This window comes from Patella vulgata, chromosome 6, assembly GCF_932274485.2.
Source record: "Patella vulgata chromosome 6, xgPatVulg1.2, whole genome shotgun sequence".
Classification (NCBI taxonomy): domain Eukaryota; kingdom Metazoa; phylum Mollusca; class Gastropoda; family Patellidae; genus Patella; species Patella vulgata.
The window spans coordinates 22,397,383-22,501,937 of NC_065884.2; the positions used below are offsets into that span (position 1 = coordinate 22,397,383).

Genomic DNA, 104,555 nt, shown 5'->3' on the forward strand with positions numbered 1-104,555 from the left:
ACCGACTTCCGACAGCCTAATTTTTATGGGGGAGGGGGGAGGGCTCCAAACCATACCCCCTTTGGTGCGCTTACAGCGTTCGCAGAACCGCCGACTGAAAACAGGAATGTTTTCGGAACTTTCGTTTCTGCCCCAACCCGTAACATTTATGGGGTCCATATGCTTATATCATTCGGTCCACAATCGAGGAACCCATTTTAACTTCTGGTTGTTTCATTCGGTAGGCCCCCGTTTAACACCCAAAAGTTGACTTTGGCCTGAGGTTCGTTTCTAATTCCAACTGCCAAGATTTTCTTTACGTGAACGCAAACGTGTACACAAGACCACATTTTACCAACACTGGGACCTCCTGGATAGCGACCAAGCGCCTTACTTGTCAGTACAACAATCACCGACAAAAAAACTGTCCGCAATTATAAGAAATTACCCAAATGCTACAACTATTGTTTTGAGGCACATCGCTCTAAGGTGTGACATATACTGAGCGCCATGGAAAACGCATCACTTAGTTTTTCGTATAACAAAATGATCCTGTAAACATATCTTATTTATTTTGCTCCTTACTGTGAACAATATTCAAATGGGAACACATCAATAACAACACATTTGTACACTTTTGGATGTTTAATCTGTAATCAACGGTACAAAGTCAGAGAGGTCAAAACCAAAAGTACGACACAGATGTCAGTAGCGCGTGTGTCCTCCACGGGTTCTTATGCACGGTGTGCAGCGACGTCGCATGGAATTTACCAATGTTTGAAAGAAGGCCTGGGGCAAATTGTTCCATTCTTGGACAGGAGCAGCTTCTAAAGCAGCAATGGTGTGCATCTGTGGTCTCCGATACAGACGGCGCCCAATCTCATCCCAGACATGTTCTATCGGTGCCACGTCCGGAGACATGGCTGGCCAGTCCAAGACATTGATGTTGTTAGCAGCCAGGTAGTCCATACTAAAACGGGCGGTATGCGGACGTGCATTATCCTGTTGGAAGTGCTGAAGTTGTGGGTGCGCTCGAAACATCGGACAACAATTGGTTGCAAGACATCATCACGGTAGGCTACAGAATTAACGCGACCCCTGCGAATGTGTAGGGCGGTCCGGTGATGAAATGTGAAGCCTCCCCACACCATTACACTTCCCCCGCCCCATCGATTCGTTTCGAAGACGCAGCAGTCTGCAAGACGTTCCCCAAGACGTCTCCACACACGTTGACGGCCATCAGCGTGATAAAGATGAAAGCGACTCTCATCACTGAAGAGCACACTTTGCCAGTCTACTCTTCTCCATGTCTGGTGTCCTTGAGCCCATATCAAACGCCGCTGACGGTGATGATCCCTGAGGATAGCTCCAACATTAGTCCAGCTCTGAACGTAGGTCTCATTCAGTGTAATGAGACCTACGTTCAGAGCTGGACTACTCCAACATAAGATGGTCCTGCACGGAGTCCTACTTCTCTTAGACGACGTCTTACGGTGTTGGCACTTACTGGTCTTTGTCTTCCGACGACTGCTGCACCTGTTCGAGTCGCTTGGCGGAATCTGTCACGCAGATGAGTGACCCGGATGTAGCAGTCTTGAGCCTGGGTTGTAACGCGTTGTGGACCAGGACGTTGACGGTCACGTGTTGATCCAGTAACTCGAACACGGTCCACCAACCTTACAATAGTGGACTAATGACAATCTGGCAATAGCACGTGTAGACATGCCAGCCCTGGACATTCCCATGGCTTCATTCCGTTGATTTTCAGTAAGTCTCGGCATCTCTAGCTCGATTCCTTCACACGTCCAACAACAAATTACGACAGATTGACGTTTCACAGTTCATGTACTGCACATTAAGTTGAAAACATGCTTTTAAAGGGCTCACACACAATACTGCACGTGAATATTGGGTTTTTCATGTGCATCTCGTGCAATTTCTTTTCTTTTTTTTTTGCACACGGGCCGATATTTTTTGCGTTTGGGAGCATTGTGTGAAACAATAGTTCATAGTATTGCATAATATTATACATACAAAACCACCTAGTAATAAAATATTTGAGAAAAAAAAGTGATGCGTTTTCCATGGCGCTCAGTATATATCTGTTACTCGGGGTTTTATTTTTTAATTAACGCAGGCAATGAATGACAAAATATTACATTACATGTATTATGAAATCGAAAATTATCGATTGCTAATCAAGATAACATAATATATAACCATTCCATATTGAATAGCATGGAATCCGCAGGAATTTTGTATATAATATACAATAAATAACAGATAATTATAAACTATGCCATCACTGATATATTGCGATGTAGCGATTTTGTGTTATACAATATATTATAAAGAAAAGTTAAGATTGTATGAAATATGTAATATTTATCTTGTAATAATAGTGTAATAAATTAATGTAATTATATGTGTTTCAATAAAGGGTGTACTTCATGGTCAATTTAAAAAATGCTTATAATACTGTAATAATAAATAAGTTTAATTATGAACGGGTAAGAAAAATAAATTTGAGTTTCTCAATGAAAAGGCACATGAAGGCTGCGACTGCTGGAGTTAGGATTTTCGGTGGAATTCGAAGAATTGTTAATGAGAAGGACAGACATAGATACATTTTGAAAAATTGGATTGGTTGCTTATTGTGCTCACATAATACACATCATATATATCGTATTATACTGGAACCGAATTATAAGCATATTTTGCGAGAAGATTCGTTTGGATACAGTTCCATGATTATAATTGGACAGTGGTTCTGGAAAGGATAAAATTAATCACTCATCCATTTGACAAAAGAAAAATGAAATAGGCTACAAAATATATCACGTACTGTATGTAAGGGTATTGGTGCAAAATTAATATCTCCTATGATGTAGATAATATCACCCACATGTACGATATAACAGAATTTTGTCTACTACATGCAGGGCATGTGGGCTTGGGGCTGGGACACTCGTCCAGGAGCCCGGTTGTAGGTCGAGTAATGTTTTAAAACAGATTGTTGGTATAAATTAATAGAAAAAGATCACTGTTACTTGATCATAAAGTAGAAGAACAACGGTGACTTCTGAATGTGGGTACCTAGTGGCGTGGGTAAGTACCCACATACGGCAAAATCATCAATAACTGTCAGTCCAATTTTTGGGGGGATGGGGGGAAAATTTGGTGAATTAAAAACTATAAGCAGCCTGCACGGCTTTCACACTGTCGGACCCCGTTCCGTTTGAGGCTCTCGTCACAGTCAGAGTACTCGCGCCCCTGAAGGTAATCGGGTCCTACACTGTTAAAAATGCAGTTTACACCAATTCGGGTGTTTTGTTTTTGTTTGTTTGTTGTTTTTTTTGTAAAGCCGCTGATCATCATTTGTAGTTCCGCACAATAAAGTTTACTCAAATTCTCAAATTGGTTATTTATAAATAGCATTGAACTAAAAAAAAACAAACAGAACCAAAATATGCGGGTTTGATATGCATGTGTTAAAATGTGTTTATTATACTGACCCCACATAATATATCAAAACACTGCCACATAATACCCCTGTTCTTTTATTTTGTAAACAAATATATATACATATATATGTGTATAAATATATAAAAAATATATTTAATCAAATGAAATGGAATGAAAAAATTATAATTTATGTGCACGACAATACATTTTATACACCTAGAATTAAAAAAAAGAGCGCGATTATTTAGAAACAGCTTTTTCTTTTGAAAAATTAACAAAAAATAAAAACAAGTCTACTTAAATAGCACTATCAAAGCAAACAGAAGTTTACACTGTTCTCAAAGGTATAAAGCATTGGAATTGACAACATGGAAATAATCAATTTTGGAATTACGGATCGCCGTTTCATTTTGTGATAAATATTAAACCCCCACCTTGCCAATCAACATATTATGCTTTGGCGATGATGCTATTACGTAATAATCAGTGACCATTCTTCTGAGAAACATAACCTGGGTTCATTTCTCGGCAGTCTATCATAATAAAGAGAGTATATCTGAGTCCTTCTGCAGTATCAAAAACGGTGTTCGTGCAAAGTAAAATTGTATTCATTTCATTCACGGATTTTCTACTTAAACGTTGAAATTTGTGGTATAATTTGACATTTTGAAGGTAGTATAGTTTAGTTCAGTGTGTATCCACAGTGCTCACCCTTCTGTCGATTTAGGAACCGAATTTAAAAGAGGATAATTAATCAGAAACACCATTTTTACCATTAAAGTGTAGCAATGCTTAATACACTAAAATGCACGTCACCGTTCTTTCAGCCAAGAACGTTTTATAGAATGCAATGATATTTGAGTATGTCGTGGTACTGTTAACATATTACAGTATGTAAATGGATTTTCAAGATAATCTGTCCGGGCGGCGAGCTTCTCTACCCTACTAATCATAATCTTTGCCTCGCCATCGCTTTCAATCAACTTTGTAGGAGGCGAATCCATCAACTAAAAGGTCTTCTAATATTAGGCTGGTTGGAGAAGGTGACAAATCCAGCTTTGTGGGAAGAAATTCCTACCCAAATGATTTCTTCATTTTCTGAAACAACTATGTCCCTAGTGTTCCAGAAAAATTTTCCCCGCCGACCGGAGTTGAGCAAATTTTTTTACAGCATTCTGAAATTTTGACCCCCTGGGTCAACATAATGAAACTGAAAACCATTTATAACTTCAAAAATATCAATTTTACAGCCTAGAAATGTATTATCAACATATAGGAAAGTGATACCAAGGATTCCAGAAATGATGTAAAAAGTAATGTACGACGTCACCGTGAAGTCAGAATACAAAATGGCGGAACTGTGACGTCACTGTGATGTCAAAATTCAAAATGGCGGAGACGTGTTGTGAATAAAGAGTTATTGTGTCCCAAACTTTCCACCGTACATTTGATCGGACAGACTGGCTGGTGAAAAGAAAGGTATGGATCAAAAACATTATTATATGTCAAAGGGTATTCTCTTTATATAGTACCAAGACTGAATATACGCTAGAGAAGATAGGCAGTTTATACACCAACCAAGATAACTTAGTAGATAAACAAAAGGCTTTAGGCCTATATTGAGGCCTTTCCCATAACAAACAAACATGCAGGGCCTACACCATACATAAACCGGCTGGTTATGTGTCATAGCACAGACCTGTCACCTTCTGCATGCACATTGTCATGTATTGGGCACTGCATTCAATTATTTACCAGCCATGCATAGACCACGTTCTACTTTTCTAGGCCTAAGCCAGGACCCAAGCAGTCTATTGATTCTCACTATAAATAAATAGGGTCTTAAAAAATACTTATTTTGCATTTTCCAAGGCCAGTTGTACTAACTTCCTCCCCCGATTTGTCGAAAACATAATGTAATTTATGTATATTCAAAGAAAACTAAACATATTCTAATAATAAATTGAAACAACGGGGGCTGCCATCTTTGTTTCAAGCAATCTGATTGGACAATTGAGTTACTAGGTTTTACTGTGGCATACTAGGGAAATGAAGGAAGTTGCTAGGTTGTGCCATGGGTGTAACTGCTTACAAAATGAAAAGATTGGAATATCTAGTACAACAACAGGAAGCACACACATTAGTAACTACAAATTTGGTCCTAACTCAATTTTGATAAAAAAAAAAAAAAAAAGTGAGTTACTAGGTTTTGCCTAGTGGACACATTTGCGCGCACGTTTAAGAACCCTGACAGTTTGAATTAAATATAAGAGTAGGCCTGTGGGCGGCTGTCCGGGAAATTTTTTCTTCATAGAACACTGTATGGCGTTTGAATTTCGATAGGGTCCCCCCTGCCCCCCGACTAGTTTTTTGTTTGTTTTAATCTTAATCTGTGCCTGTATATAGGCATATTGATTCGTATTATGTTTGTTTCTGAATGTTGAAATTTAAATAAAATAAAATTAAATTATATAACATAAGTTAAAACAATATTTCAATATATAATCTTGTTATGATATATAACCAATAATGGATACAGTTTTGATAAAATAATAAAATACGGATTCGTTGATCAAGAAGGACAATACAATATATAAAAGAATTAATAATAGTGAAATATAATATAATTTAGTTTAAATAAATAATAGTTTCGTTCAAGATACCCGGACACGAACTTTTACACAAGAGGGACATTTCTCGGAAATTGCAAGCCTGTTTAACTAGATATATTTACTTTAGTGAAATATAATATAATTCAAATTTAAATAACAGTTACGTGAATCTCTCCTATACATATCAAACCTGTCCTGACATAAAATATTACACAATGAAACAGAACACCAAGTATATTATCTGGAGGGCTTAAAAGTCCAAATTTCAAGTAAATTAAGTTAATCCCCTATGTGTCTATTCCTCGAAATATGTTAAAGGGCCAATCCCAATAATATGTAGGAGAATAAAACTGCTTAATTTTGTGTTAAAATCCCTTAAAATCCTCCACCAAAGGGCCGAGCAACTAACTCAATATTTGTGATACGTTTTCAGACAATTTAACCTGTCAGTCTTCATCTGGAAATGGAGACCGGTGTCCCAAACTCTATTATGTGGCTTATGGATAAACCAGAAATTTACTTTATAAAAATACTGTGTAGGTGAAATTTACCTTCGGTTATCAAGTACAGCACATGGGTCATTCATTGTATAGACCTCTAAAGGAATGGGAATCGATTATCAGGTCACCCAACGAAAAAATGACCAGAAATCTTAAAAGGGTTACGTGTCCGGATAAGCATTTGTGAAGTTCACGTCCAAACGACTAAATATTGTGAGCTGAATGTTTGAGACAAGGTAAACACACCATTCCTCTATATTTTGGAGCTTAAATTTCAATCGTACTCAGACTTTTATTTTTGAGACGATCTGTTCAAATCGGAAAAGTCCCTTTAATATTTAAAGTAACATTTACTGATCTAAATATTTTCAAAAGCGAAATTCTATTATGACTTTCTGAATTATTAATCCATGTTTACTTGGATCATTCACAATCTATGGCCCTCCATCTTGCACCCAACCAACCAAACATATATAAAGATAATAATAATCCATTTCGACAACCTGAATCACTTCCTACTACACTAATTTATAGAAATCTTGGTTCCAATATAATTTGAGTAAATGATGTTTAAAGTTATCAAGACGATAAAGTCGGTATTTAGATCACTTGGCTTGACCATAATCAACGCTCGATGTCATCGCTAGCCTGCGATATTTACTGGATTAGAACCCGGTCTGCTGCTTCTGATTAATTCAAGTTAACTGCAATTTCAGCAAATTTCCTTTACATTATCTAGTTCTTAACTATTATAGTAAGAACTAACAGCACTTTATCTAATAAATGTGCATATATTAATGCATCTATAGTAAAAGTGCCATTTAAAATTGTAATCCTGTTTATATATATATATATATGACAAGGAAAGCTGTCTAGTCGTTCGGATGGGACGAAAAACCGAGGTCCCGTGTACACATTGGCGTGCACGTAAAAGATCCCTTGGCAGTTGGAATTCGATATAAGAGTAGGCCGTAGTGCCGCTGTCCGGGCAAAATTTCCCTCATAGCACACTGTATGGCGTATGCCCGTCTTCATTAGCCCAGGTTAGGAGCAGAACAGTAAGACGTTAAACTCCATTTCATTTCATTTCATTTTATATATATATATATATCTAACATATTCTTATTTTTCAACATTTAAGTCTTCATTATCCTAGCAACGTTACTTGTTAATCGAGACCCAGTCTTGCTACCCCATTTTTGAATTATATCATTAAATGGCAATCGTATTTTAATCCATTTGTTCATCTGCGCCACCCGGTGAGCTAGAGAGTTGCTTATAGGCTTTTCATGTAAATAAATGTCTGAATAGTAATTATATAACATTTAAAGCCAAAATGAAAACCTATAATGGGGAGAATTAGGTCTTACGTAATGCATCTTTAATATTTACTGGGGAAACCCGATAGGTAATTGTAACGCGTGACTTATTAATATACCATCGGTTATCTAAACACTTATGTATTTCATATTTCATGGAAGCTAGGCGTGTCAAGCTTTCTCCGTACCGCCAGGCTTTTTATTCAAAGTGGTTGGAAATATTGCAAGTGTTACCTTTATTATATCTTCAAGTCAAGTTTTTGGGTAAGTATATTGCTTTGTGCTGGAATACACGGTATTATTTTAGGCCCGTGGCCCTACTTTGGATACAATCATCTTTAATTTTAAGAAATTGAATTCTTTATTTATTTATTGAAATACACTGTACATTTATATATACGTAACTACAATATAAGCAGTATTACACACTAAAAGGACACACACTAAACAGTAATTATCACGCCGCACTACCCCCCCCCCCCCCACACACACACACACACCAACCACCCCTTATTAATCACAGAGAATAGGCAAAAACAAAAACAAAAATCTCACTTCGTTATACTCAACAAAATATCTGTTTTCCTTATTATTATTTTGTTGTCCTCTATACGAAAGTATACGTTATTATAGAGAAAAATACCCAAAACGTACTGTTAGTTGAAAGTCTACAGTGTAGGTCCTAATTGGAACCTACGGTTTAAACTTTTTCAAGTAATTGAATTCTCACTTTATTAGAATTTACGACAATGCTCTAGATTTGTGGACCTCATTGATAGAATTCTTTGTTGTAATTTGCCGGGACTGTACTTGGTGGGTACTCGGACATTGATTTGTTCAAGCAAGCGTTGTTGCGAATTCTCCCGTATATACAAGGTATCAATGTTCAAACACTCTTCTATTGCAATAACTCATGAGGGTTGGTTATCCTGAAAATGTTGCTTTTTCCCTAGTTTGACTTGGGTTAGTTTACTCTCTTTTACTTGATAGAGGAATTCCTTGAACTGAACACATACGTGATATACATTGCTTAAGGGGGAGGGTGGGGGGTGAGAAATGAAATTGGGTTTATTTAACGTACTGCTCCGCTCCGACTGGGCTAATGAAAACGGACAAACGCCATATAATTTGCCATCGTCTCGTATATAAATGTGTCTTTCTAGATCCGCAACGTTTGGCCATGGTTAAACGTGATAACTAAGGGAGAGGGGTTTTACATAGCCTAAGCCTATTCCCCAATCCCATTCAGACAACCTGAATAAAAATATTGTTTAAAATAAACAAAATTTTTTTAAAACCCAAACGACTCAATTTGTATAACTCTTCAATTTAAAAGATTACGTTTGGTATGGAATTGTTATGTTTTCCAGCTCACCCAACGAAAGCTTTGACCCAAAATCTTAAAAATGTTACGTAAACCGGTTACGTAAACCGACTCAATATTATGAGTTGAAATTTTCAGACAAGCTTAACACAATCTGATTAAAAAACAGATCCTATTTCTTTTGAGTTTTTTATAGTTCAAAATTTCGTTTTAATTGTCTTTACTATACTAGAATCTGGAAGAGTTGTTTTTATGTGACCCGCGTTCGGGTTGATATGAGGGATTATAGGCTGGTTGGAGAAGGTGACAAATCCAGCTTTGTGGGAAGAAATTCCTACCCAAATGATTTCTTCATTTTCTGAAACAACTATGTCCCTAGTGTTCCAGAAAAATTTTCCCCGTCGATCGGAGTTGAGCAAATTTTTTTTACAGCATTTTGAAATTTTGACCCCCTGGGTCAACATAATGAAACTGAAAACCATTTATAACTTCAAAAATATCAATTTTACAGCCTAGAAATGTATTATCAACATATAGGAAAGTGATACCAAGGACGACGTCACCGTGACGTCAGAATACAAAATGGCGGAACTGTGACGTCACTGTGATGTCAAAATTCAAAATGCTGTAAAAAAATTTGCTCAACTCCGGTCGGCGGGGAAAATTTTTCTGGAACACTAGGGACATAGTTGTTTCAGAAAATGAAGAAATCATTTGGGTAGGAATTTCTTCCCACAAATTTTCTACCTCGACCAGACTATATAGTCACACGTGGTTTTGCCATATTATTTTTGACGTTACCCCTCATACATTTGCTTGACTTCAAGTCGGAAATATCGGTAATTAGCGGGCAGAGTGAAAGGACACTATAAAGGCAAAAGAAACGACGTCTTCCGAAAAAATGGTTACCCAAAGTTTCAGATAACAATCATCACATTCTAATATATTACCTTCATATTTATTTAATTATCAATGAGCTAATAAAGTGTATGCATTCCTATTGTGCACAAACTGGTAGACGGCGTTTGGGGGAATTATTAATTACGTCCATAATAAACCAAAGTTAAAATTATGATGCTGATCATACCAAATCTGTTAATATTAAACATACCATTTGCCCCGTTTTCAAGACATTTTGCTTCCTTTGTAATAGGTTCATCAACAATTTGAAGTGTAAATGTAGCTTCATTTGTTGCGGTAGAACCAGATTCAGTCCACGTTAATTTGTATTGACCAGCATCCTGATGATGTACATTAGTAATTTTTAATCCAAATATATTGTTATTATCTTGTTTGACTCTGTATCCTGGCAAAGTTAACATCTGATTCTCCCAGGATTGACTTCTTAATCTGTACCATTTGATATCAAAGTCAGACGAGAGTTGGTGTAATGAACCACGCATGACTGGAGAAAACGTCACAGAATTACCTATAGTTGCATTCATCACAAAAACAGTTTTTTCCGTTATTAGTGTTTTCCTACCTATAATATACAATAACAAAGCACATGTATGTAGGCTATACTACTATCAAATTAGAATGCTTTACAAACGTGATTAGTGATCCTGACCCGTTCTTATTCTCAAAATTGCCACTGACTGGCGTTGATCGTGTTTCGGTTTAATTTCGATGCACAGTATAGTCAACCATTGGCTTTAAAGGGCAAGGGCATGTGACAGCTATTTTGTTAGATCGTCGAGAGGCCTGTGTAGCTTTAAAGGTTAGAAAGTGCAACTGCTGTTTACAAACTATTATTACATGTATAATTAGTAGATGATCAAATTGCCAAAGATATCTTTCAGTCTGAACCCAATTTGCCTATTATATAATTGGTTTAGTTACAAAGCAATGGCTGCAGAGAGTTTCATAGAGACACTGACAATAGAAAGTGAACTGACATGATTGCAGATTTCATATGTTGAGCAAGAAAAAATAATAGATAATTTACGAGCATTTTTTTTTTACTGGAGTCCAATGCACAAGTCAAACCGGCTGCCGAGCCAAACCGCGACATCGGCTACAGTTTTATCTACGGTATGAATCCTTGCGAATGTTTACGAATGTCATTGCAAATGCTTACGAACGCCTTGCGAATGAAACGACTACACAACGCATGCTTGGCGAATTGCATATAAACCCCGGGCCCGGTTCCTCAAAACTAAGTTATTTTAACGATCTATTAAACTCTAACGGATCGTTATCTTGCTAACGTATCGTTGTTAACGGTCCATTAAATTTATGTTGCTGAAAAGTCAATTTCGTTATTCTTTACCAAAGGGGATGATTGTTCATTGGCTGAATTTTAAATTTTTAAATTCAATGTACATGTACATGTATAACAACTTCATAGAAGTTTATTAACAAGGAACTGAAGACAATGGAACAACTGTGCAGTCTGTTCACAATGCTTGATTAAAGACAAAAAGATAACCGTAGATTCATCTTCAATAGAAGTTTTGATGTCGCATTAACTACGTACATCTTGTAAAACTCGCAGTCGTTGCTTCAGGAAAATGCTGTAGAATATACTACAGATAACACTATACAAAAAAACTTTAGAAATTTTAGCATAAATCTGTTTAAGTACAGAAACTGTAGAATTTTTGGGGCCATTATGTCCTTCAGGCCCCTAAAATTCTGTGGAATACTGTAGAATTTCATCCTATAGAAAATGGAATTGCCCCCCACCCTCCTTTCGCCCAACCCTCTAGAAAGTTGTATAGAAAATTACACTTGTAATCTATGAATTTTAGCTAAGGGTATACTTCGACTGACATCCGACTAATGCCATCGTTAATTAGATAACGGGACCCAACACCTCCGTTAAATATAACGGCAAGATAACGACATGTTAAAGTTAACGAGGCTTCCAGCAACAGACTTTCTCTCCATTAAAGATACCGATTCATTAACTGCATGTCAACGAGTCGTTAAATGTTAACGGATCTTCGAGCAACCGGCCTGTGGTCCATATTTCTGCTCTGTCAATGAAACTGCTCTCACACAGTGGCGAATATGGTGGCGAATGGGCTTGAAATATATCTAAACCTGACGCCCGATGACTGATGGAAGTGTAAACGAGTGAATGCTAAGCGTTGAATGAGTACATATAACGAAAACTAATGAAAATGGACATACGCGTTATCGTGTCCTATGGGGGCGCTACCTACTCCATCGTGTACGCCACGGGACACCGCTTTTTTCGTAACATCCGAGTGATTAGACAATTGCTAGGTCCTCCGCCATGCACCACTTGCAAGGGGGAAACTACACCTGAAAAATTCCGAGAATGTTTCTCGGCCAACACGGAGAGCGAAACCGAAACCTGTTTTACTCACTGGACCACATTGGCTCCCGTACAAGAAAGGAAATCTACCTTAAAATCTAAGTAAAATTGAAAGATTAATTAAATATACATTATGTAAGAGCTAATTAAATCTGCCAACTTTTCCAGACCATAATCAACTCTCGATGTCATCTCTAGCCTGCGATATTTTCTGGATTAGAATCATGTCTGCTGCTTAACGCTCATTGATAATAAAATCAAAAACTGGATAATCGAAGCTATGTTTTTTATCGTACCGAAATTAATAATGATGATCGAGGCTAGACCCAAAATTCAATCGCTATAATCTTGGTTCATAGTGGATCGATTTGACTGAAATGTTCAGCAAATTCCCATGACATTATCTAGTTTTTAACTACTAAAGTGAGAACTACCAGCTCATTATCTAATCCCCCATGATGTTTCTTTAACTTACAGTTTACTTTTAGTGGGCTGAAACTCAAATCAAAACTGTTAACTCCTCCACCGTCTGCGATACATTTAAATGTGTCATAGTCATCAGAACACTTGACTATCAAAGCAACTGGGAATGTGGTATCAAGCGTATTGTTGACAGTGAAAAGACTTCCTCTTCTGGTACTTCTCACCTCAACATTTATTCGTTGGGAATCTGTATGGCTAACATCACATGTTATCTGCAATTTGTCGCCTACATCTAGTCTTGTACTGTCAATAGATACTGCGGCATTGATGTACGGAGAATCTGTAATAGAAATTATAAGCAAAAAAAGACATGAGTATTGGAATGGTGCCAAGATGAAGTCATTTGCATTTTGATAACAACTGCAGTCTGCACATTGACATATCGACTCGAAAGGTCAATTACACGATAAAACACAAAGTTGTCTATCGTCAACGTTTTGTCTTGACCAGAAATAAAATAGGCAACGCTAAAAACTAAATTATACATGATTCACATTCAGCTTTGACCGTATTCAATTCGCTTAAGTCTCTAACTCAATATCATCCAAAGTCTTCAACACTGACGTTGTGATCTTACCTGGAAGAGATGGGCTTCTGATATCCAATATTTAAAACAAAATAAACATTTTACCTTTGATACACGAATCGTGTACCATAATGCGTATGCAGAATAAATACTATCGGTGTAGACTGGAATAATCAGACGCCAGAGATTGCCATTCGATTGAGACTTCTGGCGTATTTCGCCGAACCTAACTGATTTGAAATTAGAGTAAAAACGGAAACGATTGTGTCAATTTCTAGGTCCCAAATATTATCGATTTAGCTCCTTTAAATCCGACCCTTGTTTGAAACAATCTGTGTGTTCTGAATAGATTGGAAATCTTTTTTTCGTTTACATTTATTGTGCCCATGTTTATGTCTTATTCTTTGCTCATTTTGCCGGGTCCTCCGGTTTTCTCCACATTATTCAATCTGATTAAAATACAGATCTATATTTCGTTTCGTTTTTTATGCGCCCACATGTTTTGGCTTTTTTTACAAGAGTCTTATCCGGAACAATGGAATAAATCAGACATAGGTAAATACAAATTCTTACCCGTAGGATTTAGATTTATTTGTTTAGACATGGCCCCATGGAAACAGGTCCACGGACCATCATTTTCTGATTCTTTCATCTTCAAAGAAACGCCGATAGTACCAGCAGTTGTGTTGACGTCATATGTAGGATCACCAACAACTGCGGGATTATTAATTGTACACCCTCCAGCATCGTAAGGTGGCGAACAAGAGAAACGGGTTTCTTTGTTATACACCCATCTCACCGTATCTGTTATTTTGCCTATATTACAAGTTAATGTACTTTGACGGAGATATCTCAGTGGTTCTGGGGAAGTTGTGGTTGTTATTTCACCTTAGTAAAAAAAAATAGCAATTAATATACATATATGGGCTTCAAACATGGTTGTTAAACAACGGGATCCTGGTTATTCTAGCGTGTCAATCAACCACTCACACAAATCAGGTTTTCACTTTATGTTGCAATGTTAAACATATCACAAACCACCCGATTAGATTTTATTACATACTTCGAGGAGGTATTTGTTGAGTAATAAAACTTTCTAGTAGTTTATCGAGGGCTGGCCGTCCTTACCGCACGGTACAAATAAAACGTTCTAGTAGTTTATCGAGGTTCGGGTGCTTCCGGAGTCCAAAATGGCCGCTTTATATAAATGAGAATTTAGGGGATAACTAACCCGAACCCTAACCCCTTTTAAAAGACTGAACTTGGGTCTAATTTAGTTTTTACTTCTCTTAAAAGGGTTAGGGTTAGGGTTCGGGTTAGTATTCCTCTAAATACTCATTTGTATAAAGCGGCCATTTTGGTATGAGTTCTGGCTTGTTCTGGAATTTGTTGCTTCTAGTGGTGATAAAATTTGTACCGTGCGGTAAGGACGGCCAGCCCTCGATAAACTACTAGAAGGTTTTATTACTCAACAAATATCTTCTTGAAGTATGTAATAAAATCTAATCGGGTGCACCGTTTGAAAATCGTCCTTGCTAGAGTATGGGTGAATATATGCAGACTAAACAACCTTCCTCACTGTTGAACAAACTTGGTAAGTCAAACGAATGAAAGTTGTTCCAACCTTGACTTGCAATCCCCTTGTTGTTATAGAAATAGGTCCATAGTTAGAATTCGCTAATTGATTATTCCTCCAACCTTAACTTTGTCATAAGTAATTTTGAATCACGGTGATTTATGCCTGTCACGTGTCACTTGATTCGAGAAGCGTACCGGAGAATATATTTTATTATTCACTGTTTATCGACAAATTCGGTGTTCTGAACTTTTGCCTGTTCATTAAAGCTAAGGAGTACTGACGTTAAGGTTAAGCCTTGTCACATCAACAATCAAGTTTCACCATGAGTTATTGAGTACAATAACATCCAATACCTATTAAAGTGAGAAAAAAACTGTCATTTTGAACTCTCAATACAACCAGAAGTAGACAGAAGGGTCATCATATATACAAAGCTCAAGGGCTACTGAAAGGTTAGGTCACCAGATTGAAGATAAAAATACGAACAAACCAGAAGTAAACAAAATTGAGATTCAAAAACCGACTATCTAACATCTGTCAATCGGAGTAGGTTCAAAACCAAAAAGGTTTTTGAAAATCGGTATCAAAATAGCGACTGCATATCGATTTGAAGGTGTTTTTGAAAAATAAATATGGCGGCAAAAGGGTTAAAATTGTTATGGAACAAAGTCTCAGAAAATGAAAGATAATATCTGGGGCTAACACTAACATATATCATTTTTAGTTTATTTTGAAAATGGAGAAAACTATTCATGTTCGATGAAAATTGGAAGACCTTGGTAAGCCCTTGCACATACACTGATCATAATTAAAGTTTTCATAGAATTGTTCTCAAATGGCCTGTTTGGTGTTTAGAGCTCTGGTTTGGCAGTCACTTGTGCGTTATGGTCACACATTTGATTCCTTATTGGGATGGCATGTCTTCAAACAAGATATGCCGCGGTGGCTCAGTGGGTATGGTGTTTATTCAGTAACCAGGAGGTCCGGTCTCCGGCAAGAAAGTTCCCCGTGTATTTTCTTGCCCGGTTTCCCCTCGTTGGTTATACAAGACGGATGGCCTGTCGATGAAAAACGCCTAATCCTTCGGTTGGAATAGAAAACTGGGTCCTATGTTCACCAATGGCAGCACGAAAAAAAGAGTAGGGCGTAGCGCTGCTGTCCGGGCAAAATTTCCCTCATAGCGAAGTGCATGGTGCAAACCCGTCTTCACTAGCAAAGGTACCGTACAGAAAAGCAGAACGTTAAACCCCATTTTATTTTATTTTAATGTCGAATAAGGTCAAAGACAAGTTAAGACTCGGCGTTCTTTGTTAAAAACTTAGAGGTTCAACGCTCGTAGCCACTATCGGACTTTGCTTGCCCTACCACCACCTATTCCAGCCCACAACAACAAATACGCCCAGAAACTTTCAAATGATTGCTTTAAATTCCTTTACTTTTAGTATTTGTATACACCCACATTTCGGTTTGGGCATATTATGTCGCCATCCTTTCCGTCCATAAATAATTGACATGTGAACGCGATAGAGGATATACTTTTTGACAGATTCTTTTCAAATTTTGCTGTAAGCATTGGGGTCATGAGAGGATGAACCACAACCTCCCAGAACTAACGAATTGCTTGTAAACGCAATAAATGATACCGTTTTTGACGGATTCTTTTTAAGTTTGCTTTGAAGCACCGTGGCCATGAGAGGACGACCTTGTCGGTTTTAAGAATTCCACGATGCCCCCTTTACCGAAGACTTTTCGAACGCGAACGAGGCCATACTTTTCGGCAGATTCTTTTAAAATGTGGTATGAAGCACGCTCAGTCTGATTGAAACACAGATCCTATTTCGTTTCGTTCTTTAGAGTTAAAAATTTCGTTTTACTTGTCTTTACTACACTGGAAGAGTTGTTATCATTTAGTTGTTCTGGATGACGTGAGAGATTAGCCAATGAAACGGTCTGTTACGCGAGCTTGTAGTGTGAGGTGTACGGAACTGTGGGTAATCCACTAGAAACATCAATGTTGATTGGTTAATCAAATGTCTAACGTCATACGGTAAAAAGCCGTTCGTATAACCTCAATTGCAGACTTGCTACCATGATGTCATTCCAATAACTGTGACAGTCTGGAGGTCGGGTGTTCGATCCCTGCATTGGCCGAGAAATTTCATCCAGATTTTCCGGCGTGGTTTCCCCTTATCAGTGATGCAGGATGGAGAGCCTGACAAGGACAGCTCTCTAGTCGTTCGGATGGGACTAAAAACTGAGGTCCCGTCTACACATTGGCGTGCACGTAAAAGATCCCTTGGCAGTTGGAATTCGATATAAGAGTATGTCGTAGCGCCGCTGTCCGTCTTCATTAGCCCAGGTTAGGAGCAGAACAGTAGGACGTTAAACCCATTTCATTTCATTTCATTTCGTGATAGTCATTAAACATACATTATGCAAGAGCTAAATCTGCCTATTGCAGGCCTTTCTTTAGGTCTGAAATGTTATCTAAATTTTTAATTAGACATTAATTAATTTATCCAGACCATACTCAACTCTCGATGTCATGGCTAGTCTGCGAAGTTTACTGGATTAGGATCTGATCTGCTGCTCAACTTTCATTCATGATTTAATCATGAAATGGATAATCGAGACTATGTTCTTTACCGTACCATCTTTCGTAATGATGATCGAGGCTAGCCCGAAAATTCAATCGCTAAATTCTCGGTTCAGAATGGATCAATTTGACTGAAATTTTCAGCAATTCCCTTTACATTATCTAGTTTTTAACTATTATAGTGAGAACTACCAGCTCTTTATCTAATCACCCATAATGTATGTTTAAGGACAAAAAAAACCCAACCAAATATGTATAGGGGTGGGGGCATATGTTAGAATATTTCTTTACCAATTACATATATATATTTTAAAAAATATCAAGAATAAAGTCGTTTTTGTAACTAACCAGCGGCTGCCAGGCAGGATAAGCCCACAATTTGCAAGAGATAAATAGAGAACAAGCTAAAAACAAACGCGATTTTTTTGTACAATCAAGTGCAATAATCCAGAAAGTTATGGCCTGAAATGTGCAAATATCATAAGTGACTAAGATCTTTGGGATATAAAGATATGTTTTAAGTTTCATCAAAATCGGATAAAAATTGTGATCTCTATGGCGTCCACAACGTTCGTATTACACACTTACACACAATTTGCATACAAAGAGCGGCCATTTTGTTGGTCAGTTTCATTTCGATTTTCCAGAATACGACTTAACCTTCATTATTGTGGAATGGTGATGTATTAAAACGGTTTTTAAAATCGGAAAAAAAATTGTGACCCCTTGAGAATCCGCAAGCTAAAAATGCGATTTTTCGAACAATCAGGGGCTATAATCCAGGAAGTTAAGTTCGGATATCCGCGATTATCAAAAGGAACCAAGATCCGTCCTTAGGGTGTAACGGTGATATATTCAAACGTTTTTTTTTTAAATCGGATAAAAATTGTGGCCTCTATTGGGTCCACAAGCTAAAAACGTGATTTTCCGTACAATCAGAGGCCATAATTCAGGAAGTTATGGTCCGATATGCGCGAATATCGAGGAGCCGGGATCTGTAGGTTATAAACATGCATTTCAAGTTTCATCAAAATCAGATGAAAATTGTGACCTCCAGGGGGTCCACAACCCTGATATGCAATATTTTGACACTATTTGCGAATGAGGGGCAGCCATTTTGTCCGCCAGTTTCGGTCCGATTTTTACGAAATTCGAACTCAACCGTCCTTGGGTTGTAACGGTGATATATTTACACGTTTTTTAAATCGGATAAAAATTGTGAACTCTATGGGGTCCACAAGCTAAAAACGTGATTTTTCGTACAATCAGGGGTCATAATTCAGGACGTTATGGTCCGATATGCGCGAATATCGAAAGGAACCGAGATCTGTGGGTTATAAACATATATTTTAAGTTTAAACCAAATCGGATAAAAATTGTGACCTCTACAGTGTTCACAAGCTAAAGACGTGATTTTTCGTGCAATCAAGGGCCATAATCCATTAAGTTACAGTCCGATACATGACAATATCGAAAGGAACCGAGATCTTAGGGTGATAAACCTATATTTCAAGTTTCATTGAAATCGAATAAAAATTGTGATCTGTAGAGTGTTCACAAACAATTGTGGACGGACGGACGGACAGGGGCGACGACAATATACGTCCACATGAAAATGTGGGCGTTTAAAAATGAATACGGAACGAGCCAAACCGGGTAGTGTGGGTGGGCATGTTCTAAATTTTAGTCTTTGTCATTGTAGAAAATTGTTCATGTCTCCAGTCTCAGCGTTAAGACAAGTCGAGAGGCTCCTGCGCTGGGGGTTCTCTCATCCCGGGCGCGAGAATATATTTAAAAAACTTACTGTAAATCGTGCTTTCTAGATTATATCCAAAGTACCAAACGTGCAAAGACTGATAAATTGTTTCAATGATTTAGTACTTGAACTGGAATATACAGGTCAGTTCTATGGAATACAATTACTGCTTATTACTGAGCGACGTTTCGACTAGGCTGCTCTAGTCATTATTGCTTGATAATAACTAGAGAAGCCTGGTCGAAACGTCGCTCAGTTATAAGCAGTAACCACATTCCATAGAATTGACCTGTATATTGCCAAAGAATGCTTTGCTTATCAAATCATCAAAAAAAAAAAAAACAAACCCCACATAAATCGGAGATTAAAAAGACGGACCCGAAACTAAGTGAGAAAATTACTTCAATAGGACTCCCTCGTTTAAATCGGCCATGAACGTTTTGGCCTGATTATAAATATTAGAATAAATTAAACACAAATTAAATACTAACCTCTAATAGAATTAATAGTGGAAATAAGAACGACTGTCAATACTGTAACGCTGCAAACATTCATTTTGTTCCCTTTTCCAATTAAGACTAAAACACAACTGCCCGGTTGCACCCTGTCATCATAAGACCGCTAGATTTGTTATATGTGGACAGTAATGTATTCACTGTTGAGCAATCTTTGTATACATTATTGCGAAATAATAATCTAAGGGTCGCTTTTATTTAAATAGTACAATCGATATGAATAACCATGGCATTAAAACATTTGACGATTTTAGTCAAGTATGTCCCGTCTCTTTCACTCAGCTCACGTGGTCATCATATCCAGGTAGTAATTCTATCCGACCACACCCTAACTACGAACACGTTCTTGTATAGATTACCGACCCGACAATGCAAAAGATAACGAGTTATATGAGAAAAAGGTTATTGATAACTACAGTAGGGTTAGAGCAACCTTTTATTGGGACTCAGTATTTAAGAAAAGCACAAGGAGTAGTCTGCTTGGTAGCTTCAATGATCTAGGGTAAGGGTTAGGCTATGTGATTCATAAATACAGTCAGTACATACGAGGTAATCGTTATTCGTAAACACTGGTTATGAATAACCTCGTCCATAATATTAATATTTTACTACAAAAAAAAGTATTTTTGTATATGTAAATATATGGTTGTTTTTATTATGTGTTGTAGGGCATCATGTTCGAATCCTGTGGGTAAAGGTTCAGCTGCACCATTTGCAGCAGAGTAAATCCGGTACTTGAATTAAAAACTCTGGTGCCCTCTTCCCTTGATGACATAAAAGGTAGTGTACGAGGTCGCATGTGCACTCTTGACAGTTTGAATTCGAAAAGTAGGACGTTAGACCTCATTTCATATCTATCTGGTACAGCTCTATATATGCGTAAACGCGAGGTTGCCATAGATATTTGATCTCAGTATTTACCCTCCTTGTAACGGACTATTTCATTGACTCTGCCAGACTGTCGTAATACTCACGACTAACAATAGTTGGTATTGCCTGACTGCGCGAAAAATATATTTTTGTTAGTTTGTTCTCTGTGTCCATTTCTTTCAAAATGTGGGCGTATCTTGCATGGCAACGGCTGGTCTCTAAGTCCATGGAATTATTTGATCACCACCTCTAAAATTTGTGATGGAAACGGTATTGTTAGACGGTTCAATGATCCCAGAAAACAGGCAAGTAATAAAAAAATATTGACCGAATGGATTTGATATTGTAGAAGTATCCTTCAGACACTATATTTGAGGAGCAGAACTGACTTTTCATTTTGCAAGCCCCTGGAGCAACTGAGCAAAACGGACAACTTCGATATCGTAACAAAAATCATCATTATTTTTTGATCAACAAGCATATCAGTAATGAGACAATAATCCTGGTTAAAAACAAAAAATTAAAATCTTTATTAAAATCGACCAGGAAATATTTAACTGATTACAAGTATTGGTATAAATTAAATAAAGATAGAATTCTACCAATCTCAAATACAATTTATAATAGAACTAAAAATAAATGCCCAAACTGTAATGATGTAAGCATTCATTTTTTGCAACATAAATTATCTTGCATTTATAAAACAGACATCTTTGAGCTGTTTCAAGACTTGAGGACCAGAGGCCTGTTTCACAAAATTTTAACTAAGATAAAATCCAAATTTTAGTAATTTGATTGGATAATATTAGATTGATTTTAGTGCTTAGCCAATCAAAATTGAAGTATCTGCTAAAATTTTGATTTTATCTTTAGTTAAGATTACCCTGCCGCGTCAAATACCTTCAGATTTGTTACGCGTGGAAAGTACTGTCACTGTTGAGAAATCTCTATATACTATTGCGAAATAATAAACTAAGGGTCGATTTTTGTTCAAATAATGATATTGATAGTGGGATAAGAAGAGCTGTGGAATATGATATAGCTACTATGCGAAAGAATGCAGAAATGTTTGCTTAAAATCGTCAGGATAATGTATTAGTTTATTTAGTCGGATATATCTATATTTCGTAAATGTATAAATTAAGTATGTACTTAAAGAGCACATAAGATGAAAATCCTAAATTGCATGTACTTATAGCCAGTGGTTACTATATGCACTTTGCGGCAAGTTAATATTAATCTGATTAAAATTAAATCAGCTATCTTCACTCAAAGTCGCAAATATAGACCTCCCGTAAAAACGACTTAACAGTACAAATACATTTGGTTGGTAACCATCTAAATCGAATAACAGATTGAGAAGGGTATTCTAACTATTTTTGTGTATTTATAATATGGCAGGTGTAGTGTCGTTAATATCTGTCAATAATCAATTAGACTAAATTTGCTCAGACATGGGGTCAGGAATTTAGAATGTTGATTAGGTAGACATAGCAAGGTTTTGGGGCGTTTGGAAAAGTGGACCATGAAAAATTTATGAAACATTTTCTTTTTATTTCGCTTGAATAATAATAGTTTACCCTATCATCTTGTAATATGTGGGGAAAATATTTTCTACAAAATATTATTCTGTGGTGTTTTTACCACAAGAGTTCCACAATATATTGGACTTTCAAAAATTTCTTCTCAGACCCCCATTCCACAAAATTTCTGACTTACAATATAGTATTTTGGGTCTGTGGTGTTTTTCGCCACAAAACGTCCACAAGAAATTGGACTTTGAAAAATAAAATCAATTTTTTCCAAAAATTCTTCACAGCCCCCCCCCCCCCCCATGTGCCTGTGTGGTACCACATTCCACAAGATTTTTGATAGAGTGTTTTGGGTCTGTGGAGTTTTTCACCAAAAGAGTTCCTCAAGAAATTGGACATAGAAAAAATATCATTTTTCAAAAAATGCCTGTGTGGTACGACATTCCACAAAATTTTCGACTTAAAATAATTTTGATACAGTGTTTTGGGTTTGTGGTGTTTTTTTACCACAAGAGTTCCACAAGATATAGAAACAAAATCATTTTTTTCCAAAAATTCTTGTGGAACTCTTGTGGTGAAAAACACCACAGACCCAAAACACTCTATGAATATTTTTTGACGAACGAAAAAAAAAGTTACGGGAGGACTTCTCTACAAACATTCCCCCCCCCCTCCACAACTAATCGTTGAATCGTACACACGTTAATTGTATAGAATACAGCTGTTTATAATTATTATTTACCCATAATCAATTAGCTTTGTTCACCGATGTTTTTGTAATAATTAGGGTGACCCGTTCACCGTGCAGAAAGTTGGTCTCGACACGGCGAATGTACACGCTTCAGTGGCTTATCTTGAAGTGATTTCTCGCATACACTATATACGCACTATGATAACAGTCAGAGCTAGTGTCCATGATACTATAAATAGCCATCGCACATGCAATTCTCTACACATCTATCAACTATTACAGCTGTAAAAAATCTATTGTTGACGATTCTGAATAGCAGTAATATTTAGCGTAGTAGTAATATTTAGCGTATTGACGATTCTGAATAGCAGTAATATCTAGAGTATTAGTTATTACAGCAGGTTTGGAAATTACGTTCGTTTTATTTTTTTAATTGCTTTAAAATTAACTGTACCATTAGGAGCTGCATCTTTTGGTTTAGTACAAATAATATCTCTGAAATACTTGCATTAGGCAAGAACATGATACTAGCAGTAGTTTCATTTTACTTTTACAGGGTTCTGAAAACAATTGTTGAGTTGCCCAACGTGCGGGTTTCTAAATTCAATTTATTGTTCCAGATTTCTGTTATTTTTCGTAAAAAAGTAGTCTTGATTATCCCGGCCTCTTAATCAAACGTAGAATGGTCGGTAGACTGGTTAAGCGATATTACTTTCAAAACAAGGGCACGTAACCTATTTTTTACTCACACGTGCTCGGATGTTATGGCCGACACTCGGAACCATCTTTCAGTGTATTATTTATCGATGATTAAATGGTCATAGCTTATTAAGTACAACATGGCCGTTTATTTAGTGACTATAAATGTGCCAAACAGATTTAAGGATTGGTATATATATAAATATTGTTATGTAATTGTTGAGATATTTATTTATGGTGGGGCACCCTACATTTAATGTATCCTCGTATTATTTGTTGATTGGGGTTTAGGCAACATTTAATTAACCTGGTATGAAATCTAAATATAAATTATTCGATGGATAAACGTTTGTGATAAGATTAGGTTCATCGTTTAACTTCTTTGTAATAAAGATATTTTACAATTACATTGACAGTTTAATCACTCACCAAACGGCATCACGAACTTCACGTATGATCACGTGTATTTGATATTCCTGTCTATGAATCCGATGCAATTTTCGCGCCAAAATTTAACCTGAAATGTGTATTTGATCTGCTCAGTAGTTGGTAAAACATAAACGCCATCTGTTCTTCTCAAAGAAATGAAATCCAAAACCAGTGAAAAAAGCATGCACACCCATATTTTCCTTAAAAGTTTTTCCAAAGCCCTTATGGTCATGATCTACGACTTTATATTGTGATACTCCGCGATTATTTCATAAGACGTATGGCTTTGAAAGACGTAAGCATCTCCGGGTCAAGAGAGGTTAAGATGCCCCCCCCCCCCAAAAAAAAAAAAAAATAAATAAATAAATAAATAAAACACCAAATGCATACCCCAGCTTATAATCCTAAAAGGAGACTACGGAGATGCGAAAGTAGTAGTACAGGACCGATCTTCTTTGTGATTCAGTTGTGAGAAGGTTGGTCACTCCAGATAATAATGCTTTCTGCGGAATTCCTGAAAAGGCAAAGACATCAGCTCCAGTCTACCAGAAAGTAAACAATAGATGGGTGCGCCGGAAACAGTATCCAAAAGCTCTATTTTACATATTATACTTGCCTATGTGAAAACTTAAAGGAGCTAAATCGCTAACATTTGGGATCTAGAAATTGAGCCAAATGGGTCGCAACGCATATAATAATGTAATCTGATTGTATATGAACTGATTTACATTCAATTGTTTCCGTTTTGACTCTAATTTCAAATCAGTTATGTCCAGCGAAATACGGCATGAGTCTCAACCGAATAGAAATTTCTAGCGTCTGGTAATTCCAGTCTATTGCGCATGCTCTCCAGATAAGTTATGGCGTCGCCGTTTGACATTAGTTGTGGAATATGTCTAGCCTCGTTCTTTCTGGTCACTTATTACAAATGACGCTGAAACGCACTATGGTACACGATTCGTGTACCAATGGTAAAATGTGTATTTTGTCTTAAATATTGGATATCAGAAGCCCACCCCTTCCCGGTAAGATAACAACATCAATGTTGATTTGAATTGACAAATAATTCGTGTTTTTAACGTGTAAGACTTTGGGTGATATTGAGTTAGAAACTTAGCTACTTTAACTGCAGACTTAAAATATGGAATACCAACACTAGCCAAAAAGAGTGAATTTTTAACTTATCGAATAACATCAATAACTGCCAAAAATCACGAATTACTCACGTCGCACGCAAGGTATGCCCCCTTAAGATAACCACTATACTCTATCAAAATCTTATTTGTCATTAATATGAAAATATTTATGATAGTACGCATCCTTTGCCGGAACAGCTTTAAATAAGATGAAATTGTACATGATCTGTACAATTCGATACTCTGCCTTTGAATACAACTTACCCATAACTTACAGGAAGTTACGTATATTTAAGTAAAAATCTAGTAAAATGACTATCTTAGACTTAAGATATCCCTTGAATTCGGACCCTGGTATCATCAGAATGTGAGTATGTCCGGTTTCTGACGGTGGGTGTGGCTGTGAGGGTTGTGATCCAGAAAAATGGCGTAGCCTACCTACTACTGTTGTGCATTGTCAAAATACTAGTTCTTATTGAGGCGTTCGAATTAAGCCATCGCCTGCTTGGTCCTAGTCAAAAGTGTTGTCATCGTTATATTCAATGGGGGATGGACAAGTGTTCAGTTTAACTTGCACCACGTCCCAAATGAAAATTAGGGATGGGGATTGGCATCATGATTAGACCTTGAACACGAGAAAGATTCCGAAAAACCTACCAGTCTGGGCATTTTGACGGCGCATGAAGGACACTTTACGAACGTAGTAATTTAAAAGAGAATGAAGTACACAAGTCATTTTCGACTCGAAAATCCAATGTTCTTGTTGATCAACCTCATCCCCAGGCTGAAATCTCATATCAATACTTTTTTTCAGATTTTGCGTTATTCCTGCGCCAATATCTCTCAAAATAAGAATGCATGTACCAACTGTAAGTCGCTTCACGCAGTTTTCCTGAAAAAAATAAAATAAATATATATTTAAAAAATGAACAAGCTTATTCACACACTGATGAACAGAGAATATTCGGTCGGTCGCTACAATCACTGATAGAGATGACATCGGTGTGGCTTAATGAGTCACCAATATAACTCCTTCTGCAAATTAAATTCTAGAGCATTTTTTATGCATTAGGAAAATAAATAAAGGTGTTTTAAATATACGTGGGTAAACTATAGTTCCTATTTAGTGTAAATGGGTATGTAAAATGAGTAAAAGACGCCATTCTACCCGGACCAGTAACGTCTTATGTAAACAAGACTTTTGTAATACTCTATGAAGCAGATTGCTCTAATAGTAAGGGTGCATTCTATTAAAAAACAGTTGCTTTCTGCCGTAGCTATTGTCGTGCTGCGACCTATTCCAAATCCCGGGCACAACTTTTCAGCGACAGCCCATAGGGTAGGGAATGACGATATTTTTTCACCCCCTTCAAAATGGATGCGTATTGAGGACAGTAGGTTACTGATTATGAAAGAAGAGTTCAACCTTTGACTATAAAAGTAGAATAATGCGGATCAGTCGGATATGGGATGCACATTTATGTCAACGATTTTCGTAATAGAATTCGAGTTTCTCTGCTACGCACCGATGACTTCATTCGGCGTTTTACACGATCAATCCCATTGCTGGAACCACCCATTGCTGGAACCGTAGGTAATCCATGTTTCCTTGTCATTGCATGTTACTTTGCAATCATATCTAGCACTTAAATATGCGTACCTGCATCAGTTGTCTTGGTCTGAACAAGCTTGTCTGTCATATATTTTCCTGCAACTCTGACAAATAATGCAAATGACTGGCAAGACATTTACTGTGCGTGAACTCTGGCCTGAAACTGTAGCAGCTGCATGGTGATATGTAAGGCGCTTCTTGGGGGATGGTGTCTGTAAAACGCTCATAACATCTGCTATGATAGCCATAAATAGCCATAACTATTTTTTGCACCATTTAGGCTCCCTAAAATAAATTACAAAATTAATGTGTAAACATGCTTAAAATAAATGTTTACATGATGATACATTACAGAGTCACCAGTAGTTTACATGTAAAACCATGAATTAAAAATACTTTTATACATCTGTTTAACTGTCAGTGCTTAATAAAACATCATCCACACTTTCTTGGGTAACTTTACGACGAAATAAAACCTAAAACAACATTAAATGTAAAGCAATTAATACAAAAACTTCCATACATCTTTTTAGCTGCCATTGTTAATAAAACATCATCCCCACTTTCTTGGGTAACTTTACGACGAAATAAAACCTAGAACAACAATGAAACTTAGACGTTTTGTTTACCTTCAAAGATCACAGATTAATCCACTCTTTTGCGTACGAAACAACTTTATCTCAGGTTTTCTCAGGTGAAGCTCAAAACTTTTCCTGTAGTTTTTTGGTCTAAATGCACCGAAACTTCATTTTCTCGGTTCTCAAATCTGATTATATCTTTTCCGTAAAGGAAGCCGGCAACTTGTATACTTTATTGAATTTTTAAAAATATTTTTAGCCACAACACCGATGGGTGGAACAAAAAGTCATAAAAATCTTGTCCAGCTTCTGGCATAGAACTAAGATATAACTAGAATAAACTTCGATGTTCAATTTTAATGTATCATGGGTGTCTCCAGCAATGGGATCGATCGTGTAAAACGCCGAATGAAGTCATCGGTGCGTAGCAGAGTAACACGAATTCTATTACGAAAATCGTTGACATAATGTGCATCCCGCAATATCCGACTGATCAGCATTATTCTACTTATATAGTCAAAGGTTGAACTCTTCTTTCATAATCAGTAACCTACTGTCCTCAATACGCATCCATTTTGAAGGGGGGGGGGGATATCGTCATTCCCTACCCTATGGGCTGTCGCTGAAAAGTTGTGCCAGGGATTTGGAATGGGTCGCAGGGCGACAGTAGCCGCTAGGCATCCAGTGTTAAATGGACTCTTCGAAATAAACAAGACATTAATCAGAAAACGATTAATGGGTTAATTTAAAAGGATAACTTAAGGTAGCTAAGTCCGTAACTCAATATCATCCAAAATCTTCGACGTTGAAAACACGAATTTTTTTGCAATTTAAATCAGCATTGGTGTTGTGATCTTACCTGGAAAAGATGGGCTTCTGATATCCAATATTTAAGACAAAATAAAAATTTTACCATTGGTACACGAATCGTGTACCATAATGCGTTTCAGCGCCATTTGTAGCAAGGTGCTCAAAGAATGAGGCTAGTCATATTCCACAATTCATGTCAAACGGTGATATCATATTCTTATTTGTTGAGCATGCGCAATAAATAATATCGGTGTTGACTGGAATAACCAGACGCTAGAAACTGACTTGCGGTTGAGACTTCTGGCGTATTTCGCCGAACATAACTGATGACAATTCACAGTAAAACGGACACGATTGAAAGTAAAACAGTTTATATAAATTCATATTACATTATTATATGTGTTGCGACTCATTTGTGCCAATTTCTAGGTCCAAAATATTAGCGATTTAGCTCCTTTAAGTCTAAGATAGTCACTTAACTACTAGATTTCACATAAATATACGTAACTTCCTGTAAGGTAAGGATAAGTGGTATTCAAATGCAGTGTTAAGTATTGAATGCCTTAACTTATAAGTGTTTGGTCTTTTAGTGGTATTCAAAGGCCAGTTTAAGTGGGAAAAATCCACTTAACTTTAAGTGACCTATGGGAGGTACCTTAAAGTTAAGTCAGATTATAATGACTCTTTTAACCGGAGTACACAATGTAGTAGCAGGGCCGTTATGGCGATTTTAAAAGTTAGGGAATTGAGATTGAAACAAAGACAATGTCGATGGGCGTAGCTGGTATCAAACGTTTTTGTTTTTCATCATCAGCTATAATAGTGTATAAGGTTACTACCACCGAAATGGTCAAGGTTTTTTTTTTAAACGATCATCTATCATGTTCGTATTGCTTTAATATAATAAAGTTTGATGCGTTAAATTTATTTGTAAATTTGACATTGCAAAGACATTCCATTGTAGATTTGATTTAAAAAAAATATTAATACGGCCGCGAGAAGCAAGGCATGGTTTATTTTTTACAATTCATTCCTATATACACATTTGAAGTTTTGATTGCTACATGTTCTTGTCTTCTTTTGAATAAATTTACAAAAATATGATGATAACTGCTGACCGAAGCGTGCCATCAATGATTTACAGTGTACCGTCATGACCAGGTCTGTGGGTTTCTAAAGTTTAGGAACTGACACATTTTTTTTTATAAATTTCACAAATGATAGATTGATAAACAGCACCGAATGATTTGTTCAGTTTAACTTTAAAACCAATAACCCCGCGTATTGCTAATATGTTATTTACTTTTCGATATAATAAAGTTTACAATATCCATCCTTCCATCCTTATGTAAATATGTTATTTACTTTTCGATTTAATAAAGTTTACAATATCCATCCTTATACTATCACTATTCGATAACTGCTATTGAAAATCTATTAATTTTGAAAAACATCTATACGATGCGTACGCTCATAATTTATCATAGATTATAGTCATACTATTTTCGTGCGTTACAATATAATATTTCTACAAACATTTTCCTAGAAATGACTATTAAGATTTTGATAGAGTATAGTGGTGCTCTTAAGGGGACATAACTTGCGTGCAGTTAAGTTTTTCACATAGCCAAGTATATGTAAAATAAAAGCCTTTGAATACCGATTTAAGGTAAAACACTTGGTTAAGTGGGAAACTAATTATTATTACTTAACTTAAAGAAAACCTTTGAATACGGACCCTGATCTATGTTTATATATTAAGGGCGAGACTTTGGGACTTAAGGGAAAACGGTATAAAGCTCCACATGTTAAAACATTCATCACAAGTATTCCAAGTTGAATATTCTGTGGAATATAATCCTGAGAAACAAACCGACGAAGGTAAGTGTACAATCCTTTTTTTCATAGTAATTTCGATAATTTGTTTGGCGACATTATTTGGCCTGGTTTTCTTTACTGTTCATTGTGTCATATCATGATAATAGATTGTTTGAACCTTTCAATTGATATTTTGGCAATGAAACTATATTCGGCACGTTTGTTTATTTTCCTTTGTTATATTGTTTGGTTAATATGGAGATAGGATATAAAAAAATAGTATTCATAGAAATAATACGCGCACAGCATACATTAAAGTGACATTTAACGCCGAACTCTTTATTTAATGGGGGGTTTTTTTTATATAATAACAAAGACGTAATAGATTAAATATTAATAGTCGTGTATTATTCCTCAACTTATTGTGATCAATAGCGTTTTCTTAATGGACTATACAAAGATATAATTTCTCTTTTGAACAAACCCATTTCCGAGATAAACGAATCTACATATATATTGTTACAATTTGATTGAAATGTGATCCATAAATAAAATTCAAATGGTTATACAATTTGTTTAAAACGATTTAATATAAATTACAGTGAGATCTACTTTGTTGTATACCAACCATTAAAGTTGAACAACCATCTTAGAAAATATAGATTATAAAATCATGAATGGAACCCACACTTATGTCAATTGGCGCAGATCCCAAGTGTAATTGCCGAGGTGGGGTGTAATACCCCACAGATTTTATGTTGCCTTTTCATAGGCGTATGGACCGTGTGTAGCTGCACCCACCCCCGCCCCATCATTCGGGCAATCAGATTTTTGGAGTAGACAAGTACAGTGTGAATAACAAATTTAATATATTTTTGGGCAAATAAAACTTGTTGCCTTCTAGTCAGCAAAATAAACTGGCTGAAATCCCATAACTTTTGTGGTCTGGGGCCACTCTTAATTGTGCGACAGGTTTCAGGACATCGTTATTATTTATTGTTTCATCATATTTTTGGAAGTTAAATTTCTGGTGTCCTGTGAATGCAACTGCAACTACCTGATTGAATGGCTGATGGGGGTTCACATGGGCATTGGTGGGATTTCTGTTGCAAAACCATGAAATAAGGCGATATTTCACGATCTGAAATAACAGGAAAAACTGTTCCCAGTAGTCTAATCCTTGCAAATTTTCAAGCCATTTTACTTCTGCACCCTCAGCCCCAAATCCTAAATTTAGGTGAGGACAGAGTGAGATTTCGATTCCATAACCACATAAATAAAGCAATATTAGACCCTTAGTTACCGTGCTCACGCGCCGGAATAGCAGGAAACGCGACCATCTAATGTTAAAATACAACCGACGCGGTGTTTCGGGTTTTAAGCGTTCGACGGCTTGGGTTTATAATATTTATGTATTATGTATTAAGTTCCCAAATCTAAAGAAATACGTTACTAAATTATAACCAATAGCCTTTCTGATCCACATGGCTTTTCTAAAAGCGAACGAACCTAAGCAAGAGAAAAAGATATAAAACAAGTAATTGTGCAGGGTAAATGGCCCTTTCCGATGACGTTTGCACATCTTGTATTTAGGTATATATGTATATATATATACCTAAATACAATGCACACTATAACTTTAATGGTATGCCTTCAATACATACTGCATATTATACACCCACGTGACTTTACATTAAATGCAAGAGTCAGTGGCAAGGCCCTTCACAGCGACTTAAAATCACATTGAGTAAGTAGCAGCACAAAGGCAAAAATCTATTAGAGTTAAATAGCTATCCAATTCTTTGCCGAAGACACCTCGAAGAACTGCTGTACTGAACATACATATATTTAAAAAAAAATTACACAAATTGACAAATATATTCGGTAAGTTTTTTATTTCATTGAAAGTTCATCTCAGAAGTCTTTTTGTAAAATTATGCATTGGTACCCAAAATATTTAAAAAAAATAAATAAATAAAAAAATAATGCCCCTTGATACCATTTTTTTTTCTAAAAGATAAAAGCGTAGATGTAGAATTTTTTAAAAGAGTATCTAAATGGTACTAAGAAGTGGTGGGGTGTGCCGGTCGCAACAAAGGGGCAAGACTTTGTGACGGCGTCCTCAATTTTGTGTGACCCTCAAAGTCCGCGAAACCAAACGACCGTCGAGAGTAAACCAAATGGGCCCGGGGAGTGTTATAAGTCCTCACGCGAAGGTTTTTATGATTTTTATCCTGTATTGCAGTTAAAAATTATGGACAGCTCTATCCCTTGCTACCAGTAGAAGCATCCTGTCGGTGTTTAGAGCGAAAGATCAAATGAAACGACGTTTAATGTCTTATCTTTCTGCTCTTATCGGACTACTAATTATGAGAACCATTTTAAGGGGGGGGGGGCAGTTAGCGTCATAGAATATTTTGCAGTTGTGGAATTCATATTTCGCACCATTGCCGCCACTTGGAAAGCTTTCTTTAGGAACCAAAAGTATTAATCATTATATGATCAATAGACGTTTGATGCTTCCGTCGAGTCAGTACATATTGAGATTCAGTATGCAATTAAAACCTTAAAGGAGCTAAATCGCCAATATTTGGGACTTGGAACGCATTGACTCTGTTTCTGATTGAGATATAATTATTAATCTTGGTGTAAATGTTAAGTACGTGTATATCTAACAGAACACAGTTTTTATGGGAAACAATCACTGGTTTATTCTAAAAGCACGACGTTTCGACAAGTATCCTCTTATCGTTATCAAGCACAAGAGGATACTTGTCGAAACGTCGTGCTTTTAGAATAAACCAGTGATTGTTTCCCATAAAAACTGTGTTCTGTTAATGTGTTTCCCAATCGCTACATGCCACTTAAAGATTACGTGTATATCTAGACTGGGAGTGGTGATGAATGTGATCTGCTATGAGTAACAGAGATAAGCAATTTGCTTTATTCATGCACTGGAACACAATGACGTTGGTGTATAGTTTCAGTACATTAATACCTTGCAACCAATTTTCAGAAATAACCGTGCTAAGATTAAACAGAATGGTAAGCAATTGGATTGGTCAATGCTTTTTAAATCACGCATTTTGGAACACAATAACTATGTTTCCAACTCCGGTAGAACATTCAAATTTGGTGTAGAGTTTCATGAGGTTGCCGGACGTTTGACGGAGTTTATCATTCGCACTTAATTAGAATCAAAGGAACGTTTTAAAAGACATTGAGAAATCAAATGCTTATATCCCAAGGCAAAAAAATAAAAGAAAATGCGCGTAATTACTAATTAATGGGTGTCATCCTTTTACTTTGAGATTAAGGCAGAAGACACCAGCGTTACTGTTGACCTGTTTTTGAATAGTCAGAAGAATGATATCCAAGATGACAGCACTGATAGTTGTCTGTGTGACAGTAACATCAATATTGGTATTGGGTACGCAAGGTTAGTATCAGTTTACAAAACGAGCTGTGGAATTTCAAGGGCAATAAAGTCCAATATTAGGAAATGTTAAAGAAGCTAAGTCGCTAATATTTGGGACCTAGAAATTGACACAAATGCGTCACAACGCATATAATAATGTAATATGAATGTATATAAACTGATTTACATTCAATCATTTCTGTTTTTACTGTAATTTCTAATCAGTTAAGTTCGGCCAAATCCGACAGAAATCTCAATCGAATGGCTATTTCCAGAGTCTGGTTATACCAGTCTACACCGAAATTATTTATTGCGCATGCTTCTAAATAAGAATATAGCGTGACCGTTTGACATGACTTATGGAATATGTCTAGCCTCGTTCTTCGAGTACCTTGTTACAAATGACGCTGAAACGCATTATGGTACACGATTCGTGTACCAATGGTAAAATGTTTATTTTGTCTTAAATATTCGATATCAGAAGCCCACCCTTTTCCGGTAAGATCACAACATCAATGTTGATTTAAATAGACAAATAATTTGTATCTTCAATGTCGAAGAATTTGGATGTATTGAGTTAGAGACTTAGCTACTTTAACCGGTATAAATCATTTGTGCCCATTTTTACGGTATTACGTAGAAAATGATTTGTGTATCATGTGTGGCTAACAGTTTCAAACTCACGGAATTTACAGCTTACACTTGTGCCGTCTTACATATTCGTTCAACTTCATCTGTGTAGTTTTAATATAACGTCAAGTTAACTTTGGCTAATTATCCAGAATGTATGGTAAGTTTGTTCGGCTTGAAACGAATAATATAGTCCCAATATATCCCAAGATTGACCATCGAAAGGCTAACTAGGTCTAGTTTACATTTGTCACTTTCTTTTACCGATAAAGAGTCGATATTTTGAAATAAATTAAAATGGCAAGAGGGAATATAAGTCGTATTTTAAGTCACATAATGTAGGGGGCTGACATCAATAAGGAAGCACTCCACGATCATAAAATCTGACATTACCCCTTTCCGTTTTATAAGAGAATACCCCATATTACAGTAAATGTTTCTTTCGGCTATATGTTAAATTCAACGATACTCTTAACTTTGCTTTGCTCGCAAGTTGTTGCTGTTGCAGACTAACCCAATTTTTGTTACACTTCATATACAAACACAAATTTTATTAATGCTTCCAGGATCAAACACGTTTCAAATATATACGCAGATCACATTAGACAGCCTGTCTGGAATACAGGTACTGAACGTTCGCCATACAACAAATATTTACAACACTTAGAAATGTTAATAAGGTTTTGAAATTTTGGATTGTTTTTGTTATTTGAAGTACTTGATGATATACGTCCCTAACCCGATGGCGATTTTTAAAACAAGAAAATGTGTCTGTATTAAGCTATATATATAATCCGAATTAGTAAATTTAAAAAAATCATAAGATAAAGAAATATTAAACGGACAACATTCGGCAGATAATAATTGTTAATATTTGTTTTTTAGGTGAAATAACTATAACCAGCGAACCGGAGAAAGCGGTATATCATGGTTATTTTACACTAACGTGTCATATTGGTACAATAACTGATGAAGTTAAATGGATCTATAAAGGAAAAACTTATTTCTCTTGTGCATCACCATATAGTGCTGGTCTGTGTTTTATAAATACAACTGCATCATACTACAATCGTCCTACCTATGATGTCAACACAACAGCTGGAATATCAACTGTTAGAATGTATATGTACGTGAACGAATTCGAAGGGTTGTGGACATGTCACCACGGCAGAGACAGCTCTACTTACACTGTCAGCCTCATTGATTATGACAGTAAGTTTATATTATAATATGACTAAGTATATTTAAATGAGAATTGAAGATATGAAATTTGTTTTTGGAATAAAGAGTCAATATGAATGTAATATGAATGGATCCAGAATCGGGGTGATGCTACCCTGGCGTCCTTTCGAAATCACACCATCGATATATGGCCGCCCCGAAACATGTTCTGGTTATCATATATCATGCTAAATTACCACATGGGTAATTTAATCATTGATTGTAACATACTTGACACTAAAAGTTTGATAAATGTAATCAGTATATACAACATGTACGTTATATAAAAGGAAACAAGAAAAACAGGAAAAATTATGCAAGATGGCTTCCCTTGATCCTAACACTATGTTCGCCTCTTTTAAATATTAAACTTTGAATTTATAGGTTACCCCAATCACCCATGGGGTTCAAAGTGCTGTAAAAATAAGGAAATCTGTATTTAGTGTCCTTTCTACCACGAGGTTAAACATGGCTAAACCCTTCTTTAAACGCGAAATTGATAAGCCTCTGACACCCTCAGGAGTAGAGTCGAATGCTAATATAATAGAATCCAATAAGCGTATTAGTCAATTTAATCAAATTTCGATTCCCGATAAACACCGGACGATGCCCGAAATATTTCGCACAAAGAGTGGCTCCAAACCAAAATGTCATCGGATTTCGGCCACTTTATTTCCGGACAAGGCAAAAAAAAATATTAGAATATTACATATTTTTGTTTTATTTCACTTTACCCTTCTGTCCGTGTCACGATGTTATTCCGTAGCACAGTGTAATGAGCGAGGTGTCATTAATTTGTTTTTGGAGTAATCCAATAACTTTGTGGATTGGCAGCATGAAGATCATGTCGGACGTTCTCGTCATTACGTAGCATGAATGTTCTTGAGCCGGAACCACGATCGGTATTTCTACTTAAAGGGACAATAACACTCTTGCTGGCTTGACAGCTCCAGAAAATAAATAATAGCCTTATTCTAAGTATTAGATGTTTAGGTATCCTACCTGTTGTGTAAATTATCCATTAAATCCTATTTTACTTGTTCAGAGGGTTCGAAAATATTTTTAAATCCAAGTCCCGATACGTTAGGCTTTTCAAATCATTTAGTTGAATTTTTCCAATTTTTTAAATTAGGTGTGTTAAGATGAATGTATGATGTATGAAATGTATATTTAAAGTGAAATACTTTAAATAGTTGAATTATGTATAAAATGTAAGTTTAGAATAAACCAATAAATTAAATTAACATAACTTTAAATTCCAATTTCCCTAGAAACCAACATGGCCGTCACTTTAAACTAAAATCATTTACACAATGTAATATATATATGAAACTAATAGTAACACATACCTTTAAACTGCAAGTTTCAAATATTTGGATACAAATACAAATACAAGTACTAGCACACACACACACACACACAGAGTTGATGAAATAAACAACCGATATACTAATAATTACTTTATACTTTAAGTATAAAATTTATACCAAGATTAGATGAAGTATCTAACCTCACACTACAAGATTCTATCTAAAAGTGACCATGGTGATGTTACAAACCCAAGAAACCTCCGGGTCAAAGGTGAAATGAAACACCAGTGAGCAGAATGAACTCGAACTCACTGGATACCTTTAAAAAGAGATTTTATAAACAAAACCTTTTATGGATATAGTGATTTGTGACATACATGTATTATCTAAGATTAAATTAGCATTGTAAATAGATAAAACCACTCTAACACATTACTATATCATATTCATATAAGATTTATTATGCGTAAATTGCATTGGACATTCATGGAACCTGTCCCATGGTAAGTCAAAAGTGATCTAACCCATGCGCGTGGTTTCCATCCTACCCTGACCTTGTACGTGACATGGTGTAGTGTTGTCTGTCCAGCCTTATGGATTTTCTCTTCTCTCGCAAGCGAAATATTGCAATAAAATTGTTCCACGTTAGTCCCAAAATGATTTAGTTTGTGTTGAGTTTACCTTAAACCTCATTGCTGTCAAAATCATCCTTGATAACAACTGAATGGTATATATCAATTTTGAACAGATTTCCATACATATGCGTCACAATATGTTAGTCCCAAAATGACAAAGTTTAGGTCCAATGTCCGTTAAGCCCCAATGTTTCTCTGATAAGTCCAAATCATCCTTTCTAATGACTGAATGAAATATATTAAAATTGTAAAGATGTCCATACATATTTGTCCGACAAGATAGCATAAGTGCGGGTAGTTCGAAATCCGTGTCCAAATGGGTCAAATTGGCCAAAATCCAAATTGGCCGTCCGTTTTGGCTAGTAAATTCAAATTTCCACCCAATTATCATAATATGACCTAGTTTGGTATCAAAATATGCGTTTTCGGTGTAACTGAATTCATGTCTACACACATTTTTGTGATTAGTGACACCGCTATGTCAGTTATGTTTTCGGGGTAGCTGAATCCATTTTCGTACACATTTTAGTGATTTGATTCCCCTGTGTCTATATATGAGGAACTCCAATTAGGGATTTAGATTTCTGATTAGGGATTGGAGATTTATGATATTTCTACCTTAGACCTACAATGACATTCATCCAGTATCCACTAAATTTCATATGGAATTACTCCCATGTTGAGACACAGATGGATACAGTATCGCCTGTTTGTCAAATGTGCAGTGAGCCGTTTGATAATGTTTTTAAAATATTTTTCCGGTTTGCATTATGCCTGCTTCGGTCATTTTTATTTTTTTATTTTATTAGTTGGGGGTTGCTAGTTGTGGGTAACATTCAACTTTGCTAGTCCCTGCAAAGAACGAGCTATAGCCTCTCAAACTTTGGTTTTCATTGAATTCAATTTTCAGAGAGAATTGGGTATCCGGCCACTGGCGGCCAGGACCAAGGTATCATTAGAAGTAGAAACTTAAAACTTGGTGTGCGGGAGGAGCCGAAGTGGTCCTACTAAATTTTGTTAGACCAAATCAATTATTGTCTGAATAACAGATCATCCAAATTTGGTTCAAAAATGTCAAATGTTTTGCTTACTTTTCTATTAAAAAATATTATTTAAATTTTCCAAGTCGGTATCAACTGAATCAATCTAATATTTTGTAGGGATGTATCTGTATACTAACCCATCTCACAGAAAAACTTGGTTATCAGCCAATTATTTATTCATTAGCCAATTCAATGAAATGAAATGAAATGAAATGAAATGGGGTTTAACGTCCTACTGTTCTGCTCCTATACTGGGCTAATGAAGACGGGCATACGCCATACGCCATACAGTGTGCTATGAGGGAAATTTTGCCCGGGCAGCGGCACTATCGCCTACTCTTATATCGAATTCCAACTGCCAAGGGATCTTTTACGTGCATTCCAATGTATACACGGGACCTCGGTTTTTCGTCTCATCCGAAGGACTAGACAGCTGTCCTTGTCAGGCCCTCCGTTCTGCACCACTGACAAGGGGAAACCACGTCGGAAACCAATTCAATGAAATTCGATTCCCGAAAAAACAACGATCAATGCCTGAATAATTTCGAACAATGCAGAGTGGCTCCAGTCCAATATGTCATCGGATTTTGGGCACTTTATTCTGTCGACTTTTTCATTATTTTTTTATTTCTTATTACCCGTCTGCCCGAAAAAATATGACTAACCGAATGTAAGGGGAAAGGGTATGGGAGGGGCTGAAACATTGCAAAATGAATTTTGAAACTTTGTCTATCTTCAGACTTTTGGCAACGTTAAACTTCCTTATACTAACCCGATCGATCGCGACACTTTAGCCAAAATAAAATCATCGAATGTCCATTCCCAGCCATCGACTTTCTATAACATGGCTAATCAGGATGTGTTTCCCCATCCGGTCTCGCTCCACCGTCTACATCGTATAGTGGCTAGGAAAGAGCATCCAATGATTATATTGTTTTCTAAAATATCTCGATAGATCGACTTATAATCTCGATTGATCGACTTAATATCGCGATTGATCAACTTAATATCTCGATCGATCGACTTTCTATAACGAGGTTGAACTCGGCGTGTTTCCACGTCCGGTCCCGCTCCATTGAGTATTGGTTCATGCGAAAGTGCGCGGTGACTGGATGGCTTCGCTGCCTTCTATTGATTCAGAAGAAAAGACGAGAGAGAGCGCCGGAGAAGGGTAGGTAGGCAGCCAGGCAACCCTCCACTATAGGACGAAGACCGACTGAGCTTCACAATAAATATCATCCCCTGTCCTACTATTCGCGTCCATTCTGGTCAGGTGCCCTCGATCTAACTATGGTTTGAGTGCAAGTATGGTGCCCGAGACTATTTTCCCTGCCTCGCACGGTCCTGAGGACAACTGATTTGCCAACCAATTGCTCTCTCGAGCTGTTCCGCATATGGGGAAAGTAGCGCACACTCGGGCTTTTCAATACTGAACCTACGCCGTCTGTCTACAATTATTTCCGTTTGAGAAAAGACACTTAGCTAGTTAATTGACATATTAATCCTAAATCGATGATTTAGTCGCAAACACTAAGTATATATCCAGAATTTGAGAAGTATATATTCCGCTTTCATTTCATAAAATTTAAAAGGTTTAATTTCTGTGTGAAACGGAGTAGGGCTGCATTACACAACAGTATATTTATTGTTAGATGTGGCAACCATTTAGGTAGAGTAGTTAGTTATCTGTGTGTGTGTGTGGGGGGGGGGGGGGGGTTGGATGGCTGAATGGTTAGCGTGCGCGCGCTGTATCATAAAGTCTGTCATTGAGTCGACTGGCGTGGTTTCGAACCCCCGGTTGTACTGCTAAAGACCCCTACGCACAAAGCGAATTATGTAAATAAAATTAAACCATATGTTAGTCCCGAAATGACCTAGTTTGTGTCGAGTGGACGTTAAACCCCATTTCTCTCTCTCTCTCTAGTTATCTGTGTGCAGAATGAGACTTTTCCTCCTGTCTATCGCACTTCTCAAAAGAGGGCCGTCTGAATTGTGCATGGCGAAGGGAGTGCGTCCGATTTTGAGAAAGATAAGCAGAAAAGATGACAAGCCTAGGATCCATCGGGGTGGCCAATTCGTCACCGAGTGGGCGTGCGAGTGGCCGTTCCGAAGACTTTTCAAATGAGTGCGTTTCTCATGCGTGAAACTCAGTCGGCCTTCAACATCGTAGTTAGCAAAAGCGGAGAACGTTTTTGGTAAGTTTTCTTAAGACGCGCCAGTAGCGGTGTAAGGCTGCCTATCTACTCTTTCCCGGTTTAGTAAAGGCTTGGGAGTGTGTTTCCGGCAATTTCCGACTGAGTTCCCTTTCGTCACCGTCGTTGCGCTGTTGTTGTGAGGGAAAGGGTGCTGCTTGAGACCTTGTACCCGCTTGGCACACGTGGTCGCGCTTTCTCTTGTCTTTTCTTCGCCAGTAATTCTCTCGTAGGCAGCAAAGCTGTCGGAAAACGGATTATTGTTTATATTTTGTTCAGTCAGCACGCACTTTCCAACAATCCAATACTCGACGAAGACGGCGGAGCCATGTCGGACGGGGAAAAACTTTCTGCTTAGCTTCGATATAGAAAGGCGATTGATCGAGATATTAAAGTGATGGGTACTTTGCGAGAAATAACATCGTGGAGAAGTCCTTATAAATAAAATGCAAATGTGACAATAAGTTTACCGTGTGTGAATATTTCAAATCAAAATATATTGGGCAGTCTGAAAATGATTGTTAGATTTGTTAACGCATTTATGGAATTTCAGTCCGTTGTATGATTTCCATGATAATCGCGACGATCACTTATCATCGTAACTTTGGTAGGTGTATAGACATTGTTATCCGGGAACTTATACCTCCAGTAATTTGGAGACATAGGCTATGGCCAACACCGCCTGAGAACTGAACCGATGTATTTCTTTGAAAACGTACCAATCGGTGCATATCTAGGGTAAAGGTTTGAATTGAGGAGTTTAATACCCAAAAATAAAACAAAAACAAAACAAAAAAGAAACCCCAAAATTCCGTAACTGGTCTGTTATTAGTTGAGGAGGGTGTTTGGCAGAGAATAGTTACTATTCCTTGGATACATTATACAACTCAACAATTGGGTATGATTAGTTTCCCGTATAGAAAGTCTTTTTAATATTTACCAGAATTTGCCTTTCATTTTGTGGAATGAAAATCACATTTTGTAATCCTTAATTTCCAATACTAACCGGTAAGTTATAGTTAAAAACAATAACCACTTTTGGCTAACGTACTGGCCTTGTGACATAAGCACTGCTCGACAAAAACATTTTAAGTTTATTTAGTAACTATAGCATCCCACTGTTGAGAATGTTAAATAATACAGGAATGGGTATACTATTTACATGATTAGATATTTGTGTACAATATATAAGTACGCCCATGAGATGTGTAGATCTATTAAGATTATTGTTTATCTTATATTTCAGAAAGAGCTTCTATTTCTAGTTTTACATCAAGTCCTAGTAATAGTACTATAAACGTAGGAACTGCTATCACATTTACATGTACTGTGTCCAGTACTAAATTGTTACCTGTAAATGTTTCTATATCAAGTCAAAATAGAGAAGGAAATCTGACATACTTCACGAAATCCACATCTAGAACATTTAGTGTATCAACAATAGTTCAATGTACAGACTACAGGTTTTACTGTACAGCATATAATGGTTATGTTTCTACTACAACCCTGTATAAAAATGTCAGGTGTAAGTAGTATAATTACATTAAAACTTGCTACCTGTAGTGGGGTTGTTCTTAGAGTACAAATTATGGCAGTTTTGGCCAAAGTGAATTTTGATCGTTATGGTTTATGGCTGTTATGACCCAAAACACCAAAGCAAGAACCCTTTAGAAATACAAAATTGTTCGATATAATGTTTTCAATTTCAAAAATTCCCTTTCACTATGCTTTTGTTTTAGATATTTATAAGCCGAGTTATATCTCTAAAGCATGACCATTGTAAGGACAACCCATTAAAGATCCACTATGTAAAACCTAAATCTGCCTATTGAGTGTCGTTTTCTGTCTTCAAATGATATATTAATTTTTTTTTATTAAAACATTTATTAACACGACCAGCCCTTAATTAATTATCTGTTAAATCGAATGAACCCGATTTTAAGTAGATTAGAACGCCATGGCCATTTAAGAATTTAACGATCAAATAGACAATCGATTGTTAAGTACCTTTTGCTACGATAAGAAACAATCTACGTTACATTTTGTCACAACTTCAAACACTCATAACTTCGCACAGAAAAAAACCCGAATGTGACCGAAATTGTCAATATATTAATTTTCCATTATGATATATTTTGAACTATCATAGCAAAAACGACTAGCTCTATATCTAAATCTTACATAATGAATCTTTAATGAATAATTAACATTAAATGTTTTTGGTAAATGTAATCATAAAGCTCATTTGGAAATAGTTTTCAGACCTTATGAATACGTGAATATTTTAAAATTCGTTTTTTGTTTTTGTTTATTTAGGTCCAGTGACACTACTACGAGACAAAACAACCACAACAGTTAATGCTACTGTTGGATCTTATTCTACATTACGCGCGTATTATTCTGGATATCCTAGACCAAGCTACACCTGGTACAGACGATCATCACAAGTTGAGGTCAAGTTATACAACTATGGATCTAGAGCAAGTTGGTCACACCGCATTGGTAGATACATCAGTCTTCAAATCAACAAAGTTTATCTACAAGATGCTGGACAATACAGTGTTCATATTAATGCTACTGGAAAAGTATTTATTGTTGTATTCACATTAAACGTAAATCCAGCACCTACATCGAATTGTATTGCCGAACGAGAGACGGCAGGGACCCGAATAGTTGATACTCTACAACATAACACTACTATAAAAGCTGAACAATCGACCCCAGCAACCCCCCAGCCGTTCATCAGCGCAGCTGGATTGGGTATCGGTATCGCTGTCGGAATTATAACCACTTTCCTAATATTGGGCGTGTTTTTACTAGTTACTAGAACACTGAAATCGCTTGGTAAGTAAGACAGTATACATGAATTATATAATTCCTAGGCTGTGTTTAAATTGACATGTTTAGGCACAATGTTTTATGATAATTTACATCTTGCCTATCAATAGAAATTGACATCCTGTATAAGGAAACAATGTAATGACATGAATCACACTTCTCGGGAACGACCTGGATATGCCATGTGCGCATAGGGTAATGCTGCCCGGACACCGTTTTTATGGCCTACTCTTATTTAGAATTTTGATTATTAAGGGTTCTTTTACACGCATATCATGTCATGTACCGACCAAACGACTAGACAATGTTCCTTGTCAAACCCTCCGTCCTCGCTGACACAGGGGAAACACGATGAAAAATTCAGGACAACAACCGACCTGATCTGATTTGTTAAAACTTAAATCTCCTTAAAATCGTCTTAAACTCAAATTTCATCTTAACTGAATATAGATGAGTTTCACAAAACGATTTTAAGCATTTTTAGTTAAAATCCGTGGCGTTTCGCAAATCTATTTTAGGGACAATTTGAACTAAAATCAATTTTAACTTAGGCCAGCCGCCACCTTCTCCTAAGTTAATATCATGACATTAACAAACATTGATATGGCTACGTTGTTAGATCTATTGCGACATATAGATATATTTGGAATAATGATAATATTAGCAATGGTCCGGGTCACATAATTTTAACGTACCATCATTCACAAAAACAATTCTCATTCATTTTCTTTTCACAGTATGAGAAATACAGCTACGGCCAACCACCCGTTTATTTTATTGTAAGGCAATTTAAGCATTTAGATGACGCCCCAAATTAGAGCCCAAGCAACCCCCCCCCCCACCAAAAAAAACCCCACTAGAAGAAAACCACTTCATATCTAATGCCATGGAAAGAAGAGTATAAAGAAAATACCTTCGTGTACCATGGTTTGAAATGGCCAATTTCTTATTAGAAGGCCTAATGCCATGCGCATAGTATTTACTCATATGTTTTAGGGGTTATGATGGTTTGTAAAAAGATACATCAATAATCTCAAATGTGTTTACTGGAAAATGTTATAGGCCTATTTGAAATTAAATTTTAATATCATAAATTTGTGTTTATTTCTTAATGAAGGCTTACGTTAATAAAACAACATAAATAAGAGAAATATTAGGAGCCAAAGCTATTTTATCTTTGCCAAAAATCATTTTGAGTAAGATAGATAGGCACTTTGGCATTTTCAAAGTATCATCGAAAAGGTCTATATAACCCTAACCCTAACATTGGGTATTTGGTGCAACAATTTAGTCTAGATTAGTCGTTTGAGTCACAAATATGATATGTTTGCATAGGCGTACGAACCAGGGGGGCGGGGGGGGGGCAGTTGCCCCCTTAACTTTCGGGCAATCTTACTTTTCGGGCAGACGGGTAACGTGAAAAAGTTGTTATTTCATCTTCTTTGTAAAATCAAGTGCCCGAAATCTAATAAAACACTAATTTTACTTTTCTTTAAATTGAATGCCACGCATTTGTACTGAATTGACTATGGGTTAAAACATTTTGTCTGGAGTCACTCTACTTTGTGCGACATTTTTCGGGCATCCGATTATTATTTGTGAATGCAGCTGCAACAGTCTGATTGAATGATTGGAATTCGGGTAGGCATAGAGTGGGATTTCGGTTACAAAACCATTGGGCTAGAATAGCAGAAAAACGCATTTGCGGCGGTTAAATATTCAAAATTTCTCTGGGAGGGCCAGGCCCCCACACCCCACGACGTTTGATTGGTTGTTTGGGATATTGGACCACATTGAAGGCTGGAATAGCAGGAAAACGCGTTTGAGGCAGTTAAATTTTCAAAACTTTCTCCCAACGGTCCCGTTTTGTGGACTGTAAACGATTGGTTGGTTGATTGGAATTCGAGTCAGCCACCTTAATTAAGCTAAATTGCTTTTAGACAACTTTGAAGTTGCTTTGTAATAGCAGGAAAACGCGTTTGCGACCGTCAAATATTCCACAATTTTCTTGGGGGTTCCATACATGTTACGCTCTGCTCCTTCGCTTCTTGCAGAAGACCGAAACCGCTCTCTGTAAACCCGAATTTTCTTTTTCGGGCATTTCGAGTTATGCCCCCCCCCCCTAACTGTCATCACGCCCTTACGCCTATGTATGTTTGTGACAATTCTCAATAGTTTCTGTTATACAAAATACCATAAAACTAGGAAATTCAAGCGATTTAGTTTATCGATACGCATTATTTACATTAAAGCCTGCGAATAATCAAATGCAAAGGTCACGGAAGGAGGATGCAAGTTCAAGGCCAACCTACCGATATATTTCGAAACGAATAATACGCAATGATCTCATTTAATTCATCTCTCTACGACTGTCTGACCATGTGCAAACATTGCTACAACGTATGAAACCCTCCGAATTGATATTGTAAGCGATAGTTCAACCTGTCAACAGTTTTTAGGTTCGAAGCGTATTTGCATACACTCCGCAATGGAAATGTGCACTGCATTTTTTTAAGTTGTACAATCGATCTTCGTAAACGCATTAAATTTAAAATTTATTTTGATTTAAAGATACATTATGGGAGAAAAGATAAAGAGATGGCAGTTCTCGCTATAATAGTTAAAAACTAGATAGTGTAAAGTAATTACAGTCAAATTGATCCACTATGAGCCGAGAAAGAAGCGGGTGAAATTTTTGCATAGGTCTCGGTCATCATTACTAAAATCATTAATATAAACAGCATAGTCTCGATTATCCACTTTTTCTGATTTAATTATCAATAGCCGTTTGCGGCATATAGGAATCTAATCCAGCCAACATCGAAGGCTAGCCTTGACATCGAGAGTTTATTATGGTCTGGATAAGTTAATAAGTTAATTGATAATTTAGATAACATTTCAGGCCTAAAGAAAGACTTGTAATAAGCAGATTTTGCTCTTGCATAATGCATGTTTAAGTTAAAATCTATTTTTGTGAAACAGGGCCCTGGCCGTTATTGTTATTATAGTTCAAAAATATTTAATGCAGAATTATTATGTTGAAAATTTCATTCAAATTATTTTATTCTGAGCGAAGTTATTACTGTTTGAAGCTTTGACAAGATGTGGCATAACTTGTTTATAACCGTAACAACGAAGCAACAGTACATGTTCATCGAGGCTAAGGCTCCTTTCATCATTTTTAAATTAAATCATTGAATGCCGATCATGTTTCAATCCGTTTAAATCTCCGCCATCCGATGATCTAGAGTGTTGATTATAGACACGCCATGTGAATAAATGTCTAAATAATGATTTATATAACAATTAAAGCGTAAATAAAGATCCACAATATATAGATTTGGCTCTAACATAATGCATCCTTAACAATATGAGCAATTTAAGTAATATGTGAAATTATTAATCGTTTATATATTACGCTCGGTACTAATTGGCAATATAATTCAAAATCCATAAATACAAAATGACCAATTAGTGTAACAGAAAGTGACATATACCACGGTAACGTGTCAAATCGATGGCCGTTCCAATTGTTGCGCAGATTTATAGATCTACAAATGAAATGAAATTTTGTGAATCTACCACTAATATCTGATTGATATGGTATAACATATGAGAACCTTGGACATCTAAGAAATATATTTTTACACTAAAACCCTACGCTATAACCATTGCGTTACTCTTTTTCGACATTATCCAAACTACATGACATTTTAATGGAATTGTCCTAAAATATGATATAGCTGCCCACTTGCTATTTCTTTAACAAATAATTCTGTTTTGCAGAAAACATAATGACTATGATGATGTGTTGCATAAAAGTCTAATAGGTCACCTTACTAATGTCTAATTATGGCATTCCCTGACAAATTGCATAGTTTATACTAATTAATTGTTATTTATAATTTACTGTTATCTCATCTTATTTACTAAAAATCAAATAATGATATATAAATAAACTTAAGATTACTGTTATCTCATATTATTTATCAACAATCAATGATACAATTATCTATCATTGATGACCGTTTTCTCATATTATTTATCAACAATCAATGATATACTTATCTATATATTATAGATTACTATTATCCCATATTATTTATCAACAATCAGTGGTAGACATATCTGTTAATAGATTACTGTTATCTTATTTATTAACAATCAACGATGTACATATCTTTATAAAGATTATTGTTGTTTCATATTAACAATCAATGGTATACATATCTATTTATAGGTGTTAAAGATAAAGAAGTAAAAACAAAGAGGTTAGTTTTATGGTTTTTTTGTACTTGGATGAGTATCAATTTATATCATTGCACAAATAACGTATTTTGATCTCATGTTTTACTGATATTTAATTTGTTTATTTCTACCGATCGAGGTAAAATATGCAGTTCCAAATAGGTATCAATATCTGATGACGTCAATGGATTACATTGTCGTTGAAGAAAATTCCATAAATTTCTATCTTATCAGGGGTGTTAGGACATAATGAACACTTTCTTTGTCCTGTTCTATACATGGCTAATCTTACACGTGACTTGTATTTTTATTTGTAGCAACAACAAAGGCCAAGACAAAAACAAACAATCAGGTAATTGTTTCTTTTGTAATTTTTCATGTGAAAACCGATAACCCACGAAAATTTTGAATTTGTATTTCCCTCGTCGCACACTGCATATGCGTAGACCCGTCTTTCATAGCCCGATTGGTCCACATAAGCAGGCTCTCACTGGCTTTCAAAATGGATGATAATTTTTATGTAAAAAAAATGTTCATATTTTTTTCCCTCCAACTGGAATATTTCATTTCATCTGCCAAAATGTCTCAGGTAGGCATAAAACAATTACCGATATATAGAATACAATATACATCAACTTAAAAAAATTGTCTTTACATCATATAATATAAGAACCGTTCTGATTTACTAACATCAAATTTTATTTTTGGTGACTTTAGTCTATTTGTACACCGTACTGCACAATATATTATTATGTGACATAAGTAGTGCGTTAAACCACATTTCATTCCATTACACCTTTTATCTCGCCCCATCTGATTTATACTCTTCAAAAAAAGTAGGGGATATTCAGAAATAATACAAAACTGCGGAAAGGCACTGCTGTTTTTATTAGAGGTAACCAGTGTATGTTAATAACATAAACAGTTCATATGGGTGGCTTATCTGACGACCCCATTTCACTCACAAAGAGATTCACTGTCAAAAGTGAAAATGGACGTTTTTTATTTTTGTCTTAATAATCTCAGACATTCAGCAATTCGTCGTGGCATGCTCCTAATCAACCGTCCAATAACGATTTGGGACAATCTGACCCACTCCTCTTGCAGTGCCACGGCCAATTCTAGCAGTGTTGTCGGTTGACGTTGACGTCGACGAACACGTCTCCCGATCAAATTAACCGTAACACACTAAAGCAAAGATACGCTAAACAGTAAATCTTATGCAAGAACCGAGGAAAGCAAACATGGATAGATAAACCAGCACGCGGCAGTTTTCATCAACTCTTCCTTGAAGTGTCAAATTTGACAATGAACCCCTCCCAAGTGTATGGCGCTATTGCGTGTAGCATGTGCAGCTCAGTGGTTCTGTTGGGGCGATAAGTTCTTCATCTGTGAACATACTCTCAAAGCATGTCAAGTGTCCATGACTATTTATCATATCGCAACCTGCATAGGTATTTGCATTTCAATATCCCCTACTTTTTATGGGCAGAGGATATTCGCCATTCGGATGGCAAAGAGTTATTCGCCATTCGTTTACGTTATTTGCCATTCGTTTTCGTTATTTGCCATTCTTTTTTTTAAATCGATATTCTCTGTCCTATCACGATGTCTGGTCGATGGGTAATGCTACCAACCACTTAAACTAGTTTAACTTCGACCTACAAAATGCACATTCATCATTTTCGTTGCAGTAAAAATGCGAAAATAACTACTACAACAAACGTTGTTTGACACAGTGCCATTGGAGGTCTATTTATAGCCTAGCGGTGTCTTTGAAAGGTTTAAATAAGACAAAATAGTTTTATTCAAATATATGGATTTGAAATAAACAGTGGTTGAAAATAAAAGGTTCGGGTAGATAAAAAAAAATGAAAATAAAATAAAATCCTGCTGCTAAATATGAAATATAAAAACGAATGGCACAAAAAGACGAGAGATATGTACAATAAGATAATAATTGTCTGTCTTTGGTAATGTTTTATTTTATGTTGATATTCACTGTATACCCTGATGGAACACACGTGGAGAGAGAGAGAGAGTGAGTGAGAGAGAGAGAGAGAGAGAGTCGGTTCGCCATACGTCCGTTCGAAACAACCTTGGTAATTTCTGGACTAACATATGGTTCAATTTTATTTTAATAATTCACTTGCGCATAGAGCTCTTTAGCAGTGGGAGGAGCCGGAGAAAACCCACGAGATTGGACAGACGGCCTTACTCCTTGTCACGTTCACGTACAAGCGCGGAATCAAAACCACGCTACTTGACTATATAGCCTAACACCTTCTGATCCAAGGCGCACGCGTTAATCCCCCACCAGACATATTTGGGGTACGCTAAAGTAAGACGTTGGCTGGTGATTCCGGCCGAAAAAGTTCATTTGGAGTTTCCGGCGTGGATGCAAAGGACGACGTATAGTCGTTCGGCTGAGACGAAAAATCGATGTCGTTAAACCCCATTGCATTTCTTAACATGGGAAGGGTGTGGCACTTTGTTGGTTCAGCACTTAATGATCTACTCTATTTTGCAAAATGATACAAGGACAGAGAATATCGATTTAATAAAAGGGCGGCAGATAACGAAAACAGATGGCGAAATACTCTTTGTCATCCGGATGGCGAATTAGTCTGATGATCATACCCGGTGTTAGATGAGAATGTTCATATGTATTGTTCGGCATGGTTATCTCGGTGTCCTCTGGTTTCCTCCCACGACTAAAGACCCCTACGAACAAGCGACCCCGAAAGAATTTTCTGAGGAAGAAAAAGCCAAGACAAAGTAGAATAAAAGTTGCTATTTGTTACAAGTCAAACTTAAACAGTTTGTGACATTCTAATTTCAGTCAGTTTCAGCGTGGTTTCGATTCAAATGTTGTATGTGACAAGGAGTAGGGTCGCCTGTCCAACCCCATGGGTATTCTCCGGGTCCTACCACTGCTAAAGTCTAAAGACCCCTACGCACAAGGGAATTATTCAAATAAAATAATGGAACCCTATGTGTTAGTCCCGAAATGACCCTCTCTCTCTCATTCCAGTTTCATATGAGGGAAATTTTGCCCGGATACGCCAATGTATACACGGGTCCTCGGTTTTTCGTACCATCCGAGCGACTACACAGCTGTCCTTGTCAGGCCCTCCGTCCTGCACCACTGACAAGGGGAAATAACCGAAACAAATTATGATCATGCCTAAAAAATATATCGTTTAGAGTACACAGAGACGCGGCATGCGAAGCCGGTCGCTTAAACAAACATTCATGATTCCAGAAAAAATATCACTGTGTATTAAACTGACTTTAAATTTTCTAAATTTTATGCCGAATTTTAATCCCTTAGTCAATTTTAAGAAATTACGATCTCATCCCTGGCTGGTACGCCTATGTGAGTAGATGTAAATGAATTATATGTTTGACAATAAAACACACGGTTGAGAAAGAAATGTAGGCTATGAGTAGCAACTGAATATGGGATGCCAATAAAGAAATGGCGGGGGGGGGGGCAATGCAATGGTTAGCACGTGCACGCTGTATCATAAGGTCTGTCATTGAGGTCTCTCTCTCTCTCTCTCTCTCTCTCTCTCTAGTTTGAAATGGAAGGTACAAATAGAAATATACGGGTGGCAAATATAACACGCAGTTGGAAATGAAATGTATTGGTAGGAAATGAAATATACGAATAGTATATAGATAGAACATGCGGTTGGCAATGAAATAATATGGGTAGCCTACTCCGGGCGGTAGGCGGGCGGGCAGGCAGATCAGGTAGAACAATTTCAATAAGCCTCTGCTGCTTTCGCAGGAATGAAATTAGATTAAGTTTGTATTTTATCTACTTTGTGATAAACAAAAGTGCAAAGAAATGCGTTTTCAATTTATTAGTAAAGATTTAAAATTTCACAGAATACGGAGCTTTTCACATGTGTGCTACTTCCATCTACACACGATGTCGGTTTCGCTGTCTACGCTTCGCTGTGAACGAATTGTTCATATGCACTATGAAGCTTCAAATAACAAATGACAATTAAAAAGGGATTCTGGGTCTGTATTTTGATTAAAAGCACAAACAATCTGCAAGAATGTTAGGTTTATTATATAAAACGAATGGCGAATAACCATCCTTATGGCTCTAGGCTATTCGCCATTCGAATGGCGAATATGCACTCCGCTTTTTATGAAGAGTATATATTAGATCTGGCCCCGAGTTAACAAAGCATTCTCAGACTTAAGTTGAGAATTTACTCAAAATTGTTCCCCTTATTTTAACTAAAATATAGCCCTTTATAAAACTTTTGTTGTTTTAATGTATCAAATACATCAATAAGAAACTATGTGCAAGGTTTTGTGTTTCTGGATCAAAGATATTTGTCATAAACAGTGATTGAAAGTTGAGTAAATTCTTAACTTAAGCCTGAAAATGCTTTGTTAACTCGGGGCCTGTACTAATTAAAGATGTATTATGTAAGATTAAGATAAAGAGTCGGCCGTTCTTGGTATAATAGTTCAAAATATAGATGATGACAAATGTATTTATTTTAAATTTCAACCAAATTGCTATGTCTGTGCAGCGTCGATTGTTTATTATCGTAGCAACGGTTCTTGACAATCGGTTATGTTTTTTTATCGTTAAACTCTTAAATGGCAGCGGTGTTCTAATCCATCTAAAATCGGAGGCATCCGATGATCCAGAGTGTTGATTACGGGCTTGTCATGTTAATAAATGTCTAAGTGATAATTTATATAACATTTGAAGCCAGACACATTGACCTGCAATAGAAAGATTTAGTTCATACATAATGCACCATTAAATAATAATGGGCCGCTCTCATTATAAAGAGGGGATCACGGTGGCTAAGTGGGTAAGAAGCTGGCTCGCTAGCTTGGAGTCGGGTGTTCGATCCCTGCATTGGCCGAGAAAGTTCATCCAGATTTTCCGCCGGCGTGGTTTCCCCTTGTCAGTGATGACAGAGGGCCTGACAAGGAAAGCTGTCTAGTCGTTTGGGACGAAGAACCGAGGTCCCATGTACACATTGGTGTGCACTTAAAAGATCCCTTGTCAGTTGGAATTCGATATAGGAGTAGACCGTAGCGCCGCTGTCCAGGCGAAATTTCCCTTATAGCACACTGTACGGCGTATGCCCGCCTTCATTAGCCCAGTTTAGGAGCAGAACAGTAGGACGTTAAATCCCATTCCATGTCATGATATTGATCTTTTTAGTAAATGCAGGGGCGGATCCACCTGCTTAGCTACATAATTTTTTTTGTAAATCAACACTTTTTATGAGAAAAGTTTCTCGGCCGTGTGCTTTATCCTTTATCGTCAGATTTGGGACAGGATGGACACTCAATGGACGAGATAATGATATAGACATTATGTGATATCACAAGTAATGCTTTGCATCCATCAAATTGAATCACAATGTCATTTATTAATTCATAATAAAAATTGACGTCAAACGAGGTGTTGAATTTCTCTGTTTAAAAAGCACAATGTGTATGTATATACGCCAAAATGACGATAGAGACCATGCGGGAGATACATTGTCTCAGGAACCTGGCAAACCCCCTCCTGCAAAAATTCCTGGATCCGCCCCTGAAATGTATTGTTTGACAAGCATGATATTATTGTTTATTGCAGACTATGACAACACTGCATATATTCCATCAGAAGAGGAAACTTACGAGAATCTGGAAGTCGGGCCAAATTAATCTGCTTAAGATTAATTGTTCATTATTTCTCATTCTTGGTTCAAAATATTCAAGTCGAACCCCCGTCTTAAACATTGCTCAATTTATTGTTTTGTCATCCGCCTTTTTATCAAATCAGGGGATTATCTCAATAGCTTCGTTTGTCTATCCCGTCTGTCACACTTTTTGCATTTTGAAACACATTAACGCTGCTTCTTATTTGTATCGAATGTTCAGACTTCGAATATACATGTTCTTGTTCATTGCATGCATGTGTTGACTTCGTTCGATGGTGAAGATTGTCCGCTTAGACTAAGCAGAGGCTAAGCAAAGTGATAAGTAATTTGGCTGTTCGATGTTTTATAAAAAAGTAAATGTGTAATTAATTTTGAATTAAGGCGGAGGACACTATATATAATTATCCTCACCATTGGCTTGTATCTATGATTATATGTCCAAACAATTAATGATTGTCATTTTGCCCAGTATTTGATGATGGTCATCTATTTATTTTGGGATTGAAATGGCGGAGATGATATTTTTGTTTGTGGTTTGTTTATCTTTTTTTATAGGCCCATCTCCAATCTAACTTATAGGTGTTCAGTTTTTAAGATTAACTTATAATTTTTGTTTGCCCTTTGTTCATCTTTTTTACGCATTCGGGACCTTGCCAACTTGAAAGTCACTGTGTTGAGATATTTTCTATTTGAAGCACGGAGTTATTGCTCCTGTCAGTGACCGCTTCCGTGATCTCTTAACAGGTGGCGTGTTTTGAGATTTCTTCTTCAAACTTGCTGGAATTGTTTTCATAGTGATTATTATGAATCACAGTGATATCTAAAGTCTGGCATAAATTAGACAGAAATGCATTTTGTCACCAAAGTCAAAGTCTTTATTAGGAATTTATTTTATAAAACTACACAGGATTTATAAGCACCTCAGCTCCGGCAACTTAATGACGCATTATGCAAAATTTAGATAAAGAACTTACTGTACTTATGCTAAGTATACCATAATAAAGTCTGGATTATCCATTTTAAATTTAGATAATTGAATGTAAAAAAATATCTAAATGTTAATTTATATAACATTTAAAGCCAGAAAAAAGACCGGCGATAAGCAAATTGGCTCTTGCACAATGCATCCTTATTATTATTACACGATGATAATTATTAGACATTATTTTATTATTTCAGATTATTTTAAAATTATAAATGTTATTATTTTAGATTATTTTAAAATTATAAATGTTATAATTTTTTACTATTAATTCAAAGTTACATATTCTTATTTAACGTCGAATTTGATTATGATAATATTATTTCATGAAGTTAATTATTGGGTCATCTCATGTCATGTGTACCAGTGCTTGTCAGGTGACCCCCTCAGAATATTAGGCAAAATATATATGTTCTAATACATACAAACTTCTGTAAAACTGCAAAGTTATATAACTATAGCATTTATATTGACTGAGATACGTTCTTTTGAATCGAGGTGCCCTTTAGCATAAGTTTGTATGTACTAGAACATATATTTTTTTCATAATTCTCTGCGGGGGTCACCTTACAATTTTCAGAGAATTTGCCCCACTTGACATGGAATGACGGTATTAGACATTAGTTAATTATTTAGATTATTACACGATAATAATTATTAGATTATTTTTTGTAATTATTATAAATGTTATAATTTTACACGATTAATTCTAAAGTACATATTTTAATTTAACGTTGAATTTGATTTAGTATTATTATTATATGATAATTATTATTAGACATTATTTAGATTATTACACGATAATAATTTTTAGACGTTATTTCATTATTTAGATTATTTAAGAACTGTAAATGTTATAATTTTATATTATTAATACTAAAGCGCATATTTTAATTTAACGTCGAATTTGATTCGAATATTATTATTACACATGATAATTATTAGACATTAGTTAATTATTTCACGATAATATTCATTAGACATTATTTCACGATAATATTTATTAGACATTATGTCATTATTTAGATTATTTTATACATTATAAATGTTATAATTTTAAAGTGCATTATAAGTTAACGTTGAATATCAAATGACGTCTTTTAAATAGAGCGAGACAAATGTTTTTGAAGAACCATGTTATTTAAGGCATTTTAAAAGACACCGCAAAAGTTTCATTTGCTCTTCATATTGAGAAATGTTTACGAAATATTTGTTATTTGCTTTCTTTGGGGTACTTTTTGTTGGAAAAAGATACCACCCGTTGAATTCGCGTAAGCTAGAATTTGTGACTTCCAGGACCAGTAAAACCTTTTACGTTCAGGCAATTTAATGACAACTGAGGCACTTCACAAAAGTTGGTGTTAATAATAGTCCTTTATATATTGTTTGTTACTTATTTATGTGTATATTTGCTTTGCTTTTTTTATAAATTGACTTCGTATAGTAATATAAGTATTTAGTTTTATAACAATAAGCATTAGTGGTTAATAATTATTTTACAGTTTCTGTATTGTTTACTATCAGGCGCTTTAATTTGACCACTAGATGAATTTTTTTTTTTTTTCACTTTACCCATCTGCCCCAAAAAGTCCGATTGCGCGAATGTTAGGGGGCAGCTGCCCCCCATGGCTCGTACGTCTATGCCCTCAGCTCAAATTCCTGGACACGCCCCTGACTATATGGTTTATTATCTATATTTGCTTATTATGTATAGTTACGGTGGGTTTGTTATGAACTGACTTCTTACTGTATTAGGATTGTAACTTAATAAGTAATGACGATTGTAATTTATAGTAAATATTGGGTTATTTCAAGAAAAGCTTATACAAAATCATATACAACCAGTCAAATTTCTAGCTACTAATAAGGGCGATAACTTACATTATTATTCTTTATAACTTTCGTTGAAAGTTGGTCGTTTTTTAACAGAATGACAAAGTAGTCATGGCTTTAATTCACGTACCGTCATAGTTGAAGACTGTTTCACAATAACAATAACACAATAATAAAACAACAACCCGACCCATCATATCCATTCGAAAGCACTGACATATTTAACTTTAAAGTATTTTATAAAGTTTTGTATAACCATAGATTTAAATAAAATGAAATAAAAAATATATAGTCTGTATCATCATGAAACTGTCTGAAAAATTGTTTATGCATGTTCAGATTGTTCTCTAATTGGGTATCGTTATCATAATTTCACATTATTACCAGTTTTACCAGGAATTTCTCTTGATGCCAAGCTAAGATATGAGTTGAACTATGCCTAAGATCAAAATAATTATGAAACAATTGTATGACCACCCAATAAGTAAATGCATCCAACTGAAAATAGATGAACGCGGACGAACCAGACAAACATCAGGCTATATTATTCTTCAGGCAAATGTCGCGTTCAGCTAAATCTGAAATCGCCGAATTGATCTTTAGAGCAGATGTAATTAATATAATGTCAGTCAAATTGATTGCATATAAATACAAAACTGAAGTACAAATTAATATTTTAGCAACTGGGCTTTGCATGGGAAATGTGTCTGGGTAACTGGTGTTCAAGGATCTGAAAGGTTGAACACCGGAACGACAACAATAATGCGAGGGCGTGACCAGTACAGAAACTTTGAGTGAAGTCTGTGTCACTACAGACCCGGGATTGTACAGCGCAGTGGATGCTTACGGCTAGCCCCCGGATCCATTCACTTTTTTTGAATTGTCTGTATGTTTGTGTTTTCCTGAGTATGATGTCCTGTCCGTGTATTTGTTTTTTTTTTGTGTAAATTTTGTGTGGTGCAGTCCCCCTGCACTTACTATTTGTGGTGTTACCGAACCGTGAGTTCCACATCCGTTCCCACCGTATTTCAAGCAGGTCTTGTAAAGTTGTCTCACAATGGTGACAACACTCTTGTCCTAACTGCTAACATCTGTGTCTGGTGTGAATACCAACAGCGTCCATTCATTTAGTTTGATATTTGCAGTTTATTGTTTATTTGTAATTTCTGTGTAGTATGTGTCTTAATGTCTTTTCGGTTTTGTTTGCGTGTAGTGCGGCCCCCTCCACTTACTTTTACAGAACATTAACCGACAGGAAAACCAGAATCCTACATGGCAAATATATGTCCTATGGTGCCTTATGTAACATTTAGATAATGAGCCGATATTTATCACTATAATAGTTTGAAAATAGACAATTAAAAAGGAATTAACTTACCAAGACAATAATCAACTCTCGATGCTGGCCCGTATCGTATAGATTTTCAGCAGATTTAAATACGGTTCAAACAATCGAAGTTACAGTGTTATTATGACGATGACATATGTCAGCGCTTTATCTAATCTTTCATAATGCCGCTTAAGATTATTTGCTCGTCAGTTTGTGAAAGATTGACAACAGATTGATCATTACTGGCTAAGTATATTCGAATCGAATCCCCGTCTTAAACAATGTGCATAATATAATTTTTATTAAATTTTATAATTTGTTTCGATGAGAAGTTTGTCACAGATCACAATAGATTTTTCGATGGATTTTATTTTAATTTTCCTCTCTACGACTTTAACTTTAACCACAGGGAGCCGCCATGGCTAGGTGAGTAAGACGCTGGCTCGCTAGCGGGAGGTCGCCGGTTCGCTTCCGGTGTTGGGCGAGAAAGTTCATGAGTGGCGCAGGACGGCTGGCCTGACGAGGACAGCTATCTAGTCGTTCGGGTGTGGCAAAAAACCCAGGTTCTGTCTACATATTGGCGTACACGTAAACTATCCCATGGCAGTTGGAATTCGATATAAGAGTAGGCCGCAGCGCCGCTGTTCAGGCAAAATTTCCCTCATAGCACATTGTATGGCGTATAGTCCGCCTTCATTAATCCAGTCGGAGCATAACAGTGGGACGTTAACCCCCATTTCTTTTCATATTATGAACTACAGATTTCAGATTTGAGAAAAGCATTTAAGAGGTTGACCACGGAAACTGTTAGATACGCAAAAGTGAAGTAGGGCACGAACGCGTAAACAAAAACGTAAATCTATGCCACATAGTCAAAGCACCTAACCCCATAAGCAGTTTTCCATCCACATAAAATCATGAATATTCCACAGAAATAATTAAATTTAAAAACTTTTCTTGGATACATGCATACTAAACCAGGAAATGAATAAAGCCCGCCATGCAAAAGGTATAGGGCACAGGAAAGGGAGAGAAGGCCTAATAAAAGAAGGAACTACCAATTGGAAAAACTGAGGTGGCCTGAAAGACAAAGTTGTCCATGTATCTCGGCTTTAAATCACCTACTGCCACAATTTAAAAGAGATAAATTAAAGACTATTAAGTGGGGGGCAGACGAGCGTATTTTTTCGCCCGATCGCGGCGATTTTTAAAATCGCTCGAAAAATACGCCCGTGTGCCCCTTCAGGGCGACGACGATTCTACTCGGCGAACCATTCGCCAGATCAATCGCTCGTATCTAGCATGTAAGATATTTTCGGCCGAATATTTTTCGCCGGCGATTAAATTCGCTCGTGTGCCCGTGCCCAGCGTATATTGTCGGGCGATTCATTTTTATAAGCCAATCATCGAGATGTTGATATCACATGATCTCAAAGTCACGTGGTCGACAAGTCATGTGATCGACATAATTACTCACAGAGTGGCGTACGCTCTTGAGACGATCGCTACGTGTGCCCGTTCGTTATCGGCCGTAAAAAAATCGCTGGCGAATTTCAATCGCCGCGATCGGGCGGAAAAATACGCTCGTCTGTCCATAGCATTACATCAGTAAAAAAACACAACATATGATAAAACCCAACATGCCCGCTTCATTGAAATGTTTTGATATGTTAAGAGAGAAATGTTTTATATCAGTTTTTGTTTAACCATAGATTTAAAGAAGGCGAAAAAAAAAAGAATAAACGATGTTTAACGTTCTACTTTTCGGCACCATCTGTCGTGCGATTCGTTGCGATAGGAGCGTCCCTACTGAGTTTATGATCTGATACGTGCAGATACGTTCGGATACGTTTAGAATCGATCAACACAATTGTTACGACTGACCTCAATATATGATAATACCTGATAGGATCACTACTTGTCTGCGATTTCAATCGTAGCACGAATCGCGATAGTGGGGAGACGGGCATACACCATGTTGTGTGATATTTTGTCCGTACAATGGCGTCTCCGCTTGTACCTCTTCGAATTCTTACCCCGATTGAGTCCAAGATCTGGTACGTGCAGATACGTTCGGATACGTTTCGATGCGATCATCAGGATGCGATGCGTTCTTTTGCGTTAGGATACGAATGGATTTCATTGTTTCCTGAACTTCTAGAGAGATCGCAGTGCATCTTGACAGAGCGTGGTATTTGTCTTGTCAAGGCTGATCCCGATCACCACGATTAGTTGCGAACTGTCGAGCTTTGTTAGGATTTAATAAGATCTGAAGCGACTGACAATTAATCGTGTGGATCATAGATAATTTTTGAACCATCCAACACTTTTCTACGATCAACACGAATGTTACGACTATCCTCAAGATATGATAAGACCTGATAGGATCACCACGATTACTCCACGATTTCAATCGTAGTGCGACCATGCAATGGACCCGACCCACACAGCACTCTTTGGGATAGTCAAAAAACTTGCGAATATTATGTTTTGACGTGGTGTATTTGGGTTAGTGACAGCTAACACGAGACTAGTTCAGCTCTGAACGTAGGTCTCATACGTTCAGGAAACAGCCTATTGACTCCTTGTCGAAATATTTTCAGTTTTCAATCCATTTTACTGGGCAACTCTTTACTGCTAAATGATCGCGTGTCTTCCCTGCGAGCACCTGTACAAGGTAAAGGAACATTTTAATGAGAAAATAAAACCTTGCATACCTCGCTAAAGTCAGTATGTGCGAAACAACATGCTGTTAAAAATGCGTCCCCTTCCGTTAAACAGCTTGGCAGCGGCAACTGAAATCTAATATAGGGTAACGCACAACTTTAGGAACCTCGGCGATATAAGACGAAGAGAAATTTAGTTAAGCGGTGGGGGTGGGGAGGAATTGGAATCTTTACATTGTACAGGCTTTAACATGGATTGATACGATACCGTTTAGCAGTAATAAGTAGCCCAGTAAGATTAAGTGGGAACTAAAAAACTTTCGACAAGGAGTCAATAGTCCGAGGCCTTCCAAAACGTACAGGGCGGGTTAACGAGAACTGATGTTCACAGCTGAACTACAGCGAAACCAGCCTCTATCAGCATGGCAAACAGCATAGTTAAACACAGTTAAAATATCTGGTCATGTATTTTTAAACCAATTATCGCACAGGAATTAGACCCGCATTTTCAAACAGTGTCTAAAATAATCCGTGATTAGGTAGAGGCTTTTATCATTGCTGCAAGGGGCCCAATAGGAAGTAGATTAGAAAAGCATAATGTTAAAACAGTGTTTTCCAACCTGGGGTCCGCGAAGTCAGAGGGGTCCCTTGGGGGTCCACGGGGAAATGGATATCCGAGAAATAAGATATTTAGATAGCCAAATAAACAATAGTACGAAATGTGTGGTATTCGGACAATGAATTTCAGTAGACTGATATCCAGTCACAATTTGTTTTGTTCTTCAGATTGAATAGAAGCACAGGAACATACTCAATTTAGATTAAAGCGGCGTGCCTCTGCTTTTCTTTTCAAAATATCTTTATTGGGTGTCATCTCAGATTAACATTCGAAAAAATAATCATATGTAACTTCTGTATAAACTTGCAATATCGCAATTCTTTATTTACATTTTCGTTTTTAGGTTTGTCATAACATTACACTTTCCCACGATTTGGAAGCAGTGCCGGATTCAGATGGAGAGAAACCCTATTCTATTCCGCTTAAGGGGCCCTCTCCACCCCCCCCCCCCCTCCCTCACAACAAGAGGAAAATAAAAGTGTGTTTGAGTCAAGGATGATGACAAATCTTTAAATCTTTAAGACTATTGTGCGTTTAAAGCAAGCTTATGACAGTGTACAAAAATATTATATACCTAGGCCCGAGACCCCCTAGAATTTGAGGCCATAGGTTTCAGTCTGCCAAGCCCGTAAGTAAATCCGACACTTCTTTAAAGATTAAAATGTTATTGCTATTTTCAAAAATTACTTTTCACATCTGCTGATTATTTACACATGTAACCATAAAGGGTATTCGTGTCATGTGTCGATAAAATATTTTAAAATGTCATTTTCATATATTATTATTGCTCAATATATTTACAATTTTTGTACAACTGGGTTACATGGTACAATAAGATTAAAATCGTTTATTTACAAAAACGTGAAAAATAGGCCTTTATTTGCAGTTACCAGGCTTCAATGGTCTAGAATAAATGTACATCCTAGTTCCGCACGAGTGACTTCCGGGTCTACATCTCTTTCTCTTTGTCGGGATAATTGACATTTTGACAAGCGGCGTCAGTGAGAACAAAATTTACGGTCAATGTGAACTTTTTACTTTCGTGGGTAAATATAAGGGAAATTTCTCTGAAATCAATGACGAATAATACTTTCTATAAACAATTAATACATCAGTCAGTGCACTTAACTGAATCATCTTAAGCTACCCCGCAGCTGATTTAGTCAAAGATTTAAGTACAAGTCAACGTTACAGAATATCACAATTATGGTATTCTCGAATAATGATTGACTCAATGATTAGGCTAATCAAAGTTTATAAAATGTTAATTTAAAATTTAATCAGCTTTTCAGAATATGAATGTTCAGAAAATGGGAGATTAAATCTCAAATTAGCACTAATCTAATTTGTAAAACATGGGCATGAAAGTCTAATAAGCACCCGCAATGAATGTCTTAATGGGGGATGTATCGATGGACAGATAAATATATCAGTAAATAGGACACAAGTGAGAGAAACATACGAATATACAGACACAGAAAGTTACTATATGCGGGACCATTTTATTTTCTGTAGGTGAGCATAGATAGGAAAGAAAATAAATATGATGATATGTAGGAGGGTTATGTTTCTGGGTAGACCGTAAACATTAAATGAAAATGAAATGCCGTTTTAAGTCCTACTTTTCTGCTCCGATTAGACTAATGAAGACAGGCATACGCCATACAGTGTGCTATGATGAAACGTTTGCCCGGACAGTGGCACTAATGCCTACTCTTATATCAAATTCCAACTGCCAAGGGATCTTTTACGTGCACGCCAATGAGTACACGGGACTTCGGTTTTTCGTCCCAACCGAACGACTTGACAGCTGTCCTTGTCAGCCCATCCGTCCTGACACTGACAAGGGGAGGCCACACCAGAAAAGGTCGATGAACTTTCTCGGCCAACACCGGGATCGAAAACGCGGCCTCCAGACTAACGAGCCTGCGTCTTACTCACTGAACCACCGTGGCTCCCAACATTAAATGGAATACTTCTGTCATTTTCCGATACATGATAACATGGTTACATGCGCAATACGAGGTAGAAGAATTGTACCCCAATGTTAAAGTTTTTTTTGTCAATTCAAATTAACATTGATGTTGTGATCTTACCGGGAAAAGGTGAGCTACTGATATCCAATATTCAAGACAAAATAAACATTTTACCATTGGTACACGAGTCGTGTACCATAGTGCGTTTCAGCGTCATTTGTAATAAGTGACCAGAAAGAACGAAGCTAGACATATTCCACAACTCATGTCAAACGGTGACGCCAAATCTTATCCGGAGAGCATGCGCAATAGACTGGAATAACCAGACGCTAGAAATTGATATTCGGTTGAGATACATGCCGTATTTCGCTAACATAACTGATTTGAAATTAGAGTCCAAACGGAAATAATTGAATATAAATCAGTTTATATACAATCAGATTGCATTATTACATGCGTTGTGACCCATTTGGGTCATTTTCTAGGTCCCAAATATTAGCGATTTAGCTCCTTTAATTATCCAATAAAACAAAAATGCCTAGTCAGCATTAAAACAAGTATCTACGTCTTTTTGTCTCGACCTTTCAGTAGGCGAACGTCGTCGTCGAAAAGCCTAAAACTTCAAAATCGGAATCACTGAAATACAAAATGAAATGAAATGTTGTATAACGTGTCACTTTTTTGCTCCGAGTGGACTAATGAAGACGGACATGCGCCATACAGTGTGCTGTGACAGACATTTTACCCGGACAGCGGCACTACGACCTACTCTTATATCGAATAACAAGTGTCAAGGGATCTTTTAAGTGAACACCAACGTGTATACGAGACTTCGCTTGTCGTGCCATCCGACAAAATCCTTGCACCAGGGGCAAGAAAAACCCTCATCTGAGACTCCTGAGGGACTTGCTAGGCCAGTACCTGGACCCCCTGGTTAGCGAGCCAGAATCTTACTCACTGAGCCATCGTGGCTCCCGTGTAATGGTCTAAAGCTATTCGAACGACTATCCACGCTTTCTAAATCAGTCTCACAGGTGTCACCCAGGACATGTTAAGACCAGGCTTGAAAAATATATTTTTAAAACTTGCATGCCCGTAACGGACTTAAAAAAGCCAACGGGGTTAGAAGACCCAGCTAAAACCAGCGAGGTAAGTCAAAACTAGCTATAAACCACGAGGTTAGACAGGAGGCACTACACTTTGAAGGGATCTTAACCACGATGGATGATAGACCTTAAGATCTTGGGCGTATCGACTAGTTTGTGTCTAAAATAAGGATGTTAAGTCTCATTTACAAAGATATTAGAATAAAATTATCACTATCCCCGACGTCACGATTAACAACACAAAGACACCTTCTGTTACGTCGGCGTAAGCATTAGCTCTGATAATCGTTTTTGTTTCTTAAGTGGCATTTACACTTAGTTAGTTATTAGCCATTAATGATATACATATATACTCTTCAAAAAAAAGTAGGGAATATTCAGAAACAATACGAAACTGCGGAAATGCACTGCTGTTTTTATTAGAGGTAACCAGTGTGTGTGTTAATAACAGGCCAATTGCCTACACATGAACATAAACAGTTCATATGGGCGACTTATCTCACGGGCCCCATTTCACTCGCAAAGAGATACACTGTCAAAAGTGAAAATGGACGTTTTTGATTTTTGTCTTAATAATGAGTAATTGCTCCAACAATCCTTAGACATTCAGCAATTCTTCGTAGCATGCTCCTAATCAACCGTCCAAACACGATTTGGGGCAATCTGATCCACTCTTCTTGCAGTGCCACGGCCAATTCTTGCAGTGTTGTCGATTGACGTCGACGAACACTTCTCCCGATCATGCCCTAGATAATATGCTCTATAGGGGAAAGGTCAGGACTCATGGCTGGACAAAACATATGAACAATATGGTGACGCTGAAGGTAGTCATTCACGACACAAGCGTGGTGGACACGGGCATTATCATCTTGAAAGATGAAACGTCGACCTGCACGTTGAGCAAAGGGCAGAACTATCGGTGCCAGGATGTGGTCACGGTAGTACACACTAGTGACCCTGCCTTGAACAATATGCAAGTCAGTTCTGCCAGTCATGCGGTGATTCCTCCCCACACCATAACAGACCCACGCCCGAATCTGTCATGCTGTCTGACGTTAACGTTAGCATGACGCTCATTTACACGCTTCCAAACTCGAGCACGCCTATCGGTGAAATCCAGAGTAAATCTGGGGACTCATCTGAGAACATTACACGCGCCCATCGACGATTACCCCAATTTCTACGCTGCCTACATCATTGACGCATGTTTGTCATGGCCTGGAGAGTTAATGGAGGCACAACACGCGGTCGTCCCGCGTGCAAATTTTAATGGGCTGCATGTAGCCGATTTCTAATTTTTTGGGGTGTTTCTCGAATTCCTGTAACTTGGTACGAGTTTACAGAAAGCTGATTGGCCATTTGTCCTCGATTTCGCCGCACCCGTGTACAAATGTATCGATCCTGGACTTGTGTAGTGGCTCTAGGACAACCTGAACGAGGTCTCTATCATCAACATTGTATGTTTGTTGGTGCCGGTTCCACAGTATGCTGATCACAGACTGTGACATATTAAGCATGTTGGCTACTGCTCGCTGTTTAGTCCCGAAGTGACCTAGTTTGTGTTGAGTGGACGTTAAACCCCATTTCTCTCTACTGCTCGCTGTGGTGTAGAACCCATTTGAAGCATGTCAATAGCACGTAGACATTCATCATGTTGAAGATGTCTCATTGCAAATTAAACGTAACACACTAAAGCAAAGATACGCTAAACAGTAAATCTTATGCAAGAACCGATAGGAAAGCAAACATGGATAGGATAAACCAGCACCCGGCAGTTTTCATCAACCCTTCCTTGACGTGTCAAATTTGACAATGAACACCTCGTGTATGTTGCTATTGCGTGTCGCATGTGCAGCTCAGTGGTTCTGTTGGGGCGATAAGTTCTTCATCTGTGAACATACTCTCAAAGCATGTCAAGTGTCCATGACTATTTATCATATCACAACCCGCATAGGTATTTGCATTTCAATATCCCCTACTTTTTTTGAAGAGTATATAATAAGATATGCATTACCAAAGATTTATTTTCCCTGATAAAATTATTAGACATATTTTTATCCCCTCGTATGCATTTGTAACATATGAAATAAAACTTATAAATAAATTGGTTGCACGTTGGCAACATAGCATAAGACTAAATGCAAAAGACCACTTCTGTCCTTTTTTGTTTTACCGCCTATCTTTCACGTATCTGTCGCTGTCCAGTAGCGAACCAGTTTCGTTTCCAACCTGTGATGAAGTTATTTTTTACATCTTCTTAAACAACTTTATTTTAAAACAATTAGACTGGTAAAAAAAATCACAGACCAAATACTCTCAATCAAAAGTCGAAAATCTTGTGGAATCAATATACCTGTTTTAACATAGTGCAACCTGTACAGTGTATCATAGTAGCCTACTATATAACCTAGTTATACATGTTTTAACATAGTGTAGTCTGTGATGTACAGTGTATCATAGTACTATATGACCTAGATATACATGTTTTAACATAGTGTAGTCTGTGATGTACAGTGTGTATCATAGTACTATATAACCTAGATATACATGTTTTAACATAGTGTAGTCTGTAATGTACAGTGTATCATAGTACTATACAACCTAGATATACATGTTTTAACATAGCTCAACCTGTGATGTACAGTGCACATAGTACTATATATTCTAATTATATTTGTATTAACAAAGTGTAACCTATGCTATACAGTATATCTTATTACTACACACGATTCCACCTTTGATGTACAGTATATCATGGTATTCACACCATTCAACCGATGATGTACAGTATATAATCGTACTATACACCATTCAACCTTCCAAATTCTAAGGGGGGTTGGATGGCTGAATGGTTAGCACGTGCGCGCTGTATCATAAAGTCTGTCATTGAGTCAACTGGCGTGGTTTCGAATCCCCGGTTGTACGTGACAAGGAGTAGGGTCGCCTATCCAACCTCGTGGGTTTTCTCCGGGTCCTCCGGTTTCCTCCCACTGCTAAAGACCCCTACCCGCGAGCGAATTATGGAAATAAAATTGAACCATGTGTTAGTCCCAAAATGACCTAGTTTGTGTCGAGTGGACGTTAAACCCCATCTCTCTCTCTCTCTCTCTCTCTCTCTTCTCTCTCTCTCTCTCTCTCTCTCCAAATTCTACACAGAAGTAACAATTATAAAACTTGTGAATTATTCAGGCTTACTCTAACTGGTTATCAAATTGACCTTAATAAATCACCGTATGTCTACATAACCTGAGAAGTTGACTGAAATGTGATACATAAATCAAAAATTCAAATGATTATACAATATGTTTAAAAAGATGTAGTGTCTATTACTGTGAGAACTTCCTTGTTGTATACCAACTATTAAAGTAGAACAACCATCTTAGAAAATATTGATTATAAAATCATATAATTATATCAATCGGTGTAGTCCCAGAATGTGGGAGAGGAAGTGGGGTGTAGTCCCCCGATGAGATTTTAGTATGATATGCTGCCTTGCCATAGGCGTACGGACCCTTGCAGCTGCACCCAGACCCAGAATGTGGGAGCGGAGGTGGGGTGTAGTCCCCCGAAGAGATTTTAATATGATATGCTGCCTTGCCATAGGCGTACGGACCCTTGCAGCTGCACCCAGACCCAGAATGTGGGAGCGGAGGTGGGGTGTAGTCCCCCGAAGAGATTTTAGTATGATATGCTGTTTTGCCATAGGCGTACGGACCCTTGCAGCTGCACCCACCCCATCCCAACATTCGGGCAATCAGATTTTTCGAGCAGACCGGAACATTTTGAAAAACAAAAATAATACAGTAACCTCAGCGAGAGAAAAAGATATAAAACAAGTGAGTGTGCTGGACAAATGGCTCTTTCCGATGACGTTTTGCCGATCTTCTATTCAGATATACATGTATAATATAACTTAAATGGTGCACGACTTTAATAAATACTGCACATTATATAATCACGTGGCTTAATCACATTGAGAAATCAGCAGAGCAAAGACGAAAATCTGTTGGAGTTTACAAAGGTACCAAATTCTTTGCCGTAGACACCTCGCTGAATTGCTGTACATATATATTTAAAACAATCATATTCTGACACATATATTCGGTAAGTTTTATATTTTTAAAGGTTTTTTTTAATGCCAAAACATTTTTCTAAAAAATTAAGGCTTTGATGCAGTCTTCATTTTTTTAATTGATACCAAACCACAGAATGTATTATAGTTTGTCATTAATTAAAAGAAATGTGATTGAACTCACTGCAGCCTAATGCAGGCAAATAGAATTAACCATTTCTGTTGAATTATGACCCATAAAGATCACACGTAAACAAAAGAATATTTAAATTGAACTAAAAATTCGAGTGGTGTGGCGGTATAGCAGCAAATGGATCAAGACATTGTGACGGCGCGAAACCAACCGACTGTCGAGAGTAGATCAACTGGGTCTGATGTAAGAAGACCCACGCGATTTTAAACCTATTTTGCTGTTAATATTATTCTGTTCATGGCTATCAGTAGAAGCCTCCTTTGGGGGCCTAGGGCTAATTTTAAGGTCTTACTTTTCTGCGCTTACCGGACTAATCATGCAAAGTGAGAGGCATCTTAAAGGAGCTAAGCGCCCTAGAATATTTTGCAGTTTTTAAAAAATGATTTAATTCTATTTCCCACTGAAAATTCATATTTCAATGGCGCACCTTGGAAAGCTTTCTAAGGAACCAAATATTTGTCATTCTCTGATCAATAAAAGTTTGGTGCCTCCGTCGAGTCATAACATAATTATTGAAATTCTGTATTCCATTAAAACCTTAATTCACAGAAAACAGTTGTTATTTATCCGCTGGGCCTTTTAGCTGCCAATAGGCATATACATGTAGTCTGTTGCCAGACACACCCCGTTTCTTAATCGTAATATATTTTCTATAATTTAAACCACAGACAAACAAAACCAATTAGTTCTTTTTGTACTCTCACTTTCATTTATGTGGCATATTAATTGTCAGGTGACGAAGAATTCTTAAATATGGTGGCTGAAAAATATCGCCTTATAAGAGAGAGAGAGAGAGAGAGAGAGAGAGAGAGAGAGAGAGATGGGTTTTACGTCCACTCGACACAAACTAGGTCATTTCGGGACTAACACATGGTTCAATTTTTATTTCAATAATTCGCTTGCGCGTAGGGGTCTTTAGCAGTGGGGGGAAACCGGAGGACCCGGAGAAAACCCACGAGGTTGGAGAGGCGACTCTACTCCTTGCCACGTACAACCGGGGATTCGAAACCACGCCAGTTGACTCAATGACAGACGTATTGATACAGCGCGCACGTGCTTACCATTCGGTCACCCCCCCCCCCGCGCCTTATAACATGACAGCATACGACACTTTATTCTGTCGTAACACCATGTTATTATTGTCATGGTCTCGCATCCTTGATTTATCGCCTTTATTCTCTACAAGACACAAAAAAACATACCTTTGCAAGCACCACAGTAGACCTCATCACACTATGTAAAGCAAGGCTGACACTTGCACGATTCCGTGCCAGTGCGCAAACTAGTCGTAAACTGGCGTGAAGTCTGCGTAAACCCGTCGTGACTGCGTGCCATGTCGGGACGAGAATTTTGAAATGTTCAAAATTTTGGTCACGACAAAATTTAGTTACCGGGTCGTGAACTATGCGCAAACTGTTCGTAAACTCGTCGTGAATTCGTCGGGACGATGCGGGAGGATGCGTGCCAGTGCGTGGCAGTGCGCGCCATGCCACGACTGTCACGAACTGCCACGAATAGTTCACGAATAGTTCACGACTACTGCGCGACAGTGGCGTACGCGTCGGTGCAGGTGTATATATAGGGCTTCCTGGACACTGCTCGCCATTCCATGCTGATCAGGTTGATAGTGTCGGGGTGCTGATGCATCGTCGTGAAGAAGCAACGGAACCTTTGAGACAAAATTCCAAAGGAATTCTCCACGACACGTCGGGCACGAGACAACCTGTAGCTGTAAATGCGTTCTCGTAGGACCTGTGACCGATGGGAGAATGGTTTCATCATCCAGGTTCGGAGAGCAAAGGCGTCATCCCCTACGAAGTGATAGGGCACTGGCTGGTCATCATTAGGGAGTGGTTCTGGTTGAGATACTCCAGCTCTGTTCTCTTCTACAGCATCATGCAGGGAACAGTTACTCTATGTTCCCCCATTCGACGCACCACCCTCTGCCCCAACATCCACATAGAGAGCTTGTAGGTAGTATCTGCCACTGCCATCAGAACACTGCTGTGGAAGCCCTTGTAGTTGTACACTGAAAAAAACTTGTGTTGAAACAACACAAACTTGTGTTGTTTTCAACACAAGTTAGGTGTCTCTATTTAACAACACAAACTTGTGTTGAAACAACACAAACTTGTGTTAAATGTTGAAACAACACAAGACTTGTGTTAAAATTTACCAAACAACACAAACTTGTGTGAAAATCTACACAATACTTGTGTCGAAACTTGTGTTGAAATTTCTGAAACTTGTGTTGAAATTTCTGAAACTTGTGTCGAAATTTCTGAAACTTGTGTTGAAATTTCTGAAACTTGTGTTGAAATTTCTGAAACTTGTGTTGAAATTTCATAAAAACTTGTGTATAACCACCAACAAAAACTTGTGTTTTATTTTCCCTCAATTTAGCAATCTTTCCCATGCAGCCCCCCACCCCTTTTGCTCTGTTTAACCTGTAAAGTTTGATAAATGAGGTAACAATAATTTTATTTGTTAAATTATCATTTATTCATAAAATGATAGGAAAAAGTAAATTAACACCACCAAATCAAAACTAAATAGACATCATTTGAAATGTTAACAGAAAAACAGAGATATAATTCTAATACTAATAAAATTTGTGTTATACTTTGCCCCCCTCCCCCCCACATCACAAAATACAAAATAGCTATTTAATTTTTTCTTTACCCGAAAACAAGAACTAAGAAAAGAAAGATCCCTACCCCATACCCCAAAAATATATAAATCAAATATATCTAAATTTAATAACATCCAAACCAAGCCCTAATTAGATTAATTATGCACTAAATTGAAATACTTTCAGAAACTGAAAAGTGCTACAAAGTCATATTACAAGTGATTTGTGAGGCATCTAGAAATAACTAGCATACACAGAAAACTAAAAAAAGAAAAATGCACTATTTTGCAGGAGTAATAAAATGATGTAGAACCTTTTCCTCATTAAAAAAAAAACAACAAACAAAATGAATATTTTGTACATAAAAGGAGCAAATCATCAAGATTACAGGATTGAAAAATAAAAAAATATCAGAGAAAATCGCAAACATTAAATAATATGTACAAAATATATATAAATAATCACAAGTCAAAAGCAAGGAGGAGCCACTGTGGTTCAGTGAGTGCATTGGCCGAGAAATTTCAACTGGATTTTCCGACATAGTTCCCACACGTCAGTAGTGTAGGACATGGCAAGGGATAATTGGGTATAAGCCCAGAATTGAAACTACCCCCACTGCGTTTACTTTAAAGAACCCTTGATTGACAATTGAATTATCTGACTCAATGACAGACCCTTCTGATCCAATGTGTGTGTGTTAACCATTCGGCCCTCCTGGGTTCCCTTTAAACAACCCTTGACAGTTGAAATATTTGATATAAGAGTAGGTTGTAGGGCAGAATCACCATAATAACACAGAAAAGAAGGATATTAAACCCTATTTCATTTCATAAGCAAGGGAAAGTCACCTTAATGTAGGTCAAGGTTTTTTGTAATTCTGGGTATATTTGATCTACATTTGGTTTCTAGACTATGCCTATTAAATACTTTATGATTTCCGACCAAATTCTAAGTGATTTATATGTCACTTTACATTCTATATTATACATAAATTTCTGTAGAGAATTAAAATCTAATTGTGTTTGGGATGAATATTTAACAGTAAAAACAAAAAAAAATATTCAAAAATAGGGATAAATGCATTCTTTTCCAGAATTATAAAATAAATTGATGCTTGGGATCTCTTGTTGTTATCATACATCAAATAATCTTCCAGCCTAAAAAATAAAAAGTAGGCAATAAGAATACTTTCTTACTATTTATGGTTCACAATGTTTAAATAAACAATTTATTTTGCCACATCGAGACTGAGTCTCTATTTTGTTTCATCTTTGGGTAACACTTATTGTGTCTTGTCCAGTAACAGACCCAGGCAGATTATTATATTTTATTTCCATCGACAACAAATTGGATATTACCTATTAAAATCTATTTGAAAAGTAAAATATTGTCCATTTTTATACTGCTATTTACTGTAAAAATACACATAGGGTCTATCACAACTTGAAGAAAATCAATGGATGTGATTGTCAAAAATCAAGAATGCCAAGACTTGAATAGGAGAGTCCTAGGCATTGCCCCAAGAAGAATAACTAGATTACCAATCAAGTGTATAGAACTAGTTGATGATTAAAAATACAAATACGTATGTTACTTACATTTTACCTGATTATCAAGCTCTGTGAGAAAAAGTTTCCATAATATGAATAGCCATTTCCAACTGTCTTGATCTTTCTGATGTAGTTAACTGAGAAAAAAAACATACTATGTTTTAGTTGACTTAAATCGATTCAATATTTAAATAGACGAAAGTTTTAATTTAATTAAATTGTATTGTAATGTGTTGGTTTGCTTTGTCACAGATGAGACAAAATGAAAAAAATGAAATGAAATGGGGTTTGGCGTCCTACTGTTCAGCTTCGACTGGGCTAATGAGGTTGGGCATATGCCATACAGTGTGCCACGAGAGAAATTTTGCCGGGTACCGTGACCCTAAGGCCTACTCTTGTATCAAATTCTAACTGCCAGGGGCTCTTTTACATGCACGCCAATGTGTACACGGGACCACGTTTTTTTGTTCAATCTGAACGACTAGACAGCTGTCCTTGTAAGGCCCCCCGTACTGCATCGTCTTACTGCAAACCCTCGACCTTAAAATATACAAACCAGTGTCTAACCCACTTGGTCACCATGGGTCCCCACAGATGAGATAGTCATATCTACATGTATCTGGACATAAGTAAGATTCTGTCTGTGCACATACATGTACGTGTACAGTTTTACTATACTAAACTGAATTTTAAATTTCAAAATATTAAAATGAAATCGAGGTTTATGTCACATCAGCTCCAACCGGGCTATATTGTGCCAAACACATTATGGTGAGATTCTAAAATACCACAACAACAATCTTTTCTATTAGAATTGAACACTCACCCTCCAAAAACACCTATGAGAAATCATAGGTGCTCAAATCACCATTTCTTCAGCTCTTTCTTTTCCCATATTTGGGTTTTTTGACTTATTTTATTATATGATCTTTGATTTGCTATGGCATCTAATATGGAAACTGAAAAATATGAATATGTGACATGTAATTAACTGTTTAAGATACCTTACCATATACAAACTGTGTGATATCTAAAACCATTTGAATCCCGAAGATCTTACCCAAGCCTTGAAAATCTGTTTTAATAACCCTTGTTTGTCATGTGACTGGACTGTCACAGTAATTAGAAGAGAGTCATGTGGCTTAGTGTGTAAGGCACTGGCTTGGTACCCGGGAGGTTGCGGGTTCGCTCCCAGTGTTGACCGAGAAAGCTCATTTGAATTTTTCAGCATGGATTCCATGCCTAGTCGTCATGGTGGCTAAGTGGGTAAGACGCTGGCTCGCTAGCCTGGAGGTCGGGTGTTCGATCCCTGCATTGGCCGAGAAAGTTCACCCAGATTTCCCGGCGTGGTTCCCCCTTGTCAGTGATGCTGGACGGAGGGCCTGACAAGGACAGCTGTCTAGTCATTCGGATGAAATGAAAAAACGAGGTCCCGTGTACACGTTGGCGTGCACGTAAAAGATCCCTTGACAGTTGGAATTCGATACACCGCAGTGCCGCTGTCCGGGCAAAATTTCCCTCATAGCACACTGTGTGGTGTATGCCTGTCTTCATTAGCCCAGTTCGGAGCAAAACAGTAGGACGTTAAACCCCATTTCATTTCTAGTCGTTTCAATGGAACACAAAACCCGAGGTCCCATTGGCGTGCATTTAAGCCGATAGTATGGTAGTTGGAATTTGTTGGCTGTAGCACCCGTGTCACAGTTCGACTGCTAGTTTGCGATACCCACTCGATATGAATGAGTGGTGATTGGATAATGAATTCTAAAATCAGACGAATGCTTCGGCGAAGCGGACACACCACTCAAATACAATTCGGCCAAATATATCAAACATGTTTGATTCGGGCGTATGTCAGTGGATAAACTAGGTGAAGTTTAGCGCCAGTTGATTCAGCCAAATCCTTTGGCTAGTTTATCCAGCACTGACGATTTAAGTTTGTACTTTCTTTATATGCAAATATCACATTTGAAAGAGGCTGTAAGCCTACTTTCTTTATATGCAAATATCTTATTTGAAATAGGCCATTATTATGTGATTCCCCACTTGAATGTGACTAGGAATAGGGTCGCCTGTCCAGCCTTGTGGGTTTTCTCCGGGTCCTCCGGTTTCCTCCCTTTGCTAAATACCCCTAGGGTGTATTCGAAACAGTGTTCCGGTGCAGAGAACGGACGGAGAATGGGTTCTTGTTGGACTTGAGCAGTCTGGAATGCGTTCACGAACACATTCCCGTTCTCAAATCCCACACTACCCCATAGCTGATGTGAGGGAGAACAAACATGGTCGACGTATCGATAACTGATAACTGCTGAGAAAACAGCATCATGGGTGCATTTATTAATTTAAAAGTTTAATACCGTTCGAAAATTGGATGTAGTATGTGGCCAGTATAACATCAAGTAAGTTAGGTTGCCAGGCAACGAAACATATGCCCACAGCAGTTTAATCGTTTGCGCAGTCAACAGGGATTGTCGCATATTCATTCTTTTGTAGGTAATGTGGGCATTTACAAGAAAATTTCATACAAGATTATAATTTTCGTCGTTTGTGGGTTTACAAAGGTTCTACAAACTGAAACAAGGGCCTTAATTGTTGAAATTTGACAGATTTTTTTTGTTTTGTGTTTTACTAATTTAAATAATGCATACAATTTTCATACAAATCGGATGATAATTTTGTTGTTCGCGCGTTCACAAGGTTCGAAAAAGTAAAACAAGGGCCACAACTCTAGACATAATTCACAGAAATCGCAGAAATTTAATAGACGTCTTCGTTTCACTAATTTAAAAGATTCAAATGAATTTCACAAAGTGAAACAAGGGCCATAACTCCAGAAGAAACTAACAGAAATTATTGAAATTAAATAGGATTCATCTCATTAAAATAAACAACATATCAATTTCAAAATAATCAGTTCTGTAGACGACGGACAAACCTACGGACGAGGGCGTATCAAAAGGTGATGTAATCGTCATCCAAAGAATTGAAAAGCAGTAAAACGGTGTCATAATTTATCAAAATTATGCTTAATAGCGAAGTAAATACTAAACAAGTTATCGTAACAGATTGTATAAATTTAATTTCATCTTGTTACCATGGATACCGTTCTCTCATGTTCGAGACTCATGAAAGTGTTTTCATGTTCTTCAGCCGTTCTCGAACCTGTGCAAACACTGTTTCTAATACACTCCTACGGTACGCGCAAGCAAATCATTCAAATAAAATTGAACAATATTAGCCTCGAAATTACCTAGCGCCAGTAAGTATAAAGGATCTATCCGACAAACACTAACAAAAACTCTAGGTTGATTACATGTCATTTGGGACTCACGTCATTTGGGACTCGCGTCATTTGGGACTCAAAAAAATATGACCACGACATTTGGGACTCCGGTATACGACGTTTGGGACTTTGGTATACGTCGTTTGGGACTCGGGTTAACGACGTTTGGGACTCGGGATAATTTATTAGAAATAGGCCAATTCAAACAAAACACGAAAGAAAATATTTATTAACATGAAACACGTGGTTAGTAAAAGGCTCAACCAAACGATAAAACATTAGTTGCACTTACGGTTCTTTGATAATCATCGTTTCTCATAAAAGTTTTATATTTATTTAAAACGAATAATATGCTGATGAATTTATTTGAAAATGACCTACACAAAAAACAAAATAAATATTTACACGACATGCAATCTTTTTTTACAAGCCCCTATAAATTGTTAACGATAATCCGTGAGCTGCACGTTGACATGCTTGTCGTAGATGGCAATACCAATTGATAAATTAGTGCGTACAAGGCAAAGTTTTTTTGTGGAAAATATAAGAAATGGCAACGATCAAAGCGGGATAATTAAAGCTGATTAACTGATAATCCCAATGTTATTACAGTATGTTCAAAGAAACCTAACGGTTCTTTGGTGGATGAGGAAAAACGTGAGTTGTCAATCATCGAGAATGGCGGCCGTGTGTTGATTGCAGTTATACCGTTTCACGAAAAAACATTAGCAGTGGTCGGTCAATCAAGCTCGTTTACTATTTATAACGCAAATTTTTCGTTTCGGTTAAAACAAAATATACGTCCATTTTAATTGGCCGAAGGATGTGTGACTAATAGAAATATGGCGGGCGGACAAACTGACCAAACAGTATATTTCGAGGTATTTGAGGTAAGCTAATTTAATATTATATCATAACTGCATGTGCATACTTGTGTTTCTGTGTGATTAAATATTCAAAAAATCATTCTTAGGATACAGCCTCGACACCAGTCAGCCCTGAATTGCAATGTTTGTTTTGTGTTCTGGGCGCCATTTTGAAAAAAAACTGACATGACCTATATAATACAATCCAGCGATAGTGCAGTCAATTTCCTTTAAAAGGGAATCCGAATTTGTTAATTTTCTGCAATATCACTTCGGTGGTAGCGGACGTTAAATAAAGCTATTTCACGTACAAAGACCTACAATAAAATCCAGGTGAATTGGGAAAAATATTCATGTATTTTCTTGATGAAGAGTAGCTATTTCAATTTGTAAATGCCCAGTCATCTTAGACAAATAATAATTCCAACTTCAAATCAGTTATATTTTTTCAAATCATACTATGAATAATTGTATTTTTCCACTTGCATAATAATAAAAACTTGACTTTTATTATTTTATTTCTTCAGGCCAAGAACATGGAAAATTGGTAATTGCCTTGTATCACTGCTAACTATAAGGCACAGGGAGCCTTGGGCAGAAATGATAATAATATGGTTCTCAGATATGTTACTGTGTACAGACTGAACAAAAAATATATATACACTTGCTATTACATGTACATTATATCATTGGCAATAATAAGATCCAATTTTAGTTTTTAGTTACACAATGTTAACCACCAATAGATGAAAATAAATCATAAAATGTATTCAGCTCGACGTAAGACTTAAATAGATACAGTTGGTTTAACTTGAATAGAAGTTTTAATTATCTATGCTGCATATATGACCTTGCAGCTGAATCACATTACATATCTTTTTAGTTGATGTTCATATCGTCTTACGTATTTGTCAACATCAATGTGACCTTGTTCTATGTCACATTAGCCTATTCACACTTGTTACCACAAATTTACTCACCACACCCTCGCATAGTTATGAATTTATTGTTTCACTTGACTAAAGAAACATTTTGTAGGAATGTATGCTTTTATAGATTGGACACTTGTTTGCAATATCATTGTCGGTGGAAACTGGCACTATACCTAAAGAATGACTGAACAAATAGCGGAGACGGGGTTTCAGCCGGCTGATTTAAATTATTTCTTTAAATACAGTAAAGCTTGAAATATGTCAGTTTTCCCTCTTTAGAATGTTTTTGTAAATAAGTTTTTATTGTAGTTCCCGTGGCGTATTCCGAATAAGCGTTAGAAACAAAGATATACACCCTTAATCCCGGTGCCGATAAATGTTGGGTTGTGTGGAACATGCTAACAAATCTCTGGTACGATATATGTTTGATTCTGGTTGAGAACAGCATGAGAGCAACATGATTGTTTTCATTGGAGATGAGACGCAAATATTCAAAGGGGTCAGACAAACTCTAAACCAACCGCGTTCCCTTCACTGAGTCCCTTCAAAGGAGGCCCTGTCTGTCTACCTGTGGAATAACATGCATTTGTATCTGTTAAATTTGTGTGGTACCGGTAGACAGATTGATATTATTTATATAACGTCTTACCCCAAACAAATTGCAAAAGAAACCATGAAGTTTCTGAGAGCGATATTTCGTAATTAGTGTGCTTTAATGGTGGGAGAATAAATTTTTCAAACACAAACTGGTCATATATAAAATAGCATTTTCTGACAAGACCAGCGATAATCTCGTAAGATATGACTTTTACTATGTCTATTAAATGGTTTTCGACGTCTCTTCAAGGTCACCGTCTTGCGCCAAAGTCGTGAAACGCACCGTCGGGGGGTTTGTTGGGGCCCGTCTCCCCCAGAAAAATTTCTAGAAATTTCAAGTCGGTCTTGCCTGGCCGTGAATACGGCAACCTGAAAGTGGTCGATTTTAATGTAGACATCTGAACTCCAATCAACAAATCAATCAACCAGGCTGTTGTCGTTGCATTCACATGACACCAGACGTGTCACCGATGAAACAAATATGCCTGAAACAAATGTCGCTGTTAGTGCGACCCATTTGTGACAATTTCAAGGTCCCAAATAATAGTCCTTTTTTACTATTAATAGTAATTCAATCAGTAAGTGCTATTTACCTTATAATAGTCGTCTTGGCTTTTACCCGACATGACACAAAACACCAATGGTAACTGTCGGGTGGTCTCTCCAGTCTTAATGAAGGCGTGGATGGAAAACAGCTGAGACCATGGCTTGTTCACCACCCGAAAAGTTGCATCCATATACCAAGTTTTTGCGCGTGCGAGTAGTTGCATCTGTCTATCAGTACAAAAAATGTGATGGCGCCTTTCCCCAACTTTTACTCTTTTTTGATAAAATCCCGGTGCACTATGATCGATGAAATCTTCGTCAAGCTAAAACAAAAAATAAATAAAAAAGTACATTTAAGTACATGTTAATAAATAAATAAAATCGTACATTTAATTACATGTTAATAAATTCTTATATACATGGGTATTTAATTGCATGAGTACTTACGCTTGACGACACGTCAGTGGGATCTTTTGGTCGCAGAGTCTGTCGGGTTCTTTATAGCGACCTTACAAGTGCTGCAATGGGTGGTCTGCTATGAATGGGTTCTTCTGCAGAACCGACACTGGATAAAACTCTCTCCGCTATTGAGGAACATGCCTTGGTAAAAACATTTCCTTTGGCTTCATGCTTTGCCTGTAATGATAAGATAAAACATATTAAACTACAAATATATTATTGGTTTATTTATATTTTATTTATTTATATATTAAATTCATTTATTATTATAGAGTTAACTAGGTTAACTAGAGTTAATTATGCAGAATTAATATAACACAACATACACAGATGGCAATAGAATGAGACAGTGTTCAGAAAAAGGGCGGAAACGGAAGAAGACTACCTGTCCTACTTGATTCTAGGACATATATATAGCATGGACCTACTTGATTCGACCAATTTAATACAAGGAAATGAATGGCATAGTTTGTGTCAAGTGAATTTAGTGAACTTTAAATCCCATTTACTCGCCCTCTCTCTACAGAGATAAATACTTTTCGTGTTACATACAATAACAATTATTGGCCATTATTAAAAAAATATATTAAAAGGAAATGAAATTCTGTTACCTGTTTTTCTTTGTGTAGTACATGCTAACATCAATGACTGGAAAAAAAAATAACGAAACTGTAGAGAAACTTCTGAATCATTGAAAGTCTAATATTAGGCCTACACATTGATGACATTGATATAAAAAAAAAGCTGATTTGTTTGTTGTTGTTTTTTTCTTTTACAGAAATAAGATTACATTTCAACTAAACAACTAACACAAAAGTTAGTATCTAGCTATAGTCCATGTCTGGATATACATTTCTCCTTTTGCCCGAATGTCTATAAAAATCAAAGATGGCGGCCAATAATTGCAACCGGGTATTACTATAAAATCAAGACAGATTCTTACCTGCTGGTCCTAGTCGGGGGTTTCTTGCAATTATAAGTATTTGAACAACGGTGTAGCGCCGATTAGCTAATAATAATTAAGCACGATTTCAGAAAAATTAAGACAGATTCATTAGATTGCTGAATTAGCGGAACACTTTTAGCACACATCAAAAAATTTTTCTTTGTGGCGCCATTATATAAATAGACTTCCGGTGCAGTCAGTGGCAGTAGTTCTAATTCTGACTGTTTTAAACGAAACGAATTATTATATACATAGAGGCAATATATACATGCTAAATTAAATACACGGTTTTATTTTTTGTAACAATTTACAAACCTGCGGTCTGGTATTCTATGTGACCATTATAATTTTTTTTAAAATATCACGGCTAAAGCACCCTGTTGATGCTAACTTCACTACATCTATCTAACTGAATGTCGCTGATATAATATCAAAGAAAGAATTTGTCGCAATGACTAAAGTATAGATACTTCTTCTTAGTTAGTTGTATTTTACGTCCGCTTCCACCGAAGTGATATCGCAGACAAAAAGTATAGATAACTTGGAGAACCATTATATCAATAAGTCGATTATGAGATACACGTGGATGATCAATTAAATTTGATTGGTTACTTTTCAGTTAACCAATACTGTCCAATTTCGATTACATCAACCAATTACATTATTAAGAGTTTTACTCATTTTTTTTGTTCATTGTACATTGAATCAATTTTCGAAAACACCAGGGTGCTGAAAATCACATGTACACTATATATTCATTTGATCTATCAGTTTATTGGGTCAATAAAAAAAGACAGACATTTTAACTATACAGACAACTTAACATCAATTAACATTCAAGTCTGTCTGGCAATTGTCTGATTAATTGGTACTCACACCCTTCCAGTGAAGAACAGCATGTGATTTTCGAGATGTGAATTAAGCCCTTTATTACTTTTCTTAAAACTTGACGACTCCTGAATTCAGACTTTGTATGGAGTTTTTTTTAAAAAGAAAACAAATCTTGGAAGGTACACATTACTTGTGTTAATGATATGAAAAAAACACAAGATTTTATAAATCGACACAAGTTTGTGTTAATGCAATGCAAAACAACACATAACTTGTGTAGATTAGTTTTAACACAAGTACTTGTGTTGAGATCCAACACAAGTGTTTTTTCAGTGTAGTAGTAAGAGCCAGCATTGGGTGGCTTCTTCATGGCGATGTGCTTGCCGTCCACAGCCCCCAGACAGTTGTGGTAGTTCCATCTGGAGCTGAACCTGGCAGTAACTTCCTTCCACTCCTCTTCAGTTTTGGGGCAGCGCACACTTCGTCCTTGTAGACCGCGATGATGGCTTTACACACCTCGGGTATGAACTTGCAGATGGTACGTGCTTCAACCCTGAAGCTGTACTGCAGACTTGGATAGGAATTTCCAGTGGCTAGGAAGCGGAGGGTGACAGCTAGCTTGAGTCCAACTTGAAGCGGTTCCCTCATGAAGATGGACTGCTTCTGGAGGCGAGGATTTAACTTCTCAACCATCTCTTGGAACAGGTCAGGTGTGATTCTGAGGTAATTTTTGTAGCCCCTTTGATCTTCCTTGTGGAGTTCAGTCAGAAAACTGTCATACTCTCCAAACTCTTGCCTTCTGGTCAACCATTCCCTGACCCACACTTTCCTTTGTGTCTTTCTTCGAGGTGGGGTTGCCTTTTCTTGCTCTTCTGCCTCTTCCAGCCTTTTCTGCTGCTCTTGAACAATGGCTAGAGCAGCTGCCAGGTATAGGCATCTCCTCTTTCCTGCAATGATTGTGTCTCTGACATTTAGCATGTTGTCTCTTCCACAGCCAATCCAAAAATGACCAGGGGTTGGGGAGGCCCCCTTTTTATATGGCGTGCCCAAATCGGCACGACACCGTCCGAATTGCGCAAACTCGTCATGCCAATGCTGGAAGTGCGTAAACAATGCGCAAACTATGCGCAAACTATGCGTGAACTCGTCATGCCAGTTCGTGTCAATGTGGACACTGATGGACACTCATTCGTGAACTCGTCGTGAACTATGCGTGAACTAGTCGTGAACAGTGCGGGAGCCTCCCAGTTCGTGCCCCAAAATGGCACGACTTGCCACGACAAAATTGTGGCCAAAAGTCGTGCAAGTGTCAGCCTGGCTTAAGAGGCAAAATAGATAAATATATCAAACTGGTACAAAAGAGATAATGTTGATTAATTATTTTTTTTCTCCAATCTGATTAAAACACAGATCCTATTTCATTTCGTTTTTTTTATACATGTAGTTCAAAATTTCGTTTTACTTGTTTTTACTACACTAGGATCTGGAAGAGTTGTTATATTACCGGCGTGCCATGCCCGGAACTGTGGGTAAACCACTAGCAACGCCAACGCTGATTGATTAATCAATGTCTGGCGTCAAAAGCCGCTCGCACGACCCCTGACACGACATTCGAGTACAACTTGTCAGATCTGCATGTAGTGTATGCCATCGAAAGTATAAAAAAAACAACGAAACGAAACGAAATATAGATCTGTATTTTAATCAGATTGTTTTTCTCAAAATAATGAAACATTTTGCGTTCAGAGGGAAATTATATTTGGTACTATATTTAAAGATACATTATGGGAGATTTTAATAGAGAGTTGGCCATTCTTGCTATAACAGTTCAAAAATAGATGACCAAAGAAGAATATATTGAAAATTTCAGTCAAATTACTTTATTCTGAACAATGTTATCGCCATTGTAATTTCTGACTTGAAATAGGAGTCAACTCTCTCTTCACCGTCTTCGTGAATGGCAGTTCGTTTGATTGACAGGCGTTAACTCCACCTACATAATCTCGATTATCAAGTAACGTTTTCAATGGCTGTGGTACCGCCAGCACATTTATTTTTACTACAAATTAAAAATAAGACTTTTAATATATAGATAAGAAGCGAAAGTTTGAAATGAAATGAATGGACCAAATCAATGAGGCATAATTATAGCCGACTTCTTATTAGCCTGCGTGTACTCTTGTTGTACTGTAACTGGTACACTCTATCATTTAGCCTCGATCTAAAATTTCCGGGAGTATGACGTCAACGTAACGGTTAATCTCCGCTTACGACGCCATTTAAAAATTTAATCAATCAATGAAATCCTGTTTAAATCCAAGCTAAATCCAAGCCATCCGTGGTGTCAAGAGTTCTCGAACTAGTAAGCATATTTTGACTCCTTTACGACATCCGTCAATACTTATAGATAACTGGATGATGGAATGGAATTGCAGAAAGCATTATGTCGGGTCAAAAGCTTTCAAATCACCGCATCGGCGTTAGCACGCCACTCCACCAAGAGTTGTAGGAGATATTTTTAAGATGTGCAAAAAACTATTTGCAGCTCTTATTGACCTTATCGTATATTCACCCATTTGGCATATTCCCTAATGGGATCAAGGCCTAGAAGATTGAAAATTGGCACAATATTGCCTTCAGCGATTGTGAGCACCCTCTAAAGGTTCGATACGCTCCAACATCAGTAGGTGCCGTCCTTAGGATATAAAGAATAAGTACACCAAGTTCCAAGCTGATTCAGTCAGACTAGCGGCCTCGATGGACGAAACACGCTATCCCTTTATTCGACTACAAAGAAAAAACAGACTTATAAAAATATATTTTCTAAAACTCTTTTAATTTTGAAATCTTATTGTTTTCACATATTTCGTGCTAAGTGTTTTGTCGAATAGGTATAGAAAGAGACTTGTAGAGTAAGACTATCGCATGTGCAGTCTTTAACTTCCGACATGATAAGTCGACATGTCGATGATGCGACAGTTTGGTGTTTTGCCGTGTACTCCTGGGGCGACAAGTCGAGGAAATAGGGACAAGACAAAACAAGGTTCATGATACGATAAAATCAGGCGATCTTACGACAGTTTGTTCTTTCGTAAGGTCGCCCGAGTTTGTCGTATCATTGCGTGATTTTGTGTAATACTTTTAGTAGAATTTTTGCTCGAGAAATAACATATTCGCATAATATGTGATATGTACTTAAAATACTTAAATCAACTTAGGGTTTGAATGACATATTGTGATATAAAAACACTTGTAGAGCCATAACATAACTGGTTCTATGTCAACAACATGTTAACAGATATCTCATGAGAATATTCTTCAGTAAAATTCCATTCCACCATAAAAGGGTGGGTTGTCGACGTCATTGGGCTCAATTAACCAATCTCTATAATTATTTACATCATATTTGACCAATTGGATAATTGAATGTCCAAAACCAGTAGATACAAAATTAGGATACTGGTGAGAATTCGCCAGGCTTCTATTAGGTTCATTCATAAGTTGAGATTGATAGGTTTATTAAACAATATAATATCATGAGTTAGGTGTGTATATTGCAAGGTTAACATGACCTGTAGTAAATTTGAGTAAAATTAAAGTTAAAGTGAGGGTCTTTAGGGAGTAGGTTTTAAAAAATAATAATGATAAAGAAACGGAATAGGGAATAAAATAAGGAAGAGGGCAGAGCTAAGGATGAAGTTTGTGAGTGATTAACTCTAGTTTCCTAGTTGGCCGTGGTTTCTGCTGTGATTCGTTAATTTGTGTTTTTGTGTCGTTTGTATGTGTGGTTAATTAGCTATAAAATTTTAAGGCCCTTAGTTCAGGCCTTAGAGTTTTTGTAATTTAACTTTTGATTTAAAAGTTAGGTTATTTTGAAAATCCCATATGGTTCATCTAGGGATGTTGGTTATAGTTTTCCGGGGGAAAAACTAAAATTAAAGGCTCGTTAAATTGTGAGATTATCGCAGAGTCATTAATACGAGTTTTATAGGAGGTTAAAGTTAAGAATACAACACTTTTTTTTAGAAAAGTGGAGGAATACGGCAAATTTTGTCCGTATATACTTTTATGTAATTAAATTTTTGCTTTAAAAACGTAATATTAACGTTTAATATATACTGCTAATTGCTTTAAGCTGTCGACATGTACGCAATGATTAGAAATGTGTAATTTGACATGAGGTCGAATTATAATAAACAATAGTATTCATACTGTGTTAAATTTGACGTGTGTAAAAGTCACGGATTGCATTAATATAATATATAGGATATAGTTAACTGTATCTGTTATTAAAAGTTAGGTATGTTCTAATTGTTTTGTTAAAAGAATATAGACTGGTGTTCCGAGGGAGTGAAGTGCACGTCACTTGCTTTGAACATGATTCTAAATAATGTTTATATAATACTTATAATGGAATAGGTACTGTAGGATAAAATGGAATGTCATTCATATACTGGCCATATTTGATTGACAGTTCTATTCTAGATAAATTAAAGTCTGGTATTGTCATAGGTGTGAGCTCAGCTTGTGTCAGTGTCAGTCTGATAGGAAATGTTTGTGTAATAGTGGTTAGTATTTATAAAAAAAGAAATACAAAGTTGTAAATGATTAGGTCAAAAAGGTCACATTACTGACTGAGAAATATAAATAAAAATGGCGGAATTCTAAAACACAAACGGAAATTATAAAACATAAACGTAATTCTAAAATTGTCCATTACTAAGGTAAGGTCAAGAGGTCAAATTTAGTTTGAAGATTTATAATTAAAGGGACACATCAATTATTAATACTAAAATAAAGTTTAATTTTAATTAAGAGTGAGTTACTACTAATAATATTAGACTAATATCAAAATAAAGTTTTAGAGATTTAGGAATAGTTAGTTCTTGGTCTGATGGCAATGACATGTTTGATTGACGGATAAAATTGTACAAACCAATCATACTTAGAAGAAAAAAAAGAAAGTTTCAACTTGATACTATGGTAGCTGAAACAGACCAATACACATCCAAGAAGAAGAAATGGTTTACCAAATTGACATATCCTGAGACAGAATTTAATGTGAAACCTGAACTTTATAAATATATCTATTCAAAAAAAGTAGGGGATATTTGATTTTTAAGTGTTATTAAAGTCACCTAATGAAACTGACGAAGAAACAAATGACAAAATGAAATGAAGTTCACATTCATCGATTTATTCCAAATGATCGTTAGACTAAGTAAGGCACAGACTGACCATTATAAGGGTAAAATGATACCCGGGGTCAAACAGCAAAGTTACCACAGCATCACAACCAAGTCAGTAACGGGTAAATCCTCCTCTGTTTGCCAAACAAGCATTGATCCGACGTGGCATACTCCTAATGAGACGTCTAAGGTCATTTTGGTCCAGATTGTCCCATTCCTGTTGCAACGCAGCAGCAAGTTCTTGGACATTGGCAGGACGTTGTTGACGTTGACGTAACCTCTGTCCAAGCATGTCCCAGACATGCTCGATGGGGGAGAGGTCGGGACTCAGTGCTGGCCAAGGTAATGTGGTGATGTTCTGTTGTTGGAGGTAACCTGTAACGATCCTGGCCCTGTGACATCTTGCGTTGTCAAACTGGAAGATGAAACGGCGGCCATGACGTCGTGCGAACGGCACAACATGGACTGCCAAGATGTTGTCCCGGTAGTACTGGCCTGTAACACGCCCTGCAACAACATGTAAAGCCGTTCTTCCAGCAACAGTGGTGCCTCCCCACACCATACCAGAACCACCCCCAAATCGATCATGTCTGATGACGTTAACGTCTTGGAAGCGCTCGTTTCGACGACGCCACACCCTCCTACGTCTGTCCAAAAAATCAACAGTGAACCTTGACTCATCTGAAAACATCACATTGCTCCAGCGTCGATTATCCCAGTGTTGACGATCCCTACACCAACGACGTCTTGCCTGAATGTGATGATCTCTCAAACAAGGGATCACGCGAGGACGTCGGGCGCGAAGGTGACCCCTATGCAGTCGATTCCGAATCGTCTGGCATCTCACTCTCACACCAGTGTCTGTTTGAAGACGAGCGCTGATCTGATTTGCTGTGATGACACGATTTCTCAAGGCCAAGGTACGGATAAATCGATCCTGGGCTTGAGTTGCCGCCCTTGGTCGACCTGAGCGTGGTCTGTCCTGTACAGATTGTGTATCACGGTATCTGGACCATAGCCTGCTTATGACAGACTGAGAAACATTTATCGTCCGCGCCACAACCGCCTGTGTTGTGCCGATCTGTAGCATGCCAAGGGCACGTAACCTTTCATTTTGGGTAAGCCGACGCATATCAAAATTTGTTTTCTGGTCACTAAAACAATTAAACTGATGTTTCCACCCTGGAATTCAATGCTACAATGACTGTAACATTCAAAGTCAGAGTCGTGCAAATCTTGGGTTGGACCCCCATGATGATCCCAAGCATCACCTGCATTCCATGCGGTAGCTGTTGGTGCGTTTGGGCGTCACATGTAACTGGAAATGTTTCTTCTGTTAGGTTCTATAGTGACTTTCTTCGTAGTCATTTGCATATTTTAGTATTATGCCCCCAAAATCAAATATCCCCTACTTTTTTTGAATAGTATATTAGTGATGTGTTATAGTGTTTTGAAATTAGGACACTTGAAGATTTAAAAAAGACAATTTGTGTTTTCTGTGTTTGGGCTTGGTGAATTTTCATAGGATTTTACAGTGAAGAACTTTTTGGAGAACTTTTGCATGCAACTTTTGACTTTTGATGTTTGATTATTTGGGGTTTTTTTTATTTCATAGCTTTGTTTTATGGTATAGTAATCATATATATATGTGCATGAATAATTATAGGGTTTAGTATATGGCAGTTTTTAAGAGTCTCCTACCTTTTCATTTTGCATAAATCTTAGAAGGCGGGGAGGTGATAATTATATATGTTGATTTTCTAGATTTCTGCTACATTCATGAATAGTTATATAATTCTACAGATGTTGGTATGGTTATTGTAAAGGATTCAAGGGATCTTTTACCCAATACCGAGCAAAAAGTCTTAAAGAAAGGGACGAATGTAATACTTTTAGTAGAATTTTTGCTCGAGAAATAACATATTCGCATAATATGTGATATGTACTTAAAATACTTAAATCAACTTAGTCTGTAATTGACAGTTGACACATAAAAATAGCTATTTATCGAAAACATATGTCAATTATTTACCACCAGAATTACACGTGAGTGGAATTATTCTAATTGCATCATTTAGCTTAAAGTAACCAATCATATCGTTAATTACACAAGTTCAGGGCCATGATCACACTTGATTGTGCGTGATATTCATATGGTTATAAGAGAAACCGGGGAACTTTGTAAGACAGACTTCTATTAGGTTCCAGAGAGCTTACATCTGAGTTCCTAGACAGCCGCGAGGCTGGCTAGGGTAGAGAAATGGTTTTAGCTAGTATTGTTATCTATTATGCTTGTATACCTGTATTCAGCTATATATATATATATATATAAAATATGTAGAAGCAAACTGTCGCATTGTTATTCCTCGTAAGACAGACGTCTTAAGTAACTGTAAACACACAACGTGAAGCAGAAGTAAAGACAGCTAGAGACAAATTCTAGACGATCACAAGGCTACAGGAATATGTAGTAAGAAAAGATGCATGGGTTCTACGTAGGATGTGGCGACCGGTTTCCTCGTCCGCTCTCCACGTCCGACAAAGGACCTATGGTGCTACATTTGTCGTGTCCTCGTGTTTCGTCCATCCATCGGTTTTTCCATCTCTTCTTTAACATTTGATGGTTGGAACTCACCAAGTCTTAACGGATCGCCTTAAAACTGTGCATACTTATTCCGCAGACGCTTAGGATGATCACTAATGCTTTGGTGCACGCCCAGTTTTTAGGTTTATCGTCTACAGGCCACACTTTTGAATGAATCTTCTTGGAACTTTGCTCACCCATACCTTACACCATACCTTACACGCAATTATTAGTAGAATTGGTTTACATTCGGCATAATCAATCATTTCAACAACAGGATTGCTCCATGCCCAAGCCCCGTGGGTTCAGTGCCACACCCATTTTTGTTAATATTTTGTGGCCGTAATTCTTAACCGATTGTCTTGAAACTTGACACACTTATGAAGTAATATGGTTTCTGCGACAATGTTATGTCTTTAAACTGATGCAGGACGGAGGGCCTGACAAGGACAGCTGCCTAGTCGTTCGGATGGGACGAAAACCCGAGGTACCGTGTACACATTGGCGTGCACGTAAAATATCCCTTGACAGTTGGAATTCGATATAGGAGTATGCTGTAGTGCCGCTGTCCGGGCAAAATTTCCCTCATAGCACACTGTATGGTGTATTACCGTCTTCTTTAGCCCAGTTCGGAGCAGAACAGTAGGACGTTAAACGCCATTCGATTTCATTTCTTTAACTGATTATTGGTTCCACATATTGTAGAAAAGTCATATCTCGCGCAGTCAAATTGAATGAATGATAGGTTTATATAAAAACAGCTTAAATTTAATAAACATTTAAAGATACTTTCCCAGAAAAGTATTTATCGGGTGGTTATTTCCAATAAAAGTATGTCAAATTTGGTTTATATGGAAAGTAGACACCCAATCTTACTAGAAAAATACTGGATTATACCGAAAAACGCGAATGGGGCAAGCACTGGGCATCATCTAGGCCTTGATCCCATCAGTGAATAAGCCGCCAAACTTTTAGAGGGTGCTCACAATCGTTTTCCACACCTCTTAAAACACTTCTCTTACTACTTTGGGCGTGGCGTACTGACACCAATGCTGTGATTTGAAAGCTTTTGGCCCGACTGAAGGCTTTCTACAATATCCTATACACTATTAAATAAAACAAGTGTGATATCTTCTGAAATCCAGGTCTAAAATATCGCTCCAGTTATCTATAAGTATTGACGGGTGTCGTACACAAGGCAAGGCAATGTATGCTTACTGGCTAGAGAACTGCTGACACCTCTTCAAGGAATTAACATAGCTAACTAACTTTCGTCTCGCTATTGTAATTCTAGATTATTTGAATATAATACCAAATATTAATTTCCCGTTGAACGCAAAATTTTTCATTATATTTATTTCCAGACTGAATATAGATGTTGCGTTCGTTCGTTCGACCGATCGTTCGTAGGATTTAACGCCCGCTTCTACCTTAGGGGATATCGCAGATGTTGCATCGTTTTATGGGATTTTACGTCCACTTCCACCCTGGGGGGGATATTGCAGACAAGTGTTTCTTAAGAAACATCCCAGGAAAAGCCACAACATAGGCTTAGTCCAGCTTGTGATGGAGACGTAGATTGATTAGAAGGCCCGTCGATCTCGCTTCCTTTATAAAGACACAGTGCCGTTTGCACGGTAGCGTCCAAGGTAAAATTCATCTAAGGGAGAACGCCCCGGTAAAAAAAAAGGGCGAGCGTGCGCCGTCTGGTCTCAGAGTACAGCTTGAATGAGTTTTTTTAAATTATGAAATTAATTTACATCTAGTCTAGCAAGCCCGAGGGTTGATTAACGTCTGTAACGAATGAATATGTGTAGTAATAATAAACTATATGTAAAACTTAAAATACATTGTATTTCACAATTAATGTTGTATGCACATGTGGAGTTATAATTTACTTTATCATAATAGCATTAAGGTTGTCCGACTGCCCGTACTTAGCCACACCTTTGGGAACACAATAGCTCTGCTTCTCGTTAACATATAATATTTAAACTTGATGGAGGACGGTGATAAATATGTTCTGCTAAGACTATATTGAGATAAAGAATTTGATTTGTCAATGCACTGGGATACGATGATACTGAAGTATAGTTTCAGTACATCAATACCTTGCAACCAGTTTTCAGTAATAACCGTGCTAAGATTAAACAGAATGGTAAATTTGATTGGACCAATGCTTTATAAATCAGACCTTTTGGGACTCAATAATTATGTTTTTAGATAAGGTAGAACATACAAACTTGGTTTTAGAAGTTTATAAGGTTGGTGTCTTGACGTGGTTCATCATGCATACTCGGTTACAATCAAAGCAAACGTTTTCCAGAACAAATTGTTTATCTCATGCTTTATAACCCAACATGTACACAAACAGTGCCCGTAATAACATTAAGAACACAATAACTTCGTTTCTTATTGAGTTAGAAAGTCCAAACTTTGGTTCCTAAGGTATGTATCTTGATGGAGGTCACAAACAGCACCTAATTAGAATCAAAGTTAATGTTTTCCAAAACACTAAAAAATTCAATTGTTCATAAGACCGAGTCAAGTTATTTACCTTGACTTGAACTTTATTACAGGCGAAGCAAAAAGTTTGCTGTAGCCAAAACATGTATACAAATATAAATAATATACATTGATAATTAATAAAAGTATGAATAACAATAGAGTGTAAATACCCCCATCTCCCTTAGTGCAAATACACATCACTACCCTAAATACTTCGAAAATTTATGCACATATATATATCAGAAGGAGAGAGCAAAGAATATATATACTAATTTGATACCGCCCCCCCCCCCCCGCTTTCTACCAAATAATAATTTAAATAAAATAGATAATTTAATAAATCGGAACAATTACTATTTGCTACTCCCACCGCACCCCAATCCCACTAATTAAAAAATAAAAATAAATAAATAAAATAATGATAATAAAAAAAGAAAAAGAAAATCAAACTAGACCCTTATATATGTAACTATATTACACACGCGAGAACTATTGCATCATCACCAAGTAAAAAACCACCAAGTAATTTGATATCGCCCCCACCCCATTCCCCCTTCCCGCTATCTACCAAATAATAATTTAAATAAAATAGATAATTTAATAAATCGGAACAATTACTATTTGATACTCCCACCGCACCCCAATCCCACTAATTAAAAAAAAAAAATAAATAAAAAAAAAAATAAAAATAATAAATAAATAAAATAATGATAATAAAAAAAAGAGAAGAAAATCAAACTACCTATACTGAACATGTACACCAAAAAATAAACATGAAATTAAGTAATTAATAGGTGGCATCCTTTTATTTTGGGATTAAGGCAGAAGACATCGGCGTTACTGTTGACTTGTGTTGTCATAATCACAAGAATGATATCCAAGATGACAGCACTGATAGTTGTCTGTATGACAATTACATCAATATTGGTATTGGGTACGCAAGGTAAGTATAAGTTTACCAAAATCAGTTGTGCTATTTCAAGTGCAATAAAGTGCAATAACGGTTTTTATTGGGAATGTTAACCGATATAATTTATCGGTACTCCTTTTTATGCAATATGCGGTCCATGCTGTAAGTAGCAAACAATTTAAAACTCACAGAATTTACAGCTTACTTGTTAAAATTTGTGACTTTTTAAATATTCATGCAACTTAAGATGTATTTTTCAACATAGCGTTGCTAATTATCCAAGAAAGTTTTCGGTTTGACGCGAATAATATAGTCCCAATATATCCCAACAATGTCAGTTTTTAAAATGTGTCTTTGCTGTTAATGTTGCACTGTCTTTTAACTCTTCGTGGATAATCGGATCTTTAAAGGACAATATTGTTGCCAGTCATTATCACATATGTGATAGATTAAACACGTTCCAAATATTATTTTATCTCAGCGATTATTGCTACGATAGATGCGTATCAATGCTTCAACAATCGGAAGTGACGAACGCAAAAGGAAAACACGAGTTATTCCTCTGTATAACTGACTGAACTTACGAGTGATAACAGATCCACTGGCGAATTTCTGCTCACTAATAATTCCTTCGAAGAGCAGGATGGCTGAATGGTTAGAACGTGCGCGTTGTATCAACTGGCGTGGTTTCGAAAGCCCGGTTGTACGTGACAAGGAGTAGGGTCGTCTGTCCAATCTCGTGGGGTTTCTCCGGGTCCCCCGGTTTCCTCCCACTGCTAAAGACCCCTACGCGCAAGCGAATTATGGAAATAAAATTGAACCATATGTTAATCCCAAAATGACCTAGTTTGTGTCGAGTGGACGTTAAACCCCATTTTTCTTCTTCGAAGAGCAAAAGTCGCTATATGAGAGTTATCCCTTTATATAACTAATTGAAGTGACGAGTGATAACAGATACATGGGCGAATCTCTGTTAACTAATAATTACTTAGAAGACCAAAAGTTGTTATATGAGACTGTAAGAGGATATCTGACAATTCAAAAAAGTAATTGAATGTCATTAGATAAGAGAACACGAGAAAAATAGAAACAGTTCGTACATTCACGTGTGTTTATTCATTGTATACTAATAAAAACATGGTAATGCACGGACTTTTTCTATTTTTCTTTCATGGTCTCTTATCTAGTGACAGTCAATTTTTTTTATGAATTGTCAGATATCCTTTCACAGTCTCACATAACAACTTTTGGTCTTCCAGGGAATTATTAGTGAGCAGAAATTCGCCCATGTATCTGTTATCACTCGTCACTTCAGTCAATTATATAGAGGGATAACTCGTGTTTTCCTTTTGCGTTCGTCACAATGATCTCTGTGATAAAATAATATTTGGAACGTGTTTAACCAGTTCTGTTACCATGATAATGACTGGCTTCAATTTGCCCTTTAAAAAAAATAGCTTTTTGTTGGAGTAATTGGTGATGTAAGTCCCTAACCGATAGTCTTTTTTAGAATAAGAAAATGGGTCTTTATTCAGCTGTATATAATCCGAATTAGTAAATTTAAAGTTTTAGAGTCTATTTTAATATAAAGACATATTGAACTGATAAAATTTGTCAGATAATAATTGTTAATATTTGTTTTTTCAGGTGAAATAAGTATAACCAGCGAACCGGAGAAAATAGTATATAATGATTATTTTACATTAACCTGTCATATTGGTACAGTAACTGATGAAGTTAAATGGATCAATAATGGAATAACTTACTTCTCCTGTATATCACCATATAGTGCTGGTCTGTGTTTTATAAATACAACAGCGCCATACTACTATGCTACTTATGATGTCAACATAACAGCTGGAATATCAACTATTAGAATGTATGCTAGAGAGAACCGGTTAGAAGGGTTGTGGACATGTCACCACGGCAGAGACAGCTCTACTTACAATGTCAACCCTGTTGATTATGAAAGTAAGATTATATTATGACTATATTTGAATTAGAATTGAAGCCTCTGATGTGGTGGCCTACATATTGTTCCCCAAACGAAATGAAATGTGTTTTAACGTTCTATTTGTCTGCACCAACCGGGATAATGAAATAAATTGCGGTTTAACTTCTTACTGTTCTGCTCCTACTGGGATAATGAAGACGGGCATACGCCATACAGGGAACTTTTTGCCAGGACAGCAGCGGCACGACCTGCTCATACATCGAATTCCAACTGCCAAGGGTTTTATTACGTACAGGCCAATGTGTACACGACACATCGGGTTTTCGTCCCATCCGAACGACTAGACAGATGTCCTTGATAGCCCCCCCCCCCATCCTTCACCACGGACAAGGGGAAACCACGCGGGAAAATACCAATGAGCGTTCTCCGAGACCTCTACGCAAGCCAGCATCTTACCCACTTAGCCACCATGACCCCTCCGGGATAATGTAGACTAATCATTGCCATGCAGTGATCTAAGTAGTATTTAGCTACGGTCAACTATTATTTCGAATTCCAACTACCCTTCTTCGCTCAGGCCAATATCAGAACAAGGCTAACCTTTGTGTCATTGAAAACAACCACGGCTCCCAAACTCTATGATTTTTTCGACTTGTGTCGAGAATATAGAATGGCCGCTAACAGTATGGAAGCGTATTTGGGTCACTACTTATTGAGATAATATCGCAACAGATCGAACTAAAATATGTCAACTTCATGAGTTATATTACAAAAAATCGACTTAATAAGTCGACTCGACGCATTAAATTCACCTCTAAACGACAAAAACTATGTCGATATGTTTATATCATGCCAATAGTCGATTTGACTCTAAATCAACAAGTCATATTTTAATGCAATATATAGACTTAATAATGTCGCCGTTTTCAGTTATGTACCACGTGCTTAATTTCATTGCCCGAGATTGCTTATTCATGAAAGTGCAGCCAATGATGGGGTTTAACGTCCACTCGACACCAACTAGGTCATTTCGGGACTAACATATGGTTTAATTTTAGGGGTCTTTAGCAGTGGGAGGAAACCGGAGGACCCAGAAAAAACCCACTAGGTTGGACAGACAACCCTACTCCTTGTCACGTACAACCGGGGATTCGAAACCACGCCAGTTGACTCAGTACAGTTCTATGGTTTTTGTTTTTTTCTTTTTTGTCATTAAACTATGGAAGTGTATAAGGGTCAATAGCACGATAGATACGCAATAATACGTTGACAATATGTCAACACATTGTGATTGTTCTGATGATTTTATCTCCGAAAAGACAATTTTTGCTGAGTTAATTGAATCAATGCAACATGTTTGTGTGTCGTCATTTCGTTTTAAATATGCACGTTTGCGTTAAGATATTGCCATTCTGAAGCTTTGTCAACATATTTAATTTCACCGACATGTTCGCAAAATATCACCAAGCGCTATGTCGACGTGTGCATTTAAAACGAAATGACAATATACAACATAGCGAGTTATTCAATTAGGCCCTAACTAGGCAAAAATTGTCTTTTCAGAACAATCATCAGAACAATCACAATATGTTGACATATTACGAACGTAATATTGCGGTATCTATCGCGCTATTGACCCCTATACGCTTCCATATTTTAATAAATCAAATTCAAACTAAAGCTTATTCCACGTTTTCTACCGGAAAAGCCGACGGTTGGGAATTATGTAACAAACCAAATTGCGCTACGTGGATACAGAGGGGACCTGTACCTGCTTTCCTAATGGCAATTTCTTTTCCTCTCATAATAATATACGTTCCCATGATTATACATGACAACCGAGGCGTGCCCAGACCAGTTGAAAAAAAATTAAAATGTAACTGTTATTTTTAAGAATGTTCTTCACATCGCTTCATCCAGCTGGTCATTGTTAAGAAACATTAGATGTGCAATTTTTGTACTGCTGAGTGTCAAATATAAAAACTGTCATGGGGTACATTGAGCATAATAACCATTAATATATAAAACACGTAATAAAAGTATTTGCATTTTACCCAATAGTATTATACATACAAAACCACCTAGTAATAAAATATTTGGGAAAAAAAAGTGATGCGTTTTCCATGGCGCTCAGTATATATTGACTCAATATATTGAATCAATAATAGCCCACACACGATTCAATATTTCTATCAATAATTTCATCATTTTTTGGTCATTTTTCAAAATTGATGCCATGTTTACTCTTCCAAGGTTGACGATGGAATGAAAATATTGACGCAATTATTGACAGATTATCCACACACGATCAATATTGTCATTCAATAAATTGACCGTCCGTCAATATATTGATGAACCATCAATAAAAATCAAAATGGTTTTGATCCGTCAATATATTGACGCAATGATGGTTATTGACAATATTTTACATCAATATAGCCCACACACGTTCAATATTATTAAGTCAATATATTGAGTCAATAATATTGACGGAATTATTGAACGTGTATGGGCCCCTAAAGAGATGTGTAGATCTATTTAGAATATGGTTTGATTTTATATTTCAGAAAGAGCTTATATTACTAGTTTTACATCAAGTTCTAGCAGTAATATAAATGTGGGTACAGTTATCACATTGACATGTAACGTGTCCAATACTACATTGTTACCTGTAAATGTTTCTATATCAAGTCAAAATAGAGAAGGAAATCTAACATACGTTACCAAGTCTTCATCTAGAATCATAACTGCGTCAACAAGGATACAGTGTACAGATCACAGGTTTCTCTGTACAGTATATAATGGTTATGGTACTGTTTATATTAGAAACGCGTATTACAATGTAAAGTGTAAGTATTATAATTACATGGTGTACTAAACTATTTTTATATATGTAATAATGAAAGTAAAACATGATGGCGCATATTAACAAGGCACTATCCCGGTTGGGATAAGAATACTTTATACCCCCACATGTTCTTGTCGTCGCTCTGTCTAATTTTTGTAAATCTTGCTGACCTTATTCAACTTCTCTTTGACATAAACCATATCGAAATTCAGAGTTGTTCCCGCTGCAATTGCTGCAACCAAATTATGGACGTTTTGACTGAAGTGAATTTTGACCCTTAGATAGTAATATATTTATTTTTTCATTTTAAACATTTCCCTTTCAATATAATGCTTGATGGATTTTGGATTACAATTATGGATTGCAATGATAGATTTTGTTTAATATTATATTTTATTAGATTATATTACACCAAAGATGTAAAATCAGTAATCGTATCTTTTTAGAATGACTATTTTATCCCCAACCCGACCCCACCCCATTAAAGATGCATTATCTAAGAGCTATATCTGCCTAATGCTGGTATTTTGTCTGGCTTCAATGTTATTATATAATTTATTTATTTAAATATTTATTAACGCGACAAGTCCATAATTAACTCACCGGGCCATCGGATGGCTACGATCTTAAGTAGATTAGAACACCGCGGCCATGAAACTTAGTCAAGTACCGTTGCTACTATAATAAACACTATTCGCTACAATTTGTTTCAACTTCAAACAATCGTAACTTCGCACAGAATAGTGCAATTTGTCTAAAATGTTCAATATATTCATTCCATTATCTATTATAGCAAGTGCGGTCAGCTCTTTATCTAAATCTTACATAGTGCATCTTTAATTAATAATTGACATCGAATATTTTTTATATTTGATCGTCTTTAGAAAATATTTTCTATCATCTGAACTGCAGCTAAACAAAAGTAAAGCGAACCTGGAAATACCTTATGAATATGTGAATATTTTAAAAATTCGGGTTTTGTTTATTTAGGTCCAGTGAATCTACTACGAGACAAAACAACCTCAACAGTTAATGCTACTTTTGGATCTTATGCTTATTTACGCGCGTATTATTCTGGATATCCTAGACCAAGCTACACCTGGTACAGACGATCATCACAAGTTGAGGTCAAGTTATACAACTATGGATCTAGAGCAAGTTGGTCAGACGTCGGTGGTCAAAACAGGAACATCTATCTTCAAATCAACAAAGTTCGTCTACAAGATGCTGGACAATACAGTGTTCATATTAATGATACTGGGAAAGTATTTATTGTTGTGTTCACATTAAACGTAAATCCAGCACCTACATCCAATTCTATTGCCGAAGAACAGAATTCAGAGACCCAAATAGTTGATGCTCTACAACATAACTGTACTAACAAAGCTGCAGACTTGAATCCATCAACCACCCAGTCGTTTATCAGCGCAGCTGGATTGGGTATTGGTATCGCTGTAGGAGTTATAATCACTCTCCTGGTACAGGGCGTGGTTTTGTTAGTTACTAGAACTCTGAAATCGCGAGGTAAGTAATACAGTGTAGATATTACAACACGCATGAATTAATTGATTGCTAGGTTGTGTTTAAATTAACACGTGCAAATAGCGTGACGTTCAATCGTTTTAGGCACAATATTATATGCTACAAGTCACAAAAAATAACAGAACATCAATATGAGCAATTAACGATCGTTTATATATTACGTTCGGTATTGGCAATAAAATTCAAAAGCTTAATTATAAATAATAAATGATACACATAATATATTTAAAGATTATTGCATCTTAGTTATTAGCAATCAACGATGTACATATCTATATAAAGATTATTGTTGTTTCATATTAACAATCAATGGTATACATATCTATTTATAGATGTTAAAGATAAAGATGTAAAGACAAAGAGGTTAGTTTTCTGTTTCTTTGTGCTTGGACAAATATCAGTTTATATAATTGCACAAAAACTTATTTAATTTGTTTATTTCTACCGATCGAGGTAAAATATGCAGTTCCAAATAGGTATCAATATAGTCCATATTTCCGGAAAACTGATACCGTCAATGGATTACATAGACGTTGTAGAAAATTCTATGATCTCCCTGTTCTATTTAGCAGATACGTATGTAAGGATATAAAATAAAAATTCTTTGTTTGTCCTGTTCTATAAATTGATAAACTGACGCTTTACCTGTATTTTTATTTGTAGCACCAACAAAGGCCGAGACAAAATCAAAAACAAAAACAAACAATCAGGTAATTGGTCAATTTGTAACTTTTCCTGTGAAAAGGCGTACATACACAAAACACTATTCGAGAAGATGCTACTTGCTGTTTCGAGGAAATGTATCCAACGCGGATTGACTTTTCGCTAATCATAACTATCGTAAATATGTTTGAATTTGAATCTCCCTCATGGCATACTGCATGGCGTGTGACTGTCTCGGAGCAACACGATGGTCCATAGAGTTGCTTATGGGCTTTTCAGATCAGATAACATTCAACAGAAAGAGCTGTAATAGGGAGATTTATCGCTTAGATAATGCATCATTATATTGATCTTTTAGTTAATGTATTGTTTGACAAGCATGATGTTATTGTTTATTGCAGACTATGACAACACTGCATATATTCCATCAGTAGATGATCTGTATGAAAATCTGGAAGACGAACCAAATCCATCTGCTTAAGATTATTTGCTTATCACTGTCTTTGTAAAAGGATGACTACAACAGATTGGTCATTCTTGGTTCGAAATATTGGAGTCGGACTTCCGTCTTGATCAATGCGCAATTTATTGTTTTCTCCCCGCCTTTCGGAAAATCAGTGGACTATTCAAATAAGTTCGTGTGTCTGTCTCTCGGTCTGTCAATAACACTTTTTGAAAGACACTAACGTTGCTTCTCATTTAAATATAATGCTCAAACTTGGTATATAATTGTTTATTGCGTGCATATATAAACATTTACCGCTTTGATTGTCCTATGTTTAATAAAAAGGATAAATGTGCAATTAATTTTGAAAAGGCGGAGGACATCATCTCACCGTTGACTTGTTTCTATGGTTATGTGCGCAAGCATTATGCCAGGTAATTAATGATTGTCATCTATTTATTTTGGGATTGAAGTGGGGGACATGATATTTTTGTTTGCAGTTTGTTTTTTTATTAGTTTAATCCCATTCCCCCATCTTACTTATAGGTGTTAGTTCTTTTTTAAGATTAAATTTGTTTGCTTGCGGTATTGCCAACATGAAAGTCATTGTTTTTCAGTTATTTTCTGTTTGAAGTACGGAGATTTTACCCCAGTCAGTGACCGCTTCCATGGTCTCTTTAACAGGAGGGGTGTTTTGAGATTTTTTCTTCAAACTTGCTGTAATTGTTTTCGTAGTGATAAGTATGAACCCAAGTGATATTCAAAGTCGCGCATATATTCAACAGAAGTTTGTTTTGTCACCAAAGTCAAAGTCTTTATTTGGAAAGTATCTATAAACACCACAGCACCGACCACTTTATGATGCAGTATGTAAGATTAAGGTAAAGAGCTGAAAGTTCCTGCTATAATAGTTCCAAAATAGATAATAGAAAATGAACATGCCAAGTACCATTGCTACGATAATAAAGTCTCGATTATCCATTTTAAAGTTAAATAACTAAGTGTGAATAAATATCTGAATATTAATGTATAGAAAATTTCAAGCTAAATGCAAATTTAGCTCTCACATAATGCATCTTCAACTGCCGATATGCGCATGTTTCGTTGTCTCGCGGGGGCGGGGGGGGGGTCTAGTGGTTAAGAGTGGCGTGATTTCGATTCGTCGCTTGAACATGACAAGGAGTGGGGTCGTGGTATTTCTCCGGTTTAATCCCACTGTCAAAGATACTACGCGCAAGCGAATTATTGAAATGAAATTGAACCATATTATTATGTTAGTAACGAAATGACCTAGTTTGTGTCTAGTGGACGTTAAACTCCAAACCTCTCTCTCTTCAATGGCAACTTATCTTTTTACATAGTAGAATATTATTACACGATATTATTTCCTTATTTAGATTATTTTTTAATTATAAATGTTATAATTGTATACTATTAATTCTAACGTGCATATTGGACGTTGTGTCTAGTGGACGTTAAACACCAATCCTTCTCTCTTCAATGGCAAGCTATAGTTTACATAGTAGAATATTATTACACGATATTATTTCATTATTTAGATTATTCTTTAATTATAAATGTTATAATTTTATACTATTAATTCAAACGTGCATATTTTAATTTAACGTCGAATTTGATTAGAATAGTATTACACGATGATACTTATTGGCCATTTAGATTATTACACAATAATATTTATTAGACGTTATTTCAGTACATGTATTTAGATTATTCTTTAATTATAAAAAATGTTATAATTTTTTACCATTAATTATAACGTGCATATTTTTTTGTTGGTCGAATTTTATTAGAATAATTATTAGACATTATAGATAATAATTATCAGACATTATGGCATTATTTAGATTATTTTATATATTATTAATGTTATAACTTTAAACGATTAATTCCAAAGTGCACATTCACTATAAGTTAACGTTGGATATCAAATGACGTCTTTAAAGGGACAATAACACTCTTGCTGGCTTGAAAGCTCCAGAAAATAAATAATATCTCTATCTAAGTACTAGATGTTTAAGTGTCCTACCTGTTGTGTAAATTATCCATTACATCCTATTTTACTTGTCCAGAGGGTTCGAAAATATTTTTAAATCGAAGTTTCATTTGAAAAGGTGCACGTTAGACGTTTCAAACCATTATGTTGAATTTTTCAAAATTTTTAAATAAGGTGTGTTAAGATGAAATTTGTATCATCAATTAATTGAAATATTCTAAAATAGTACAATTTGTTGACCAGAATAAAGATTTGGACATATTATTCAGTTACAATAAGAGTGGTATTGATCCTTTAAATGTAGAGAGTCAAATATTTTTTAGGAACCATGTTTTTTAAGACTTTCTAAAAATCACTGCAAAAGGGCTCATTTGCTCTTTATATTGAGAAAAGTTTACTAAATATTTTGTTATTTGCTTTTCTTTTGGGTACTGTTTGAAAAAAACGACACCACCCCTTTGGATTCGTTCTTGACGGATTTCCATACACTAACGTTGCGGTAGACTTTGTGCCTTCCAGGACCAGTTTAACATTTTTAAAGATAGATAACCCTTTTGCGGCAATTTGATGACATCTGAGACACGCCCAAAAGTTAGTGATATTTATAATCTTGCAGTCGTTTATATATTATTTGTGATTTATTTATGTGTATATTTACATTACGTTTTTGATAAATTGACTTCTCATAGTAATATAGGTATTTAGTTTTATAACAATACGTATTAGTGCTTAATAATTATTTTACAGATCATGTATTGTATACTATCAAGCGCTTGTCCAATGGCGGGGATGGCTGTCCCCCTTGATCGCACATATCATTTTTTTCATCTACATCCACCAAAATAATGCCGTCGTTTTGGCCCCACTCCAATCTAATTCTATACATGTATGCATCTAAACGCGCAGACATATTTTATAAAATTATATCGTGATTCCCCAGAACCCACGTCAAACTTGACGTTGTCGCCATCACAGACCCCCACCCACTTCCCCTGCTTAAATTCCTGAACACGCCCCTGACTATATGGTTTATTATCTATATTTGCTTATTATGTATAGCTACGGTGTTTTATAGTATTTATAGAATTTATAGTAAATATTGGGTTATTTTAAGGAAAGCTTATATAAAATCATACACAACCAGTCAAATTGCGAATAAGGGCGATAACTCACATTATTATTCCTTATCAGGGCTCAGACTAGCAATTATTTGCCCATTGACTTCAATGTTAAATGGCTGTAACATCACAGGCTGTAGCTTTTTGCTCAACATTCCGTTGGTTCTAATCTTTATAGGCACAATGGGGACCACATTTGGCAATCTCCTCATCATAATTTTCCAGGGGGTTGACCGTTTAGATTTTTTGGTACGGGGATTTGAAGTTGACTGGGGTGAAAATCTCACTTCCGACACTATGATTGCTCTGCAGAAAGACACTTTACACCCCCTATCCCTCCGCTGTAATATCACCAGTATTACCCAAAACTGCTATGAAATTGCAAATTTGATCCCTTTTCTCCAATTCTAGACCAAAAAGTCAACCAAAAAATGCAGGAAGAAGGGAGAAAAAAATTAAGGAAAAAATTGTCTATTTATAACTCGCACTCTGAGTCCTATATCTTTGTTGAAAGTTGATCCGTTTGTAAACAGAAAGACCAAGTAGCCTAGGCTTTTAATTCACGTACCGTCATAATTATGAAGACTGTTTCACAATAACAATAACCAAACAGTAAAACAACAACCCGACCCACTATATCCATTCGAATGCACTGAAATATTTAACTTTTAAGTATTTTATAAAGTTTTGTATAACCATAGATTTAAATAAAATGAAATAAAAAAATATATAGTCTGTATCATCAAGAAACTGTCTGAAAAATCGTTTATGCATGTTCAGATTGTTCTCTATTTGGGTATCGTTATCATAATTTCACATTATTACCTGTGGTAGTTTTACCAGGAATTTCTCTTGATGCCAAGCTAACATATTAGTTGAACTATGCCTAAGATCAAAATGTTTATCAAACAATTGTATGGCCACCCAATGAGTAAATGCTTCCAACTGAAAACAGATCAACGCGGACGAACCAGACAAACATCAGGCTATGTTATTCTTCAGGCAAATAACGCGTTCAGCTAAATCAGAATTTGCCGAAGTGATCTGTGGAGCAGACGTAAAAACAAAATACCGTCTATCCTAATGTCAGTCAAATTGATACAAATTAATATTATAGCAACTGGGCTTTGCATGGGGAATATGTTTGAGTAACTGATGTTCAACGCAACGACTATAATAATGCGAGGGCGTGGCCAGTACAGAAACTCTTGTGATGTTACCGATTCGTGAGTTCCACATCCGTTCCCACCATATTTCAAGGAAGTATTGTAAAGTTTTCTAGCAACGGTGACAGCAGTCTTGTTGTTACTTTTATCATCTATGTCTGAATTTAATGCCAACAGCGTCTATTCATTTAATTTGATATTTGTTGTTTATTGCTTACAATGCCTGTTTAGTATGTGTCCTTAATGCCCGCAAGGTTGTCTTTTCGGTTTTGTTTGCGTGTAGTGCAGTCCCCCTATACACTTACAAAACATTATCCGACAGGAAATTCAGAACTCTGTTGACCTAATGCCAAATATACGTCCTAAAGTGCATTATGTAACATTTATCACTATACTAGTTTGAAAATAGATAATTAAAAAGGAATATGTTGAAAATTGCAGTCAAGTTACTTCATTCTCGATTTTCATTGCTACCGTTGTTACGATAACAAACAATATCCATTTTTAAATTCAATTTATAAATGGCGATCTTGTTTCAACTCTTTCAAAATCACAACAACATTGGCGCTATAACTTTCTTTGAAACAATGTGTATTCTAGATGAAGACCATCCTAATGGCATTATTGGACATCCTAACCAATATCCTCGATATACAGTTTGCAGAACGACGACAAAATGTGCACTCAGTATCGTCCGTAAAGTTATTGACCGTAGTTGGGAATAATAAATACTATTTATACTTGGTTTTAGGTTGATTTGAAACGCTCTCTAAAACAGATCTGCAGTCTTTAGTTTTTGTGACAAGAGCTAATAACGCAATGTTCTGTCTGTTTTATATTTGAACA

General features: G+C 36.6%; 2 protein-coding genes and 2 long non-coding RNA genes across 9 annotated transcripts; 1 reads left to right on the forward strand and 3 right to left on the reverse strand.

The window, feature by feature from the left end:
- Window positions 1-9,850: 9,850 nt before the first annotated feature.
- Window positions 9,851-20,214, reverse strand: LOC126825073 (uncharacterized). Its single transcript, XM_050554518.2, has 4 exons — window positions 19,917-20,214; window positions 14,068-14,382; window positions 12,961-13,248; window positions 9,851-10,682 (listed from the first exon to the last, which is right to left on the reverse strand). Exons 1-4 carry the CDS (start codon window positions 19,978-19,980, stop codon window positions 10,237-10,239), a joined length of 1,113 nt encoding a protein of 370 aa, XP_050410475.2. The 5' UTR covers window positions 19,981-20,214; the 3' UTR covers window positions 9,851-10,236.
- Window positions 20,215-31,486: 11,272 nt separating this feature from the next.
- LOC126825069 (uncharacterized) lies at window positions 31,487-103,271 on the forward strand. 4 transcript variants are annotated; one of them, XM_050554510.2, is made up of 8 exons: window positions 31,487-31,999; window positions 33,427-33,554; window positions 35,049-35,375; window positions 41,811-42,089; window positions 42,881-43,408; window positions 47,643-47,673; window positions 47,968-48,002; window positions 53,283-56,451. In XM_050554510.2, the coding sequence occupies exons 2-8, from the start codon at window positions 33,482-33,484 to the stop codon at window positions 53,351-53,353; spliced, it is 1,344 nt and encodes a 447-aa protein (XP_050410467.2). In that variant the 5' UTR covers window positions 31,487-31,999; window positions 33,427-33,481; the 3' UTR covers window positions 53,354-56,451. The 4 variants fall into 4 exon arrangements, with proteins under 4 accessions (XP_050410467.2, XP_050410464.2, XP_055957580.1 ...); XM_050554507.2 differs by lacking the exons at window positions 35,049-35,375; window positions 41,811-42,089; window positions 42,881-43,408; ... (1 more) ...; window positions 47,968-48,002; window positions 53,283-56,451 and adding exons at window positions 93,607-93,930; window positions 96,481-96,762; window positions 97,752-98,285; ... (1 more) ...; window positions 98,967-99,013; window positions 99,368-103,271 and having other exon boundaries at window positions 31,735-31,999; XM_056101605.1 differs by lacking the exons at window positions 35,049-35,375; window positions 41,811-42,089; window positions 42,881-43,408; ... (1 more) ...; window positions 47,968-48,002; window positions 53,283-56,451 and adding exons at window positions 93,607-93,930; window positions 96,481-96,762; window positions 97,752-98,285; ... (1 more) ...; window positions 98,967-99,013; window positions 99,368-103,271 and having other exon boundaries at window positions 31,735-31,999; window positions 33,433-33,554.
- LOC130013100 (uncharacterized) lies at window positions 71,835-73,658 on the reverse strand. The gene is made up of 3 exons (XR_008788451.1): window positions 73,135-73,658; window positions 72,357-72,445; window positions 71,835-71,915 (listed from the first exon to the last, which is right to left on the reverse strand). It is a non-coding gene; the product is annotated as an uncharacterized LOC130013100 (long non-coding RNA).
- On the reverse strand, window positions 78,599-80,070 carry LOC126825074 (uncharacterized). Of its 3 annotated transcripts, XR_007681779.2 has the most exons (4): window positions 79,935-80,070; window positions 79,603-79,639; window positions 78,980-79,168; window positions 78,599-78,855 (listed from the first exon to the last, which is right to left on the reverse strand). It is a non-coding gene; the product is annotated as an uncharacterized LOC126825074 (long non-coding RNA). The 3 variants fall into 3 exon arrangements; XR_007681778.2 differs by lacking the exon at window positions 79,935-80,070 and having other exon boundaries at window positions 78,600-78,855; window positions 79,603-79,735; XR_007681780.2 differs by lacking the exons at window positions 79,603-79,639; window positions 79,935-80,070 and adding an exon at window positions 79,318-79,377 and having other exon boundaries at window positions 78,600-78,855.
- Window positions 103,272-104,555: the final 1,284 nt, after the last annotated feature.

What these genes read in the sequence shown, in the direction of transcription:
- LOC126825073 (XM_050554518.2), bottom strand. Translation starts at nt 19,980, where the DNA reads ATGAATGTTTGCAGCGTTACAGTATTGACAGTCGTTCTTATTTCCACT. An exon ending in CACTATTAATTCTATTAGAG is followed by an intron (nt 14,383 to 19,916) that starts GTTAGTATTTAA and finishes TTTTTTACTAAG; the next exon opens with GTGAAATAACAACCACAACT. An exon ending in CAGCCCACTAAAAGTAAACT is followed by an intron (nt 10,683 to 12,960) that starts GTAAGTTAAAGA and finishes TGTATATTATAG; the next exon opens with GTAGGAAAACACTAATAACG.
- LOC126825069 (XM_050554507.2), top strand. Translation starts at nt 33,482, where the DNA reads ATGATATCCAAGATGACAGCACTGATAGTTGTCTGTGTGACAGTAACA. An exon ending in AAAGATGTAAAGACAAAGAG is followed by an intron (nt 98,667 to 98,966) that starts GTTAGTTTTCTG and finishes TTTTATTTGTAG; the next exon opens with CACCAACAAAGGCCGAGACA. An exon ending in AAACAAAAACAAACAATCAG is followed by an intron (nt 99,014 to 99,367) that starts GTAATTGGTCAA and finishes TGTTTATTGCAG; the next exon opens with ACTATGACAACACTGCATAT.